Source organism: Ochotona princeps, chromosome 6 (assembly GCF_030435755.1).
Source record: "Ochotona princeps isolate mOchPri1 chromosome 6, mOchPri1.hap1, whole genome shotgun sequence".
NCBI classification, from domain to species: domain Eukaryota; kingdom Metazoa; phylum Chordata; class Mammalia; order Lagomorpha; family Ochotonidae; genus Ochotona; species Ochotona princeps.
This window is the reverse complement of record NC_080837.1, coordinates 72,254,074-72,398,252: the sequence shown is the minus strand read 5'-3', so window position 1 is coordinate 72,398,252 and position 144,179 is coordinate 72,254,074. Positions and strand designations below refer to the sequence as shown.

The following is a 144,179-nucleotide window of genomic DNA, read 5'->3' as shown; positions in this document are numbered from 1 at the left end:
AGCAGGGAGCTGGATGGGAAGCGGGACCGCTGGGATTAGAAACAGTGCCCAAGTGGGATCCTGATGTGTGCAAGGCAAGGACTTTAGCTGCTGGGCTATCGTGCCAGGTCCCATCCATGGGTTCTCAAAGCATGACAGGTCCAGGCACTATGTTTCCTGTACCTATTGGCAAAGTCGGCTCTGCCACAGAGATGAAATGATGACCCACTGGAATCTCAGGCAGCTGAACGTTACTGTATGATTTTGCACCAGAAAGCCGACTTTGCAAAGAATCATGAGCAGGTGCATTGTATTATACTCTCCCCTCTTCAAAAGCCATGTGTTCACTGTGCAGGTTGCATTTCTTGTTTCAAAAAGCTCATAGTCTGCTTTACATTTTTCCTTTACCTCAGGTGAACCAAAAAATAAGTACTCCCAGATATGGATAGAGAACCACGCTACATATTAGCTGCCACCACCTGCAAGTGTGGAATCGTAAATCCACACCCCTCCTGCTAAGGCAACCATTGTACATTGTCAGAACCAGACATAAAACATCCTTTATGCGCCATATTATTGGCCTTCCTGATTTACTGTATTTACAGTCTCCAAGTTAAACACCAATGGAAGCACCCAAAAATATATTCTCTCATAGCCTCTGTCTGGAAAGCGCATTGCCCAAATAATGTGTGCTCATTCATCACTGACTTTCCAAGACTAGCATGCCATTCTTTGACTTGCGTTTCTACCAGAGTACATTGGGAAAACCACAAGCACAGAGTGGGAAAGGCAGAATATCGGGCTCTCAGGTTCAGCTACTTTAGCAAGGGAGCATGTTTCAAAAACTAAGCCACCCCAAGAATTGGCATCTGACTCCTCTTGCTTGGAAAGTAGACCAAGATCATTCCTTGATGTCACATCTGAGTCTACCTCCCTTTCATTCACACCCCCCAGCAATAGCAACAGTGGAAAAGATTGAACGAACAAGCCCACTTAAATGATTCTCCCTAGAAACCATTAGGAAGTATCTGCTTGTGCAAAATCTCAGCGGCTTTCTTGGAGAGTAGGATGTCCAGGACCATAGATCCTACTTAGTGACAAGCCACTGGAGTGTAAGCATGGGAGCTAGAAAGCCATTCCCTTGTTCTAGGTTTGTCCGTGCTGGAAGGATGTGGTGGGCGTGATACCAGTTTCATAAACTGATTCTGGCTTGAACATCAGCTTCATAACAACCAGACAAATGATGTCCAGGATCTCCTGATTTCTAATCTATGCAATAAGATCTTGACAATGCTGATTGGGAAATCAGTCAGCAGGGAACAGTCCACCCAAGGCTGGCAGTCCTTTCCCTCAGGAGGGCCCATGCTTAGATAAATGCCCTACTGTCACCATCATTTTGTGTACTTTTGTTTTTGAACTTATGATCTGCAAGTGCAGTCCAAAGGGCCGATGGAGCAGGCACTGAGCAGAGAAAGTGCACATGACATGGCCCTCTGCTGCTCCTAGTCACCCTGCTCACAGCTCCCATCTCCTGCCTACCTTGTGCTCACATTCAGTCTTGTTTTATTCCCAATACTGGGCAGGGGTTGGGACACTCATGGAATCCCATGATCATATTTCCATTCGCATTTGAATCAGAAACTTGCTTTGCAAACATAAAAAGTGGCAGCAGCACCTTATGAAATACAGATGACCAAGGGATCCTGCCGTAGCTTTCCTTAGTCATGTTACTTCCTTACATTAGCCAACCACTGAGGCTGAAAATGACAAGGGAGAGATAAGGCAATCCAAGAATCTCTGTCCTTTGGATTAACAGTGAGAGGAGACATGCAGGCACTGGGAGTCAGGTGCACACACATGAAGAAGCAAACCAACCAAAAGCCCAGCTGAATTTGTTTAGTGCAGGATCTCTGGTAAGAACAAGATACAGGAGCATGTATGCACTTCAGCTATGAGTCAGGTAATTTCAGAGATTCCATATGGAGTAAAAGCTGTCATTCAAAGTCCTTCAAAAGTTCACGGACAATGTGCGTTAAAATAGTGTATGGGTTTCAAAGTTCTTTTTTGTAGTAAAATAAATATCCCTTGCTGTCATTTTTGGTTAAATTCTTGATGTGTTCTCATAGTTGCTGATACTCCCTGGCTCTAACTATGGCATAACAGGACACTTTCTGGAGACTGGTTCAGGACCAAACATGAACTTCAAATCTGACAATAAGAAGCTTGCTGGGAGCCAGGGAAAGTCCTGTTTTCTGCTTGCAGAAGATACTCTGCCTAGGTCCTCTTTCTATAGGAGTCAGGAAACGTAAAGCTGAAAGACAGGGCAAAGTCAACAATTCATAAAAAAAAGAAAAAATTACTAAAATTGTACAAAAAATAGAGCCCAAGCTTCTGGAACAATCTAAATGCTGCCTATGGACCTTCAGTAGTGTGAACCAAATTGAAGATGCATTTTCTGCACCTCCATAGGGGATGCTGCCAGCATGCTGATAAATATTTGTTAATGAGTAGGCAGGAGGGCGAGCCTGGAAAACCAACAGTCATCCTTGGCATGGACTTAGTGAGTTTCAAAGAAGGTGTAGACCCAGGCCCAGCACAATAGCCTTATGGCTAAATCCTTGCCATACATGCACCAGAATCCCATATGGGCACCAATTCATGTCCTGGATGCTTCACTTCCCATCCAGCTTCCTGCTTGTGGTCTGGGAATGCAACAGAGGAAGGCCCAAAGCCTTGGACCCTGCACCCATGTCGCAGACCCAGAAGAAGCTCCTGATTCCTTGCTTCAGACTGGCTCAGCTCCAGCCATTGTGGTTGCCTGGCGAATGAACCAGAGGATGGAAGATTTGTCTCTCCTTCACTGTGTATTGGCCTTTCCAATAAAATAGACTATATATACATTTTTTAAAAGATACAGATCTACCAGATGAAGAGCAGCGTGGAAGGCAGCAGTCCTGGGAGGAACAGGCACAATGTTATATGCAAGGGCAACAGGCAGATGAACACCGGGTCTGGGAGGGACATAGTCGGGAGATGTAAGTGGTTCCTGTAACAACACTGGGTACCACGGAGGGACTGCTTCAGGTTGTGCTGGATCTGGGGTTTGCTTGGGGTGATGCAAGTAGTTGCAATGGAACCCTATTGTAGGGCATGGTTCAGAAGGACTTGGGGTGATGGTGAAATCCATAGCCATACAGCAATGGTAAGCTCTTAGGAGATACTTCTTTCTTTTTCCCTTTCTCTTTACTCCCTCCAGCCCATCTCTCAGATTAATTTGAAAGGGCAAGACAGAAAGAGAATTTTATCTACTGTATCTTGGGCTAGGAGCCAGGAACCTCATCTGGGTATTCCATGTGGATGACAGGGGTCCAAGTTCCTGGGCCATCTGCTTCTGCTTTCCCAAGCACAGGAGCAGGAAAGTGGGGTATGCATCAAAGCTTTTCCAGGCACTGTGATGTAGGATGCAGGCATCACAAAGGGTTTTTCTTGTACATACAAAAGCACCTGACCCATTGTTTTTGATACTCATTGTTTGGAGTCACTTGGATTTGAAACAGGCTCTGCCTCTCATTAATGCTTCATTATTCTGGGGCATGGTCTCCTAAACTGTAAGATGAAGGCAGGTACAGGATTTACCTGTCTCTGGGCCGTGGCAGCTATGAGATCAGCAGGAGTTGACAGAAAGCAAAAGCCCCCGTGGACCTGGGCTGTTGTTACATCTTTGGTCATTTCCTGGGGCTGGTTTTATCTGCCTGGGTTTTGCGGGCTCCTACAGCTGTCCCCCATCTTTAGAAGTGTGGAGATTGCTGCTCACAATGGCAGAGCCCTGTCACTGCCCTGTGTTTCCGGGCAGTGGCCTCTAGCAGCAACAAGAATGCCTCCCAGGCTGTGGACTGCCCGGGCTGTAGGTTCACAGGTTCACCTTCCTGACAGAGAAGAGAAGAGGCTCTCTGAGCCAATTCAACACCACTCAGGCAGCCTCTCAGGCTATTTCTGACAGCCAAAAGAGAGAGGTGATGGCTTGAATCCCAGCCGGCTTGGAGTTTATAAAAGACGAAGCTAAACCCACACACTACATACTTTTGTTGCCGCTTTCACTTTATAAGGATGTGTCCAGTGAATAAAGCATATTCTTGCTGACTGTCTTGGTGTTCTCCTTCCCCAGGCCTCATTTGATGAGACCACCCACAGACTCCTTGGCTGCAGGAGTCAGGTATGACCCTGTTAGTACAGTATATTTTCTTCAGTTTATGCTTTCATCGGGTATTCATTCCATGAGTATGACAGGGCAGATGCCTGTGTCAACCTGCCTCATACAGTTATCTGCATCCTGCATACGTACCCCATGAGTGACAGTCACACACATACACTTGCATCTATACTTCTGCCTTGTCAAATAGCTGGAATCAAAGGTGCAATATGAACATAAGCTACCTTTAAAAACATCCCTTCCAAACTCCAATCAAGAATTGGATAGTCAAATTCAGTTGATTTCTGATCCCTGGATTAGTATAAGCTTTACTGAATTGGATAGAAAAATATAGCTCCATTCAGCCATACTTACTATCAATATTTATAGGTTGAATATACATAGTAAAAGAAAAATGAGAAACTTGGAGAAAGCAGAAAATTCTGGCCTATATAGGATGGTGGCATTGTAGGCCATGGCTTCACCTGCTGTATCACAATGCCAGCCCCTCTTTTATTTTTAAACCATACTGCAGCAAGGAAGGGGGTGCATGGCAGAACTGTCTCCACATGGTTAGGGCTGTGGTTGGTTTTGAGGCTCTGGACTAGACTGAACGATCCCATAGGGTACAACATATCAACAAGACTGGGTAGGCTAAGCAGAGAGCGGAGATGGAATTGCATATTAAGCGTGCTATGCAGTTATCTTGCTTTGTCATCCACATAATTTGCACATAGCATTGGTTCTATAACAGACAGAACACAGCTCTCAGTAGTCATCCTTGATTGCAGGATCCTACAACACTGGAGTTGGGGGTCAGTTTTCATTTGGCACCTTTCCTGGAGCCAAATCGGAGACATAGTGACAGACACTGTGCAGTAACTCTGAGCCTAGATCAGACCACTGATTAAATGAGTTTTCATAAAAGTGGGTGCCTTCTCACACATCCAATCTTTACATAAAAGCAAGTGGCAGTCCACAGCTTTCTCAATGGGCTGAGTTTCCCTAAGCATGATAAAATTGTCATCTAATGCAAGTCAAAAATGAAAATGAACAGTGGAAAAATGTTAATATACACTATTAAACTCAATACAATGATTAAATCATTAATGTACATCAAAGTCATTAGTAAAATAAACATCTCATTGTTTTAAACAGTGAAAAGCCATATCCTCTTTGTCTGCTATTTTTGGGAAGGATTAAGAAACATAAAATATCAACAACACAGTCGAACTTCAGAGGAAAGTTTGTTTGAGCACCTGCTGTCTTGGGCACAGAGGCCTCTATCTACAAAGTGCCCCCTTGTCAACACAGTCCCTACATCTCTCCTCCTTCCCAGCTAGAAGTGGAAAGGGTTACTTTTCCTTCTGATTATGCAATGAATAAATTGGCAGGCCCCTTCTTACAGCACTCCCCTCCACCCTCCATGCCATAATCACCTCTGGGGGAGTCAAAATACTCCACATTTTTCAATAGGGCAAGCACTGCGCCACTCAGGAACAAAATGAACGATCATTGGTACCAAGTAACTTCTTGAGAAAAAGTCTACCAGGCAGTAAAAGATCAAGTGGTGGTGCCTATTTGAAGAAGAAGACCAAAGTCACTGCTATTGACAAAATAATCTTCCTTTAAGATGAAATTAGTAACTGACTCTAAGAGATTACTGTTAACTTCAGCTGCAGTTTGTTTAGGTGGGGAGAGGTCTGGAATTGGAGTGCCCTCCAAGCCATCCAAAATATTGGCTCTATCACTATCTTCCACCAGCATCTGCAACATCTGGGCAGAGAAAAATATCAACAGACAGTCAAAGCAGTTTTATGCTGAGGCATTGCTCAAGCTAAAAGTCAGAGGAAGAGATTGACAATATTCCCCTCCTTGTTGAAGGAGAGGTACAGCTTACTGAAGGAAGGGTACAGGCTGCTGTGATGAGTTACAAATGGGAAGGGGGCTAGAAGCCAGAGTGGAGAAGGGTGGAGGGACAGTGCCCTGGGAAAACACACGTCATAGCCATCTGTGTTGGGAGCTTCTTCCCACTTGTGCTGATGTAGCACAACTACCTGAACTGCTGCTGTTCAATCTTTGATCATTTCGAAGGCTAATGCTCCTCTCATAATTGCTTGACCATCAGTAACAAGCCCCTTCCACCACACTATCTCCACCCTCCTGTAACTTGGGGAGGTGTTGGGCAGTTGCTAGAGGCTCTGCAGAGCACTAGAGAAAAGGAAGGCAGCTAAAGACAACATGACATGACTTCTTGCCTTGTACATTTCTGAAGATTCTCCTTACAGTGACATGCACAACCTGTTCTATTCAACTGGACCACCAACTAAGAGCACACCCCAAGAGGCGACACATTCTCCTTAAGTGACTCTGAAAGAAAAATCTCCTGAAAACCATCCACATTTTTAGGGGAGATGGCATGTGGAAGGCTTGAATCAGAGTTCACAGCCAGTCGCACCAACCCCGTGTGGTGAGAAACCCCAGGTACTGAGGCCTTCGTGCTGAGAGCCAGAGGATGAAATCTCACCGAGCTCCAGGCAGTGCGCTCCCTGCATTTCCAGTGAGAACTCATCTCATAGTGTGTTTGCAAAGCTGCTGCAAGCCCAAGTTTATGCACCATCTCAACTACTCCTCTCACACAACACACAAAACATTCAAATGGCTTCCTCCTTGCTGTATGTGGCCCATTGTGTACCCACCAGACAGCACCTCCAGACAATCAGCAAGAGCCAACCCCAGACACCCAAGGGGCAAGGCCAACTCTACCAGATTTCTGCAATGAGGAGGCTCCTCTCCCATCTTCCAGGGATGGCAGACTGCTACAAAAGTGAGTTCTGGTCTTCAGGGATAAGCTTCCGATGGAAACAATGCTCTGTTGTTTGAGCAACATGAGTCCAAGCAGTGTTTCTGAGCAAGCTATCTTTTATCCAAAATAGACTTAACTATCTTTTTTTTCTGTTTACATTTCATTAATTTTAAAAACATGTTATTATAAAACATAGAAGATACAAAACATAGCAGTCATTAATTAAAATCCCTACAATCAAGTTAGGCTCTGTGGGTCTGGAACATTTAAAAGATAATATATAGGGGGTTGCTATGGTAACTCATCCAGTGGTAATTCTGAATACAAGCCCAGAAAGCAAAAGACAAGCAACCCAGGGACATAACGGCACCAGGAATGAAGTTAATCTGTGACTTACATGCTCTGGAATGTTGTTTACCAGCTATTGACCAAAGGGAAGAAAAACAGAAGTCCACGTTAAAGCTCCTTCAAGTGGCTGGTTCCACTCTATGGCTAATTCTCAGCAGCGGAGGAAATGGAAAAGGAATGCATGCAGATGCTGGTAGGACAAAGCCTAACGACTGCCGCAGCACGGCAGGTGCCTTCCCTCGGCTCCTGGACTCTGCTCAGTGCTTAGATTAGAACCTTCTGTCAACTCAGTGCTCCAAGCCAGCTACCAACTTTGGACAGTAAGAAACCGACCTAAACCAAGTTCACTAGCTGGGCATGCTCCCTTTCCAGCCCACCCAGCCCAGGGTTTCGCCAGACACAGCTTGTGGCTGACCATCCACCTTCCTTTCCCCCTCACTTGCAGCAGATCACAATCTTACCTCACACATCTTACCTCTTGTGTGATTCTTGCCTTCCTTTTTCATGTTATTATAAGTCGTTAAAAGCAGGGTTCTCTTTCTGAGACAGTTTTCTTCACCCTCACACCTGTTCCAATTTATGTTCAGAATACCTGTGTGAAAGCAGAGGCATTATAAACTCTGTTTTCTGGGCACATAATTTGCCTAAGCAAGCCAGGAAAGACAGATAGCCATAACGATTTTGAGGAAATTATGAAGAGTATGGACCAGATTGCTGCGGGAAGGATACAGGCTGCTGTGATGAGTTACAAATGGGAAGGGGGCTAGAAGCCAGAGTGGAGAAGCGTGGAGAGCCGGTGCTAAACTTACAAAATTCTGAAAGAGTGAAGACATTGGAGTTGCTGGGTGGCTGTTGCCCAGGGCACCGTGTTTCACCCACAGTGGACTCACCTGCCTTGCTGCTGGGCTTGCAGATGTTTGCCATTCTTACAAGCCATTCTCTCTCCACTGGGCTCATGTCTCATGATCACAAAAAGAGAGGAGCAGACATAAGGGAGAAGCAGAACAGATGCGGCTTATTTAGGAAAACAAGAGTGAATGTGCCGGGATAACATATGGGCGCCAGTTCTAATCCCGGCAGCTCCACTTCCCATCCAGCTCCCTGCTTGTAGCCTGGGAAAAAAGTCGATGATGGCCCAAAGCCTTGGGACCCTGCACCCGCGTGGGAGACCTGGAGGAGGCTCCTGGCTCCTGGCTTTGGATCAGCTCAGCACTGGCTGTTGCAGTTGCTTGGGGCGAGAATTATCAGACGGAAGATCTTCCTCTCTGTTCTCCTCTTCTCTATATATCTGACTTTGCAATAAAAAAAAATCTTTTTAAAAAAGAGTGAAGGAGGAAAAAAAAACCCTCTACAATACTAAGAGGGATCCTTAAAGAAAGCAAGAGGGAAAGGGAAAATGTCTCAGCTATACCGAGAGAGATCTCCCAAGGCAGAAGCTACCGTGAAGGCTGCCTGAGGTTTTATAGGTTGTAGGAGGCACCGCTGTGCTGATTGGAACAGGAAAGGGATGGTTTTCATTGGATAATTGGATAATAGCTAGCTCCAATCAAGACTCAATAGAAAACACATGAAACTTTCCCCCAAGATGCATAGAATTTTCACTACCCAGCCTGGTTAGAACAGTGCAGAAAAGCCTTGGTGATGAGGACTAGCACATGACTTCAAGATCCCTCACAAAAGCTGGGGGCTTGACTTCCTACCTCGATAGTGAGGAGGGGTCTGCTGCCTGCCTGCCTAGCCAGAAGCCTCTCTTAGCACAAGGAGCGCTGGCGAAGGCAGCTGTTGTCCAAAGCTGGGACGCACAGCGGGCACAGAGAGGGTCGTCCTCTAGAAGATATGTGAGTGTGATGAGACTTCTGGATTGTAGCTAGAGGTGACCCATGGGCCAAAAAAAAAAAAAAGGATAAACAATGGCCTAGCCAATTCCAGCGCTTGCTGGAGCTGAACAGGAAACTCTAGTTTGTTAAGAATTTATTCAGCTTCTCGACTTTGCACTGAGGAGTTGCATACCTAACAACTAAACAGACTTGCAAATAGTTCTCTGTGCTAATGTAACTGCCCACACCTGGGCTTAGTCTACTTTTTAAAGCAAACCAGCAGTTATGTATCAATAAGCCACAGTGGTAATACGTGTTACTCTTCTGTGAGTGGCACTTGTGAGCTGCTACCATATAGCATGGCAAGGCGCACCCCAGATTTTCTTTCTTGTCATGGATCATGTCCCACCTTAGCTTCCACAGAATTACCCCCAGTTTCCTTTAGTGCATGCACCAGAAAAGGAAAACCTTGACCTTGGTCAGCTTGCTATAGACCAAGGTGACAGCTAGCTATACAACATTCCATATGTACACTTAAAAATGGCAAAATGGCAAATGTTCTTATTATGTGTATTTTATCATTGTAAGAAATTGCTATTATTGGGGTTTCTGAGAGAGACTGAGTGAAAGACATGTTGTGTGGTGTGGTGGGAATTTTCCAGGTGGACAAATGATGCACTGTGCTGACGTTCATCTGTGAATTTGTCTCCAGCGATCTGGCATCTGAACACCTTCGTCACGGAAGAGTCTCAGCACAGGAGTCACGGGGTGGAGTTACGGAAGAGGTGAACCAAGTCCAGAACCAAGTCCAGAACCAAGTCCAGGACCCTGAATTCAACAGAGGGTTCTGAGGATGCAGTGCGGCTGGAGGCTGCCTGCACAGGGTGCGGAGGCAGTGAGGGGCGCTGGGTCCCCGGCTGCCTCCTGCTTCAGCTGGGGGATCCCCTTTGTGTTGGTTTCCTGTGACCCCTGCCCATTTCCCTGGCTCTCCCGATCCTTTGATTAATTATGAGGTAATGTCCTTGTAGATACTTTTCTTTCTGCTGAGATGATCCTGTGTGAGCTTCTGTTTGACGATGCTAAAATGCAAGGAACGTTATTTCATGGCTCCCATGTTGTCCAGTAACAGTTCTTCAAAGTCAGAATGAGAATTTAATTGTTTATTGACTGAGAATCTTAGGTGAGTTTGTAGCCACAGTTCTTCTCTATTGTCCCAAACCATTAGCCCTTTCAAATACATAAATAAATAAGCCTTTTTAAAAAAGCTATGTGGTCTGGGAGGACAGCTGCTGCCCACTCCCCACAGTGCAGACACACACTGTTGGCTTCCAGGGTGAACAGTTGCATGGCTGCGTCCAGCCTGGCACAGCCTGACTCTACATCCTCATGGTCTCTGGCCCTCTGGCGGAGGCCAGGAGTTTAGGTCCAAGGAGGCTGTACCATCCTAGCCCCAGCTCACCCTGCAGCACTCTTGCATGGGTGCCTGCATTTGAGAGAACTAGGAGTGAACAGGATGGGAGGCAGAGTACAGCAGGTTCAACAGGGATGGAAAACATAGGACAGAGAAAACACGTGGAAATTATGTGGAGGTATCTCCTCTCTGAGAAGTGTGAAACACACCCCAGGTGGAAGTGCCCCTAAGGTTGTTACCTTACGCAGCCACTTTCCTTCCAGAAGGAAAGGTGAGCATCAGCTTCTTATATTATCTCCCTTTGTTTTTGCTTTCCTGCTACCTGGTTATTTGGAGAAACAATGAGGCTTTCCAAGGGAACAAGGGGGAAAGACAGTATCACTAGGGAACACTAAGCCACACTTGTGATGATGGAGAAGAGGCAATTCAGGAAGACACGGAGTGATGTTTTTTGACCAAAGCAAAAAGCTGTTGCTACTACTAACAATAATAACAACCAGTCGCATTCTGTTATTAAATTGGCATGTTCTTTTGTAGACATCGTAATGTTTTTCCATGAAAATTTTATGGATTTTTCAGAAATTAAAATAATGACATTAAAGCCTACTGACAGGTTGGTGTTTGATACCCTTATAATATTTGAAATCCTCTGCATAATCAGACTAAGTAACACAAACACATTCCTCTAGTGGTCAAGGCTACCATCACCCTGAGAAAGATTCCAGCATTGGCAAGCAATTTAATTTCTGGGCAAACCAGAGTGAAAGAGTTAAGGCTCGGATCCAAGACTTCACTGTTTTCAAATGGTGTCTGAAGCACAGACAGCTCAGGAAGCAAATCTTGGGGAACCAGGGTACAGGGAGCACTCAAACCTCCCAGGAGCAAGCCAGCCTGAAGGCACTCACCTGTCGAATGAGAAAAACACCTCGTGTGAGTGTCAGGGGAACCAGTGTACTGTCTTGAAGCAGCCTGCCAGTTTCCCTATGTATGCCCTTGGGTGAGTGACTTCAGCACTTTGGAGCAGGGTGCTGCCTGCCCCACACTGCACAAATGGAGGATTCCCTTAATATGCAAGGCTTAGAAAATGGTGGCATAGAAATGCAAGACAGCCATATATTGCCTAAATGTTTGCTCCCCAGTGGTTCCTCTAGCCTGTGTTCATTGTCTCAACACAAAAGATTTCTCCAAAAGGAGATACTGTCATTGAGGCCCTCTCCGTCTAGACATCACTCCTCCCTCTTCTTCTTCCCCAGCATCCTGTGCATGCTGTTGCTCTAACGGCCACCATGCACACTGTCCCTCGCGTGTGTGCCTTGAAATTACTCCCAGCTCTACAGTGTTCCGCTCATGCCAAGGAGCTGTTGAAATCTGGCTCTTCTTTTGATGTTTAATTTTGTACAGGAGCATATTGTATCTGGCCCAAGAGCTGGAGGTTTTAAAAGTTGGCAATAAAATAATAAAAAAAAAATTCCCTACACGCTTCTTGAACATTAAAAAATGCAAAGCTAAAAATTAAAAACAAAAACAAAAAACAATGGTTCCAAGACTGAACATGTTCTGTGAGATTGAATTAGCAGCTGTCTTGCTGATTTTTGCTAACACCCTGGCAAGAGCCTTACAGTATGTGGCAAGTTATTCCGGCAGAAATTCCATTGCTTCAATATGTGGGGCATGCATGCAAAATGTTTGTGAGTTTGAGGCCCAGCATGATAGCCTAGTAGCTAAAGTCCTCACCTTGCATGCACCAGGAGCTCATATGGGCTCTGGTTTGTGACCTGGTGGCCTCATTTCCCTTCCAGCTCCCTGCTTGTGGCCTGGGAAAGCAATAGAGATGACCAAAGCCTTGGGACCCTGCACCTGCGTGGGAGATTCAGAAGAAGCTCCTGGCTTTGGATCAGCTCAGCTCTGGTTGTTATGGCCACTTGGGGAGTGAATCTGTGGATGAAAGATCTTCCTCTCTGTCTCTCTTCTTCTATGTATATCTGCCTTTCCAATAAAAATAAATAAATCTTTATTCTAAAAAAATTTGTGAGTTTTTTGAGGTCTGGGCCTTTTATTCATGTGCATTTCCATGAAAATTCTGATGATTCTTCATATTCAAGGCTCTCAAACAACTTTGACACCAAAATAAACTTATCTTTAAATTCCATTTCTGCTAAATTTTTGAAGTGTCTTTGTATGCGTTTGGATTTAATTTCTTTTCCAAACATAAAGAAATTATATCAAATTATTACATCCAAAGGTTTTTCTTGTCCCGTCTATTTACTTCCAATTCAACTTTTAGATTGATTTCTTCTTTCTTTGCACAGTGTTCTTCAAGCCTTTTGCTTATGCTCGTGGGAATGTCCAGCGATGTTCTGGGGATTTGCTGGAGTCAGGGATAGTTTGAAGGAGAGCTTCTGACTTATGATTCCCCAGAGGCTGAGCAGACCGTGTCACGGAGGGCCCCCTGGGGCACCCGGGGCAGGGAGGAAGCAGACAGAAGATAGAGCAGTGTGACCCAGACGTTTGGCTTTGATTCCTATGGGAAAGTCTGGGTGCTGCGCAGGAGCTGTACGTGAGAAGGCTTAGGACTGGGTCCTGTGAGCCGCTCCAGTGCGCTCTGGGCTTGAGGGTTGGCCTCTGGGTGCCTTGGGATAATTTAGGGCAGAGGAGATATCGGCTGGGTGTGCATGGGTCCAGTTGAGGAGGTAGTCGGGGTGGAGGGTTTCAGTCTCTGGTTTGTGTTAGGAGGGGCATCCTGACAAAGAGACGGCAACCCTGGGAGGAGCAACCCCTCCCTAGATCCACAAGGCCTCCAACATGGGAAGGTATCATTAAACAGTAGCCTGGTGGATAAAAAAAGCTTTTCTAGAATCTTCCAAGTAAACCTTTACATCTAAGTTTGGCTCCACACTTCACTTTTTATTTCACAATAACAGACATGCTTTCTAAGGAAGAACAGTTGTCAAAGTAATCACAAAAACAGCATCCACTGAAGAGTGTCGACCATGTCTATCCAGTAATGAAATGGCTACATATGTGTTCATGCCACCAAGAGTTTGTGGAAAACAGACTTCAAAGTTAGTTTATTTTGGTGCAAAAAAAAAAAAAAAAAAAGGAAATTCATATATACAATTCATCAGAAAGTTCATGGAAATGAATGTTATGGTAAAACTACACATGAATTTTGAGCCTAGCGGCTAAAGTCTTTGCCTTGCATGCACCAGAATCCCATATGGCTCCGGTTCTAATCCTGGTGGCCCCATTTCCCATCCAGTTCCCTGCTTGTGGCCTGGGAAAGCAGCTGAGGATGGCCCAAAGACTTGGGACTCTGCACCCGCATGGGAGACCCAGGAGAGGCTTCTGGTTCTTGGTTTTGGATTGACTCAGCTCTGGCTGTTGTGGCTGCTTGGGGTGTTACTCAACAGATGGAAGACCTTCCTCTCTGTCTCTCCTCCTCTCTGTATATCTGACTTTCCAATAAAAATAAATCTTTTTTAAAAACTACACATGAATTTTGAGATCTGATTGGTTCTAAAATAAATTTACCTTTTAATCTCTATTTTCCATAGGTCTTTCTGATGTACTGAACTGTATGACATGTAAACATTTTAGTTACTTTCTTGTCCTTCATCACTTGTTTTTTCATGTGAAGTATTCCAAGGTCAGGTTCTGAGTGGCTGACTTCAAGGGCTTTGGAAGAGGCCAATCAGCATTGCCTGATGGGGTAGAGCTTCTTTCCTTAGCAATCAGTGGGCCACCTTGAGTGGGTTGTAGCATTGTTTGGAAGCTCAGTTCTGACGCTTGGCTGTAGTTGAAATGGCCTCAGCTTGTGTGTGAGGGTCCTTAGGCTGGCATTAGACAGGCGTTTAGCACCTGGCAAATGGGACCCTGGCTCAAGGTTCCACAAACCATGCCCATGACAGGTGTCATGTTGTCCCAGCCAGGATGCAGCTTTAGACTCTCCCAAAGCATAGTTCTAGGAACTCATACCTGGCTTTCTAGGGCGAAATGATAGAAGAAACATGTAATACAGTTACACAGAAGAATGAAGGTCTTATCTTTATTCATGATTTCAGTGAATTTTGAGAGAACTATGGACGTTAAGATAACCAATAAAGTATTGTTTATTTGACAAAAAGTAAATAAGAGATGTGATTTGACATTCTCATGTTTACAATAGGTTACTGTCTTATGAAATACGCAATGCATTCTTTTGCTAATTAACCCAATCATTTTTCCAGTTAGCACCACAGAGGCACTTATTGCTTTAGGCTACATGACATCACACCCTGATAGGACTCTGTCCAATGGGGACTTGATTCCATGGACTTGGTGTGGGGTGGTTGGCTTGGAGCTGTGCTGTCCATCTCAGCCTCTCTTCCCCACCTCCATCCCTGCTTTCTTCTGGAGATTTCCCTGCTGGAGCACAGTGGCACCATGTCTGCTGGGCCTGGAGGGTCCAGGATGATGGCAGCCACTTTTCCTGCTGGGTGAGCAACTACAGGCTGGATTAGGTGAGCATGCCCAAGAGATGGAGAACAAGAGACTTGGGTGCCTTGGATCCAGTTGTTTCTGAAATCGGATATACCTTGGACCTGCCATGTACAAAAGTCAATAAAATTCCTTTCCTCATCCCCTGTGGACTGGCTCAAAAATGGGATTTTTTTGGAACTTGAAGCAGCAGAATTCAAGCAAACAGAAAGATATGTATGGGCCAGCGTTGAGGCACAGTAAGTTAAGCTGCTATGTTAAGTTCCCATCACCTGTAACATCTGCATCCCATCCTGGCCATTCCACTGTTGATACAGCTTCCTGCTGGTGCACGTGAGAAAGCAGCAGAGATGGCTCAAGTGCTTGCGCCCAAGTGCATGTACCACTCATACTGAAGGTCCAGATGAAGCTCTTGGCTCCTGGTTTTGGAGTGACCCACTCCTGATCATTGAGGCTATTTGGTGAGAACCATCAGATGGAAGATCTCTCTCTCTCTCTCTCTCTCTCTGTCCCTCTTTTTTTCTCTGTCTTCCTCTCTGTAACTGTCTTTCAAGTAAAATAAATAAATCATTGAAATAAACCTCTGCCTTTTAAATAAAAGGCAGATAAATAAAGTAAAACATTTTGAAAATGAAGATCCTTACAACATATAAAAGGGGTACATTTATTCTCCATGAAGGGCTGGTGTTATGGCAATCCAACTATTGAACAGGTGCTTATCATTGAAGAGATGCGTGAGTTATACACAATAATAGCATTTACTTATCACCTACTTGGTACTTGGCATTGCTCTAAGTACTTTCCATGATGTCAATCAATTCTCATGAAATCATTTATGATGCGATTTATCAGTAAGTGCTGTTAGATACAAAATCTGGGACAATAAGCAACTGAAAAACACATTCACCTTTACACAGCCTGCTATTGGCAGAGCTTGGGACCAAACCTAGGCAGACTGACTTGGGTCTGTTTTTAGCCATTGTCATGACATTTGTGCTAGGGTGAAAGTTCTTCGCCATCAAGTCTAATAACAAGAGAACAAGGCCTGTGTTGGGTCTCCTTTAAATGTCTGCCTGGCCCCAGGTGATACCCCAAGCCTCCCAAGGTGAGCCGAGGGCACCTGCTACTCTTTAAAGTAAAGTTTAAAATCATTGTCTTTTTGACTTGGTAAGACCATTGCAGAAGCAAGGCTATCCACAAACTCAGCTTCAGCCAGGACACTCCTCCTCCCAGAAAATGCCCATTTTTCCAGAAGTTTATCGAGGTACGTTATTATGACAGCAATGAATGAACCTTGGCATACTCGGGTGTACTGCAGAGAACCCTAGGGAAAACACATTGAAGAAAGCCAAGCACTATGAGAATGCAAATTCCTTCTTGGGCTGGGATTAGGGTTGAGAGAGGGAAAAATTGCCACATTCAGCTGGGAGAAGTCACATGGGTTACACTTCTGTTGCTAGCTGTGAAGATTCTCCCTGAAGCTCACAAGTTCTTGCCAGCCTCTGTCCCGGACTTGTACGATGGTCAAATCGTGCTTTTGTGCTCAGTGACTTGGTTACCTGTGGCAATTCCGACTTTGCCCCAGCTGCTGCCCTTTTAGCTCCCAGAATGTACAAGCGACGCCTCTCCGAGTGCACCTGCCTGGGCTGTTGCTTCTGAAATGGGCAGGAACACCAAGAAGAGGGGGAGGTAGGGTGGCTGGAGCAGCTAAGAAAAGGAGCAACTCCTGCCTGATCAGAATAGTAGCAACCGGGAACATTAAGGGTGGAGAACTTTCTTCTGAGGATTGTCAAGTATTTTTAAAAGGAGTCCTGACTCATCAGGCAGAAATAAAAGGACACACTTTACTAAAAATAGTGGTGTGCTTTCCAAGGTCTGGATGCTCTGCTGTGGGGTGAGAGATTTACTTCTGGGATCCAGGAGCACCCTACGCTGAGAATAACGTGAACTTCTCTCAAAGGCCCCCATCACAGCCCCGGGGCTCTTCCTCTCAGATGATTGATGGGAAGGGCAGGGATGCGGGGCAAGGCAGGGAAGGGTCTAGAGATGCATGGTGAGGGTGTTGTCTCCATACCCAGTTCTCTTTTAACAATATACACCGGGACTTCTTTCATATCTGAGCCCAGTGCCTTTAAGCCAAGGAACAAGCCCAGCAGACATCCTCAACATGTCCCCTGTTCAAGCTTTCATCGGGAGTGACCTGTTCTCCATGCTTGTCCAGCCATTGCCCTATTTTCCCCCTGACCTCAAAGGAAGGCCAGTGGCTAGGCACTCACACAGAATGGTTAAGAACCTTGGCTCAGCCAGGTTGTCTTTAATCTTCCAAGTCCCATTGCTGGGCCCACTGGGTCCACCAGCGTCAGACTCATCCACTGAAGCTCCTAGAATGATAGTGGGCATCTCTTTCAGTGCTGGAACCACCAGCCCCTGGCCTCTCTGCTCCCAGGACAAGCATCTGAAGGCAGGAGGAGAGGACCCATTTTCCCAGCCAAAATCAATGCTGGCCACTCAGCCCTTCAGGAAGAAAAGAAGGGATCCTATCTGAATGATTAGAAGCTCCAAAGCAAGGGTTTACAGATTGCAGGGGTCGCTTGTGGCCTGTCAGGCCACTTGGGGGCCACAGGTGAGAGCTGTGAGTACACAGCACATGGGGGTTCTCCTAACACTGGTTCTCTAGGGATCTCATTTGTTTCCTTTCTTTTTGAAAATCCAGCCTGTAAGAGTGTAGTTAAAGCCTTCTTACTTGGTGTCTGCCTGCACTTACTGGCTATGCCAAGGTATGACACACAGATGTCTTGAACCATTACCAGATTTTTGTCTGATTCTAATAAGTGTAATATAATTACTAGGTATTATAAATTTTTCATCTTCTCAAATGTTTTATTGCCTTTCTTGCAAGCTTCTGGTATAGCTTTTCTTAAAGAGTATTAAGCATGCAGGTGAGCCACAAATCAATATTTTAAAGATTTATTTATTTCTATTGGAAAGGCAGATATAGCGAGAAGAGAGAAAAAGATCTTCCATCTGCTGGTTTACTCATCAAGTGGCCTCAATGCCTGGAGCTGAGCTTATCTGAAGCCAGGATCCAGGAACTTCTTCTGGGTCTCCGATGCAGGTGCAAGTTTGCAAGGCTTTGGGCCATCCTTGACGCTTTCACAGGCCATAAGCATGAAGCTGGGTGGAAATCTGGACCACCAGGACACGAACCAGAGTCTATATGGGATCCCAGCGCATTCAAGGCGAGGACTCCAGCCTCAAAGCTACTATGCTGGGTCTGCCACAACCATTTTTTTCTGCAACAAACATACATGACAAATGGGTAAGACAGACCAAAAACTATTGCTATTATTCCTACAACTAGATTTTAGATAATTTTACATTTAGGCTTATATAATGTATACTACTAAAGTACTGCTTTTGTTTTATGTGTTTTTTTTTTAAAGATTTATTCATTTTATTACAGCCAGATATACACAGAGGAGGAGAGACAGAGAGGAAGATCTTCCATCCGATGATTCACTCCCCAAGTGAGCCGCAACGGGCCGGTGCGCGCCAATCCGAAGCCGGGAACCTGGAACCTCTTCCGGGTCTCCCACACGGGTGCAGGGTCCCAATGCATTGGGCCGTCCTCGACTGCTTTCCCAGGCCACAAGCAGGGAGCTGGATGGGAAGTGGAGCTGCCGGGATTAGAACCGGCGCCCATATGGGATCCCGGGGCTTTCAAGGCAAGGGCTCTAGCCGCTAGGCCACGCCGCCGGGCCCTTATGTGTGGTTTTTAAAAAAAAGATTTATTTGCTTGAAAGACAGAGAGAAGGAAAGATGGATGGAGAGCTCTTCCACCCACTGGTTCACTCCTCAAATGACTACAGTGCTGGGGATACGCCAGGCTGAAGTCAGGGGCTCTGACTGGGTCTCCCAAGCGGGTGATGGGGGTCCAAGCACTTGTGCCATCTCTGCTGCATTCCGGGGCCATTGGCAGGAGCTGGATGAGAAGTGAAGCAGCTGGGACTTGAACTGGCACCCACATGGGATGCAGCCATTACAGGTGGCTGCTTAGCCTGATGTACCCCAACCCCAGCCCCAAGGATTTTGGTTTTTTTCAAATATATTGTACACAATACATATAATTTGAAAATCACTTAGTAACCTCATAGCTTCCAAGGGGCACTTCAGGCAGTGACACTAAGCAGCTTGTATGAACTCACATGATCATAGGAGGCCATACAATCACCAGAAACTGACAGAAAACTGCATGATCTTTCACTGACCACACTGGTTTGGTGTTTCTGTTTGTTGTACTTGCTGTCATGTTGATGTATACTAAGCTCATTGCTGGAATCTGTTTTAGGGATATTTATATCCTAAAGATGAAAGCACAAAGAGGATCAAAGCAGGAAGAAATTTTCCGTCAACTGGCTCAGCCAGACAAGGTGTTCTCATCCAAAGGAGAGGATACTGGGCTGGAGGGACTTCAGGTGTGGTCACGGTGCAGGGTTCCATCACAAGGGTGTGGCAAATGGGAGGACGACGCTTTCTGCCAGCCAACTAGGCTGATAGTGCAGACAGGCACCTGCTCAACACAGGAGATACAGGCCTCCAAATACATCAACTAATTCTAATACACACAATGGGGCTTTGAGATTAGAAAAAGTAATTAAAATGGGGAAAGGCCTGGTAACTGAAAAAGTGCTGCACGAATTGTGCAACTGTAAAGCTCATGAGTATATGAGCTAGGGATTTCTTTTCACACAATTACGCCCTACCACCTTGGACTGTGTCTGTCATAGACCGTGACAGAGTTGCGCACAATATGCTAGTAGTGCTTACAGTTTAAAGTCACATGACTATGGGGCCCATGTGATGACAGAGAGGGCTAGGCTGCCACGTGAGATACTGTTCATGAGTCTCAGCTCCTCTGCTTCTGCTCCACCTTCCTGTTAACGTACCTGGGAAGGTAGAGGAAGGTGAAGTCAGGCTCACCCCTGCTCTCCACCTGGGAGAGCTCGGTGGAATTTTTGGCCCCTGGCTGTTGTGCCATTTGGGGAGTGAACCAACAGATGAAAGATCTTTTCCTTACTGTCACTCTGCCTTTCAAATAAATAAATCTTTAAAATAATACAAACAGAACTACATGAAAGAAATGTCCAACACTAAGCTCATACTCTTTTATTTAAAATAAATAATGAGACTGTGTGGGTCATAGTTCCAACCTGCCAGATTCAGCATTCCCTAAGAATTTATATATATATATATATATATATATATATATATATATATATATATATATGTAGTGTGTGTGTGTGTGACCAAGTAATTATATATTTATAGTCTGGCTAAATAAACTTAGAATGCATTAGATTCTTTCCCAATGTTGTAAGATGATATGACCTTGTTTTTCTGAAGAAGACATTTGGGTTATGTTCTGCCACAGAATAACTTAAGCAGTTCTCATTTACTGAGCACCAGCCAGATACAGTGGAGCATGTGTTATGTTAATGACTCTAGGAAAGAGGAGCACTGTGGTTGCCTGTTTTATGAGGAAACACTGGCTCATCCACCTAATCCAATGAATCTGAATGGCAAAAAACATCTCCAGGATGTATGTTTATAGAAATTGGGCTCAGAAATTTTAAAAAAATTTTCCTGTCCAAGCTTATTCTACATTCGTCATTAGATAGGAATCCATAGCTTGTAGCTGACCCACAAGTGTCCATCATGAGACTTTTGAGAATGCAATGAGCTTCCAGAATTATACATAAAATAGATCCCTTGAAGCTAGTTTTAAAAGTTCTTGGAGGTTTTCTTGCAGTATGGAAGTGGTTAAGGCAGGAACTGAAGAAACTCATGGAAAAAGACAGGGACTACAAATTTAGAAAGAGACAAATGAAGAGGCATGTTGATTCACCTAAGAGAAAACGGCAGGTAGCATCACAGAGCAGGGATGACCTGGATTTGGAAGCAACACTGTCCCACCTCCACGGGGGTCCCCAACATTTCCAGGTTCCAGAAGCTCGTGCTGGGTCCCTCAGAACCAGCAAGCACCATGAAGATTTAGTGATAGACACCCCAGCATAGTCGGCAATCACCATGGAGCCTACCAGTTCCTCCCAGCATGCACCATGTACCTCTGCACCATCATCTAGCCTGTAGGTCCAAAGCACAAGTGGATGTCCAGTTGTCTCTGCTGTGTCCTTCCCCAGTAGGCCTGTTGAGACCACAACTGGTTGTGGTTCTTAAAAAAAAAAAAACACATCTGACAGTATGTGGCATGTTACATTTGATGAAGTATTCATCTTCTTAAATAAAAACCTATATGAATATGTGTTTTCTTTTTTATCAGAATTGAAACACTTCAAATTCTGTGAGTGGCAATGTAATGAGAAAACATCATAAGTACACATATTTTCTTATGATACACTTTTTTAAGGCTTGAATCCTTATATACAATCTTGGTTACCAAAATGAAGACTGCCACAGGAGTGTCAGTTTTGACTCTAACAGGAAGTAAATCCATCGATTCTATAAGCCAGGCTAAATTCTGCTGGAAGTTACAGACAGATGATGGTGATGTTGCAGAGACAGTATTACCAATACCAGTGGAGGTCCTTCAGTGCAACAAAAGTTGAAAAAACAGAGAAAATTCAGAATCCAGATATAAATATGTGTCATAAAGAATATAGAATAATGAATCTCTCAATTGCTTGGGATGAACTTGAAAGTTCTAGAAACACAGAACCCAAGTCTCTTTTTGTGTCAGCCTTCAACTGAAGACCCCATGAACCCAGTGGCAACCACAGAGCCGGAAGATACTCACACAGATGTACTGAGATCCATTTAATAGTTTTCCAAGATTTTTTTCCCCCTGTAAAATGGCTTGTATTTCCACAGGTACAATAGTGAAGAAATAAACTTTTCAATTTGACATGGAATATAAAAGAACAATTTTACAAATATATCCATAAAATTCAACTGCCCGTAACACTATACATGGTAAATACGACCACCCCATTGAATGTGCAGACTAGTTAACACAGAGAAGCAATCTGTCATTTCAGCTAAAAAGCAATAAATTCCCTTTCACTGAGTTCACTTTTGTTTAGAAACATGTTTAGAAACAGTAAAGTAGAACTGGAAAAATAGTTGTTTTTTTTCCCCCTCCCTCCCACCTCATCTTTCTCTGGAGACTCCTCATGAGGGCAAAAATGTAACTTGTAAGGATGTGAGTCTTACGAAAAAGAATATAATGGACCTGTTTTGTTTCTTTGCTTCAGTCTTGTTTACATTCTTTGCAGAAGGCCCTGGAGTTGTTGCACAGGGTTTTGGATCACACAGCTGGGCTGACTTCCAGCACTGGAGGAAGAGCTGGGTGTTTGGCCTAGGAGGGCTGCGCCACGGGACGCACCATGGCGTGTCTCTCAGGGATGCCACTGCCAGGAGGCACGACTGTGTAGAGATGTCCTATTTTCACCCAGCTCTGTCGGAGGACTGTGTGGCCACCTGCCCCTTCATACACATCCAAAAGAAGAGTGGCTTAAAAAAAAAAAAGAGTTGAGCAACATCATACAATTGCAAGTTACAATTCTAAACCTGGATTACACTTGAGACAAAAAGAATGTGCTCCTAAAAATTTCAAAAATGCCCAAATAACAATACTAAGTTCTCAGAGAATGGAGGTTTTTCTATTCATGCAAAAAAAAAAAAAAAAAAAAAGATAAAAAAATAAAAGGCATCAAACCCTTGTGAAGCATTCTCAACTGTCCTAATGTGGTCTAAGTAATAACTTAAGAAATAATTTCCCTATTGGTATTGGAAAATAAATCCTACTACAATCATGTTTATGCCAGTTCCTGGCATATCTCTGCATCCAAATTCATTAGTCTCCTTCATGGAGCCCATCATTTTTCCAATGGCTTTCTCCTTTCTTTAAACCCTAACCCTGAAATTCTATAACCAGTTACATCACGTGGCTTCCCTGAGGCTCAAAGGTACCAAACTCTATAATTAGCTATTGAGGAATGATAAATATGTTTTCTATTTATATTAAAAGATTTTAATTCTTTTGGGCCACAGTTGGGAGTGTGCGTGGGGGAACCCAGAAAGCTTAGTACTTATTCTGCAGTGTGAACTGTAGCCCTTTTTGCAAACAGTTTAACCAAAACAGGGAAATGTTGAAAGTTACAGCATGCATGACCTGACAGCACCGAGTATTAATAATAAAAAATTTTGGACTAGAAAAATACTCAGAGTTGTAGCCTAGCCACTCTGAATCATTGTGTGTGTGTGTGTGTGTGTGTTTCCTGTTGCAGTAAATTGACATAAACTGCAAAAAATATCATCTATGGGAATACATCACCTGGGATTTGCTTCTGGAAACCTACTCACGAAGGCATCTTAGCCAGGCTAATTGGTCAGTGATTTCCTTGCATATTCTCCAGGGGACTGAGACCTGTCACTCAAAGGGGTGGTAAGCAAGTCAGATACAAGTGACCTTTTCTCAACTGTATTATTCTATTTTGGTGAATCAGAATTCCTCATTCTCACATACTAAATTGCTTTCAATTCTGACACACACACAAATCTCATTCAGCAAAATCTTTCAGGGACTCTGATTACAGGCAGCCAGGCTAAGCTCAGCCTCTGCTGGTCCCCGTGGGGCCTCTTTGAGGCTCCCTGGGCAGGTGGAAGGCTGCCTCACTAGGAGCCCAGAACCAAAGACGCAGTTCCCACAGAAGGTGGGATCGGCTGGCATCACTTCAAGAGCTTGAATTTCAGCTTCCCAAAAGTCAGGAACTGTTTTGGCTGGGACATAACTTTACTTAGGGGTACATGTCTCTGCAGAAATACCACATGCAGACCTTTCAAGGGACAATCATGACATCAGCTCACAGCTTTCTATTCTTTTTTGATAGGTCAAATCTGGTTTTTCTGGATGCAAGATCACTTATCTTACAATTGTCTTCTTGCCACCCAGCCAGCAAGGGGAAGGTGTTGCCTGCTTTTATCGCCCCTTGGGGCGATAAAAAGAATCCCAGGCTTACCAGACACTCTCTTGGGGGCAGCTGATCACCACATTAGAAGTCATCCAGTGTATGACTCCGGGTTGTTCCCCCTTCTCGTTTTCTGTGTGTGTGTGAAGTGGAAGCTGCACAAAACAGAATGGAAGATGCTCTCTGTAGGACTATTGTTGGATTTTTGCGATATTCAAGCAAATTATATATAAAACCAAAGTCAAAATGCCTCATTCTTAACACGGATCGCTACTGGCAACACTTTCACATGGAAAGGCTGGATATTGTAGATATTAAGTCGAATTAAGCAGCAGCGATTGAGAGCAATGATCTTCTCACTGTTAAGGAAAAGGGCATTCCAATAGATCAGAACTACTGAATGTAGGCAACATACCGAAGTACCAATTCAAGTATGAATGTAGGAGTATATTAGAATCATATAAATTATGTATGTATATACACAAAAAACGAAAAAGGTAGCTTGAATCTGCGGTGGTCAATGTCAAGAGGCTGTCAGCTTAAATAAACACTTGCCCTGCGTGCCAGGGACCTATTTTACCTTGGCCATCTCCGAGCAGCCTGTGTCTTAAAGGGTCTCTACTCTCTGGGAGCAGTGATGCTACTGGTCCCCAGCACAGAGAGAAATGAGCATCAAAAATTGTTCATCAAAAGGAGTAGAGCTACCAGGAAGGGATGGAGGGCTCATATGAAATTCTGATTGAATTACTCCCCAGTAAACACTCATCTGCTCTCTCAAAATCAGAAATTTCAGATGATCTCTGCAGATGCACCACCTGGTATTGTGTATGTCAAATGATCGCATTTAAATCTAGTTTGATTTGTAAACATTTTCAGAACTTCCAGAGCTCCTTAAGCTACAGTGGAAGGTGACAGATGGTGCCAAGTGAGTGAATAGAAATGATTATCATGGTGACTTGTTGCTTTGAGGCTCTGGGAATTCCTGGCATTCTTAAGGGAGAAGAAAATCTTCCGAGACCCTCAACAAGTGGTTTCCAAAGCAGAAGCTTACTTGTCTCACAAATGACACAACTGAGTGAGCAAATGAGCCTGATAGTGCAGCATTTGAGGTGGTACCCCCCGTGGGGGACACACTTTCTACTAACCAAGTTTCAGGAACTGTGGTATGTCCATTCATGAAATGGTTGTTGGCCATGCAAGACGACTATCAGAGACAAACTACATTAGATAGAAATTGACAACAACGAAAAAAGCAGACCCTCAAACAACAGAAAATTCTTTGTTTGCAATGCCAAGTATCTGAATGAGTGTATAAATTCCACTGGCGTTGAAAAATATATATATAACATGTGAACAGTCTCCCCCACAAAAAGAGAAAAAAATTGGTCAGAAAAGCAGCCCCCAGTTCCAGAACACCCTACCCACCATGCCTCAGGCCCCCTGGTCCATGCTCACATCTTAGGAGCTGCCCCTTGGGCCTCGGGTGGGACTCCAGCCACGGTCAAGCCTGCTCAGACACTGCCCGTGTTTGGGCCAACGCCTGTACCAGAGAGCATGGTGGGGTGCACACTGAGTGCCAACAACCTGGGAGGACACCTCTCCTACACATGTGGAACACAACGCAAAGGCCTGTTCACGTTCAAAAAGGAAAAATAACAATGACCACCCAATGTCAAAAATCAAAGCATGGTATCTGAAACCCAATTCGTACACAGAGGTTAGGGTTGGATCAAGCAGACGTCAGGGACGGACCTGATGCTGTGGGCACGCAACACACTGCCCAGAGGTGCTACATCCTCGTCCCATTGCTGTGATCCCCCGTGTGTCCCAACCCTGTGCCCTGTCCCCACTCCTCCTCTCCATAAACAGCATTACAAAAAAAAAGTTAGATCTGGAGTTAATGGCAAAATCTTCACAGTAACTTGTTAATCAAGTTGTGGCCGGCCGTGGGGGGACCTGGAGGGGGGCGTTAGTCCACGGGACCTTGGAAAATCAACTTGATGCAGTTCTGCTCCCCAACCAGCTGTGTGGCGCAAAAGGGGCAGGCAGCGTGAAATGCGTGCGTCCCGTGGGGCAGGGGGATCTGGGACCAGTACTTCGCTGACTTCTCTGAGCACACATGTCCGCAGGGCGTGAATGCATGCGTGGGAGGCCCCGCGTCCACGTAAAACCCTGCCTCGCAGCCAAGCCACAGCGGGACATAGGGGCCCACAGTTCGGCACATGGGGCACTCCCTCTTGTTGGCCTCGGCGTCGTCGCTGCGGTGGCCCCAGTTGTGGTAGCCGTGCACGTGGCCGCAGCTGAGGTAGGCCCAGGGCTGCTTCTCCTCCACCACCTCCTTCCGGCTGATGCTGGGGAAGGCCAGGGTGTTGAGGCCCACGGGGCACTGCGGCCGTGCCGCGTTGATCTCCTGCCGCAGTGCCTCGATGTGCTTCTGCGTGGGCGTGTGGAAGAGGCCGTCTGCGGTGCGCCACAGCAGGGTGGCTCCGCACAGGTCGATGAGCGAGCCGTCCTGCAGCACGTTGGTTTCGTTCTCCACCTGCGACCAACCAACGGGGACAAGTGGGTTTGGTGAAGGCAAAATCCTTGGCCTCTAAGAAATGATCCGGTTTTGGAGGAGAAATGGGGAGGCAATGTACCCCACGGCAGACACGTGTGGAGCCCGGTGCGGGGTGGGAACCTTATCCCACACAGAACCCTGAGCGAGGCTGACTCAGCTTTACCCGTGGCTGTTTCCATCAACTTCACAAATCTCCCTGGATGCTTATTGCTAATATTTATTACAAATGGGGCAGAGACGTGGAGCCATCTTCCACCTGCTGGTTCACTCCCCACACCACTCAATAGCCAGAGTCACAGGAGAGCACAACTTCACGCAGCCCGAAGTGTCACTTAAATGACCTCTACTCAACATTGGTCTGCGTGTTGTAACCGTGACATCTGGGCACTGCCTCTTTCTGGTAGTGTTGCAAAGTTCTCTGACACGCACAGCAGCCTGCGCAGGGCCGCTACCCATGAACCAAGGCAGACTGGAGTCACGTGGTGCTGTCCTGCTCACATCTGTGCCTGCAAATTCCAGTGGTGAGAGCTGGGTTCGGGTCCCATGGCCGGCTTCTGAGTGAGTGCCATGGAGGGGGCCCACATGACACTCCAAGCCATGGTCCACCTGCTGCTGCCATCGGCTTGCTGTGTGACGTCACATGGCACTGAGCACCTCTCCCCTGCCCCCCACATCTTCCTCACCACCACACTGGGAGGATTCCGCGTCCCTGAGAGGGCCGAGGTACCCGGCTAACGGGCTCAAGTTGGGAAGGTGTTTGGCACCTTCAGCTTCGCTTGTCAATTTTCGCTTGTTCTGCATGAATGAGCACCGGTCAGCCAGGCTAGGTCAGGCTTGTGCTCAACCATGTGATGATCAGGAATGAAAAGTTACTTGGAAAAAAAATACCAAAACTCCCCCACATACCTTTTATTTATAATTTCCCCCAAAACATTTTCAACAATATTACTGTATTTGTTTGGCCTTTCTTTGGGAAATGCCTTCTCAGGTTTGTTCAACCCTGACACCTGAAGACTGGCCTTTACTGAGAAACACAGGAGCTGTGTCTCAGCATAGGAAGGCAACGGAAAAGCAATAAAACCACAGTTCTCTAAGAACACGATTCTGGGGGACGGTAGTACGCCAAGCTGCCACAATACCCCTCCAGCTCCTTTGCAGTTTTTGTTTTTCTCTCTGCAAACATACTTCGTGTCTTCCCTATATCTTTACGTGTCACTAGGAAGGCCCATTTTTCTAGCTTTAACCTCAAAAGTCATGAAAAGTAAGGAACCAGAGAGTTTGGTATGGAAGTTTTTTTTTTGGTCGCTGTGCTACATGGCTCTGGCAAGACCAGAAATCCAAAGCTTCCCATGGAAGGTCCCAGAATTATTCTCCGCAGAAGGTGGCTAACAAACCAACAGCCGCAGGACTCATTGCCACGTGCGGTGCTGTTTGCAGGGAAGTCCCAGGGCCAGGTCAATGGAGTTTACGAGTCACTACAAGTAAAGGTTGTCACTGTGACTAGTGAACATTCCAGAGACGGCCAGTGCTAATTCTTACTATCAGGTCAAGTTTGCGGGGAGAAGCCAACTTCCTTCTTTCTTAGTTCCACAAAGTCTAGAGAATCATTCTTTCATTCAGAATTTTCTCTGATTAGTCTTAGAATGCTAGGATTCTTCCAAATCAGTACAATGTTACACTAAATATAGGTTTGGTTTTTTCCTTTCCCTCTAAAAGTGAATGTAAGTGGAATTCTGTGATGATGGATATAATAAAAGACTCCATTCTCACGATGATGGTGGGCAGTGAAAGGTGATTTGCATCCACTTATGGGAAGAACTCAGCCCTGAGGGGGAGCGAGCCCTTCCCCTCCATCCCTGGCTGTTGTGAGGCTCTTGGCCCAGCTCTGTGGGGGGCCCAGGGTTCCCCAAGGGTGATGGGGCACAGTCCTGCGGGCAGGGCCTGGGGTCCTTCCCCGCCCCCGGGGGTAGGCCATAGGGGTTCTCTCCTCAGGCAGGACCCACTCACCAGCTTCCCCCGCTGCTGGGCAGACCTGGTTTCCCGTAGGGTGTACACATCCCCGCACACAGAGATCTCACGCCAGGCCCCGGGCTGCGACTCCTCCGTGAAGCCCCCTCGTGGGTGCATCACTAGCACACCATTGGTGGTGAGCCCATCCATGTGCCCGTCGGGGTTCTTCCACTTGGCAGCCTTTTCCTGGGGAGTGGACCACGGGACAGAGATTTTAGCTCGGCCACCATGCAGGCACATCACGGCGACACCAACAACCTGCTTTCAGCCCTGCCCTGATAATCTAGCTTCGGTAATTCATTGTTGGAATGAAACCTCTACATCACCTACAAACATAAAACCTAGCTTGTTCTTCAATGTTTACCTCTTATACCTAGCATAGTGCCTGGTCACTTGTCAGTTACTTATTTGTGAGTAATAAGTGACCCCAAATCTTGTGGCTTAAAACCTTATCCTGAGTATACTGTACATCATGTTAACACATTATGATTAATATAGTAAAGATAATAGACAACAGGCAGTGGCCTCTTCATCTTCAAATTTCCAGATGGCAAGCTGGCCATCTGAAAAACTGCCATCTCAGGGCCTGGGGCATCCGCCAAGCACACGTTGCTGCCCCAGCTTAATGGCACGCCCAGCTGTGCCTAGCTTACAGCTGTCTCCTTGTAAGCAGGCACCTGGTCATAGTACTTACTCCAAGGAAGATGTTTCTGGAGGAGTCGAAGCCGGCTGCGAATATGCGTGCTGTGTACGGCTCGTTCCTGTTGCACACAATCCTGCAGGCGAACCTGGAGATGGTGCTCTGGGTGATCTGGGCCTCCTCGTTGCCCTGTCCGCCCGAGATGGTGTCGGTGACCACGAAGTCAATGGGGCTCTCCGTGGACCTGCCCACCTGGCTCGACCAAACAACAGGTGTGACTCAACCAGAGACCTCCAGCATCCCCCTGCCCACTCCGAGAGGCACCACTTAGCAAACACAGAGTGCGCAACGTGGCAGTGCCAACTCGAGGTGCGACACGACACAGCCCGTCTCCACAGCCTGCTCCTCTCATTTAGCTCAAACTTCCCGCATCACAGCATGAACACTCAAACTTCCACCTCCTGCTCTGGAAGGACATGCTGCATCTTCCCCTGCACATGAAGTTTTCCCTCTGGGATTGTTAGTCACAGCAAATTGCTCTTCCCCTCACCTTGCCATCCCATTTCTGGCAATGCAATAGAAAGCAAGGTTTTAACCCGAGGTTTGAAGAGAATGTATTTTTCTCACCAAGTAGATCCAGCCGTGACCCAGGGTGTTGGGCCTGGGAGGGACGGCTGGGGCTGCCCCTGCTCAGTGCATAGGAAGACATAGGCCAGACTTTAAAGGCTCGTTTGTGCATCTGCATGTCAAGAGCCCCCAGGAACTCTTTCGGGGAGTGGCAAATAACATTGTGTTGGCTTACTGTTCCTGGGAAGGTATAGACGGCTGCCAGAGGGAACATCCTGGAGTTCCAGCAAAGCTGTTCCTAGTCAACTAACTCAAACGAGGCAGGTGCTATTGGCTCCTATGAAGCAGGAGAGCCAAGTGTTTGCCTACAAACAAGGGAATCCCGGAGGTGGAACAGTAAAACCTGTCTGTAGTGATGTGCTAGCTGTTTCCAACTGGAAGTCAGTGATCAAGGGTGTATAGACTGACTTCTCATTTTAAATATTTATTTAAAAGGCAGAGATACAGAAGGAGGGAGAGAGGGAGAGAGACCGATCTTTCATCTGCCAGTTCATTTCCCAAATGGCCACAATGGCAACAGCTGAGCCAGGCTGAAGCCAGAAGCCAGGAAGTTAATCCACATCTCCTTGATAGATGGCAGGTGCTCAGGAACTTGGGCCGCCATCCACCACCTCCCAGGCGCTTTAGTAGGAAGCTTCCTACTTATATCAGATTGTGGTATTGTGGTATTGCAGATAGTGTCTTAATCCACACAGCCAACAATATCAGCCCCACAAAGAGATTTCTTAAATCATCTACATCTAAATGCAGTTACACGTCACTAACTGTGACAACAATGTTCTTTGCTCACAACAGTGACTTTGACTATGATGTTGACCATGGGAGGACTACAAACGGTTGGGCCCAGAGATTATGCACATATGGCCACAAACGTTGATTGCTGGGGTGGCGTGTGTGGATGGGACTGTCTGGCTCATGGGCCATGTAAGGCCTGTGAATTAGGCACACAAGGCCTAGCAACTATCCAAATGGTCCTTGGCAGAAAAAAAAGTTCCCCACCATGGAGTAGTGAAGACACATGTTGGGATGCCCAGGTACCACTTTGGAGAGTTTGTGTTTGATTCCTGATTCCAGCTTCCTGCTAACAACATGCTGGGACAGAGAAGATGACGGCTCAGGTGAGCAGGTTCCTGTTCCCCACGCCCACTTCAGGTGATCTGAACTGGCCCCAGCAGCCCCATGGGCACGTGGGGAGTGAGCCAGTGGATGGATGCGCTTCTCTCTTCTGTTTCTCCCTGTCTGCCTCTCAGGTATAGAAGACAGAAAAGGAAAATGCAAATCTTGCTTCACTTGGTTCTCTGCTTGCTTCCTGGAACAACATTATTAAGTTTATTTTGCAAACCGCACATGTACACTGTCATGCATAGACAATCTCCAAAGCCAACAGACAGCACATGGCTCTTCTCTCTCTCTGCCTCTCTCTCTGCAATCCTTAATTTCTGGTCCTAGTGAAATGTGTCTGGAATAAACTAAGCTGCTGGTTTCACTGAAACTCATCAATGTGAATGGATGCATATTTCCTGAAATGTATACATTTCAGATGTAAGGAAACATGGAACTTGTTAAAGATGCTGAATATAGTCTAACTTGAAGCGAGGATAAGAATTGATCTGTCCAAGGTGCAACAACCTTCCTCCACTGGCCTCATGTAAAAGCCGTGTGGCACTTAGGAGGTCCCCTCATGAAGGTGGCTGTAATTCTTTTAAGACATAGTTTTCAAAAGAATTTTTTTTCAAAACAGTTCAAGCTGTGACAAATACATTTTGCAAAATACAGGACAGTATAAACGGGACAGTGTGGAACAAATCCATCCTGAACCTTGGTACCAATGATGCATAGTAGTGCCAAGTGCAAAACTCCAAAACGCCCTAGTCATTGGTACCCCCCGCAGGGGTACAGTCTCTCTTCTAACTCCTGTCAAACTCCATGGAAGTTGGCAGCAACTCCACAAGTCTAACAGAGCCGAGCAGAGCCTACCAGCGCAACGCTTAAAACACCCCTTTCTCAAGTGCTCACAGCTGCCCTTCCTTGTCAACAGAAATTACTCTCCTTTGGAAGGGCAACAGTCTGAGCTTATCCAAACTTATTAAATTAATGTCTTAATGAATTACCTGAGATTGACGGGGAAATGTGAAATTTTAGTCCAAATGGATGTGCTGCTAGGATCAATTATTCTAAGTCATGGAACTCATCTGACTGGTTATGAAATATTTCTTTACCAATTCACTTCCATTTCAATCTAATCTCCAGAGTGTTAGTAAAATTGTGGATGTAAGGGCATACGCATGATGCTGCTTTTGTCAAGAAAAAAAAAAAGCCCTAAGTTACTGAGAAGTCACTCAATGCAGAACACTTCATCCACAGCATCAGATTAGCTCAGTTATTTTAAGGGCAGCCAGGAGGATGCTGAATTTCATGACATTCATGTGAGAACTCTGCACTTTCAAGTTGAAACATGAGGGTTCTTAAAAGATTCATGAACAGGCTGGTGCCCTGGCATAGTGGGTGAAGCCTTGGCCTGTGACAGCATTCCTTAGGGGGCACCAGTTCAGGTGCTAGCTGTTCCCCTTTTGATCCAGCTCCTGGCTGAGCTCCTGGGAAGGCAGTGGAGGATGGCAGAGATGCTGGGCCCTCTGCACCCTTAGCAGAGATCCAGGTGCAGCTCCAGGTGCCTGGCTTTGGCCTGGCAGAGATGCTGGGCCCTCTGCACTCTTAGCGGAGATCCAGGTGCAGCTCCAGGTGCCTGGCTTTGGCCTGGCAGAGATGCTGGGCCCTCTGCACTCTTAGCGGAGATCCAGGTGCAGCTCCAGGTGCCTGGCTTTGGCCTGGCAGAGATGCTGGGCCCTCTGCACTCTTAGTGGAGATCCAGGTGCAGCTCCAGGTCCCTGGCCCAGCCCGAGCTGTGGTGACTGGAAAGTGAACCAATGGATGGAAAATCCCTCTTTGCCTCTGTCTCTCCCCACTCTCTCTGTAACTCTGCCTTTCAGATACATACATAAAATCTTTTTTTTAAGGCTCATGAAAAATGGAATTAAGATATGCTTGTTTTGGTACAAAAAAAACCACATTTGCAATCCATGCATAGCTTTTTGATCACTCACATTGCCCATGACCTCTTTTAAGGCTCTTGCATATAAACTTTCCGAAGTTCCCCTGTGACAGGCCTAAGAGAAGCTGGTCTTTCCTAGACATCAGTTGAAGCTAGCTCAGGTGCTGAAGCACCTGCAAGGGTCTCCCTCACCTTTCCCCATCACCCCCATCGGTCTCCCTCATCTGAACATCATATTCTGACTCCCTCCTATGACCAGGATGGCAGTCTGTTGCTCTCCAGCTAAGGCCAGATCCTCTACTGACACCTGGGATCCAATACTCTTCCCCCTCCCAAGCTAAGGTTCTGACAGTGCCCCCTCTCTCCTCAATCACCCACTTGTTCCCTTACACTGGATCATGCCATCAACTCTCAAACACATTCTGCCGAGTCTTAAACTCCTGTTGGAGGACCACGTTTGGTTTCTTTTTAAATATCAACCTTTCACTGGCCCCTTTCAAACTACTGCAGAAGTTCCCAAACCCCTCTGCTGGATTTCTGTGCGCATCTTCTTCCGTACATGAAGAGCCCGGTTAGTTGCAGCCCAGCCTCCCATCTTCCAAATGCTTTCCTAAGGCTGGAAGTGAGCCCAGTGCCGAAGACACCCATGTCTCCTATGAGCATCCTTGGGTTTCACACCCTGTTCCGGCCCTGACTCCAGCTTCTTGCTAATGGAAACCTGGGGAGAACAGAGTGACAGCCCCATTAACTGGGTTCTTGCCACCCATGCGGGAGACCCAGATTGAGTGCCTGGCTCCTGGCCCCAGCCCAGCTTCTGCAGGTATTCTGTAACCAATGAATAGAGCCCTCTGTCAGCCTCTTGTGTCTAGAAGGACAACACCACCACTTTGCCTTGCTTTGCCTGCAAGGAATGCTCAGAGTCCCGCTTCTCCAAGCCACTCAGTAACAGTAGTCCTTAGCAACCCTGTCTCCAGTTCCTCTCTGTCCTCATGGCCTCTTTGACTCAGCCCATTCCGTCAGAGTTGCTCTTCGTCAGCTCTACTGAAAGCACTCAAACTGAGCTTCCCAGGCCGATACATGCTACATCCAGAGTTTACAATGACCCAGCAAAGCTGGCAGAATCCATAAGCTGGTACTACAGCAGTGAAACACAGGGCTCTTTAGTAAACAGCACCTTCCCTTCTCTCTTTGCTTTCTTATGATCTCATCCAATCCATTTCTTAGCCCCAAAGCTCTGCTTTTTTTCAGCTTCCGACTAGCACATTGCTGAGATGTCTCCCGAACATCTCATACGTGGCATGTGCCAAGCAGAACTCAGATCCTGGTCAGCGAGGGGCTGACCTTGGTCACGCAAGTTGCTGGAGGTGAACATCAAAACCTCAGGACTACCCGTGACCCTTAACTCTCCATTACCCCCGACAGCCGTCCTCCCGAGTGCATCTGCAGAGCACCACTATAACCAACCCCGCACCTGCTTAGCTGCAGAAACCACCAGCTACACATCTGGCGTCTCAACTGGTCTCCTGTTTCCACACTGGCCCATAGATTCTTCTCCACATGGCAGTTAATATGTTATGGAACACAAACCAGAGGACACCCCTTGCTGGATTAAAATTCTCTGGCGGGTTCCCACGGTCCCTGGACTAAAACCTCAATCTCCCCACCTGGCCCAGAGTTTCTCTCTCCCGTCAGCCATGCACGGCTTTTTGCTCAAGGACTTGTGGTGGGGGTGGGGTGGTGTCGGGTGTGCTGCGGATGTGTGTGTTGTATATGTTGGGTTCTGGACACATGTGCTTGTTAAAAGGAGGGACAAATTTAAGTAAACGTGTCTGTTCAAGGTCTGCCAGGAGTCGCTCAACTCTATTCTGTTCAAAGTCAACTGACATCGGCCAGTGACTGGTGTGGTGACCCAGCAGGCTAAAGCCACGGCTCACACATGGGCACCGACATCATCTCAGTGTGTCATAGTTGAGGCCCAGCTCCTCCACTTCCGATCCAGTTATCTGCTAATGGGTGTGGGCAAGCGATGGCCCATGTCCTTGGGCCCCTGGTTCTCACGTGAAAGACTTGAGTGGAATTCCTGACTGTGGGCTTTGGCCTGGTCCTGGATTTTGCAAGCATTTGAGGAGTGAATCAGTGAATGAAGACCTTTCTCTGTGCCTGTTCCTTTCAGCATTCTGCCTTTCAATTAAACAAGTCTTTAAAAACAAAAAAATAACATGATTTGACATTAGTCTTCAAAAATGTTCTACCAGTCTGTGAATGGAATTAGACTGTTTTAATAAAAATGGTAAAACAAGTTCTTGTTTGGCCCATGTTGCTTCCAATGAAAGACCTGACTTTAGGTCAGGAACTCAAGAAAACCACATCTTCATTTTCCCACTTGTGCTTTTCTGCCCTCACTTTATGTTCCTTATCCTTCCAAAGACCCAGATATCTCAGCTACATCATTAAGAGGCTGGTGGAGATGGGTCTTTCTCAGAGCATGATGCATAAGTCCCTGAACGTCCCCAAGACTTGGCCAAGGGGTCCGGAGAGCAAAGGATGACGTCAAGATGCCCTCTGCCACGTGCCTACCTTAGCAGAAGTGGCTGAGGCATGAAGCAAGGCAACGGCCCAAGGCTGAGCTACTAGTCCCTGTGCTCGTTATTGCCGGGGACTTGTTGGGAAAACAAGCTTTATTAGATGGCTGAGCCTTTTAATATTCTGTGCTACCAAATGGCAGTGATGTGCAGAAAGTGCTTGAAAGTTAGTCACAGGAAGCTGAAAAACCTCAACTGAATCTTTCATTCACTCTGCAGAGAAGAGAAGGGAGGAAATGAACAGCTGGAAAAGAATGGAGAATACACCTGCACAGCATGTCATTAGGAGCTCCTGCAGAACATTTTGAAAAAGTTACTAAGAAACAGGATTCTTCCTACAGGAACTCAATGTCCTACACTGCGGCAGTGAGTGAGTGTGTGTGTGTAAGTGAAGAGTCCCCAACTGCTGGGTCAGGCCAACACCAGGTGCCCAGAACTCAATCCAAATTTTTCCCCTGAGAATGGCAGGGACCCACGTAGGTGAGATGTCCCCTGCTGCCCAGGTATGCACTAGCAGGAAGCTGTCATCAGCAGGAAAGTACAACTGAGGCTCAGTCCCAGGCAGTCCAGCATGGCCCGTGGACTTCCCCAGTGGCGTCTCCACCAGCGGAGCCGGTGCTTGCCCCTGATGTTGCTCAATTACTTATGGATAGAAACGGTCCAGTTGCTGGGTCAGTGGGTCCAGTTGTGGGGACTCAGGGTCCCACTGCACTGTAGCACTGGAGGAAGTGCTATGTTGTTACCAGGGTTCCGCAAGGAGAGCAAATTCCACACGATGCTGGGCAATGCCAGATGACTTAACATTTTCCATTCATAAATAATAAAGAACATTTTGTTATTCACTTATTTGGTATTTTTAAAAAAGTTATTTTCCTTATGTATTCACCATTTATAGGTCTTCTTTTGAGACCCGTATACTTTGTTCCTTGTCCATTTGGGAAAGTGTGGGGTAAGAGATTCATATATTACAGCTATCAGTCTTCCGTCTACCTACGCTGTCCCTTACTAACTTTTTTGACATTTAGAAAGAACTGTAAAAGAAAACCTACTTCAACTTCTCCTACCTTGAAAATACAAATTTCACTAAATTTGGTTCCAAGTTTTTGCTGCTTCCCTTTCTCGTGCGGTTGTTCACCTTCCTCAGAGCTGATCAGCCTTCAGGTCACTGTCGCTGGCACCAGGTTCTCCCGACATCTGCCTCAACATTGCTGAGAAACACTAGGCCTCACCACACCCAGCCTACATTTGCTTTTTCCTTCATTAGACTCAGTTTAAGCCTGCTGTTTTGAAGTATCAAACAGTGGGGGTACTCTCTTAACTGCTGTGATTTTTTAAGAGTTGTTTTTTTTTAATTTATTAATTACATTGCATTATGTGACAGTTTTATAGGCACTGGGATTCTCCCCAACCCCCCCAAACCCTCCCCCCATGGTGGATTCCTCCACCTTGTTGCAATACCACAGTTCAAGTTCAGTTGAGATTCTTTCATTGTAAGCATATACCAAGCATAGAGTCCAACATCTTATTGTCCAGATAAGTTCAACGGCTTCTTGGGGAGACCATCTCTGGTCTGAAGGTAGAGCCGGCAGAGTATCATCCCAATCAATTAAAAGCCCCAACATAACATCAGCAACAATTTATAATGTTATGGAATTAATTCACATAGTATTGAGTAACCAATATGTTTAAAAAAAATACACGTTCTTAACCACATCCTGTGACTTCTTGATTGACATTTCAATTTTAGTATATATGCATCCGGGTTCTATACACCTTAAAATGGCAATAGGGTACTATTCAGCTGTCTCATGTCTATTTTCATTATAGTATTTAGCATTTTATAGCGTTGAAGCATAATTTTGCTGAACCTGGCTGTTTTGGGTAGTCTAGACTGGCTTATAACTCTAACATGACATATGTCAACAGTTTAGATGCAGAACAGTTTTAAGAGGGGTGTGCAGAGAAATCTTCAGTACTCTAGTGAGGAGTAACTAATCTTTGTGTCCTACCTAGTAAGGTATAAGTGAATCCACGCTGACTGTTTCCTGTCTGATTCTAAGCTTCCCTTGTTGTTCTTTGTCTGTCTATTCTAGATTTTTTGTTTGTTTGTTTTGCGGGGTTTCTGGAGCGATCCTGATGGTCATTGCCAGAGAGGCTGGGGACCCAAAGTTGGAACCAAGCAAGGACCAGAGAAAGCTCCCCTCCCTAGTCCCGAAGGAAGTTTACTGTTCTTCTGTTTCTGTGGACCGCTCAGAGCTCCTGGCTGCCATTCCGATGACCTTGGATCCTACAAGGAAGGATTTGGGCTTCTTTCATCCCATGTGGTAGATCCAGATGGGGGTGGGTGACCTCAGAGTTCTCGGCCTCCGAAGGCACTCCAATTCCCCATGGTCTCCTTGGCAGTTGGGATGTAGTCCTTGGTGCCTGTACTGATAGTCCTTGGTGAGGATCTGGGAGTCTTCAGGGTTGGGATACAAGCCTCCTCCTGTCCGCCTGCTCCACTCTGGGTCCCCCTCACCCCGCTCCATGCGTATGACCTCCTGTTAAGAGGTTGTCAGGATCACTCTTAATTCCCCCCATATACCTTTGTAGTTTTACTATGCCTAATGCTGATTTGAGTCTGTTGTCTATGAGTTACCAGTTATGATCCTGATAGGTTATACTTCACGTCTTCCTCACACACTCTAGGGTGATGGAAGATTTCTCTGCTCTCCCTCCCCATTACGGAATAACATAGGGTATTAAAAGTATATTAGGTTTTACAGTTCTTTGATGTAGAACATAAGCAGTCTGACTCACACTGATTGTTGGTTCATTGGTTACTTCACAATAAGAGCTGTTTTTTTTTTTTTTGAGAAAAAGAACTCACTTTATTGAAGGATACCTCTGAATGGAATTAAAAAATTCCTTCATTAGCTGAAAATCACCTGCCAGAAATTTATGTGACCATAGTATATTTAGATTCTTGAATTTCATTCTTTCACTGCTTCTTTCCTTTTCAAAAATTTAATCATAAAAATATTTAATGCTTTGTTTTCTATAAAAGAGAATCAGATGTTGGCCACATTCCATGGGTTTTGTTGCATTAATTTCCACATTTATTTCTGAATGGGCCTCTCATTAGAGTTTGATTCAAGGGTTATTTAACAGGTATTACAAATAGCTTGGCTCTTACAAGTAGTTGGCTTTTAACAATTTTTATTCTTGTTATTAACATTTGTTTTTACTGCATTCAGATCTGAGTCTGCAGCATTCATCATTTCCTATTTCTTTTAGTCTTTGGAAAATCAAACAGGAAAAATGTTGACAGCCCCCCAGGCCCAACCGGCAGACACGGTGGTGCTGCAGTCATGACTCCACAGCAGAACACAGAACTCAGGGGAAAGTGAATCGCGGCAGGCTTACTTGAAACATGTCCATATCTTTGTCATGTGTGTATTCCACGACCACAGTCTGATTCCTCGACAGGGTGTAGGATATGCTGTGCTGACTTTTGCTGCTGATAGCCTGGTAGTGAAATAAAAGAAGAAAAGTTCATTGGAATTGCTTCATCATGACTTCCCACCACTCTGTCATTGAGGACTGTCAGGCCTCCAGCAAAGGCTGCTGGGGGCCAGGAGGGCCATGCTGGGCTCCGCCCCTGGATCCAGGGACCCACAGCAGGGGTCAGACTCCACAGACGCTCTGCGCACTGAAATCCACTCACAGTCCATTTGCAAAACTTGACTCAGCTACAGTCCTAGGAAAACACACTTCCTCCATATTGCCAAAGCTCAGTGACAGAATTTTTCGACTAACACAGTGAATTAGTCAAAATTTCGAAATCTGTTTTACTCAGCAGGTAAGTTAATTGACACCTTGCTATATTTTCTCAGGTGATAGGTTACAAGCACAGTAAAAAAAAAAAAAAAAAAAAAAAACCATGTAAAATCCTGTTGGTGATCTGTTTTGGTATGTGAATATGCCATTCTAGTGAACAGTAATCATGCCTGGATGCTTTTACATCTCATTTGAATCTTTTCTTCAAAAGATTGTATTTTTATTTGAAAGGCAGAATTAGAGAGAGAGAGCGAGAGAGAGAGAGAGAGAGAGAGAGATCTTCCATCTGCCGACATCAGTTGGAGCTGAGCTGATCCAAAGTCAGGAGCCAGGAACTTCCTCTGGGTCTCCCACAGGGGTATAGGGGCTCAAGGACTCGAGGCATCCTTCACTGTTTTCCCAAGGCATAAGGAAGAAGCTGTGCTGAAAATGGAGCAGGAGGGATTCAAACTGGTTGCTATATGGGATGCTGGTGTTGCTGACTGAGGCTTAATCCACAATGCCATGGAGCCAGCCCCTCATTTTAATCTTGTATAAGCCACTGCTTAACCCAGATATTTATCTAATTAATAAGATATTAACTTTTTTTAATCTAAAAAAGTTAATATTCTTTTTCAAATAATGAAGGAGTAAAAAGGCCAAGTATTGCTCTTTTTTTTCCCATAATGACATAATGGAGAACATCTTAAGCTGTGGTCACATATGTTTAATGTTTCTAAATTAATAAGAAAATTGATTTAAGCTGGTCTCCAAATTAGCTCAATTACATTTTATCCATTACTGTAACCTAATTTATCTTCATTTCCACTCTTTTACATTAAGTACAACAAATAAAACTTTAATAAGCCTTTTTATTAAACATTTATTGAGTGATGACACCATAGGAACACCATGAAAGCATTTCAAAGTAGTTGGACACACACAGCATGTTAATGAAAACGCACTTGGAACATTTATGTCTGATTAATATAATTGCTTAGTGTAATAAATAGTCCCACGTTCCAAATGGGCTCTCCAGCCGGGTTACTCTCGCGGCTGTTCACTAATCCATCCTGAGCAACTTCACAGGTGAGCTGCTGTTTTGTTTTATGCACTTCCTTAAGATGATACGAGTATTAGAAATATCACACACCTTCAGTATGGTCAGGAGCCTAAAAACACTTCTGTGTGATTCAACGTAGCTAACAAGTACAAATGCTAACATATTACTGGCCTCAGCCAGGCGTCCTGGTAGTGCTGACGGTGGCGTCCTGTTGCAGGATGCATTGGTAAAGAGTGGTTTCCGGCAGAAGTGCGCGTGCTGCAGGTGCTCAGCCACTGGACGGTGCTCAGCATTCCACAACGCCTTCATGGACAAACCATCAAACACAATTTTTTTATGTGTCAACTCTGCCCTCAACACACCTGGGGGGGGAAATGAAATCTTCCAAAGTCAACATTTCTTTATCTTAACCGTCAGTGAAGGAAAAAAAAAAACTCTGAAGAAAATTGACTAACCTCAAACTTAGAAAACCAGTGAGAACGCTAATTTCTAATATTTTATAGCTCCTTAAAAACACTATACTTAAAAAGGGATTCGATTTACAAATGAATGCAAGTAAGACTTTCTTTGCATTCACATATTTAACAAAACAAGAACTTTTTATCTGCACAAGAGTTAACAAGTTCCAGAACAGAAAATGTTTCAAAGGTGAGGCGCTGTGTAGAACGGCACCTTCTTCCACACAGTGCTGCAGCCTGACCGGAAGGGAGTCACCGCCTCTTGCAGACTTCCGGACAGAAAGGATCTTCCAAGTTATTATCCATGATTTGCTGTCATACTCCAACATCTCTCCCAAACGGAGAGTGAGGACCTAGGAAGACTCAGCTGGGCCCAGCAGGGTTCTGGGCAGGGCACCCCTACAGTCACCTGCACACCATCTTGGGAAGCACGGGGCCCTGGGTTGTTAGTAGGCCCGATTTTTCTATGGTATTCATTTTATCCGAGTGTGACCCAAACCAGGAGCCTATGGGATGCATGAGAAAGGCAGAATAAGGACAATCACTATCCCCACGCATTGCCCATGCCAAGGGAGTTTTGCTGAGTTCCAAACTGAAGGAGGAAGTGCCGACACCTTGGGGCCTTGTGAAAGCCGGGCAAGTCAGACTTGACAGCTGAGAGCAGGTACAGAGAAGTTGGCATTCCAGCTTCATAGGTAGAAGGGCCAGGGTTAAAAGATCGAAGTGAAGAAAGCACATTTTCTGTGCCATTTTGCTTCCGGAAGTCCTTGCCAAGGGCTAGCAGGTGGCAGCTCGTGGACTTGAGAAGGCAGGGAAAGTGGCAGAAGAGATGTGGCAGGGAGATGAGCGCCCCAAGAGCTGGGAGCGGTTTGGAGGCACCAGAGCATGGCACACCCCGTGTGAGCGGATGGGGTGAAGGGGACAAGGTGGTGAGGGAATTCAGTCCCCCTGGGAGTCAGCCCCAGGACTGGCAGGGATGAGTGCTGGTGCCTGGTCCCAAATAGGTGATCCAGGCAGGGAGGAGAGGCGTGACAGAGAGTTGGCCTGGGACAGATTCCAGCCAGGACCCCAGCAAAAGGTGTCTCAGACGTCCTGCTGCTGCCCGAGTTGGGGCTCCATGGTCTCGTCTGCTATCAGGGTCAAGGCTAGGGTCAGATTTCGGAGGGTAGGGCAGGTGGAGAGGACATATGTTAAGTTTGAGTCCAACGTTTACTTGTTTGGGCCATGTCTCACAGAGCAGTCTGCAAACACACACATCAGGGAGCATTTTTGTTGCTGTTACATGTTTTAATGTTTCCACAACATTTTTTTTTTTAAAAAAGAAATGCTTTATTTAGATAAATTAAAATGGATGAACTACTGGTTCAAAATAAGTAAAGCTCAAATCAAGTCATGGAAACCTTGAATTTACTTCCTAAACAACCAAAATTACAGATACATTACCAAAACAGCCCCACTGAAAACAAAGTAGACTTACATTTCTTAATATGAGAAAATAACAAGGTAGGTTAGGTTCATATAACAAACAATCCACGCTCTACAAAGTCTCTGGGATACCCAAATGTGTTCTGCCTTGGATATGAAAGAAGAGACCATATCTAGATAATGATGGTAAGCAAGCCAATGAGGTGTGTAGCAAACAGAAAATGTCACTGAAAACAACAGGCCATTACGTGTAGGAGCCCTCAACTGTGATCAGCGGGTGCAGCATGGTGAGGGGCCAGACGTTCTGTCCAGCAACTGTAAAGGAAGGAACTCGGATGGAAGGGCAAACAGGCAGCAGCAGGTGAAGCCAACCTCTTCCGCGTGGCTGCACTAGACACATCCCTGTTTGCCTGGCACCTCTGTGTCCACAACATTTTTTTTAACATTTAAAACATGAATTTCAGCAATTCAGTTTCCAAGTCCATCGCAGACTCACTGAAGCAATCATAAAACCTCCACAAGGCACTGAGTTGTCTGAGCTCTCCTTCCGCGGTGACAGGAGAGAGCTGGCAGGGACTTCTCGCCACACGGGTCAAGCAGTGCAAGCATGCCTGCTGGGATGGGACTCTGGAAAGCAAGCCTGTACTGAATGCGCTGAAGCAGGCTGGGCGGGCAACACCGACTTCCCAGGCTGGCTTTTGTCTTGTCTAAGGAGGCTCCTGCACCCAGGAACCTCATGACTGTCAAATGGATGAGTGAGTCACTAGAGATGAGGTAAGATTCACTGTCTCCTCACTTCCCTTACCTCTTGCCAGCAGAGGAGCCAAATGCACAAATGTTTTGAGTCTACGAAAGCCACTTTATTATAGGTCTGGATGTTTGGAGGGGTTAAAGATACACAATCAGGCAATTACAGAGTCATGGGATGAAGGGCTCCACCTGCACTCGGCCTGAGACGTGAGGTATCACTTTGTTATCGGGTGTGCCCAGGCCGGGTGCTTCTGAGCTGTAGGTGTCTGATTCCCTTCGATCTCAGTTGTGCTGGCCGGGCGCTGCCATTCACGGAGGATGGTGTCCTCTCGCTTCGGTTTACAGCAGGAGATGCAACGTCAGGCCTTCTCTGAGTCTCCAGGCTGTCTCGCCAACACGGCGGCAGAATCCTCCTCTTCTCACAAACCACACACAGTACCGCAGGGTTGTCTGCTGCCAATGGCGGCAGCAGGGCAGCTGTGCAAGGTGCGTGATGGAAGACCCACATCCTTACAACAGGTGAGGCTCTGTCATTCACAACTTACAGCAGAAGGGGATGGGAGAGGGTGCTGTGTCCTAGCAGGTAAAGCCACTGCTTGCAATGTTGGCCTCCCATATGGGTGCTAGGCCGTGTCCTGATAGAAGTTCAGACAGGCCCAGCTCTGGCTGTTGCAGCCATTTGGGAAGTGAACCATGGATAGGGGATCTCTGTCTCACCCTCTTTCTCTGTAATTCCACCTCTGAAATACAAAAATAAATCTCAACAAAAGACTATGTATAAAGGAAAGACTTAACATTCAACCACACCACACAGCTCTTCTGGGGGAAGAGCCATCCAGAAGCTGCTCTGTTATCATTAGGATTTCAGCCATTTAATTCATGTTCCACAAGCTGTGAAGTGAACCCACTGGCTGGGCTGGCTTGCTCTCCCCTGGGGCTGGCCCTTCCCTCCCAGTGGTCACAAAGAGAACTTGCTGTTGGGTGGCTGCCTTGCGATCTGCCACAGAGGGTCAGAGACGCCCAGAGCAGTCCCCAAGAGCCCTGCCATGCCTCAGATGCTGAGCCAACCCTCGAACCACCTGCCTCAGGCTTCCGGGGCTGCAGGGAGGGTTTGGGGCCCCTAGACTTGGGCACTGCGTGCTCTGAAGACTAGAGCATTATCATTTCGCTGCTTGGTTTAAACACAATTCTGCCTCTGGGTTTCCCATGTCGCCCCACAGCATGGCCACAGTCCAGGCCCTCCCATGGAAGGCTGCATCCAGCTCACATTACCACCCTCATCATCACTCCCACAGGGCGTCTGGGGGAGGTTGCTGGTTTCACTGTAAGCATTCAGGTGCAAATCAGGGAGGGTAGCAAAGCACGTGTGCCATCTCCCTGCTTCTGAACTACAGGACAAGAGCTGCTAAGCACAGTGCTTGGTCCCTAATAGTCCTCTCTTCTCTGCGAATAACGAGGTGCAATTGGATCTCCCTTTGGAGCTGAGTGGTCCCTAGGCTGCCCTTGACAGTGACACATGTGTTTTTTGCTGCTCATCCTCCAGCCCAGCTCTCCTTGCTGTTCCTGTGGTTCTCAGCCAGGCAGAAGCCCAACTCTCCGACACCAAACCCAGGCCAGGTGTAGAGCCCTGGCACACGCGTGGGGGAGACTTAAGGGAAGATGGGTTAGAGGCTACGAGCTCTGCAGTAGACCCCAAATTTCAGCTGCTCCAGGATATGCCCAGTGAACCCCAACATGCTCCCCAATAGTGCCCTTCCCCAGAGTGCCTGAGGCACAAAATCATGGATTTCACAAAAGCCAACACTGTGGGGGTAGTTTGCTACACAACGGACACATCTAACAATCTGTTGCAAGGCCTGAAGCACGGTGCCAGGGTCCTCCTGCGACTCAAGTCAAGCGGTATTGGTCATCGAGGTGTGCACCTGCTCTATATCCATGTGTACCTGCTACGGCAGGCGGTGCATGCGCAGGGCAGGGGCTGTGCATCTGACAGCATGTTCAGAAGCTCTCCAAGTTTGGAGCAAAAGTATATTTTTATTGTGATTATCTCCACCTGCTAGAAGACTGGGAAGTGAAGACAACTTACTATTAACATTTGAAAAGAACAATTAGGGATGAATTCATGCTAGGAATCCGTAAGGCTTCCACAGGACTGTGCGAGGAGGCAAAGCCACCACATGTGTCATGGACAGTTTTTAGGCCTTACGCACTGGCAGCAGGAACAGAGGAGGGAGATCATGACAGCAGGAGAAGAAAACAACTGCTTATGTTAGCAGCTGAAGCAGATCTTGGCAAAGTGTGCACCTTATGTACACTGAGGCCTGACCACCCAAGAACGCAAGCCATTTAGGGTAATGGGGTATTTCTGTGTGTTCACGCACAATGCAGGGCAATTCTTTCTTGTCGAAACTACACCTCATTTTTCTATTACGAGTCTCTTCTTAGAACCAAGTGATTCAAGGGTTTAATAATCCCTCTTGTCTAGACAGCTGGATGCTGACTGTGGCAGAGTGGCTGTCTCGGCGGCCGGGTTGCACACTAGTCAGAGGGAAGCAGATGAAGATGGTAGTTTTGCAAAGTGCCCCTATGTGGCACAGCTCTTCTGTGTGGAGGTATAAACACTGCCACTCCCACCTCTGCCCAGAGCAGGCCGTGCACCTGCCCAGCCCACCCACAGGCTGTTCACAGGAGCTCTGTGTCCTGCCCTGAAATGCAGTGTTCTCTGATGCTGTCCCTGCAGTCAAACTGAGGATCCCAATAAGGTACCTGGGAGAAGAGCTCATGAGGCTGACATGTGGCAGGGTTGAGCCCACCTCTCCACCCCTGTCTCTGTTCCACTTCCACGACCTGTGAAGCAGTCTTCGTGTCTCCTTAGCTTACTTGAGGTGGGCAGTGCCAGGAGGTGAGCTGAATGCTCTAATTGGGAGCCACTGAGCCCGTGTCTCTTGGGTTCCATGGAGAAGAAACTCAAGTCTGAGTGGCCACCAGCCTTGGGAAATACGTCACAGCCCAGCACTCTTCATGGAAGTCCAGTAGGATACCCGTAATCTCCCGTGCTTCAGCAAACTCACTTCCAGGCACTCGGATTACTAATTATAATCTGCAATGTCATCTTTCAGAGTTCACCAAATAATTTAAATAAATAAATGCTGCTAAAAGGATGTGGTAAAATTAGAAAGACAACAACCTCAGTGACCTGTCAGAGCGGTTCTGGTGATGGAATGCAGGGACTTGGAGCCAGGGCATACTGTTGTCGGAACGTTTTCATGGGTTTAAAAGCACTAGTAATGAAACTCTTCGGAAGTAGGTTGAGGTGGGACCAAGGAATTTAACATTTCTTAGTTCAAAACCAACTGCTGAGACTTAGGTGTAAGGCAGAAACACACACATTCGTGGGTAAGCCAGTGAGCTTGCCGGGACTGGCACAGCCTGGGAAGACCCAGGGAGGATGTCCACAGGCCTGAGCATGGGGCACACTGCGGGCTACTACAGGGTGCAAGCTCACAGGGGCACACAACAGCTGTCCCTCGAGGTCACTGGTTTGGCATCTGCCATGCTGTACACCCTGATTGCTCAGGTAGAGGGGACACAACCATGCCCAGCCAGCTCCCGGTGTGGCCCCAGCTCAAGTTCTACCTGCATGCTGGGTGGGAGAACCACAGGGATGCTGAGGGATGCCACAGGCTCCAATGCAAGCAGACTCAGACATAAGCACATGGCACACCAGGCAGGGATGAATCCCAACCACGTCTGCATCTATCTCCACCCGGGTTCCTCAGCATCCAGGAAAACCAGTACCAGCGTCACAGACTCCACAGCCCGGTGCACTCCTGCCTCTGCTGGCAGCCCTATGCCAAGGGCACCACTGTGAGACACAGCATGCTTGCCTCAGTCCCAGGGGTCTGCAGCCCATGCTGCTTGGCTTTAAATATACACTAGATATTGATCGTATTCACTAGTGATAGCCCTGGTAGGACAAATACATTTTTTTCCAGAACTAATAACGGTTATGTCAAGATGACAAGTATAATTAGGCAATAAATCCGCCATAAGTCTGGTTCAAACTGCTACTGGGAAGACGAGGTCCCTGGCATTCTTGTCAATGTGTGAATTAAAATATGGCCACGGGTTATTTCTAAACAGAAGAGGTGACTAAAGGAAGTCACGATTTATGTTGCATGGATTCACTCCACTTTTCCAAGGACCTATATTCCAAATGAGTGCCCGAACTGCAGCTATGACCAGCAAGCCACAAAGAACTAACCCGGATTCCACCCGAACCAATACAACTTCTATTTCCAAGCAAGTCCAAAAGATAAGCCTACTTTAGAAGTCATACTTTGAACTTGGCAGCGGGCCACTCCTGTATCTATCCTAGATTGGCTTCCGGAATGGTTTGGCAATCCTTGGCAGAGAAGATACCGTGTGAACCATCCAGACAGGGCGAGGGCAGGTGGGTCAAGGCCATGAAACTGGCAGGCAAACTAAACACAGGGAGAGAACATTTGAGGGGCCCACTTCTAATGAGGCTGACTCCTGCTTGCAGGGAAGCTGGAATTTGGGTGGCAGGTGGGACGATCTGAAGTGGGATAGTTTAAGGGTGCGGCTGGAAAGCTGGAAAAGACCCTGTTCTTTGAGTCATGGAGCTCTGTCCAGGAATGCTACCCCTTTCAGTTCCACCTGTCTTAAGCCAACCTTCCATTTGAGCAGTTAATCATGATGGTACAGACCAGGCAAAAGATCTACTCCAGGGCCTGCTGGCCGTGGGACCCTGGGAAGCATACCTAAGGATTCTGTGCCTTGGTGCTGTCACCTGCACAAGTGTCGGGCTTGTCCTTAGGAAGGTCATGGCTGACTAGGATATTTCAGCAACTTCTGCATCTACCCAGTTTGACACACAATACTAAACATGTACTTTCCAGTTTTGGGGGGGGGGGTTATTAATGTTATGTTTTGGAACCTTTAAGTTAACCTAGAGTGCAATCTCCTGTTGGAAGGTTTTGGTCTCATGTCTTAGGGGAGACAGAGGGGGAGGTGCAGTTTTCCCACATAGGAATGCTGTGAGTCAGGTCCATGTCTACAGACGTAAACACGCTCACAATGCCAGCCACACTGTGCTGGTTACCATAAATAATGGCCTATTTTTAAGCATGACTTCCAAAGTTCTTCTTTTGGTCTCAGTTCAGAAAGGGCACATTCTAATGCGGACCCTGCAGACACATCTCCTCACACAGACTCTTTGTGGAAGCTCCCAACACAGCAAGAGAAGATGAGGAAGAGGCAAGGCCCAAATGTCCTATCCCACAGGGCAGTGCAGCGCTCTGGGCAACATGCATCTGGACATGCACAGCAGGCCTCAGAACTGCCAGCTACCAGCGAGGACAGGGGGTGGGGGACACTCTTATGCAGTAAAGGGTGGAGAATGTGCCCCCTAGCCCCCAGCAAACTCATTCTCTGAAATTCCCATGTGTCTGCTTTTGAGCATTTTATGGGTTCTACGCATGAGCAAGAAATGAGAAAAAACAAAGATGGGACATTCTTGTGACATGCCAAGTGTTTTGATGAAAATTAAAACAACAATGGGATTTCTCACGGTTATGTGCCTTAAAACCAAGGGGCTGGGTGGGTGGTGCTGGGGGAAGGCGGGCAAGGTGGGAGAGCGAGAGGCAGAGAGCGGAGACAGTGAGAGTATGTGTGACCAAAGCCTCACGTCAGAACAGAGGCTGGCAAACGTTACAGGAAGATGTTTAATGAATCTATCTGCTGTGACACCCCATTTTCTTCTCTAATATCCAAATACTGGCAATATATATGAGCTCCTGATTCCAGGAAGGCAAGTTTGTTGCGAGAGTGAACCCTAATAAATAGAAGCTACAAATTTAAAAAGAATCTTGTAAATCAGTCAGTTGAAAATGAATAATTGTCTTTGTCTATTGTTCTAATAATGCATTTACTGGATGAAACAAGAAATATCTAGTTTCCAAAGGGCAGTGGGGCCCAAGGATACAGGCATCTCCAGCATTCTGTATGTTCCAGTGAATTGGGAGTAACCACAAGTTCCAGTGTGTTGGCATGGGCAGGCAAACCTCCAGATGCTATAAACTAAACTTGACATAAATAGATTTTATATGAAGATACACATAGACCTCCATATAATTATTTTAATATGGGGGCCAGTTTTTCAGCTGTCAAAACAATCCCTTAACTACTGAGCAACCAAAGACTGAAACTTGTACCAAATAAAACAAAATGCAGAGTGCCACTTAGTTATGGTGATAAAAGCAGAAAGTCCTCAGGCAGCAGACATTGGGGAGGTGGGGCTCAGTCTTCCCTCTCTGAACTTGGGCTTTATTTTTTAAGACTTAGGCAACATTTCAACGTTGTTCCTCCCCTGCAGGATCTCACTTTTCTTTCTGGAATATCACCAAGTTAATAAGTCCACATCCCAGCTATGCAGAGAGACAGGAAAGCACAGGTCCTCAGAAGATGTCACACACCTTGACAGCAGGTGTTTCCAGACGTTGAGTTGGCTGGAATCCCATGAACAAGGATCCTAATACACCAAATTCTGAGTAAGAAAACGGCTGCCCTTCCTTTCATCAGCGTTGTTGGTGAAAGCGCGGGTGTACTGGATGGCACTCCTCAACCTCATTAGACAAGGTTTCATATCACCTGTGTCTGTCCCTGAGCCACATTCTGAACCCACCTCATAATCTGTGGGGATGTTATAATGGCCAGGAAACGTTGGAAAGCTCACCATGACGTATGTCAGTTGCCCACAGTACAGCGTGAGCCCACGTTTTAACAGTCTATCACTGGGCCTGGCAGCGTGGCCTAGCGGCTAAAGTCCTCGCCTTGAACGCCCCGGGATCCCATATGGGCGCCGGTTCTAATCCCGGCAGCTCCACTTCCCATCCAGCTCCCTGCTTGTGGCCTGGGAAAGCAGTCGAGGACGGCCCAAAGCATTGGGACCCTGCACCCGCGTGGGAGACCTGGAAGAGGTTCCAGGTTCCCGGTTTCGGATCGGCGCGCATCGGCCCGTTGTGGCTCACTTGGGGAGTGAAACATCGGATGGAAGATCTTCCTCTCTGTCTCTCCTCCTCTCTGTATATCCGGCTTTCCAATAATAATAAATCTTTAAAAAAAAAAAAACAGTCTATCACTGTGCTTGCTTTAGCTTTCACAATCTCAGACATGTTAGCACCTCATTTTATGGGGTGCTCTCAGTTCTGGATCAACTGGTTGGGCAGACAGCATAGCAAAACTGCTAATAAAGTAGTTTCTGTATGAAATATCAACTATTACCACTGAAGAGTCGATTCCTTCAGATTTCAGGCTTCATCACAGAGTTGCTATTGCTACATTTTTGTGTATCCCTCTAGGGAAAGTTCTGTGCAGACACTAGCAAATTATATATATACAAGAAACAATAGTGTACTTCATATAGTCTTCTGGTCTCTGCTTCCTTCATTGCATGACAGCTTGCAGAATGGTGAATGCCATCACTCTCTCTTCTTAAATATCAAATGTGGCTTGAATTATTTAATATCTATCCCTTTTTGGTACACGTTAAATTAAAAGATCTTACAACTAATGTTGTAATAAATATTAAAGTACTGGTTTTCCATATAGGAAGATACATCTGCAGGAAAAATTTCTAGAAATAAAATGTGTGGACCAAATAGGTTATTGTTTATGTATTTTTAATATTAAAAACTATTGTCAAACTATTTCTTACGGAAGTTACACTACATCCTTACCAGAAGAATAGGTGACCATGTTTTCCTCACTTTTACCAACACAGAAAATGACTGCCATGATGTCTACCTTCTAAAACATGAAAATGATATTATTGTACTGTGTTTCTATTAGAACAAATATAAATATTTAAGATATTTTTATAGAGTAATGTTTAAATTCTAAAATTTAAAAATAAAGTTCCACATTTCTAGAACCAGAAATTTTTAAGTTACTTTTTTTATAACATGAAGTTAAATAACACACTACTGAATGACCAATGTGTCAATGAAAACTTTGCTGAAGCAAATGATGCAACTGTGTGACCTATGAGTCAGTGAGGAAATTAGTAAGAAAAACACTTTTTTTAATGAATTAGAATAAAAACAAAAATATCAAAACCCCTGAGATGTAGCAAAAACAGTATTGAGAGGACTACTGATCTTGTAACTTGCATGAAGGCTGTCTTATATCAGAGAGAACAAATGATATTTGTCCTTTTGAGATTGACTTGTTTCACTGAACCATCTGGTTGCAAATGGTAGAATTGCATTCCTTTTGATGGCTGAGTAATATTCCATGGAGTAGATATACCACAGTTTCCTTATCCATTCCTCTTTGGACGAACATCTGGGTTATTTCCACGTCTTTGCTATTGCAGATTGTGCTGCTGTAAATACAGGGTTGCAGATCTCTTTCTCATATGCAGATTTAATTTCTTTTAGATATATTCCCAAAAGTGGGATACCTGGGTCATATGGCAGATAACCATTTGAATTTGTTCTTTTGAAACATGTCTGTTCATTTCCTTTACGCATTTCTTTACAGAGTTGTTTGTTTGGCTGTCAGTGAATTTCTGAAGTTCTTTGTAAATCTCTGTTGTTGATTTTGTTTTGTGGCTTTTCATTTAAGGGGATGTATAGTAACTGTGTAGTAGAGACTGTCACATATGGATGTGGAAATACAATGCAGTGTGCATCTCTACTTACAAATCAAAGATGGACTCCCAATGAAACTGCTGAATATACCTTGACAATAGGATGCTGGACTCTCTGCCATTGTCCATGCCTACAATGTCAGATATCCTCAAATACCAGAATGATGGACTTTTGACTGATTGTGAAGGACTATACTATTGTAATGATATGGGGGAAAGCAGTGGTGGGGAGCTAGGTAAGGGGTTTGGGGAGGGGGTAAAGGAAATCCTGGAGCTTATGGAACTGTATCATGGAACAAAAATCAATGAATAAATAAATGTCAACTTTCAATGGGCTAAGCTATTGTCTGTGATGCTACCATTGTGGGGAGAGGTGTGCTAGATCCGCCTCCACGCATATGAAAGGCCTTGACAAGATGGCGGCTGGCCCAGGGCTAGGAGGCGGGGTTGGTTCTGCCAGTAGGCAAACAGGAAGTCACAGGGATAGGCTGATGCCCTCGCTGCGATTATGTCATTGCTACTGGCCTATCAGGTAGCACCCAGTGGACCTACAGGGAGAAGTGATTGGTGGGGAGTGATATATAAGCAGCCTGTTTTCAGCAATAAAGGTTCGGGTTGCGGTTGAGGTTACGGTTCCTGTTTTTCTAGACCCTCGAGAGTGTGCCTCGTTATTCAGTGTCGCTGCAGGTCGGTGACATACCATCTCTTGTAAGTGCCAGTTCTAGTCCTAGCTGCTCCATTTCTGATCTCGCTCCCTGCTAATGTGCTTGGGAAAGCAGCAGAGAACAGTCCAAGTGTCTGGGTCCCTGGAAGACCTGAATGAAGCTCCTGGCCTCTGGCTTGGCCTAGCCCAGCACTGGTTGTTGAAGCCATACAGGGAGATAACTATCAAGTAAAAGAGCTCTCTTTTTCAAATAACAATTTATTTTAAAGAATTACCTTCTCCCATCTTTTTTTTTTTTTTTTTTTTGCTATGAATGGTTTTTAACCCTTGGTCATCATTCTTTTATGTTCTATTCTTTGCCTTACTGATTTGTAGGTACTCCTTAAATTTGAAGAGATTACTCTCATTGTCTGATCTGAATGGCAAATTCTCCCATTTATTTGCACCTTAACTTAGGATGGAGTCTCCTCTTCCCCCATACAGATTCTTCAGATGTTTATCTATAATTCATATTATGATTTGTATATAATTTCATAACCAGAAAAGGATTTCCCAACTCTGAGATTAAGCATCTCACAAGGCCACTAATTCAGCTGCTTTTCCATCTTTTCCATAGCTCGTCACACCCTACAGAAGTTTGTTATTCTGTGTGCATTTCCCCTTGCTTTTTCCTGTGCTCTGTCTTGTTAACTCACTAACACTGAGCTCTGGTCAACAGTGCTTCGACTGAACAAGGTTACTTAACAATGCATGTCTTTGTGGTCACATGGCCACCCACCTGCTTCTAGGGAACAACAGGTGACTCTTCAACACCGCTTGCAGGCCATTTCAATCAGAAATCACCAGGTGGGAATAAACACAGAAATGAGAAAAGGCTGGCACTAAAAGAACCATGCAAAGAATGACAGCTCATAGTAAGGGCCCTGGGTCCCTGCAGGGCATGGGGTCCAGTTACTTAAGTGTGCTGTGGCTCACTCTGCAAGTGTCCACAGAAGCGAGTCCTGGGTACTAATTTTGGGAATACAAATACATTTTAATAAGGATGTGAGTTTGTAAAGGAGCCAAGAATGAGGAGGCGCTAATGCATTTCACACTTTACAAGTCATTTAGGTAAATGGATTTTTTTTAAAAAAGAAAATTCTATTTCTAAGCTACTGTTGTCTTTTACACTATAGCTTAGTTTCTTTGCCTTTCCTTAGGCATTTTCTATGATCACTTAGGTCACTTAGAGTGTTTTTCTATTCCTGTGCTTTGTTAGGCATCTGACTCTTAAAGTGTGGTGAGAGACCTCAACTTTCTAACAAGAACAAAAATAAGTAAGAATATTTTCATTCTTGCTCTACCATCCTCCTGTGCCCACTTTTCATTCTGTTTACCCTGTTCTTGCTGTTTGCTTTTAGATTTTTAAACATAAGGGTACTTGAAAAAGTTGATGGAAAATGGCACTCAAAAACAACTTCAGTTTGGTGCAAAATTTTTTGCAATCCATGCACAGTTTTTTCCTAGTGCCCATTTTCCACTTTTTGAAGACTCCTCATGTATTTATGCATTTCTATTTTAAGTGATCATTTCTGTCTCCCAGCCATAACATTTGAGGGTACGAGCGTGCTTACATTACCACTCTTTCCCAGCCCACCTGCTAGCAGTGCTATTATTTCCACAGGCAGAAATACAGAATTACAGCAGCTACATTCTACTCCGCAGCAATCATGTTCTGCTTGTTCTACTCTGACAGACAGTGGAATTCAGGGCTTAAATGACACTCCCTTTGACAAGGGTTCTCCATGTCCTTCTCTTTTGTCTCAAATGTGTTTTCACGTAAGGGCTCAGAACAATTCTATCTCCTCAATTGTTAAGAGTCTGTATTCTGCATATCCAGCAGTATTTTCTTATTGGCTGCACAGATAAAACTCACTGGCGCAATGGCAGTGAGTTAATCCTCTGCCTGCAGTGCAGGCACTTCCCCTCCCCAGCTCATGTCCTGGCTGTTCCACTTCCCATTCAGTTCCCTGCTATGGCCTGGGAAAGCAGGGAAGATAGCCCAAGGCCTTGGGGCATGGAGGAAGTTCCAGACCCCTGGCTTCAGACTGGCCCACCTGTGGCCACTGTGGCCATTTGGGGGAATGAATCGATGTCTAGAAGATTCCTCTCTGCTGTCTCCCTCTCTCTGTAGTTCTGCTTTTCAAACAAAAAGAAACAATTTTTAGCCTGGCATTGTGGTATAGCTGGTTAAACCACCTCCTGAAACGTTAGCACTCCTGGTCATGTCCTAGCGGTTCCACTTCATGCATGTACGGTTAACTTTCGGGTTACGCAAGGCACGGCTAAGATGCTGGCTTCGCCGGATTTCATTCCAGGTCCTCAACTTGTTCCAGCACACGCTGAACATGGCCTGGATCTGTTTCCTCTCACAGAGCTTGCTTTCCGGCCTTGCCAGGCAAGTGCAAAGCAGACTTTGATCTGGGGATAATTCAGCCTGGAGACTTGGGAGCTACGCTTCTGGGGGCTCCCCTCTGTACCCAGGGAACATGAGGCTTTCTGTGTTGCAGGTCCAGCAAGACTGCAGCCAGCCGGCCATCACCTTCCAGCTTTCCAAGGGTTCCTCTCGTGTCTCTGGAGGTCCACGTCCCACACAGGCAGCGCTGGTGCTTCAAGGGGAGGATTAGTCAATTGAGCCATTGTGCTCAGTCCAGGAAGGACTTTTCACCTTCTATTTTACTCTCCAAATGCCTGGAACTTTAGAGCTAGGCCAAGCTGATACTCCTGAAGCCAGAAGCTGGGAATTCCATCCAGGTCTCCTATGTGATGGCAGGGATTCAAACACGTGGGCCACCCTCTACGGCCTCCCAGGATATGCACTGTCAGGAAGCTGGGCCACAAATGGCAGTGGGACTCGAACTCAGGCCCTCTGTTACAGAATGTGTGTACCCGAATAAGTGATTTAAGCATCAAATGCCTGCCCCTACCTTTACACAATCACTCCTCATTTTATGTCTAAGAAAAATTCACAGAATATCACACTGATCCAGACAACAGTACCCAATGCACACTAGGGAATTTAACTGTCACGGGCACTGACTTTCGGAGTGGAGCTTGAGCAACTTGTCCTGACACGGCTTTGGGCTTCCCACTATTACCGGGCCAACGTTTCTAACCTAACACTCCCTTCACTTAAGCACTTCATGGCTATTCCCCAAACACTGCAGGTGCCACAACTTGGGTTTGGGACTTGGTTAGTCATTCCCCTTTCTCGGGCCCATGGCACAGATGGAAGCCCACACTCCCATGCCTGGCATTCACCTCTCCTGGCATCCCACACTGGTCTCAACTTCCAGCATGGCTATGTGCCTGTCTTCTGCCCCTTGGGTCTCTCAGCCTCGCCTCACTGCTCTGCCTGGATGGCCCTTGTCACATCTGCCCTCAACAAAAAGCTTGGCCCTCACTGAGGCCACTTCATGTGGGCAGCTTCCTAGGACTGTCCCAAAGGTCACAATCACGCCTTCTCCTTTCTGGGCGGTCTGAACATTTCTCTGTGCTCCAACTCTCCCCACTGCAACACGGGCTTATGGTGAAGACCTGCACTCAGAGTTCTCACAAAGTTCAAGTGAGGTAATGGATGTGGTTGTTCTAATCTGAAAAAGTCGAAGAATAAATATAAATGTGCACCAAATGCAAAATTCTCATTATTTACTATGCTTGGGGAAGCTAGATATCTGGTTGGTTCACATGACATGCTCATTGCAAAAGAAAAGCTAGCAGAATAGACACTGAACATCATTTTTGTACTCTATTTCACATGCATGCAGCGACTTTCGGTTGTTTAGATCAGCCCAACACTCTGAAAATACATTTTAACTCATTACATTCAATGCAATCTTGCTAAGGAACTGCCAAGTAGAGTGTCAGTGTTGGTGCCAGTTACATGGAAGCTAGCCTAATGGAATCAAAATAGTGCTCACACTTCTCTGTTCTTTCCTCCTTGGCCATGAAACGGAAGGCACTTTCAGATGGTTTTCAGATATGTCCCATAGTATGGACATCTGCCGTTTATACTGCAAATTTCCCCAAATAGACAGTGGCATGCTATCCTACCAGACTGGGCAATGGAGACAACCACCGAGATGGCTAGTTTCTTTACAAGACTCCATGAAGGCCTGTGACAATGTCTGTCCTGACATGGTGCTACAAGAACAGTCAGGAGAGCATACCTGTAGGAGACTGACACCTGGGTACCTGGCAACCCCTGGAAGATGGAGTTCAACCCCACAGGAGCTCCCAGAGGCAACTGCAGAGTCCTGTCCCAAAGTGCTCACTGCTCGTTTTGTGGGTATTGATGGGGACCAGTTTCACAAGAAGAGAAATCCAACTTGGGTCCAAAGAAATCACTTGTACAAGGGTTATAGGTGTTGACAATGACGCCATGGTGTCAACCACAGGACAAGTTATAGCAGGCCCCAGGTCCCACTCGATCCCCGAGTCACAGAGCCAGCAGGTGTGGGGCGGAGAGGTCATTCCCACCTGTTGAGAGTGAACACGCTCCTTCCTCTTGGCTCCATCATGCAGATCTGTTCGACGACCAGAAGTCATGGGAGCGCTACAGGTGAAAAAGCCTAGAAGTTTAGTAAAAGGATTGGGATGCTGATGAATGAAACTTCCTGGCTACTCTCATTCTCACAGATGAGCAAACAGGTCCTCAACGAAAACGTGATGTCTGCCCACCACACTTGACAAGCAATAATGTCCCATCTCTCCCACCTCTAAGGCAGGTGTCCCACACTTTGGCCAACTACGAATTCAATAAGCCTGTGATACACACACTGAGGATCTGCTGCGATCAATAATTTTCTGTTTCAAATATCTAGAATAAAGAAACCACCTGCAGAAGGCTCACAGGTGTTCACCTGTAAGAACACTTTTTCTTTTTTTTTTTTTTTTTTTGATATTTCAAGCATATTTAATGTTCAGCAATTCCCAACTTTAAACCCGAGGCCACCCCCTGAGGGGGCTGCTGGACACCGAGTACTCCCATGCCCCATGTGGCCCATTTATCAGGACACTAAACTCGAACACAGATGAAATGGAATGTCTGGCCCTGGGCCTCACAACCTTGCTGCCAGACAGAAACTCCCACAGGAAGGACACACGGGGGAGGCCAGCACGTGGCTCTCGGGCAGGAACAATCAGCTGTCCCACGGCCCCTGTGGGGGGAGTGCACACAGCACTCTGAGGGCAGACGGTTCTACCCGAGAGCGGCTGCAGGAGCTTTATTTGACATGGAGAGGTGGTCACCTACCACAAAGGACATCTCTTCACCGCAAAACTTCCATCTATGAAGAATTTACACAGCCCAGGGTTCAGGGCATCTAGAAACACTTTCCTGCTGAGCGAGGACCCTCCTAGAGCGGCTCTCCGAGCCCAGGAGTGGCAGTGTCATATTCGGCAATGAAGCGTTTCAGCTCCCCCACACAGCGCTCACCCAGTTCGTGTAAGTTCTGCCGCAGGGCAGGCTGGATGGACTTGGCCAAGGAAGGGTCCTTCTCCACCAGCATATTCACAACCATCCTGAACGTTTCACAGTCTTGCCGGTAAACCTGCTCAATCTCTTTGGTTTTCATCTCTATTGCTTTAGAACGAGTGCTGAGCTGGCTGTCTTCCACGCCTTCGGGTGCACTGGATTCAGGTTCCTCGGGCTGCTCAGTGAACAATGGTCCCGTGGGTTCCACCTTTGATGAAGGAACCACTGAAGAACTCGATGGCGAAGTATCTCGTGAGGTTTTCAAAGACTGGGCAGGTCTCTCTTTACTTCGATGCTGGGACTGGTGGAATGAGTAAGTTTTGCTTCTTTCCGGAGAGTAGCTTCTGTTGCTGACGCTGGAGCCGGACCTGCTGTGCGGAGAGTCCTTGCGGCCCACGGGAGAATCGCGGAGAAAAGGAGCGTCTCTTTTATGAGGAGACCGATCTCTCCTGTAATGGGAAGAGTGGAAGCTTTTTCTTCTAAAGCCATCTCTCATGTCCCTGTACTCAGGCTGTCGGCTTCCAGAATGCTCCTCTCTAGTCCACCTGTAGGCAGAGTCATCTCCTCTGTGAGGCGGACCACTTCTTCGATCAGAACAACTGTGGTCCTCATCACATTGTCGGTAATCAACATGACCGTAATATCTACTGTGGCTTCCTCCACCCGGTCTGTCTAGCAGTGGTGGTTTCTTTGGCACAATATTAACTACTCTATGGTAGCCATCAGCAGGGTGCCTGCGCGGAGGCACTCGTTCTCTTGCAGGTCGCTCATAGCTGTAGCGCCCTTCAGACCACATCTCACCTCCTGTGGCAGCCACGACTCGGCCGCGGGAAACGAGGTGCCACCGACCAGCCGCCGCCGCCGCAGCAGCCACTTCCGGCGCGCGCCGTGACGTCACCGGCCAAGAACACTTTTTCAATGACACTTTTAATAGCACACCAACTTGAGTCCATATCTAAGCTGGCTCATCTGACCTATTTTAGCCTGCACGTTGTATTGTAGAGACTGGGGGGAGGGGTGGGGGAGGAACTCCTGCTTTTCTTAGTTCTAGGAGGGACTGCAAAAATCTGCTCCATGCAAGATTCAGGCGATCTAACTCTACTCCTAAATTTTAACCCTAGCCCTGAACCTAACCACCACCTTAACCCTAAACCTAACCCTAACCCCTTACCCTAACATCACCTCACCCCTAACCTAAACAAGCATCAAAGGCTTATCTCAGCATCCTAAGTCATTCCTAGGAGCTGGGAGGCACAGACTTCCATCTAGGAGAAAGGAATGAGGTTTTTCATTCACTCACTGTGTTCATTTACCTTGGTTTCTGCTGATGCCCATCTATGGATGTTTTCTGGTTGAAAACCAGCACATACTAGCCCACAGTTGTATCAGTCAGTTGTATACTGATACAAGCCAGTCAGTTGTATCAGTACCCAGTTTTAACAATTCCCAGTCTCTTATCTCTGCCACTGACCAGGAAAAGCAAATCAGCTGGAGAAGCTAAAACGATGTACGCCGTATGCCACTGCACTAAATCAACGGGCACCACAGACATCAGAGTGTGGAGGAAATCACTTGATTTCACACCTTGTTTCAAAAGCCTCTCAAGCCAGTGAAATTCCAGCAGAGCCTTTCTCCTCCCAGCCTAGTGGAAAGGTTGCATCCAGGGGTGGGACTCAAGAAGTAAAGAGGAGAGCAGTATGGGCAGAGGGCATCTTCCTGCCTCCCAGTGCCGGCTGGCAGTCTCGCCCAGGACCTTCTCGTGGCCATCAGGGCCCACAAATCAAGCAAGGAAACCAACAACACTGCTGTTCCTCGCACATGCTGTCAGGCACCTGTAAGGGCAGATCCCACATTCAGTAAAGGGGAGTGACACTCGCCCTTCTGTGCTGTGGCCGCTGGCATAGTGTGATGTGGGGCGAAGGCCAGTAGGTTTGGTTCTGTAGCAAGCTAACTCCTCTGGGAGAAAGCTGCTGGAGGTGTGGAGGCTGCGGCTGTGGCCATATCCCCACACCTGCTTCTGCTACAGTGACGCTGCTCCGGGTTCTGCTCTGTTTCAGCCCTGGGGACACGGATCCCTCAGCTCCACTGTGGGCAATGCTGCCCTGCCCTTGATCTCCAGGACTCCAGGGTTCACCACAGCGGCCAGCGGCCAGCGTATTTTGCCTGAAACAGACCCACGAGCGGGGGGGGGGGAGGGGAGAGGAAGAAGGGCTATGCCACCCTGGGGCCAAGTTCCCCCAACACAGAGAGTGCTGGGGGCAGGACTGATGGATCACCTCCAAGCAAGACTAGCTTGTGGTACTCCGTGTGTGCAAGCGCTCTTCCATGACCCAAGAGCGTCAGCTGGGCACATTCACTGACTGCTGGACACCGAGTCACATCTGTAATTAGGCTGGGTTTCTGTCTGCTGTTCTTGTTTATGGTGGCATTCTAAGCTGTGGGTTCCATTTTTACTTTTGTCACGCCTTTAGTAGTCAAAGAACTACTCAAGAATTACAGAGCTATGTTTTTAATTAATTAATTAACTAGTTAATTTTGCCAGTTGGGTACAGAAAGCGCAACAGTGAGAGAGAAAAAGTACAAAGGGTACGGAAGCTAAAAACAACACGCCCTAACAAAGCCAGATGCCCGCGACTTTCCAGTTATGTTTTACTGAGACTTCAGTGTCCTCCTAGTAGAAAGGAACACTTTCTCCAGCTGGAACTCACTGTTTGCATTCACAGCTGAGGCTGCAGTGCCGTGACTCTGTAAGCCTATCTTCACAACCGCTCCCCCTGGAACTCGCATAGTATTGCTCACAGTCACTCAAATTTCTTCTCCCATCATGAATCCATTTTTAACCCTTCGGATACAACTGTAAACTCCCCCGCGCAGAAGCCCAAGAGGTGGTCAGCCGAGGTTCCTTCCGGGCTCCATACCCCTGCACAGCCCTTGTTCCTTCCAGAACCCCTGGCCCTCTATCCACCCGGGTGGGTTCCATGTCTCCTTCGTATTCCTATTGCCTGCATCCCACCACTTCCTCTTGCTTTACTCCCTTAGTTTGGGGCAGTGAGTCCCCAGGAGTTAAACTTTCTGGCTCTTAAGTATCTACAGGTGCTCGCTTTACTCTCACACGCTTGAGTGTCGGCTCAGGTACGACACTATGGCTCGGAAAGCATTTCCCCTAAAAAGCAGCCTGTAACTTCATCCTTGTGAAGGTCAACACGCTTTGAGTCCCAATCACTTAAACGGGACCCATTTTCTCCTCTTTTCAAAAATTCTTTTTATTCTAATCTCTTTATCCCTGATGTTTTGAAATTTCACAATGAACTGCCTTGGTATGAGCCATTTTCCCAATGTTTTTATATCTTTCCAGCAGAATGTGAGCCACGGGGTGATAGACCTTTGTCTTTTTCCCCTTACTTTTGTACCTCGACTACATTTAACAGTGCCTGGGAGAGTAGACACCCAGTGACTCCAGGCAGAATTAAGAGCTAGACAGGCCTGTTCCTGCTGAGCCCCTGCAGGTGATGGGGTGTCCAGATCACCCCCAGTCTCCTCTTAGGTGACCCTGCCCACATCTGGAACCCATCAGTCAGGTCTGAGTTCGTGAACTGATTGTCAAATACTCTTAAAAAAGATACTCTTTTTTTTTTTTTAAAGATTCATTTTTTATTACAGCCAGATATACAGAGAGGAGGAGAGACAGAGAGGAAGATCTTCCGTCCGATGATTCACTCCCCAAGTGAACCGCAATGGGCCGATGCGCGCCGATCCGAAACCGGGAACCTGGAACCTCTTCCAGGTCTCCCACGCGGGTGCAGGGTCCCAATGCTTTGGGCCGTCCTCGACTGCTTTCCCAGGCCACAAGCAGGGAGCTGGATGGGAAGTGGAGCTGCCGGGATTAGAACCGGCGCCCATATGGGATCCCGGGGCTTTCAAGGCGAGGACTTTAGCTGCTAGGCCACGCCGCCGGGCCCATAAAAAAGATACTCTTAAAACATACTCTTAAAAAAGTTTTACACTTTTATCCTCCAGTCCTTATCCAAAGCTGGACGTTTTGAGGGGAGCTTGTTTGCTGGGGCAGGGGATAGGGACTAACCCTGGGTCATCGAGGGTCCAGGGACCCTTTAGCAGAAGGAGCCAGCTGTGGAAGTTCGATGGGGAGTGAGGCAGGAAAGCACTGGGTGGAGATTGCTCCTTGAGCAGTACTGATCAGGAAGACGTCCAGGTCAGGACCCGGAGTAGTGCTCCCGAGGTGCGCTCTCTAAGCAGTCAGCTCCCAACCTGCACCATGGCCATGCCCGGGGCACCTGAACCTGGCTAGGCAGTGGTACATGGAGAATTTGAAAAAGTGGTGGCTCACTGGCTCACTTTTCTTGAGGACAATTTCGTTACTGTGTTTCCAAGAAAGAACACAAGGCCGTTTCTGCTTCCTAGACCAGCCAGAGCTGACAGGAACTGCACCAAGCAAGGCAGGCCATCGACTCCACTGCTGGTGGAATAGCTCCTGTCTTCCATTATGCTAGCCCTTTTATGAAGATGAATTTATGCCTAAAAGCACTATCTTCAGCTCGCTAGCAAATATTAGCATAAAGAGCCTTCTCTGAAAAAATATGGGATAGGACACAGAGTAATTCATGGTTCTAATCAAAACCAATGAAAGAAACATTTTTCACCATTAACAATACAACATGTTTGATTTACTGCTTGAGTTGGTTTAATCACATCTAGGAAGGCTCTGGGCCCTTCTGTTTTATCTCTAGAAAAGATGTTTCACAAAAACCGAACTGAACACACCCTTTCATGTAAACTTTAAAATACCTTTCAATTCGCAATTCCTAATTTTCAACTCACGACTCCTCCTGGTTCGCTGTCTTTGTCACCTATGTTCACAGGAGTGAAATGCAGCCCTCCCCTGGCTCTGAGACACACACACCCCAGGCCCCTGCTCTATTAGTTTCATTAATACTCATGGTAACGCATTAATTAGAGGTCAAATTCATTGTCCCCAATTTAGAGCGATTCTTACCACAACCCACGTGAGTGATAAGAACCTAGCACAACCTGTACAACCTGGCATCCAGAGAGTCCAAAGGAAGGAGACACAGCAGGCCCATCACCGGGAAGCACAGATGGATCCGGGTTTAACTGTGTTGAGGAATTAAGAACGGTAAACACTTAAACTGGCATTTTTGCTGCAGGACAGCCTTTTAAAAACATTGATGGCAAAAATCCAAATGACAACTGAAAGGGTGTTTTTTTTGAGGGGGGGTGCAGATATATTATGTACAAGACCACAATTAGCAGGGCAGCTAATGAATGCAGTCAACATGAAACAGCAATTGACATAACATGTTGGATGAGATTTCAAGAAATTTAACTTCTTCCCTTAGAGATGGAGAATGAAACTCCTCTGTAAAATACGATCGTGTATGGTCAGAGTAACTACAGAGGCACACTGATGCAGCCTTGGTTATTACTCATTCTAATAAACTATATGATAGTTTATAAACTAACAGACTATCAACTTCTATAGACAGAAATGATGGACAACATGTGGAAAATCAAAGTGATAGGTTTTTAAACTTGGGAGCTTTTGAGATTCTCTATCATCTTCTATTCAAGGAAATGATGCTTAAGTCAAGATAAAGAGGACCCTATTAGGGCTTCAACATGTCAACACAGTGGGTGGGTGCTGGGCCTATATTAAGATGCTTCCAGTTTACAGCAATGGGCCAGCGTTAGACTCAGCCACAGCTCCAGGCCCAGCCCTAGAATCTGCTCCAGCCCCAGCATAGCACAGCCTGACCCAGCACAGTCCAGCACAGTCCAGCACAGCACAACACAACCCAGACCAGCATAGCACAACACAGCCCCATCCCCATCTCCAGCCCAGCCCTAGCCCCAGCCCAGCCCAGTTCCGCACAGCCCAGCCCAGCCCAGCCCAGCCCAACTGCCTCATCCCCAAGCCCAGCCCAGCACAGCCCCAGCCCAGCCCAGCCCAGCCCAGCCCAGCCTCAATTCAGCTCTAGCTCCTGCTCCAGTTGCTCCAGCCCAAGGTCAGAAGTAGCCAGGCTGGAAAGATAAGGATTCAAATATCAGAAGCAAGGACCTCTATTCCCAGGGATCATTTCTAAGCAGGACCTCTGACTCATGCACCCCTGAGAACTGACAGTCCTGGATGGAACCGAGTTGGAGAATCTTCAACTAACTGGATGAAAAACACAATGAAATTCAATATCGGGACATTTCTCTGCACAGTGAAGAGGTTACTAATTAACTAGTATCTGTATTTATTTGAAGATTTAGTTATTTGTTTGAAAAGCACAGTGAGACAGAGAGAGAGGAGGGAGGCAAAGAAAGGGAGAAAATCTTCCATGTCCTAATTTGCTCCCCAAATGGTCATAATAGCCAGGGCTGGGTTGGGCTGAAGCCAGGACTTAGGAAACCCATTTGAATTTACCACATGCGTGGTGGGGCCCAAGTACCTGGGCCATTGCATTCTGCCCTCTCAGGCACATTAGCAGGAAGCTGGACAGGAAGTGGAGCATCTGTGACTGGAATCAGAGCTCTGAGAAGCTGGCATCTCAAGCAGATGTTTAGCTTGCTGCGCCACAATGCTGGCTCCTGCTTTTTTGGTGGTACCCCATTCTTTAACAGTCTTTCAGTCTTGGCGCAGTAGCCTAGTGGCTAAAGTCCTCACCTTGAATGAGCATGGATCCCGTATGGGCTCTGGTTTGTATCCCAGCTGCTCCACTTCCCACCCAGCTCCCTGCTTGTGGCCTGGGAAAACAGTCGAGGACGGCCCAAAGCCTTGAGACCCTGCACCTGCATGGGAGATCCAGAAGCTCCTGGCTTCAGATCGGCTTAGCTCCGGCCATTGTGGCCATTTGCGAGAATGAACCAGCAACTGGAAGATCTTTCTCTCTGTTCTACTTCCTTTTGTAAAATCCGACTTAACATAAATCTTAAAAAAAAAATCTCTCCTTAGCTCCTTATGCTTGAATGCTAATATACATACATACAGCAGGAATCAGGTAATATTACCCAGAGACAGCATCACTTTCACTGTACCAGTTCCAGTAACTCAACAGATACTGTGATTCTGTAGCAAATTTGGGGACCCTGACATGGCTGCCCCATGATGGTTTAGTGTGGTCCAAACACTCCCAATGCCAATTATCCCAACCTTACTGTTGACGAATCAGCTGAAAACAATGCCAGCCTGTGAGAACATCTGCTTGATGGAATGCACATGGGAAGAAAAGTTAAACTAGAGCTTCAAATCTTTACAAAGTATTCAGGTAAAGAGGTTTTTCACTTAGAGCTCCCAAAGCAACCTCTTCCAATACTCCACTAAACAACCAGGAAGACACAAGGACCCAAGAGTCAAAGTGTTTGCTGAACTTGAGTCCTTTATAGTTAACTGCAGTTAATGAAACTAAATAAAAAAGGCACGCAAATAAGCAAGCCAGTCAGTAACTGGACAAAACAGCAGCCCTGACTCCACCATCTAGAAACGGGATTTTCCCCGGACTTGAGAGTACATAGAAATTCCTCCATCATCAGTATCATGGCTTCCATGCAGGTGTGGAATGAGCCAAGCAGAAACCCAACCAGACAGCTCTCTGCTGCGAGGCAGGTGCTTACAAATTGGGAATGCAGCAAAGGAATGAAAATACCCTGCTATGTAGTCCAGAGATTAGGAACTGCCTTGAACTTGGTGAAGCTTTGTAACAAGGACAGTTCAGACCACGTCACTGCCTGCAGTGGGCAGGCCAGGAACACATGGAATATTCTTTCCCAGGGAGGAGAGGATCAAAGTAAACACCAGGTAAGGACTCACTAACAGCCCACTCCATCAGTTGGAGAAGTCACCAACTACGTGGATGGAAACAAAACCAAAAAACCACTCTCTCCCATCAACACAGGAGAATCCAGTGCCAGAAAGGGCCTTGAAATAAACACTAGGTGGCCAAGTAAGGGCTTCAGACAGCAGCCTGGGGCACACCCCACCACCACAAAGGGAGAGAGAGACCCACGCAAAAGGCAGGACATGAGAGGTCCCAGCAGTGGCCTCAGCTCCCTGCACAAACGATGCAGGTTTTATCAATATTTGTTTCCTAGGTTTTTTGTATAATCATCTGTTCTGGAAAGGCTAATGTTTCATTCACTCAATATCACCCTTCTTCAGGAAGTGATAATAAAGCAATATTTGCTCTTAACCTTGGAGGGAGAGACGATTCCACTCCTCTGGAACTACGTTCCCCAAGTCTCGGCTCTGTTTCACACACACTCACGTTCATGTGCACCATGAGTTCCTACTGAGAGCCCTGACGCCAAGGACCTCAGAGGCAGTCATTTCCATCTTCCCCATTCCACACTGCATTTCTGGCCTCTGAAGTGAGAAATGTGACACCTGTTACCATGATGATACATCTGCTTCCAGCCAGTCCTCCTGCGTGGCACTGACTGTCCATCATGGCTCCGGAGTCCCAGTCCCAGAGGAACACAAGACTCCCTCAGCTCAGCTTTCACCATGCCCAGCATCAGGTTGCAGCCTCCCCTCTAACCCCCTAATAGCCCCCATCACTCCCCTCTCACACCTCCCGCCTCAATGCCCTCTGCACCTAACCCTGAGTACAGCCCCACTCACCACACATACCACACATCACTCCCCTGCTCTGGGGTCCTCCAGCAATGCCTTCCACACCCACCTGGGCATAAGCCAGACCTCAGGGTTTAGAGCGCCGTAGGGGGTTCCCCTGCCTAAGAAATGCTAGGGTGGAGAGGGGGGTTGCTGGAAGCACGAAGTCACCCACTGCGGTGAGCCACTGGGGCCCCGGGGATCCCATCTGTGGGATGGGATGTTCACCAAGCAGGATTTTGGAAAGTGCTGACATGGAGTTTACCACAAGCCAGCCATGCACTCCCAAATCTCATAGCTGAGCAGAGAAAACACTGCCCTGAGGGGCAACATAGCAGCTATGGAACATAACTGCCTTTTCGTAACAATGAGCTACAGGGCACATTAAGGAACTGCCAGCATCATGGCATTAAACCAGAAACTCACACAGTGGTTTGAGAGGCAAGCACAAGCCAATCAACACACCTGTTCCCTGGACATTCATCTGGAAATGTGGTCTGAAGCTCTTGCAGGTGCCTGAGAAAGGACGCACTGGCATCCACACACAGGAGCCAGTAGTTCTGTCATCACCAGGGCATGGGGTGCTGGCAGGACAAGACAAGGGGGTCACATCAACAGTGCATGAGCAGAATGGACGGGTGCAGCCGGGGTCCCCATCAACAGTCAAGCCAGCTGTTGTGACTGTGACTGGATCCAGGGCAGCCCTCTGTCAACACTGGACCCTCCCCCGGCAGCCTTGGCTGGGTGGTCCTCTGGCCCTGTGCTGCTAAAAGAAGTGCTGCCTGCATGTTATTTACGTTCTGAATTGTTCTTGTGATTTAACAATGTAAACAAAGATTCCAACAAATTACATCGGGTAGAACTTGTGCATGAGTGAGTGTACATTATCCGATGCCACAGGAATTCTACCCCCAATGAACTTTGAACAGATGACTTCTCTCAAGGGCAACAATTCTCCAGCTAAGTTTCAGAGGAAGCCATGAATGAGACTTTAAAACAAAACAAACAAAATGCCATAGGGCAAAAACCTTGGTGGACTTTCCAACTTAGGAGCGTCTAGCTCATTCACTGCAGAGACCACACCAGGTCTCAGTCATCAGGGAGAAAGGATGAGACCCAGGGCCAACAGATAGTCACATTTCTGCACCTGCTGCTTCCTGAATCTAAATGATGAAGCCCTGCATTGTAGTGAAGGACAGAATCCTGTAACTGAAGATCGAGCCTTCTGGATGAGATCTGCCGGTTCCAAGTGAATAGTGAAGCCATCCAGGAATATTCCGGACAGTTCTGAACCTGTCTTGATTCTAAACTAAAACTCTAAAAAGTCCCTGGGCACACTCACCAGGGCCCTTTCTTTTGCTACGTTGAAAGCTATGCTCATCTGCATGTCCGCATGCGATCGATTCATATGCCCATTATTCTGCAGACTATGACATCACCTGCCCTCAGTGACCCGACCTGCAGGGTGCACTGATCCGTGCCATCCTTTACATTTATAGCTTCCCACGGTATTGAATCATTCTAACTGCAAACTAAACCTCCAGGATTTCAACAAACAGAAAGTGATGATCTCAATAAGAAACAGATGGAAACCCTTCCCCAGTGGTTTCTTTTGCCTCTGCAGTTTCAACGCCTTCCAGGGCTGCAGTGCTAGTACCTGGTGGATTAAGCTCACCAGGATGCTTTTCACTGAAGGTGCCTGGACCTCTTTTACGCAAAAGGAGTTGAAAGATTCTTCTCCAAAGAGGATGTGACCACCCCAAAGTCAAACTGGAATGCTAAAACCATGAACTGTTAACACAGTTCACCCCCCACACAGTTGCTGAAGGTGTCCAGCTGTAAAAAGCTCTTGGCACATCCACACAGGAAGAAGGACTCCTAGACCCAGCACCTACAGCACCCAAGAGTTTGTTTTAGCCTCACCCTCCACCTCCAGTTGTACAAATTCCTGCTATCTCAGCTATCGCCAAAGGTATTTTAGAGAAGTGCCCACTCCCAGTGAGGGATCTGGCATGCAAAAGTCTTCAGCACTTTTTTCTTTATTTTCTTTTTTAAAGTCATTATTCTTGAGCATTGTGGGTAGGTAAGGACTGCGGGGTTGAACGGCGTGTGCCTCAGGTCATGCAAGCTAGGCTCTCACACCAACTGGTCTGCATGAGCCAGGAATGCTAGACCATAGCACCTAAAGCAAAGGCCAACACAAGTGAGGGGCTATGCCAAGCTGGGTCAGAGCAACCATGGGTATGTGTGTGATCAGGCCCAGTTGGGGAGCTAAGAGGACATCCTAGCTGGGTTGGGGTTCCCACTGGTAAGTACAGGCACTGGAGTGGAGGCTGCATTCTGGTCTGGGTATGGCTGCAGTCTCCCTTGGTACAAGTGTGGACTGGGACAGGGTGCACCAAGACGGGCCAGACTCCAGCACCAGCTGGTGCTCTGGAGGACCAGGGTAGATGCAGGATGGACTAGGCTAGGTCTCTGCCCCAACTGAGCCATGTATAAACTGTATCGAGGTATGGACGAGCCTTGGCTGGCTGAAACATCCAACAATAAGAATCAGAATGGGTTGAAGGCCAGTCAGGAAACACCACTGTTACTGCCAGGACAGGAGGTGGACTAAGTAGAGCTGGCGCATGGACCCACTGGTATGCACGAAATCTGGCAATGGGAGAGGCTTTGATGGAGGAGCCTGGGAAACTCCTCGGTCAGGACACAATCCATTAAGGTGAGTGCAAGAACCACAATGGAGAGCAATTTGGCATAGGTCGGGGGCAGACCAGACTGAACCAGTTCACATCATTCGCTGGTGAATCCGAGCATTGGAACAGTGTGGGTCGGGCCAGGTTTGGTCACAACACATACAAGTACACATTACAGCCAGGAATGGGTGCATGTTGGGCTGGACTATACTGTAACCCTCACCAGCATCAGCTGGAATTGGCAGTGGGCCTGGCCAGGCCAGGCTACAGCACCCACAGGCAAATGCCAAGGAAAGGCAGGCCATGCCAGAATGGGCCGCAGCACCCAACCAGCACACATAGGAACCAGGGAGGGAAGGGGCAAAGCTGGTAGGGAGAATGTGGAGGGCCTCCCTGCTGGAATACTACTCTCCCACTGGAGAACATGAGTTGGGATGGGGGCAGAACAGATCAGACATGGCTATAACACCTGTAGGCCTCATGTAAGCTAGCTCAGGGAAAAGCCAGGCTTGGTTGACTCTCCTTACTGGTGCAAGCATAAATCAGAGTGGGTGAGGGTTGTTTGGACTTTGCCGCAGCATCAGCTGGCAGATGCTGGCATTGGACGCTAATTCTGTCAAGTTAAACTGCAGAACCACCTGGAAAGTGCATGATCCAGGAGTGGGCCCAGGAGGGAAATAGTGGGCACCTCTCTCTTGGGTTATCGCTACCACTGGAAAGCATGAAAACCAGGACTGGGGCAGATGTGGCTGGACAGAACAGCACCCACCAGCATGTGCGTGGGCCTGGTTGGGTTGAACTAGGCTTCAATGCCCATTGACATGCAGAAGAGCTGAGTGGGATGTGGGACAGACTGGACCAATCCACTGTACCTACCGGCCAGCATGGGAACCAGGGCAGGGGATGGGCCTGGTGGGGGTTATTGGGAGTTGCCCCAACTAGGCTGCAGCTTCCACTGGTTTTTGTGAGGGCCGAGTGTGTGCTGGGCAGAATCAGGCTGGACTACAACACCCATTGGTTTGTGAGGAAGATGGAGCTGGAAACAGAACTGACCCAGCAATTGCAACCACCAGCTGATTGGGGCGACAGACTGTGCCGGACTGTGTACTGGCATGCACACGCAAGAACCAAGTCTGGGATAACCTCAGACAAAGTTTCTTTTGGGATCTCCCCAACTGAACTGCCAGGCTCAGAACCCCAACCATGAAGAGAAGTCAGGTTCCATAATCTGACCATGGATGCAAGTGTCAAAGCTGAGCCCCCTCAGAGGCTCAGATGGAGTAGTGGACAGCATACCCATGTGCACATGGAGGATATGGCAGTTTATCAGAATCTACAGAGGACACCTGGTGCTACAACAGAGGACAGAGGACAGAACAAGTTAATCAACTCCCCCAGCCATGTGTTGGCCGTGAAAATCTGGGCAAACGGAGACTCTAAGGTGGACTATGTCAACCAGTGGATGCTGGAGAGATTTCACTGTGCTTTGAAATGTGAGATTGGCAGCTATTCAGAACTGTTGAATTTTCAAAACCACTTGAGCAGGACCCTCGGAGCATGCTCCACTTCGGGAACCTGGGATGGGTGGGAGGCTGGGTAGGGCTTCTCCCTATATCCCCCACCCCCGCTTTCCCCTGATACAGAAAATAATAATGTGAAAACAATGGTATTACCCACTTTCCTGTAGCTCTTGACCCTTTGTGCCCTAATCAACTACGTAAAGATTGTCAAAATAATTTCCAAAAAAAGAAAAGAAAAGAAAAAAAAAAGGCGTATGCCTGTTCCCAGAGTTTTGGCACCAACAGCTGGCAGGTGAATCCTTGGACACTGCTGGTCACTGCAGGGGCAGGCAAGCTGCAGCTTCAAGCCCACCTCCATGTTTTCCCAGTGACCTTGGCTTGGCTGCCTCTCCTCCTCTGGTCCTTAGCCCGGCCACCTACACTACTGTTTCCCATCTCAGGGACTGGGCCGCACAGACTGGGTCTGTCTCCCTGGGAAGGAACCTCCTCTCCTTTCTCAGGTGTGTGCATGGTGCCTGTTCCTCCCAAGAGCAGGTCTCACCAGGTTCAGGTGCAGCCTGTGACACCCAAGTTGAGCTGCCTGGGAGGCAGGGCCAGCTCTGAGGGAAGGGGTGTGGGCTTCGTCTCCAGTGTGGAATGACTCCCCTGTCACGGGGTTTCCCAGGGGCCTGGCTGGCTGTGATGCCGAGTGCGTGTGTCTCACTGCTGTCACACAACAGGGACAGCATCGGGAGGGCCCTGCAAACATGCAATGGATGCTATATGCCTGGGGCCTTCATAAAATTCATGGAAAACATGTTATCACAGAAAAATTGTGCATGGATTTTGATTTGTTTTTTGCACCAAAGTAAACATCTCTCTCCATTCCACTTCTCTGGGAACTTTTTGAAGTCCCCTCATTTGTAACTTTATGCAACTGTTTCTATTTTCTGGGAAATCGGATTCTGGATTTTGGGCAAGAGAGTCGCAGGCTTGCTCTGGAGCCACGCAGTGAGTCCTCCCCTGCTCACATGCTGGTCCTCTGTCCCCTCCTCACCTTGGTGCTGGCTCTGTCCACAATGGTCCTGCAGAGACCTCATGTTTGAGCTATGCTTCCATCCTCTCCTCTTCACGGTAAGGAGGATTTCTCCCTCCCTTCTTATTTTCCTATGTGTTGTCATACTTTTGGGGGAAAAAAATGCCAACTAGCACACTGACAGTCTGAGCAAATTCAACCCCCGGTGGAGGACTGGCTCTCAACAGTGCTGTGATTTTATATAAACTATCAGAGAAATGGCAAAACACAGGGGCGCTGCCGCCTAGTTTTCTGCGTGTTTTTCCAGGGTGAAAATGTTTTCAGAAGGAAAATGTAGACCCTTGCTGTGTGTATAACTCTGTCTGTTCAAAACCATCATTTTCTGCTCAGTTCTTTTCGCCCCCAAATACCAGCTTCCAGCCAGACTGTCATCTGCGTGCCCAATAGCAACGCACCCTGCTGCTGCACCTTTGCCCATGTGAAATGAATCTGATGGCAGAGCAGGAATCAACAGTGCGATTCCTGCGGTGTGGCCGGCGCAGCCTCCAGTGCTGACGGGTCTGCCATCAGCTGTCAGCTGCTGCTCTAAGTCTTTCCTCCCGAACATCAGAAGTGGAGGGGAGCAAGGCACACGCTAGTGCTGACCACCTGCAGCCCGCAGTTAAGGCCTGGGGCTGTGCAACAGGACCATCCGCCATGTCTACTGCTAACTGTTTTCCAGGGCCACCCATGACTGTGTTCCTAGGCGCATGACGTGCAGTGTTGGTGTACTGCTTCAACCACTGACCACCAGCTTGCTCTGCAGTCCTGAGTCCATGTCCATCGAAGACAAGTGCCTCTTACCATGAGGATGCCAGCAGCCGGACATCCTCTACAAACAGGGACAGCCAGGAGAACTCTCAGACACAGGGCTCAGACACAACAAGGCAGACATGTGTCACAAGCCACTTTGTGGTTCACCAGTGTTGATTTTGTGTTTGTAAATTGGCTACACAAAAATGGAAGTGGAGGTCTAGACCAGTGAAGAATCCTAGAGCAGAAACATCAAGTCTGGGAGCTGGCTTGAAGTGGCCTCGCCAGGCTGTGGGGAGCTCAGGGAGCTGCACCTGACCAACTCGCTAGTGCTGACAGCTGGGGCTGCCTCCAAGCTGCCGAGAGGGCGAGAGCTGGCTTCGAGAACCCAGTGCTAAGCAGGGGAGAGGATGAGACAGGTAGGGCCCCACGAGTGAAAACAGCTGTGATGGTCACATGTTGAGAAGAGTTCTTCACTGTAGGCAAGTAAACGCAGATTAAAAAGTAACCCATGGGGCCTGGTGTGGTAGCCTAGTGGCTGGAGTCCTTGCCTTGCACACACCAGGATCCCATATGGGTGCCAGTTCTAATCCCGGTGGCCTCACTTCTCATCCAGCTCCCTGCTTGTGGCTTGGGAGGGCAGTCAAGGACGGCCTAAAGCTTTGGCGCCCTGAAGCTGTGTGGGAGACCCGGAAGAGGCTCTGGGCTCCTGGCTTTGACTGGCTCAGCTCCAACCACTGCGGCCGCTTGGGTAATGAATCCATGGACAGATCTTCCTCTTTGTCTTTCCTCCTCTCTGTATATCTAACTTTCCAATTAAAATAAAATAAAAATAAATCTTCAAAAAAGAAACCCATGGGCTGGGTGCAAAGGCTGAACTGGTTAATCCTCCATTTTGCCAGCATCAGGACCCCAAATGGGCGCTAGTTTGTATCCGAGCTGCTCCACTTCCCATCCAGCTCCCTGCTTGCGGCCTGGGGAAGCAGCTGAGGACGGCCCAAAGCCTTGGGACCCTGCATCCATGTACGAGACCCAGAAGAAGCTCCTGATTCTGGATCAGCTCAGCTCTGGCTGTTGGAACCATTTGGGGAGTGAACCAGTGGATGGAAGATCTTTCTGTCTCTCCTTCTCTCTGTAGATCTCCCTTTCAAGTGAAAACAAACATTTAGAAAGCACACATATGAGCTGACCCTTGTGTCTGCTCATGTGTGCCTTTCCGGGCCTCCCACAGGGAGGTAGCTGGGCAGGTCTGGTGTTGAGAGTGGCACTGTTGTCTGGGTGTGGCTGGTGTGGATTCTTCCAGGGACCTGGTGAGGGGCTGCCGAGTGCAGAGCATGCTGGATCATGCTTCATGTGAAATTGTGAGGTTACTCTCCTGCTGCCTGAACTCATATGTCACAAATGTTTTTCTTTATTTTTTCTAAGAGATGAAATTGGAAATGTTAGTGTGTGTGTGTGTGTGTGTGTGTGAGTGTGCGTGCACGCATGGGTGCACAGATTCAAGCAAGATAGGACACTGGGCAAGACAGAGGACTCACTTCGCTAAGGTTTTTGCAAATGAAGCTATACAAAGCAAGAGAGCTTTGTGGTCTAAAACCTGTAAAACATGCTCAGGTTCACAGACAGAAATTCAGAGAGTTAAGCGATGGGAGTTCTGAAATAGCAAATATGGAAGGGGCTGGTCCCATGGTGCTGTGCACATACCAGCAGCAGGCAGCGAGGCTGGCTGTGTTGCCCTGTGACACCTGTGGATGCTGACTCTGCCCCTTGCTCTAGCTGCTTGCCAGGTTGACATCTCTCTCACGAAATGCAGATACCTGTGGTCGTTCTGACCCTGCCCTGCTTTCTAGCTGCTTGCTGAGCCGACCCCCCACCCCCCGCGAGATGCAGAAAACCCCTCAGGTCTGCCAGGGAGCAAGAGAGGCTGGAGAAGGAAGACCCTTGCAACACAGCCTGGAAAGGGGGAGCAAGCTCCTCCCTTGCTCAAGGCCTGGGTTTCCTCCGGCATGAAAAAGGAGCAGGTGGATGGGAGCGTGGATGTTGCTACTCACAAGGCTGTTTCTGGGACTCCCATAAAGGAGACGTGCGTGGAATTGTCACGCAACAAACAAATGGAAGGACTGCCACTGTGAGCCACTCGGACACTCGGGCATTTCGTACACTCAGCCACTGGACAGGGGCCGGACGATGGAGTGGCCGTTTGGAAATGATTAAGTTCTCAAAGCGTGACGGGGATCAGCAACCTGGCACGCGCCTCAGCCTTGCGAGAGGCAGCAAGCAGCCACAGCGCACAGCTTTTAAATGAAATGCCAGCAGTTCATGGAGCAAGACTGGGAGAAGTGATCAGAAACAGAACTGTCTTTAATCCACTGTTGGAGTGTCATGGGTACTATCTCATTCCATCTGCCTACTGGGGAAACCCACAGTCACATGAACTGAACAACCACACACCTCCACCTTCAAGGTGAGCAGCAACTTGCTCCCCTAAAGGGCTGTCCAGCGCTATGTTTAGCTACAGCAGCAGCAAACGTCAGCATGCTCCATGGGTCCCTCACGTGGGACACATCAAAGTCTACGGAGGGCATAGTTGCTGTGCCTCGAGTACGACTCTAGTACACAGCTGTCCCGTGCCATCTTCTGTTTCCAACCGGCACACGCATAATCCCTAGTGCATGATCCCTGAGCAAGATGTGGCAGCCTCCTCCCCTCCAATGACTGCCCACATTATGGGCTTAAGTGAAACCATTATTGAAACCCCTCAGTCATCTAAATTTAAAGTTTTTTTTAAATGTTGGGGAGGAGAGACAGAAAGAAAGATCTTCCTTCTGCTGGTTCACTCGCCAAGTGGCTGCAACGGCCGTTGATAGGCCAATCCAAAGCCAGGAGGTAGATGCTTCTGGGTCTCCCACACAGGTGCAGGATCCCAAGGCCTTGGGCAATCCTCTATTGCTTTCCCAGGCCACAGGCAGGGAGCTAGAAGGGAAGTGGAGCAGCCTAAAAGCACCACCATCCAATTCTCCCCTTTACCATCAGGCTTCTGAGGAACGCCACTCAACACGCAGCTTCCACCCTGCTTTCCCGCCCCTCACCTGTCCACCGCACTGCGGCCATTATGCTTCTGCTTCTTGGGAGCTGCCCAGAGCTGCCCAACACAGGCTGGTCTCCGTCACCCCTGCAGACCGTGTCTGAGGTGTCAGCCAGCCTCACAGCAGCTGCCTTATCTCCTCCCTGGACCTCTTCGCTCTCCAGAAACAGAAGTCAGTGGGAAGCTCCAAGGTGTGGCTGCCCCGCACACTCAGGAGAGCGATGGCCCCCAGGACGGTCCTGGGTGCTGAGGAGCGGGATGATGAAGAGCACTGCCTCGGGCGCCAGGGACGCCGTGCTGTGATGCTGTGATGCTCTGACAGTTTGGCTGCAGCCACTCTCTAGTTCCTGGAATATTCTAAAGGAGGACCAGCAGCCTTAAGAACAATGATTAGCCATTGTGACCTGCAAGTCTGGGGAAAGACGGGCCATCTACGGTAAGAGTCAGGGCTCTTCTGAAAGGCGTACTCCTCCAGAGAGAGCATTTATGATCCTTTACAAAGGGTAATGCATGTACCTGGTCAAAACCCCAAATTGTTCTACACAGTCAAACACAGAAACTCCACCCTGCTGCTTCTTCACATGGTTTCCTCCATCTCAGAGAAAACCATTGTAAACTCCTGTGTGTGTTTATTAACTAGGTAATCTTTCAAATACAAGATAGGACTTTTTTAACCCCCCAAAAAATCTTCTTATTTTAAAGCCAGGGAATGATGGTAGACAGAGAGACAGCCAGTCAGCCACAAGAAAGCTGTTTGAGTTCACTCCCCAAATGCCCACAACATCAGGGGCTGCGCTGGACTTACACCCCCAGTGGAGCTGGGAACTCAGCCTGGGTCTCCCAGTGAGTGTCACAAATCCAAGTACTTGGTACCTGCAGGAAGCTGGAATGGAGAGCAGAGCTGGGATTCGAACCCCAGGCACTCTGACACTTGATGTGGACATTACAATGCAGTGTTCTCACCACTATGCCAAGTCCTTGCTCCAACTTTTGTCATTTAAACAGCACATTTTCCTGTTTTGGGCAGTTATCTCTCAATCAACAGTGAGACATCTCCTTCCACCGAGCTGTGAGGGTTGGAGGCTGAGTCAGTACTGTTAGCAACATCTCTATGACGCCACACTGTTCACAGCCAAGCCTTGCCATGAAACCATTAACTGTTCTTTCTTGTTCAACTTTTTATTTTCCCTGGAGTTTTTTTGGTCTTCTGATTTGCTCTGCTCATTTTGTTTGTACTGACCATTAACTACTGATCCCAACATCTCCTACAGAAGTGACTGAACAGTCAACTTGAGCAGGGAATCCATTAGCACCACTTTTTTCTCAGAGTCTGCCTTTGTAAAGAAGCCTTCCTCTCCATCCTTGGCCACTGGCTCTGGGAAACCCCTCCTCTTGGTGGGCATTTCCTGAATGCCATGCCCTGCTCTCTCTGCACTTCCTCATTTAGACAGGGTATGGCCTCAGGCCAATTTGCTGGGCAAGGGCACAGGAATGTCACATGAACACATCTCCTGTGCCCACACCTGATGACTTGGGAAGGAGCAGCTTCAGGCAGCAAAGCATTGGCATTCACAGCTTTGAAAACAGTGCTTCGCTGTGTTGCCAGCCAGAAGCTAATTTTTTAATCTTTCTGAATGATAATTCTTCCCTTTGGGGGTTGGTGGGTTCTTTCTGGAATGCCGACTTTCACAAGGGTGTGTCCTGATGGGGCTCTCTGCCTCACCTCTGTGCTGGGTGCTTGGTGTGAGTACTCAGCCTGGAGAGCCATTCAGTCACTCCTAAGATATCTTCTCCCACTTGAGTCCACCCCTTTGAGAACTCCTTGTAACCTGCTTTTTCTCTCTCAGATCCATACCACGTAGGTATTATGTTTCATAGATAGATCTTAATTTTCTGTACAATGGGAACAGGAGTGCTGGTGCACTGGGTCAAACCACCTCCTGGGTCATTAGCTCCCTATACTGCAGTGCTGCCTCAAGCCCTGGCTACTCTGATTCATACCCTGATAATGCTCCTGGGAAGGCAGCAGAAGACAGCCTAGGTCCTTGGAGATATGACTCTCACATGGAGACCCAGATGCAGTTCCAGTTTCCTGGCTTCAGCTTGGCCCAGCTCCAGCTATTGCAGTCATTTGTGGAGTAAATCAGTGGATGGAAGAACTTTCTCATGCTGCCTTTTAAATAAAGGAAAAAAAAAAAAAAAAAAAAAAACAACAGTTCAATGAGCATCTCTACGCCCTTTGACTGGATTTCTAATTGTGAACAATTTTCCATCACGGCTACACTCTTTTTGCCCAAACAATCTGAAATATGACCTTGTGCTTCTCTGAAACACTTTAGAATGCTTGTAAGGGCAAAGGCATTCAATGCTCACAATGGAAGTGCCACTTTCACAGAACCAGATCTAACACACAGCTTGTGTTCCAATTCCCTGCAGGTTCCTGCCACGCCCTTGACCAGTGGCACTGTCCCCAGTTGAGCATCTAAGCAAGGATCATATGTCTCATTTGGCTGTTTCGCCTCCACATCTGCCCTGCCCTGGTGCAAACTGCTGAGGCTCCAGCAGCACCTCAGTTGCTTCCTAACTCTCTGCAACTGGAGCTAAACCAACGGTTCATCATGGCCTCCCTGGCCTCACCTCCTTCACCTCCTCCAGTGGCTGTGTGAGCACAGAATCCTGCAGTAAACCCTTGCCGGGTTCAAACACTTACATCACTGATCTCACTTTTTGGTCAAGATCTGTCATGCTCTCAAAAATTACTTAAAAACAAACAAACAAAAAAACCCAAACTTTTTGTTTATGTGTTCTATCTACAGGCAAATTCATGAGCTTACTAAAGGAAACCAGCAGTCAACAAAAGTATTACTATAAAATATTGTCTGCAAGCAATCCTCTATTCTCCCACATGAAAAGAACAATTTACTGGGAAGAGGGACTATTTCCTATTTGGCTAGACAATCGTGTCTGCTTCTGGACTGAAGCTGAGTGATCCAATGACCTGGCTCAAGCTTCTGAAGAAAACCTAGACCTGGGCTAGCTGCTGTGGTGACCGGGCCAGCCGCTGCCTGGGATGCCTGGATGCCCTATCAGTGTCTGGGAGCCAGTCTTATCCTGGCTTCTGATTCGGCTTCCTGCTGGTGTACCTGGAAGGCAGCAGATGATGAGGCAAGTCCTTGGGTTCCTGCTACCCATGTGCAGGCCTGGTTAGAGATCCTGGCTCCTGATTTCGGCCTGGCCCAGCCCAGGTTGCTCTGGACATTTCCAGAACGCACAAGTGGACAGAAGATCTTCCTGTGTCTGTACTTCTCTCTGTGTCACTCTGTCCTTTAAACAGATAAGTACACAAATAAATAAATCCTAAAAAGAGAGAGGGAAAAGCTAGCCTTACACAGACACGTTATTGGCACCCAGTATCTTTTCCAGGGAACTGCAGACACTTCTGAGACCATGGCTTGAAATTTGCCAGCTCGGGGGTTCTGCAGGGTTAGCTACAGTGTGGAAGCTGAACGTGAATCAATGAACTTCTCTTCTCCATCAAAGTAACATCCACTACCCTGGTTTACATTCTGGGTGCATCTTTTAAGGACACTCGGCTTTGTAACATTATGTATCAGTCACTCTGGAAATCTCAACTCACTGATTGATGTAGACCATCCAGGCATTGACACATTTCTTAAGCCAATCAGAAAAATCATATTTACTAATATTCATCCCCAAGCTTACTAGGAAAGTCTTAAGTATTAGCAATCGCCAAGTCTTAGTAGCAGACGTTATGTTTTCCAAAATACTAGTTTTTGCTTGCAAACTTGCATTTTTAATGATGTCAAACAAAAGCTCCCTGTAGTTTTCTTTCAAATGTCTAACCCTGAATAACCTTAGTTACATGTCACATTTCGGGTAAAATCCTTTCCTTTAGGAAAGTGCCAGCCCAGCTGAAAGACCCTGCATCATAAATGCTCTCTCTGGAGGAGCCATGACCCTGTGGGATGTGACCCACACTTCCAACCACACTTTCTGTCTCATCACAACTGAGACATATGTGTTCAAAGTGGAGGTCTGACAGAAAGTGACATTTCAACAAACACAGCTGCAGCTTTTAAGGACTGTGTGTGCTTTGTGGCAATGGCAAGTACCAGGCCAGCCAGAGTGACCATTCCAGTGCCAGCAGCTGCACCCTCCACTGCTTCCGCACCATCAGTGCAAATGGCAGTGGGGGAAAGGCAAATGCAATAGGTGGCTCCCAGCTCCCGCCCCTGCCACTGAAAATATTACTCATTCAGGGTGTACATTCCACTGTGCTATCTCATCAGTCACTCCTCCTCTCGTCCTAGCCCACCCCTCTACACGTGTGTGTGTTTCTTCATGTCTTGGACGAAGTGCTTCCTGGCACAGCCCATGGCATCTGCATAGTCTGCCAGGACGAGTGAACTCCAGCAGAGCTCCTGAGCCGTTCCCTTTCCCACTGCTGCAGCCTCCTTCCTGTCTGGCACTCAAAGCTGAACCTTAGCTCACCACAGACACCTAGATATTTAAGAGTCAGACTATGAGGCTGACTGGTGTGCCCTTGAGAACACAGCCCTCCAGACTGGACCTAGGCACTAATGCCCTGTCTGACACACAGGAGACATCTGGCTGTTGTTGTTCCACATCTGGAAAGGCTCAGAGCTGGGAACTGGTCTTCATTATCATTCCAGCCTCAAGACACTGGGTCAAAGGACCGGCTCTTATGGACAACTCAGAATACAGGGGGTCCACTCCTGGCGGATACTGCTGCTCTGTGCTCCTGGACCTACCCACGCACGACGTGGCCTGCCAAGCAAGTTCTCCGGTGTCTTGACAGCTCACAGCCTTTCCAACCCTTAGCTGGAGGGAGGGGAGCTCTCTTTGGTTGGCGATCCTCCTGCCACATAACAGTAAGGTACAACTGCGCTTTCTCATGAGAGCCTGCACTTTCATGCAAACACAATCTACTGCCGCAAGAGAAGACTTCTAGAAAATGGCCTGTTCCTAACACACTCAGGTGACTTTCTTTGCTTCAAGTTGGTGGATATTACAGCCTTAGGAACTACTCCAGTGCCTGGCCCTCTGAGGCTAGTACAGACAGGTTTATTAAAAGGGGCAACAGCTATCTTGGGGTCCAGAAAGCCCTCTCAACAGAGTTCCCTCCCAAAGGTTAAGAGGCAGTGTGCGGGTGCTGCGATGGAGGGGGAAGTCAGAATTATATGGATAAACACCACCCCCTACACACAGCATGGATGCGGGGAACAAAGGGACTGCTTGGGGGCAAGGAGGACCCATGAAGACCACACTGCAGGCAGGGCATCAAGTCCAGTTGTTAAGTTGCTTTACAACCTGGGTGGCCAGCCAGAAAACCACTCTTAGTGTGTCTTCTAGGAATGCACAACCCTTAGAAAAACAGAGTGGCTGGGAGATGCAATCCTGCAAATACAAATGTCACAAACAGCCTGGCTCATCAAAGCAGGCAGTTACTGGCCTCAGACAGCCACTTCTCCAAGCCCTGGGTGCCATTCAGACGGGGACATTAACTGGGAAGGAGGCCCTGAAAAGGACTGGCAAGTCCAGGCCACCTGGTGAGGCAGTTCCTTGTCAGCTAGGGACAGTTGGAAGAGGCATGGCCACCCAAGAAACAGAGCTTTCAAAGTTCAACTGGCCAGTCTGCCCCTTACGAGCACCAGGATCCCATCCGGGTGCCAGTTCATGTCCTAGCTATTCCACTTCCCATCAAGCTCCTTGCTTGTGGCCTGGTATGATGAGAATAACAAAACTTGTTTTAAAACAGTTTTGTGGACAGCCATTCCCTCAAAATGTAAAATGTCTGGCATACTAACTGGTACTAACTGGTATAATGTTTAACCTGTATGTGAAATGCGTGAAACATGTTAATGAAAAGTCACTGTGTGACTCAGAACAAGCAGCAACATTAAGAAGCATGTCAGGACTACGATTTGCTCGTGGGGTGTGTAAGACAAGATAATGTTCACCCCCACCCCAGTAGTCAATAAGAAGATACAAGAGAAGCCGAAGAAGAGATGGAGACCCAATGGGTACAAAAAGGGGCTCAGGTGAACACGAAAATTGCTCTCAACTAGCTTGGTGAGGAATGAGACTCTGTCTCAAGCACTCCCAGCCGAAGAGACAGCCTGGCACCACTCTAACGCCACCCTGGCCTGGGAGGCGAACGCCTCTCCTTCTTCCTTCTCTCATACTCCCTCCAGGGACCATGAAGTAACTAAGTAAGGGCCAAGCCTCAGGACATGCCCTTGGGATGTGCCCTCCACCCTGGGACTCAGAGGTCTACTGATGGAGGGATCGGAGACTTGGTACTGAATGTCAATGTGTGTGAACAGTGTGCGTGAGTTAAGTGACGCAGTAGAATTTGAAGTAGTGTATTGTTTACGTAAGAATAAAGCATTGAAAGGCAGACTGTGCCCACTGGAAGGTAATAGCATCACTCTTGCCACCTGGGACACCAGTAAAGGACGGCCCAACGCCTTGGGATCCTGAACCCAAGTGGGAGACCCAAAGGAAGCTCCTGGCTCCTAGCTTCTCAGCTCCAGCCATTTGGGGAGTGAGCCAGTGCAAGATTTTCTCTGTCTCTGCTCCTCTGTAAATCTGCCTTTCCAATAAAAATAAATCTCAAATATATATATGTATATATATATATTGTTTAAATTCTTCCTTGAAAGGGCACTGCACAGTGATTTGGTTTTCAGTCCCCATAACCAGTCACAAGGCACTTTGCGGGAGTGGCCAAGGCCACTGGTCACCTTCCTCACACACAGCCCCCAGCCAAAGAAGTGTGCCACTATCACTTCAGGGCTCAACCACCGGGGTGCGCTCACTGCTGCTGGCCAGGTGGTCTGCAGTTTTGGCATGTTGGCATGCTGCCTAGCGAGGGCTGGGTGCAGGCAGCCAAGAAGCAGAAGGTGCCTCTCCTGTTTGCCAGTAACCACCCAGGGTACTCGATCGGCTTTCAGCCCGCCCTTATGGGACCTCAGCCCTCCCCACTACTTCCTATGCTGAGCCAGGACATCGGTGGCCTGCAGGGAGCAGGGTTCTGCATGGGACAATGACCATACACTGCATGTGGCCATGCCCCTCTTCTCTCGTCTTCCATGAAGAGCAGCCTCCCTGCCCTTTACAGAAGATCCATTTAACTCTGGCCCTGGCTGATGGCTGGTTTCTGCAAGAGCTCAGCTCAGGTGTCCTGGAAACTGCTCTGGGAGCTGAATGCTTCCCGCCGCTTATGATCAGGTTACAGCTGCTGTCACAGACACGGTCAGGAACACTTTGCAGATGGTATGCCATGTGCTTCCCATGGGCACGCGCCAGGAGACACATTCCCTTGGCTCAGCCACACCGCAAGGAGCCATCCGCTCACTGCACCCACACTTTCAGGGACACCTACACGCTTCCTCAGGCACTGAGAAGCAGTTTCCAACAAGACAGCGACACAGACAGGGCATGCAGGAATCCCTCTGCGCGCACACCTGCATAGCAAGTTGCAAGAGCGGCAGAAGAGGGGCCCAGGCACGTGGTCCGCACCAAGAACAGAACTCACTGGCTACGGTACAGGCCAGGTGGGGCTGCTGGGAGCCAGGAAGCCATCCTAGAAAAACTCAAGACTAAGCAAAAAGGAGTAGGGTGGAGGGAGAGAAAGGGCAACTACTAACTGCAGGATTATTTCAAAATTCAAGGCAAAATTTGCCGAAAACTATTTTTAAAGATTTATTTTTATTGGAAAGGCAAAGTTACACAGAGAGAAGGAGAGATACAGAGAGAAATCTTCCATCTGCTGGTTCACTCCCCAAATGGTCCCGACAGCCAGAGCCGGCCTAATCTGAAGTCAGAGGCCCAAAGCTTCTTCCTGGTCTCCCGTGCATGTGCAGGGTCCCAAGGCTTTGGACTATCCTCCGCTGCTTTCCCAGTCATAAGCAGGGAGTTGTTGGGAAGTGGAGCAGCTAGGAAACAAGCCAGCACCCAACACAGGCTGCAGGCGCAACAGAGGATCAGCCCACAATGCTACAGCACTAGTCCCTGAAATATATATACACACATACATATTTTAACTAAAACAATGGTGTCCTATCTACTCTTGCCCTTCATTATCACAAGCATGATATAATCACCCTCATTGCTATTTGACAATAATAAGGGCATTTCTTTCAAAAAATAATAATAAGAGAAAACCTTATATGGCCGCAGGTGGATATGTTCAGGTTGGGTGGGAGAGTGGGACTGGCCAGGTGAGTCACAGTTACGCGACACTGACAGGTTACATCCTTCACCACTGTGTCTCCTCACCTCACCTCTCACGCTGGGCCCACAGAGCTCACCTCTCACGCTGGGCCCACGGAGCTCACCTCTCACGCTGGGCCCACGGAGCTCACCTCTCATGCTGGGCCCACAGAGCTCACCTGACTGGACCGTGAGGCCAGCCGTGCCAAGCGTTAGAACGTCAGAACACTGTCCGGCACACACAGAGACTCCATGCATTTCTGAAACCATGGTGAGTCAACAGGATTGCAAGCTTGCAGCAAACTGGCCTCCTTTTCCTGGAAATGACCGGAGCCAGGGGGAGTTAGCCTTGGAAGAGTAAGGGCCACATATCCACAGGTGGGGTTCCTGGAGAGTCAGCCAGCAACGTGCACGGTTAAACATGGCTTGCCATATCTAAGCAAGCCACATGACGGGGCGGCTGAGCTGCTAGGCAGCTTGGCACAAAAGGCAAGCTGCGGTTCAGATGCATCGCTCCGCTGCACATCTCACTGGGGGCGTGAGAGGCTCTGCGCACAGCTCAGCCACGCTAGGCAGTGAGAAGCAATGGGTCTTTCTTCACTAACACCGCCTCTACGGGAAGCCCTTAAGAGCCTTAGCTGAGGGCAACATAAACTCAGGAGTACAACACTCCTGCTGCCCTTTGAAATGGCTGCCACACACTTCCTGGAGCCGTGTTCCTGTCCCAGCCCCCATCTCACATCGGGTGCAAGTTAGCCCACAGGCCTATCACAAGGTAAGCAAAGTCAAGCCACAGGTTCCGGTTTTTCTCAACCTTCCCACTTCTCCTCCGCGCCATAGGGAAAAAGCAAGCAGCCAATCTGGAGCCATCCTACGGCAGAATATGGCACTCACCCTGGATCCTATAGGTGTCTTCACAGAGGCTCCAGAAGTGGGAGCCAGGCCCAGGCCTCCAAACCCACCGGTCAGCGCTCTGCCTGTAGGTCAAATATCAAGACCAAAGCTTCATGTACTAATTAGTAGTGCTCTATGCCTAGGTCAGATGTATTTTAATATTAACAATGACTGTGTGTGCCTTTTGAATGTTTAAAAAAAAGTAAGAAATCCAAACATACGATGTGAAGTCTTTTGGGATAGTCTCAATGAATAATGATCACTAATGGTCTCTACGCTGGCAGAAGCAATGAGCCAGACACCACGGAGGTGTGCTTGAAATGCAAAGGAAAGACAATTCATCAAAGTGCCAGCGCTTGCCGGAGCCGGTTAGTGTTACCAGGAACCAGTTCAGCAGGGGACGCCACAGGCGGGAAGGCGGCTGCTCCCTCGGATCACGTGTATCCGGGTGTTGGAAACCCACTGGGCCAGCACGTGGTGTGGACCTGTGCCTGCACGGTGATCCTATCCACTACTCCAGCAACGTGTAGTAAGACTTCTGTCTGTCGGAGTGCTAGGCAGTAAGAGACAGCAGCGGTGAGGGACGCGGGCCGGGGCCATCACGGAGCCCGAGCCGAGTCCCCGCCATGTGACTCGGGGTTACGGAATCATGCTGCGCCTCCGAACGTGTGGCTGTAAAGTGGAAATGTTGTGAAAAGAGTGAGAAGATTTGTGAAAAGGTCTTGGCCTGCTTGCTGCTGGCAGATGCCACCCTGTATGCGACCTCTGTTTCTACTTCAAAGCAAAGTCGACAGAAACATTTTCTGTTTTCAATGTCAATAACCACAGGTATTTGGAGAACAATTATAAAGACTATCAACATTTTAGAGGCCGGGGTTAACAGTTTAGGTTCTGTAAGCCCGCTGTTACCCAGGCAAACTGCTGACTGCCAGGGCACTGGAGCTTGAGGCAGGTCTACAGTCCTACCAGGTGCAGGTGATCAACACCCAGCCCGCTCTGACAAGCCTATCCACCAACCCCTCATGGCCCTGGGATGTCCCATCCCAGCCACAAAAACAGCACACTCTGGCCTGCGTGCCTCTGTTTACCCTTCGTGTGCTGCCCTTTCCCCTACCCAGCCCTTCCCCCGGCCTCTCTGTCTCCCCCCCCCCCCCGCCCCTACCTTCCCTTGCAGTCCTCTCTTGCTACCAAGGCAGGTGACTGTCCACTTTCCTTTCTTTTCCTCTGTTCCCATCCCTACTCTGCTGGAACAAAACACCTCCTAGGTGCCTTGCTGCGTCTATTGCTTTTGGCTTTTGCAGCAAACCATTCCGAAGAGAGCTTACCTGCAGGAAAGGACTAACAGTGGGGGTACAGAAACAAGGGATAGCCCGGCCCTGCCTTCGAGGGGCTGCCTGAACAAGCCAGGGCTGGAAGCCACTCATCTGTGCTCATCTAGATCATGGTGTGATGAATAAAAATGGCTTGCAATTCGGCACTGTCCACCCATCAGTCAAGGCAGGACTTGAGAAGGTGCAGGGCAAAGAACTTCCTTACAAAAGCCAAAGACACGGTCCTGTGTAAGGCAGACAGGCAAAACAGGCCGCTGCTCCTGCCAGAGCCAATGAAGCCCCTGACCCAACCTGGCAGCCTGGGTCGCCCCTCCAGACCCACAGAGCCTCCTCCAGGGTCCCTGTGTAGAACACTTCCCACACAGTGTCAGATTTCAGCTAACAGCTCAGCCCAACAGTGCTACCAACCAGTAAAATTTTCTGGGTAGAAACTGGCGTCCATTCAAACAACTGCATATCCCAGGCTATTCTACTCCTGAGAGCAGGTGTCAGCTTTGGCCCCATCCTGCAGGGCTTGTGCCACCTGCTAACCGTGGCTGTGGGGTAACACTCCTGAACCCTGGGCAGCACGTGCCTGACTGAATGACCTTGGAGGCATTCTGAACCAAGTTCCTTCCGCTTAAAGGTGCCATGTGAGAAGGACAGGTGCAAGCGCACGAGTCAGGGTCACAATTCACATGAGGCTGAATCAAAGCATAATTATAAATATAAACACAAGCATTCTCCCACACTGACAGGTGAGAAGCACCTGTTTAACAAAACTGTGCGCTAAGGATAATACAAGTGAGATGATTGTTTCCCCCAACGATACATACATTAAGTCAAGGCCGTGCTTCCCGGGGATGAGCAGTACAGACAAGGGCCCTGGTCATTCAGTTTCTGGGGGCCTGTGGGACGAGCAGTGCAGACAAGGGCCCTGGTCATTCAGTTTCTGGAGGCCCGTGGCAAGCTGTCCTGCTCTAGTGCTCCAGACCCGAAATTTAAAAACAAGACAATGTCCTCTCTCCTGCCCCTCCGTTCCTGATCCCCCCCGGCCCTTTCCTTTCCTCCTGCACGTGGTTCAGGGCTGCTCATTAGGTCCGTGCAGGTGCTTGGCATCTGCTATTGCATACAGTGGTGTACACAGCTGCTGCTGCTGCATCTTTGCCCAAGCGAGGTGTGGCCATCTTTGAGGGGTTGGTTACGGGGTGGGTTAAGAGGGTGGGCTCTTGCCTGCTGATTACATAATGAACACAGATACGAGACCCAGGTCTGTTCGAGAGCCTGCTATAGAAGACGGTGAATAATTATTCTGCCCGCAACAAAGCAGAGCCTGAACACGGGGCTAAGCACCAGTACACACACAGATCAGCTGCTGGTGTCGGAAACACACACACCGTGTGTGCTGGCAAGTCAGAGAAAAGAAGCGTTAAAGTCAAACCGTCCGACTACCAAAGCAAAGGAAGCCAGACCTTCTGACTCACTCGCTCAGCTGCCCGTCACTCTTACTGATGGGCATGGAAGTCATACCTCAAATTTCAATTCTGAGCACCATGTAAAATATCTCAAACTTTTATCTTCAAGACTCTCGCACAAATGTGTCTTTAGGAATGGTACCAAGGAATTGGACTTCACACCTCCAACCAGCCGGCAAATGGGAGCACACAGCCTGGCCAGACACGCAGCCGGCACAGCAGCAGTTCCCTCAGCTGACTTGAGGATTTCCATAAGGACACCCAATGTCTACGTTGGGAAGAGTACAAGTCAAAACCAAAGTGAGTCGGGCCTACACTTTTTGTTGACACAGTCAAATTGCTCTTTTATTATTATTTTAAAATCCAGCTTTATTTACTATTGGCCTAAAATAGAACTTTTTCATTCTTTTTTTTAATTTTGAATTTTATGATATAATCTCATAGGGCCTGGGACTTCCAGCTGTTTTTTTCTGGACATTGTCGTATCAAAAGATATTTATTCCGGGTTGCAGTTCATTATTACTGTTAATTTTTTTCTTCTCTCACAGATCCCGAATATTTGTTTATGATACCTAAATAGATATAATTATCCAATATTTGCTGCTTCTTTTATAATAAAATGTTGACAGATTAACCAAAAATTATTTCATTCAACTGATTCTTCAACTTATATCAGTAAGTGTAAATATCACCATTTATTTACTTACTACCAACCCAAGAATCCTAACACAATAACCATGATGAAAACTATTTGAAGACAGTAGCAGTCGGTGGAACATCAGAGGAATGAAAAACTAAAGATTCTCCCATGTCAGGAAAGTTCCAGCTCCGCAGAGAAAGCCACCTTTTATCACCACCAACAGGAGCCGCCTGGCCAGGCATCCCCTGCTTCCCCACTGATCCTGGCTCCCTCCCACACCCAGAGCTGGGAGGTGGGGTTCTCCAGGACCGGCCTGAGGAAGGGAATGAGGTCACCCTGGGGAGCCAGCCCTGGGGGAGGGGGTTAAGGCTGCTGAGCAGGCCCTTCAGGCTCCCTTGCCTCCAGTTCAGCAGATTCAAGAGCCAAACACGCCTCTTTAGAAAGGACATGGCCTGGGGTATTTTGCTGGAGGGACATAAAGCAGTTAAGTCACTGTTCTCCGAACTTTCACTCAAATACCACCCAGATTTTCTCCTCAAATACTTTCACTCAAATACCACCCAGATTTTCCACTCGGAGATATGCCAACTGAACACAAGGTTATTTTCAATTGTTGTTGTTGTTTTTTTTAATGTAAGAAATGTCCAAAAAATGTGATTCTGACAAAAGCATCCTCTAGGCAGGGAAGCCATGAGGGAGAGTTTTTCCAGGGCTATGTTGCTAAATGTAAACCACGTGCCTTTAAGCACAGTCCCTTCTCAGGTGCTGGCACCAGCACCACACCATTTTAACAGCCGGACAGCTGCCTGGCACCACAGCAAAGTGAAGACACACACACACACTGACCCAAATTCTCAGACTCACCATGCCACGTCACACCAGGCCCTTCACTGCACACCTTGCAAGGTCTGCCCCCAAAGGGCAATCCCTCTGCTCTCCTGGCCAGCACCTGTCTCCCCTGGCACGAGGCTCTTGCACCTCTTCGTGAGATGCTCCCCATCCCAGCACCACCTGCACTCAGTACCACCCTTTCTCCTAGCTCCTCGCACCTTGGGTCCACATGTATTCCCATCACTCTTTACTGCCCACCTCCTCACCAAAGGCATAGCTCCGGGTGCAAGTGTTTTGTTCGTTGCAAATAATCAATGCTTGGAGGGCATGGCCTAGTGGCTGGGGCTCTCACCTCCAGTGCCCCAGGGAGCTGTTGCAGCCACTTGGGGAGTGAACCAGCAGATGAAGATCTTTCTCTGCTTCTCCTTTCTGTGAGTCTGACTTTCCAATAAAGAAATCTTCTTAAAAAAAAAATCAATGCCTGGAGTGCTGCATAAATATTTGTTGAATAAACAGAGGGCTAAATACATCACAAAAGGCCCTATGCTTATATAACAGGATATCCAAAAATAAAACAGGGCCTAAAAATTAAAACCACACACACACACACACACACACATTAAACAATTAGAGAAATATATGGGTTATTTCAAGAGCAAACATGAGCCTAAATAAAGATTATGCAAATACAGATTACACAACAGCAGCACAAGCTTGTCATACCCAATAGACTCAGGGGGGACAAGGACAGGTCCCACACCTCCCAGCTGCAAAGGGTAGGTCCTGCTCTGCTCCCAGACGGTGGGCCACAGCAGGGCAATGATGGCAAAGGGAAGAAGCAACACAGCATACCGGCACAGTACATCAACCCCAACCACCAGCCAGTCCACTGGCTTTCGGGTGAGCCTCACCGTACCAAGGCTGCAGAAGTGTCAAGTTCAGGGACAGTGTCAACTCAAGTCTCGGGGTTTTGCCAGGCACAACCACATCCACCAGCATTCTGAAGGGATGTGGGTGAGTAATGAGGAAGGCAGGCAGACATGCTCTGGACAGGTCAAAAACCAGGGGCTCAGGAGCAAGGGGTGCCAGAGCAAACAGTGTGGGTGGGGGTCAGGACAAGCATGGAGAGCCAATGGGGCTAGCCACCATGGCCACTGAAGACTGGCTCAAGGGCTGGCTCTCTGATACAAGAGAGAGGTATGGAGTGGGGGCTGTGTTCACTGCGTCCTTGCAAAAACGGAATGGAAGAAGGAATTCTGACCCTAATCACGAAGCTTGGGTGCTCCAGGGGTGAGCAAGGGGCAGGCAAGGCCCTGAGATCTGTGCAGGTGTGGTGGCCAGGAGAACATGTGGAACAGGCACAGAAGACTCCAGTGGGAACAGAATGAAATCATTTCTAGTTGTATGATCCGGGAGGGAGGCAAGAGAAAGAGAAAGAGAAAGAGAAAGAGAAAGAGAAAGAGAAAGAGAAAGAGAAAGAGAAAGAGAAAGAGAGAGAAAGAGAAAGAGAAATCGAAAGAAAAAGAAAGAAAGAAAGAAAGAAAGAAAGAAAGAAAGAAAGAAAAGAAAAGAAAAGAAAAGAAAAGAAAAGAAAAGAAAAGAAAAGAAAGGAAAGGAAAGGAAGAAAGAAAGAAAAAGAAAGAGCCATTCTTCTAAGAACCAGTGCAGCAAAGAAGCACCCAAAAGGCAGGTGGACAATGGATGGGGCTGGGCACGCACAGGAGCAAGGTTCCCAAGTCCCACTGGCCAGCAACAGCACCCCAGCAGCAGTGGCACTGAAGCAAGCAGGGGTCCCAGCATCATACAAGGCAAGAGCAGGTGTCCAGAGCTCACCGGAACTATAAACCAGCATCCAGCACTTCCTGTCCTAGAGGCCGAGGAGCCAAGATAAGGAAGACAAACAAGGCAATGGCAGCCTGGGGTGGCTGCCCAGTTTCTGCTAAACATGCCTGCTCTCCATGTCACCTGTCTCAATGGTCATGGAGGAAGGGTCCAAGCCCTGCCCATCAGATCCTCTCTTCTGAAGGAGAGCCAGTAGCTGGAGTTGAATCACTTTCACAGTCTTGAATGAAAACTCAGGTTAACATCCATGGCCCTCCAGTCCTCCTTTTCCATTAAGCCTGCTGACTCAGTTACTCTTACCTTACTCCATAATAATCTTCATTTCTGCCTCACTTTTTGTTTCTGTTGCTGACATCCAAACATCCAGAATATCCTATCAGAGTCAAAACAGTTCCTGCTGGCAGTCACTTTACTCCAGCACATCAAAACCTAAAGTGAGGCCTGGAGAATATACTTCTCTCTCAGGTTACAGACTAGAAGGGGTGGGGCAGCCATCACGGCCCAGTGAAGCTGCCATTTGGGATGCCTGCAGCCCACGGCAGAAAGCATCAAGTCCCGGCTCCCCAGCTTCTGATCCAGCTTCCTGCTGGAGAGGCAGGCAAGGATGGCTACAGCGCTTGGGCCCTAGAAACCCACATGGGGAGACCCGGGTAGAGTTCAGGGTTCCCGGTTTCCACCTGGCCCAGGCTTGGCTGCTGCAAGACATTCGGGGAGTGAACCAGGTCGAAGAAATACATAAGTCAGTGAAACAACAGGGTCAAGGCCCAAACCCAGTTTGCCTCACGCTTGGTCCTTTGGGTGATAACTGCCATGAGCCAAGCAGCGGGGGCCGCCTACCTTGGACGCCTGGGGTGTGGATATCACGTGCACGGTGCTGGGCTTGACACCATTCGCCTTGGGCCGCTTGTAGAGGGCGAATCTGCTCTTCCGGCGCCCCCTGTCTCCGTTAGGTAAAGCACCATTGTACCTGGAGAGAGATGACAGAGCCCATTCACTTGTGAATTTTAAAAGCTCTAAGCCTAGGGGATGCCTAATCCTCCACCTGCAAGCCCCAGCATCCTATATGGGCACTGCTGCTCATGACCTGGGGAAGCAGTGGAGGATGACCCACAGACTTGTGAATGGGAGACCCGGAACAAGCTCCAGGCTCCTGTAAAGCCCCAATGAAACACATCAGGTGAACATAATTATTTTTTAGGAAAGGGAACTACTGGCATATTACACATCAAAGAATGTAACTCACACAAAACCCATCATAAAACTATGACATAACATCTAGTAAACAGAACGGAGACTCTGATCTCCTCCCACTTACGTTTAGCTAGCTCCGGCCATTGTGGCCATTTGGGGAGTGAACCAATCAGCGGACGGACGATCTTTCTGTCTCTCCTTCTCTCTGTAACGCTGCCTTTCCAATACAAATTAATTAATTTTTTTAAAAAAAGCTCTAAGCCTAAAAGGGAACAAGGGCAAGAAAGCAGAGGTTTAAAGAACTGCCTACTGTGCATCCTGCACTTCAGCTGCAATGCAGTTCCAATCACACAAAACCAGACTCTCTGAGTCTTTCAATCAGCACAGTGAGCATTCTGCAGAGCCTATATGAGCACTTGCTCAATTCTGCTAGCATCCTTCCAACGGACCCCCGAGAAACACTTGGGAAATATTTTTAAATGAACTAGTTAGAAAATGGCACACTAATTAAACCTCATCCCTCACTTGCAAGTCGTGTTCACGTTGTCTGCAGGATCTTTATTCGCAAGAAGACCAAATTTAATTACTTGCTTTCTTACATGTTCCAAATTCCCTACATTCAATCCCATTTCACTTGGAAATATATACTGTTAGCCAAAAGTAGCTTGAAATGTGTATGTACACATACACACCCACCCACCCAGGTTTTAATCCAACACTTGTCAAAAAGCCTAAAAAGTCATCCGGATGACATGAAACATCTAACGTCCATGCTATGGTCGGTTACGGTCTGAGTGTGCTGCCCCAGCTCCCATAGGGCATGCCTGGGCCTCAGGGTGGCTGTGTTTGGGAGTGGTGGGGCCCTATGCAAGGTGCCTGGACCCCTATGGGCACAACCCTCACTCTTCTCTTAAGACTGTTAGTTCTGGCAAGGCAGAGCTGGGTCAATTACTAAGTTTGCCACCTTCCTGTATCACCATGGGGTCTCTTCCCCTGGCACATACCATCTCCCCACAAGGTTCTCATCAAGCTGTTTGGACTTTCAACCTCCGAAACCGTGAGCTCAATGAACATCTTCTCTTTTCTGGATGCCCAGCAGCAGGTCCTCAATGTGGCCAGAAAAATATAAAATAAAATAAAATAAAATAAAATAAGGACAGCCAGGCTGCAGGGTCAGGGCTTTAAGGGAAAGGCAGAGCTGCTGTGGGCGCTCCCGGATCCGGACTAGCGGTCCCCGGAGTCCTGCCCCCTGGCACACCCTGCCACACTAGTACGGCTATTCACTGCCTCCACCTGGGCAAAAAAAAGTGCTTCTCAAGAAAAAAAAAGCTAAAAGAAGATTTCAAATTAACACACTAAGGGAATGTACAGAGATGGAGTAATAGAGACTATCATATCCAGATGTGGGTATACAATGCAATATGCATCCCTGCTCCCAAATCAGAGATGGACTCCCAATGAAACTGTTGGAAATGTGTAGACAATGGGATGCTGGACTTTCTGACATTGTCTGTACCAGCAATGTCGGGGCACACTTAACTAACAGACTGATGGAATCATGACTCCTTATGAAGGACAATACTGTTGTAGCAACATGGGGAAAATCTGTCGGTGGGTAGGAGTTTGGGGAGTATGAAACTGTGCAATAAAATTCAAAGTGCAAGATAAAAATTTAACAAACAAACAAAGAACAAATTAACACACCCTTCCAGGACCATGACAGCCAGGGCAAATGCTGGTCTAGGGACTTGTTCCTGTCCCTGAGGGTCCTTACCCCCTGGCTCCAGCTGCTTTCCTAACACTTGGATGACCATGTTCAGTGAAAATCCTACTGGAAATAACGAAGGTGGTGTGGCGGCGAAAGCGGGCATCGAGATGAGACACATTTCTGATTGGACTAAGCTGCGCGGCCGTGCAGTCAACATGGATAATGCCAGGCGCCAGCACTGTAGGCACAGCCATGAGCTGCTCAGCCCTGGCAGAGCTCCGGCTCAGCGGGGGAGAGAAAGGCACAAACACAAGCAAGTAGCAAGTGGCAGGAGGGGAGGCTTCCTGGAGGAGACGCTGCTTGACGCATCTGGAACACTGAGCAGCATGACTCAGCGGGAGCCTGAGGGCAACTGCACGACCAGGGCAAGGAGGGTCACTGGAGCTCGGCTGGGAATGCCTCAAGTTCATCAAGGCCAGAGCAGAGGGGAAGGGTGGACAGGGAGATGCCTGCTGCAGCCCCAAACTCCAAGGGAAGAGGCAAGGCTTTGTACCCATAGTGATGGGGGAGACTAGTGAGATTAAGCAGAAGGGCAAGGTGACAGGACACACACAGCAACTTGGGGAGCATGGTGACATGGGGTGGATCGGATGGGAGATCCAGAAGGCAGGCAGGACAGTGGGCCAGAGAGAGCCCGCAGTGGGGGGACCAGCAACACCTAAAGGGCCACTTCTACTTGCGGCCCTCTGAGTCTGCAGAAGGGATCAGCAGCTGTCTCCAGCCAATGCCCTCCCGGATCCCTGGCAGCCCAAAATGCAATGGCAAGTGTCTTCGAAGGATACCACAGGGACAGAGAAGGGACAGCCAGGGGAAGTGGAGGCAGAAGGGCCCTGTCAACACCTTGCTGTCAGATCTGTGGCCTCCGCAGTCACTACAAGTTGCAGAAGGCTGAGCGGGGGGGAACATGTGGAGGCCACCAAAGGCCACTCCAAGAACCTAACCAGGAGCAGCAGCTGTGGGAGCATGGTGGAGGGGGACAGAGAGAGAGACTTCAGCTGATTCTCAATGTGCGATGCTATCACAGCAGCCCAGGATACTTCATTCACACAGACGCAGAAGCCCCAACGAGTCCTAATTCAGGCAGCCTGAGGTGGGCTCCAGGCATGCACTTCTGCAGCCCCAGCAGACATCCTGGCTCTACAGGCAAGTGGTCAAGGGCTCCTGGTGGCTGCTCGGACACACAGGGTGAGGGACAAATGAAACCATACAGGCTGCAGGCCTGGCTGGGCTGATGGCACAATTACAGAGCCGCAGGGTTTGTGATCTCCAGGGACAGCCAGGGAGGAGGCAGCTGGAGAGGCGTCAGGAGCTCCAGCCATGGGGCAGCTGTCCAAATCATGAAAATCAATGGGCTTGCTCCCTTTAAAAGGGGCAGAACGAGGAAGCAAGGAGGGCTGGGCCAGAGCTGGGAACTCAAACCATCAGAGAGATGAATTCCAACTTGAAGAAGACAGGAGAGAGTGGGAAAGAAGGGAGAGGGCAGGCAGGAAGGAAGGCCAAGACAAGGGTTTGGGGTAAGGTTAGGGAGCAAGATCTGGAGCCTGGGAGCTGCTCAAGGCAGGCGAAGCTGGCAGTCGGTGGTGTCAGTCGGTGGAGATGGTCACAGTTGCAAAATGGGTGGCACTGATGGCCTCAGCCACCATCACACAGAACCCCAACCTCCAAATGTTGTCAGTTCCAGGGCTCCTGCAAGGCTCACTGCCAACTTCTCACGGCTAGCACATGCTGATTCACAGGCTGTGGTCGTTTCATCTTTGCCCCAAACCTACAGGTGCGTGTGACTGTGCTGTACACCTAACCTCACTGGCCCCTCCCTCAGAATCCCTATTCAAAGCACACTGCGTGGGAGACCAGGACCAAGGGGGTCACAACCACCTCTTCACTTCTGCCACAGACGGCCCAAGGCCCATTCTCCTCTTGCTAAGCGTGGCCTGGTCTTGATGACTTGCTTGCCAACAGGATATGCAGGAAGTCATATTCTGAGACTGCCAGAACCTTGGGGTAGTTGGGGGGAGGGTAAATTTGGAGGTCACTCTGTACCCACTAGCAGATCCCTGGATGACAAGTCCAGGAGCCTTCAGTACAGTCTTCCTCTCCCTCTCTCCCTCTGTGTAGGCCACTGCTCTGCTTCAGGTCACACACCGCCACCTAGCAATACCACCACGTGGTCCCCACCTCCTGCCTCTGCCAGCAGAGAAGAATTCTCAACAGCTGGGGGTGCTTCCCAAACCTCTGGCATAGGCCACGCAGCACCAGGGACAGGCAGCAGATGCTGGAGATTAAGGGCCCTCTGTCTGAAAGCAGAACCTCTGCTCAGAGGCTGTAAGAGGGCAAAGTCAAACGGGCTCTGACACTACATGTGTGCAGAGACACAACAACTCACTGAAGCCTTCAAGCTTCACCTGAGTTAAAGCTTAAATTCTGGGGATTTGAATGTATCCACTTCTTTAGTAAACACACAGTGAAAAATCTCACTCTTTATACACAAGTAGTTGACCTTAATAAGAAAGACAGCTTGAAGCAGCAAAGCATCAGTTAACACACACAGTGCATAAGTCTTTCAAGCAATGGGTTGTTTTTCTCGATTTATAATTTAGAGCTCACATGTTAATGCAAAGTGGCTGTACAAGCTGTGTTCTGCTGATGCACCAAGAATCCTGATGTAGGGGGTGCTCTCACTCCTGGAGGCCCCAAGGGGCTGAGAGCCATACACGGCCACAGCCAGGGAAGGTGGCGTGGCTCCAAGCCCAAAGCTGCCTCCCCCCATCTCACGACGCTAACTCTTCACTTCAAGCATCTCTCATCATACAACAGAGGGTAGCCTGCCGTTCCCAATGCGTTCATCAACCAGGATTCCCCACAGGAACTGGGGGCAAGTCAGGAGTTCCTGGTCTTGGACACCAACAAACTTAACGGCCAGCCAGGATTGGGGAGTGTGCTTGGGCACCGGCTGATCCTCCCGCATTGCTGCCACTGCCACAGGGGAGTATGTCCAGCTAGCCTCTTATGTCACAGAGGAGAGGTGCCTGGAGCAGACAGACTCGCACCACAGAATGCAGCGTGGAGCCAAGCTGCTCCAGCACAGCCTAGGCAGAGTCTCAGGACCAGACCAGAGAACAAATGACCCTCTGCTGCTAATTAACCAGTACTCTGCATTTCAAAGGCAAAATAACACCTATAGCCTTGGGGCTAAATATACATCAAATATCAAATATACACCCTTTGATAGTCTTCTGTATGAAGAATACTATTTTATTCAGAAGGAAGAAGTCTAGAGATCATTTCACAGTCATCTCTCTCAGGCTGATTTTAAGATACAATTTTTGTTTCACAAAATGAATACTTATTAATAAAGGGAAGATGGTAATACTAAACTCTACAACTTTTATTTTCTTTCTTAGTAAGTCATTACATCTGTTAAAATCTGCGATCCCTCAAATAAGCTAAATAATGTATGATTGCAAGAGTCCTATTTTCTGCATAATCAGAATTCACAGAATTGTGAATCATTAGGTGAAGCAATGCCTTTCACATCTTTTTCTGTACAACTTTTTTTTTTTTTTAAGATTTTATTATTATTGGAAAGCCAGATATACAGAGAGGAGGAGAGACAGAGAGGAAGATCTTCCATCCGATGTTTCACTCCCCAAGTGAGCCGCAACGGGCCGGTGCGCGCCAATCCGATGCTGGGAACCAGGAACCTCTTCCGGGTCTCCCACGCAGGTGCAGGGTCCCAAAGCCTTGGGCCGTCCTCAACTGCTTTCCCAGGCCACAAGCAGGGAGCTGGATGGGAAGTGGAGCTGCAGGGATTAGAACCCATATTAGCCCATATGGGATCCCAGGGCGTTCAAGGCGAGGACTTTAGCTGCTAGGCCATGCCGCCGGGCCCTGTACAACTTTTACTACAGGATACAGGCTGCCTGGGAATGGAAGTTTCTGAAACCAGCCCTGGCCCAGCAGCGTCTAACATGTGTCAAGCCATCAGTGTTTCAAATAAAGAAACGCGATGGGGCCTCAGGGTCCGGAGCTGAAGCGCCAGTTTAAAGAAATACACACTGAATACACACTGTATCATAACTGCTCCGAACTGTTACTCCCAATCTCTCTCCCTGTTTGTATAAATCTCATGATATACCTCTTTACCACGCCTAAATACACTTATGTAGGTTTTACAATTTTAGAGTTTTCATTTGTAATTTTTAGAAATTCCTAAAAACAGACAATCCAGGCAAGCAACTCAACCTTGAAACTTGACTGGGCAATGCTCTGGCAACTACTTATGAACAAGACACTTCTTCGCTATGTACGCAACAAAAATACTAAGACAACCTGGTGAAAAATATTTTAGCTTGTTCAACATCTCAAAGCAAGTGAGTTTAAAACAAATTCAGGTTATAAACACTTCAACAACCTAGAAAGCGCACGACCACTTGTGGCTTCCTGCGAGCACACGGATGTCAGGCAGACCCACTTCCTTCCACGGGACTTTTCTTCTAGAGAACCTGTGGATGTCGGATCCCAGCTCCACAAGATCAGCAAGCAGCAGAAATGCAAGCGCATATAAAACCCAGCTACTCCGAAGGAATGCAAGCATGCTCCACTGTCGCATTTTAAAATGCCAAAGTGCTGGATGAATCAGGTCAATTACGTGAAGGTGTCTGAGATTCTTGGCAGCAAATGATGTTTGCCACAGACAAGTCCAATGGTGCAGACCCACAATGCCCGAAGTCCACGCTGTGTGCAGCACTCACGGCCCCCCACTCCCACCAGGTGCTCGTGGGACCATCATGCTCACCATGACAATACATTAACTGGCCAGGGATCACAGGTAACATGGTATTACATGAATACACTAGTCAATCACAACCACACCCCTAACTGAACGTAGGGAGGGTGTGATCAAGGCTTTAAGGGTTAGAAGACACCCCAAATACTCCAACTGCAAAATTTCGAAGCACCAAATTCTTAGGAAATACCCCAACACACTGTGAGAGCTGTGACTTGAGATGGCCCATGGCCTTGGAGATGCCACTGATTCGCTGCACAGATGAGCATCATTCAACAGGCCCGGACTGTCCATGCACTGCTCTTCAACTCTAAATTAACTACACCTTAAAACACTGCACACTGGCCACACTCCATGTGCTCCACAGCCACATGTGACCAGTGGTCACTGCACTGGAGGGCTGAGTGGGTAATACTTCCTTCAGCACAGAAGGTTCTGGGAGGTGCTGCTGGCACAGACTTTCACATGTGCCACGGGAAGAGATACACACCCAGGCACTTGGTAGATGGCGCCTGAATCCTGCCTCAATTCTATTCTCAAGTTTCCAGATCTTGACAAAATTTGTTCTCAAAATGTCTAGAAGAGCTGCTAGGAATTGCTGGCGGGGCTGGAAGACACATTTGAGTGCTCTGTCTCTCCCTGAAGTAGACATTACTCTCACTGCTCCTCAGGATGAGGGAAGGGTCCCTCCCTCTCCCTGGGCTGACCCATCTCCCCGGGCACAGCACCTTCTGAGGGCAGGGCCCCTCTCCCTGGGCTGACCCATCTTCCCAGGAAGCCCTTCAGAAACTGCAGAGGAGCCATTATTAAAGCACAACTCTCCACATGAACAACTCCCACACTCAGAGCTCTGACAGAGGGGGAAAGGTGTCTTCGCCAAGTCTTGAACGTCCTACATTCACATTTTTAACAGCCAAGCAATAACAGCATTTCCTAAAACAGGAGAAGCAGTTACCAATCAGAGAGAAAGCAAGTTCTAGCCTACGGCACTGACACAGACGGGGTGCTAACTGCTGGGACAGAAGCAGTGTCGCCGCCACAATGAGGAAACAGCACCAGCCCAGGGAGCAGCAGAGGCTTTGGAAATAGACCCATCAATTCACAGGAAAGGAAAGGAGGACTAGGAAAGGGCAACCAGGAAATGAGGATGAAATCGGAGTGTCCAATCCGTTGTACTGGGAAATGGGTGCCACTGGAAAAGGGGGGAAAGAAGTGCTTGGAGTGGCTTCTTACAATCCACAACTAAGCTTAAAATACTTAAGGATAGGGCTCAGCAGTGTGGCCTAGTGGCTAAGGTCCTCGCCTTGATCCCATATTGCCGCTGGTTCTAATCCCGGCAGCTCCACTTCCTCTCTGTCTCTCTTCCTCTCAGTATATCTGATTTTGTAATAAAAATAAAATAAATCTTTAAAAAGAAAATACTCAAGGATAAATGCATACAGTCATAATTTTTAAAAGTTCACTTGTTACCCCTGAACTAGGAATTCTAGTGTTCTAAACATGAAAGCAACAACAACAAAAAAAATGATACACTTGAGCATTGAAAATCCAAAACTTCCACCTAATAAAAAAATCATAAAATTACACATCTAATAAACTAGAAAAATAAAGGTTATATGCACCAGAAGCTTAGTATTTTTAATGGGAACATATTTTTACAAAGGGAAAAACAAAAATCTCCACAGATATCTAATTTAGTAAAATGGGCAGAGAACAGGAAAAGGCAATTCACAGAAAATAAAACATCTAATGAGCCTCATCAATAAATCTAAAATGTTCACTCATCAGTTTTAAAATGTTTTAAATTAAAAATTGCTTTCATTTAAAAATTAAAGCAAGATTTCATTATTTATCAATCAAGTAACCAAATGGTATTCAAGTGAGTGACACGAAACACTCTATTGGTGAGGAACGCGGCACAATAATTACCAAATGGCTTAGTGGCCACATGCATCAACACCCTCAGAGAAATATTCATGAATTCTGCCTCAACAATTCAAATTCGAATCAACCCTAAAGATGTAACTTTGAACTGAAGTCCATTTCCTAGCACAAAGATGTTAATTATGTCATTATAATGGCAAGAAAGTGTAACATCAAAGTCCAATAATAATGGACCAAGTAAATCATGTAATCCTACATGACGAAATCATGTTTACAGCAATGAAACAGGATCGTGAGAACCAAAGAATACAAAACCTTCAAACCCTAAATCACTGAGAATATTTAACATACTTGAGAAGAACTGAAACAAGTATACCAAAATATTTTCAAAGGTTGTAGAAATCAATTATGGGACTTGGTTTTTATATTTTCTGTATCTTCTAAATGTATTAACACGTTTGAAGTACAAATTTTGTTAATGAAGCTGTCCTCACTGCTAGCATTGCTAATGACAGTTACCACTCCAGATTTTAAACAGGAGAGGATCCACCGGTGGATTCAGCAGAGGTGACAAAATATCCAGCCTGCTAAGCCCCTAACTGCACACTCCCTGCACAGGCCCAGGCTGCTGGGTGGCGCACGGCTGAGCTGGGGTCTCCCCGAGGTGGAGCTGGGCACCATGTGGTACAGGGCAGAGGGAAGGGGTCAGACACCACTGCACACACCCTTGCCACACACCCGTCACTCCTACACACCTCTGCTTCATCCACAGACACTCTTGACATGGATGTGTTCATTCTGTTACGATTTCATTCAACATTTCAGCTCGTGTCATTCATCAAAGTAGGACAAACTTGACGACTAGGGGCCTAACAACACACTCTGAAATCTTCAAATCTGCGAACTGTGTTTCTGGATCAACCCTAAAGAGAAGCGCATTCTCAACACCACCAGCCAGGTGAGGACAAACTTGATCTACTCTGGCCTGACAGCGCCTTCCTGTGCTCCGGCTGGGCACGGGGCTGAAAGTGGATTTGCCCTTGGCCGTGAGGGCAGCTCAGACACGCCGCAGAGTCACACACAACACATATTGAGGTAGAGCTGGGCTTCCCACATTGCTTCGCATAGGGTACACAGAGCTGCTTTCCTACAGCGGTTCCAGTAGGGCACTCAGTGCAGATGAATCGATAAGCCAATCAAGTTCAATTCCAAGAGTCTGGACTGCACAAAATGAAACGGGCCTTTCCCCTATCTACTCCCACAAAAGCTTACTCCCATAGCTTTTACCTGTGACAGTAAGAGTCATATGAGTGTTCCAGTAGCAGTATTTCCAACATGAACGTGACCTACTGCCTCACCACCAGAACATGCACACACACCTGCCAAGCACATGTGCGCACATCCCAGGGCCCAGCACATCACCCTCTGACATCAATTGGAAGTAGATTTCAGGGTGGAAACTTTGTTTTCCAGTCATCTTTTAGAAACATATCCAATAAAAGAATCAACATTATAACACTTAGGTAACTGTGACAATAAGCAGAAAATGTCATTACCTTGGTACAGTAACCACGAGCAAGAGGTGAGGAAAGAAGCAAAACAACAGCCCCAGGGGGCAGACTGGGTCCAGCAAGGCCTCGGACATGTCCCCGGTGTCCTTGGGGCCAGCACAGGCTCGTGGGGCACGGGGTGTGCCAGCTGCCACCATCACGCAAAGAGGGAGCAGGCAGTGAAAACACATGTTGTGTGCACACAGGCAAGGCGGAGAAGTGGCCTTCAGAACACTCAGCAGACAGACACAGGATGCTCACCTTATACCCTGAAAAGCATCCGAGCTGCAGGCCAAGAACGAAACTACAGAGTAGCCAGTCTCTTCAACAGAGATCTCAGTGTTTTAATGCCCACACATGGCCAGGCGAGGTCACCGGGAAGCACACAGAGAAACAGGACTCCTGACAGGAATGGGAAAACTAAGCTAGCAGAATGACATAAAAAATGGGGTTTACAAACAAGATGACACATGCTATGCAGACTGAAAGGCCAGGCTGTGAGGGGAGGGACCTGCAAGTACAGTGGATCTAACAGCTCTTCCTTCCTGCTGCCCTGGACAGGCATTCTTCCCGTGCAACGCCCGGTCCGCTGGGTTCCTGCACTTGCCAAGTTGCACAAGCAAAAAGAACAGAGGGGAGAGCGGCACACAGCGTCCAAGACCCCAGTGCAGTAAGGCAGACCACACACAGGGCCGGGGCAGTCTGAACAGGTTGGTGCTCTGGAGGTGGAGGCCTCGTTTCCCAATGACATCACACCTCCTGCTTCAGCTACGTCACCATTCCAGGACTGTGTGTGCCTCCTTGAGAGGCTCCACCAGCAGCAGGGGATTGTGCAAAGGACGTAGCAGCTACACTGTCGGAGCGCAAGAGCTTTTCATCACCAACAGACAAATCACAGGAGGCGGTAGTTTCGGTGAAGCTCCTTCAGTCACTGGGCTTGGGAGGCTCAGCCTAAGATAGCGCCCCTGTTAACACGGGGGATGGCCCATAGGCCTCTGCATATCTGCTGATGTCTCACTTTGCACAGGAACCTGCCATCCCAGCCCACAGCCCTGACTTTCTCTTCTCTCTGTGGAGCGCACCCCTGGGGCAGGGCACAGGGCCAGACACCAGCGTCAGAGACTTCTAAAGAACCACCACCATGACCCTGCATGTGCATCATTGCAAAGGACATCACAGTCCCAGACGGGGGAGGGAGCAAGCAGAAGCAAAGAGCCTGCTGCAGTTTGTAAAGACAAGGTCAACGTTTGTGGGAGTGCTAAGGGAGCAGATGGAGACAGGGGCCGGGCAGCAAACAGGTGTATGTAGCAGAGGCACCTGCACTGGGTCCGGAAGGACAAGCTCACATGTAAGAGCAGACACAGCAGCAGAGGACGCGGCTCCCAGGAGACCACCATAGCACCGGCCCAGGACTGGAAGCAAGAGAGTCAGGAACCTGTGAGATGCCTTGAGCATCCCACGGGAGGACCTGGGAGGATGTGCAGGCAGGCCCAGTGCTGTGATGGCCCTGGCCCATCAAGGGACACCACCACTGTATCCCAGAGACCCACCACCACCAACACACACACACACACACGAGTCAGGAGGCTACATCTCTGGCTGGGACAGGAAACACAAGTTCCCTACAAGGCAAGAGATGAAGAAAGGATCTGGGCTGACCTCTGTGGTCAGGGTCACAGGGCTGTGGGGCCAACAGCCCAGAGAGGAAGTGGAGGAGAAGGAGGCAGGACTGTGGGGAGAAAGCTCATGACCTTGGTGCTGAACTTCATGCTGTGACTAGGAGCCACGAGGCTGTCTACACTTCCCACTGAATGCTATTAAAACACCAAACCAAGCTGCCTGCTCCCATGTTATACACACACACACACACACACCCCCATGGACAACCAGTCACAGTAATGATGTGCTCAAAATCCCAATAGGCCAGTGACACTCAGCACACACCCAAACCACACACTTCAAGTCGCCTGTTCTCCCAGATCATGGTCAGGTCCCAGCGGCTCAAGCCAAGGGTCCGAGCCGAGTTGGTGGGTTACAGGGTTTCTGCTGCAGCCCAGGTAGGGATCACAGTGGGCATGCTTCCTCCAGGCTCCAGGACCTAACACACAGTTCACTTAAAACCAGAGCTCATGGGACCAGTGTTGCATCACAGTGGGGGGACACCAGCATACCATATGGGCACCAGTTCCAGTCCCAATGGCTCCGCTTCATTCCAGCTCCTTGCTAGTGGCCTGGGAAAAAAGCAGTAGAGGATGGCTCAAGTGCTTGGGTACCTGCCACCACATGGGAGACCCAAATGAAGCTCCTGTCTTAAGCTTGGCCCAGCGCTGCCCACTGCAGTTGGTGGCATGAACCACAGTGTGGAACACAGGGTGGAAGATCTCTTGCTCTATGTGTGTCTCTGTGTGTGTAACTTTTTCAGATAAATAAATAAATCTTGAAAAAAAATCCAGAACTTAAGAAGAAGAAAAGTAGAATTCGCAAGGCGTCTGCATGGTGCTGAGGTGCAATACAAGATGTGGAGAGAGATGAAGGCACCTCTTTCTATTGCAGCAACCTCCCTCTGCCCGGATACAGGCACCGCTGTCCCTGCAACCACCTATGACAGCCTGGGCACCACACCCAGTGAGATGGCACAGTTTCTTCAGAACATGGCTTTGCAGCTTTTTCTAAAAAGTTAAACATAAGCCAGATCCTAAGATATGGTGATCCTACTACTAAACATCTCAAGAGTGGCCCTGCTGAGAGACAGCAGTGGACACAAGCCATGGGCCTGTCCACTGGCCCCAGGGACGGTGAGCCGGGGTGTGTCCTGCACTGAAACTCCATTTGGGCTCAAAAATGCCAAAGTGCTGACAACTGCTCCAACATGAATAAATGCACAAAACCAGAGGCAAAACCAAAGACAGACATGGATGGCTACCTACCGAGTGACCCTCTCCAAGAAACGTCCAGAAACAGAGGGGTTGCCAAGATGTGCACATGGTAAGCAGGAGCGGGCTCATGGTGAGAGCAGCGCTGTGCATGGCTGCCCCGTGGTGACCAAGTCACATAAGCTTACTAACCCATTGGATTACACCCAGAAACAGTCCAACAAGACAGCAGACAAGCCACACCTCCACATAGCTGGGAAAGCCAGGTGGGAAAAGGCCAAGGCTTTCCACGGTGTGTCAAGGTGCAAATGTCATCGCCTTCCGAGGTGCAGCTCTGAAACACCCCCCAATACACACACACACACACACACACACACACACACACACACACCTCTCTGGCCAATCTCTGCTCCTCTTTGGGGTTTCAACCTAATTGCTGAACTCCTCCTGGCATCACAGTACACCTGCTCATTGCCCCCCAGTGCACCAGTGAGGGAGTGAGCTCCCCAGCAATGGTACCTCTGTGTCTCTCTCTTTACTGACTCTATGCTTTCCCAAGGGCATCTGGGACACACTCTTGGCTCCATGATATGTCCGGGAGCACTGTTGATCTCCTTTTATTGAAGTGCAGCTGTACTCCACAAAGAGTTAGACTGGGGCACACATGAGGATCCCTGCTGTGTGGGTCTACCAAGAAACCAATGGAGGCAGGGCCACTGCACACAGGATGCATAGGAGAGGAGGCAGGGGGCAGCAGCAGGCCAAAGGAAACCATACAGCATGAGGCAAGACCCAGGACCCTGGCAGCCTTCACAGGCAGGAGAGGGGTCCCAAACCCAGACAAGTGGCCTGGATGGGACAACACAATGCTCTGAATAACCACGAGTGCACCTGTCTGCACAAAAGAGCATCACCTGCCACATAAAGGAATGCTGTAAATTTGAATTTTAATGACTTTGCATTCATGTGCTTGATGCTGAGCTGGCCTTGGTTTGTAGTTACAAAAGGGCAGAGGCAGCAGGGCTGACTCCTGGTTGCAGGTGTCCGTGCACCTGACACTGTGATCCAAGTCAGCAGCAGCTGGTCCCTGTAACATGCTGCCTTTGCAACCGAAGCAGATCCAGTGTCCTCGGAAATCCCCCATAAATTAGCAAGTGAGAAATAACTGAACAACTCTACATCCTACCTAGTGAGGACTAAGAAAAGCCAAATTGGGAGCCTGACCAGTAAGGGACAGGCTGAGCAATTATAGGCCAAATGACTTCCTCCTGTCTGTGCTGCAGTTTGTAAAGACAAGGTCAACGTTTGTGGGCGTGCTAAGGGAGCAGATGGAGACAGGGGCCGGGCAGCAAACAGGTGTATGTAGCAGAGGCACCTGCACTGGGTCCGGAAGGACAAGCTCACATGTAAGAGCAGACACAGCAGCAGAGGACGCGGCTCCCAGGAGACCACCATAGCACCGGCCCAGGACTGGAAGCAAGAGAGTCAGGAACCTGTGAGATGCCTTGAGCATCCCACGGGAGGACCTGGGAGGATGTGCAGGCAGGCCCAGTGCTGTGATGGCCCTGGCCCATCAAGGGACACCACCACTGTATCCCAGAGACCCACCACCACCAACACACACACACACACACACGAGTCAGGAGGCTACATCTCTGGCTGGGACAGGAAACACAAGTTCCCTACAAGGCAAGAGATGAAGAAAGGATCTGGGCTGACCTCTGTGGTCAGGGTCACAGGGCTGTGGGGCCAACAGCCCAGAGAGGAAGTGGAGGAGAAGGAGGCAGGACTGTGGGGAGAAAGCTCATGACCTTGGTGCTGAACCTCACATTGTGGCTAAAGGTGACCAGTGAATGAGAAGCTTCCTGGGATCAGCCCCCACCTGCAGATGGATCAGGCAGCAGGTAAGACCAAGTACCCACCAGACAGGGGTGCATTCACAGGCGGCTTGGCCCACTGCAGCCACTCAGCCACAGAACATGAATGAAATCCTCTTTTGCAACAAAATAGAGGCAGCTGGAGATCACTGTACTTAACGAATCAGGCGCTCCTTACTTCCAGGCCACCGAGGAGGCCTGCACAGGTTAGCTCACAGGAAGCAGGGCTCACTCCACACACGAAGGTTCTCGGTGCCTACTGAGCAGCCACACACCTTGCATCTGCTCAACTTTCGCTAATGCCCTAGCACAACACCACATGAGCATTCTCCCTATAACCCAAGTCCCCAGATCAATCTATGAAACAAACCATGTCCTTAGACCTGCCAGGCAAATCCCACCTCAGCAAAGTCCTGATAGACCAAAGAGGAGCAGGTGCCAACTGGAGCCCTCACATCAGCCAGCCTCTCCTCGTCAATCCTCCGATCAGGCCTCCAAAACAGAAGCGCCAGGAACGCATGAGCACACGCACACACGCACACACGCACACACGCACACACGCACACGTACCTGATTCTGGTCTGACAATGCCTTCTCTTCCATTTCATTTTCTTCAGTCACAGACAAAAGCAAAATATTGCAAGCAAAATGATATGCATTTCCATCCTGAGTCAAGCCAGCCCCTTTGTCTCATGTCCATTTAAACATGCTACAACTCTCTCTCACCCAAAGGAGACCCAGACTTATTGGGAAATGGCTTAGCGCCACACAACGGTCATTCTGTCCACTGAGCCCAGCTCTGCTACCAAGCCAGGGCTCCAATCAAGCTGGACACAATGGCCGTGTGTACTGACTTCACCAGTGAATCTCTCACCAGCTGATTGGACAGCTCAACAGTCAAGACGCTGGAGGAGAGGGTCAGCAGCTGCGTCAGCCACCCCACACTGTGGCCGACAAACCTGCCAGCGTGAGGCCACTGTCCTTTTGGCCCTCTCTCCTGGGCTATCAGACCACAACCAGCCACCTGTCCATGACCTCCATCCACGCTGGTTCCCGCAGCATCAGGTCTTCCCTGTGTCTTATGGCTGAACCAGAAACGTACAGTGAAAACGCTCCTGAGTCCTGGACATGAAGCTCACTTGAGGCTCACAACATTCCACTTCCCTGTGGCTGCCCATAAGCAGGGGCCAACAAAGACCCTTCTGGATGCTAGTGATCCCATTGAAGGCTGTGATGCACCTGCAGCCCCACTCTACCCATCCCCCCAGCCCCTCCACCTGTGAAAGCAATGGCCTTGGCTTAGAAACTTCCCCCCACGAGCACCTTCTCCTCAAAGCAGGAGCCATTTTTCAAAGATCTGCTCCGTGACTTTTTCTTTTTTATACCTCATTCCGAAGTCAAAATTAACTTAAGGATACATTCTTGTCTGCTTTGCTGTTGTTTTTACTGTGTTTCAAAAGGTAAGGGCCCAGTGCCATGGTTCAACTGACTAGCCCTCTCCCTGCAAGCACCGGGATCCCACCATGGGTACCAGCTCATGTCCTGGCTGCCCCACTTCCCATCCAGCTCTCTGCTTGTGGCCTGGGAAAGCTGTGGGGGACGGCTCAAAGCCTTAGGATGCTACACTCCTGTGGGAGACCAGGAAGAAGCTCCCGGCTTCAGATCGCTCAGCTCAAGCTGTTGTGGTCACATGGGGGAGTGAACCAGTGCATGGAAAAATCTTTGTCTTCTCTCCTTCTCCGTAAATCTGTCTTTCCAATAAACATAAAGACAGAAGAAAAGAAGACATACATGCTTTTGCATCCACCATAAAATCTATTCAAACAGTCTTCATGTAGAGCCACCACGGATGGTATCCTGAATGCATGCTAGGAGAGTCATGGCGACGTGGGCTGGGGGTACTGCCTGGCTGGTCTGTGCTGCCCAGGCTTCCCCACAAAGGCTGCAGGTGGTTGCAGGAAGGCAGAGCACACTCCTGGGATGTGCAGCTCTGCCCTGCCCCCGTCTCAGGTGTGGGCAACAGGGTTCCACTCGCATTTGGCTGGGACACAGCTAAGATATTCTGTGTTAGGGGATTTTCCCCCACAGAAGCCTCCTGTGGCGTGAGGAAGGTGGGCGGAGGAGGGAGAGAGGAAAAGGGAGGAAGAGGAGGTAGAAGGGAGATAGGAAAAGGGACAGGATGGGAAGAGGAGGAACGAACACACACATACACACAGTCAGCATAGTGTGAGACCACAGGCAGTCCTGCACAAACATCAACTCAAGCCTTGGCACTCAACAAATTACACTAACAACCGACATCAGTGAGCCTAACAGTGGCCAAGGCCAGTGGGTCACGATGGTCAAATATTCTTTTGGTCCTTACATAAAGCAAAGGGTACCCTTGCTCTGTGAACATCCCTGGAGGGGGACCTACCCCAGCATTGTCTCCAGCTTGACTTTTGGCTCCCAGGACAAGCCCTTGTCCAACAGCTGAACATGTTACAGGAATCTGTCCACTTCAAAGGTCACTTCAAAGGTTACGCATCCTGGCATCGCAGCAGGGAGGGACATTCCTGAATAACAGGCACCACAGAAGGGCCAGGCCATTCTCCAAATTCTCTAGGTTAAACAATAAGTATCAATGACTGGGGCCACATCCAAAAGTTAAGGAAGCTGTGACCTGTAACAGGCAAAACCGGAAGTGTCTGTAAGTTAGCGCAATTAACATATTCAGTGTACGAGCCTGGTTTGGTCCGAGAAAGTTGAGCCAAGTCTGGACCGGCAGGGTTACAGAAGGCAGCGCAGCTCTATCGTCCAGATCTGGCCTGAAAGGCAGCTACAGGAAAAACAGGGGCAGTGTCCCTTGACCCTTCCTGCAGCTCTGAGGACTAGCAGCAGCCCCAGCAGCTCCTGAAGGGACCTGGACCCAGTGTCCACGTGCCTAGTGTGAGGACCACAGCAGGTGCAGCCAGAACTCTCTTGATCCTCCTCACCAGGTATCACATGGAGGCGATATGCCCCGGGCACAGCAAAGCCCTGCCTGGGACATGGACGAGATGGTTTATCTTCTGGTGCAAAAACAAACAAGCTAAAATTCAGGCATCTTTTTTTTCCTAATATGTAATTTCCATGCATTTTTTTAATGAAAACAAATCCATGAATTTAGATTTCAATTTTTTTGTGTGAGCCAAAATAAGCCTATCTGTAAGTGCCCCTTTTCCATCAACTTTCTGAAGCACCCTCGTCTCTTTTTAAAATTTACAGAGAAGGAGAGCCAGAGACAAAGATCTTCCATCTGCTGGTTCACTCGTGAAGTAGCCACAATGGCCAGAGCTGAGCCAATCCAAAGCCAGGAGCTTCTTCTGGGTCTCCACCACAGGTGTATAGTCCCAAGGCTTTGGACCATCCTCCACTGCTTTCCCAGGCCACAGGCAGGAAGCTGGATGGGAAGTGGAGCAGCCAGAATGCAAACTGTAGCCCATATGGGATCCTGGCATGTGCAAGGCCAGGACTTTAGCCACTAGGTCACCACTCTGGTCCCGTACCCTCATCTTTTCCAGGCTCTGAGAAAACAAGAGCCCAGAACTCTGACTCAAGAAGCAGCCTCAAGCCTGGACTGGGTCCCTCAGACCTCGGGGCATCACAGCTGTTTCCCTGGTTCGGTGTAGGTGACATCACCTCCAGGACCTCCGTGACACAGCGCCTGCCAGGTGGCTCAGAGGTGAGCTGTGACAGGCACCACGGAGGTGGGAGGGTAAGAATGAGGAGCAGGGTGGCACACAAACCACACGGTGATGGAGCCTGGCCTCGGTGTCCGCAGTCATCTGCAGAGGGAGGGGGCCGTAGGAGCTAACATCTACAGCAACAGCATGCAGAAGGGCAGGCTGCACTGCCGCAGGCTGACCACTTGCATCTCGTGTCTCCCCCGTGTGCTGTTTCTTAAGCAGTGATAAGGATCTGCTGACTGTTCTGCTTCCCTGCGATGCTGCCAGCTTGCTGCCCCTTGTCTTAGAACCCATCTCAGACACGCAACAAGCTGGCCTGTTGGCCCTCAGACAACTGCAGGTCAAAAACGCTCTTCAGAAACCCCGGCATCCATGACCCTTGCCATAACTCTGCACCCACAGAAGGTCATGCCTTTGCAGCGAAGGGAGCACCAGCCCCTGGAAGCACCTGCCTCCACCCCCAGCCTCAGAGGCGGCATCCACTCCCCGGGAACACTCCACCAAGTGAGGAAGTGGCGCCGTGTCACTGCTGGTGGCCTGCGCTCTTCCAGGGAGCTGAGGTTGCGCTGCTGCTGTGACAGGCACTAGGTACTGCCAGTGAGGAAACAGATGCACAAGATCCTCCCCTTCGTCAATGCCAACAGGAAGACCACGAGACAGGGCAGAAAACATGAACACACCATGGCACTGGTATCCCAGCAAAGACACGAGAGGAAAACGTGCTGGCCAATTTGTTCTGCCTTCTCTCCTCTGCTGTGACACCAGGCAGCGAATATCTGGGTGAATGGAGAATCTAAGGTGGACTGTGTCAGCCAATGGATCTTGGAAGGATTTCTTCATCCTTGGATTGGTGAGATAAAATAGCATTTCAGAACCATTGAACTATAGAAACCACTTGAGCAGAACCATCAGAGCATGCTCCACACCGGGACTCCTGGGGTGGCCCTTCCCCAACCCCAAGGCTCCTGCCCAGGAAGCCACTGAGGCACTGGCTGGGATCTCCTCCTCCCCGCAGGTGCTGGGGCAGGAGGGGACTCAGATCCTGATGTGTTGAGTGCCCTGGAAGACACAGCAGAGCTGGGAGGGAAGCAATGGGCCAGGCCCTGTAGGGGCCTGTAAGCAGACAGGGATCCGTTGTGCCCTCTGTCAACCTCACGAGAGTAGAAATCTGCTCAGGGATACCATCAGGGAAACAGCACTGCCAGCTGTGCCACCCTACTGCCGCTGGCACAGCTCAGCAGGAGAGGGTCACTGCTCCAGAACACATGGACAAGTCCAAGCTGATGCACAGCCCCAGGTCAGGGGCAGAGCCGGCCCTGCTGGCCCAGCAGCCAGCCCTGGAGAACACAGAGCCCTGGGGAGACCGTGATGGCGCCCAGGCCCAGCCCTGGCTCTTGGTGCATTTGGGAAGGGAATCAGTGGAATGGTAATCTCCCCACCACAACTGCTGTGTGTGTGTGTGTGTGTGTGTGTGTGTGTGTGTGTGTGAGAGAGAGAGAGAGAGAGAGAGAGAGAGAGAGAGAGAGAGACGTCTGCCTTTTAGCTGTCACTCATCACACAGTCCTCAAATCACAGAACTTCCGCACTGGCTCAGTCAGCCCTCAGAGGCCCCCTGCCCTCCGCGCACACGGCTTATCCCTTGCATCACAGCTTCAGCAGGAGCTGGCTCCCCATGACATGCATCCCCACTCAGTCCGGGACACCTTGTCATCCACCCTGGCCAGGTTTAACTTGTTTGAAGTTCTGATTTCCTGGAAATCTGTATGTTTCATGAGGGCAGAGGCCACTCAGGCACTACCTCTCATGTCCCAGCCCTGATAACACGCTCCCCACTCCCACCAACTGCCCACCATGTCACCTGATGCACACATCCCTCAGAGTCTCCAATCCCCAAGGCCTGCATGGCTCGTGCCCTGGGAAAATCCAGGTCCCTCTCCAAACTCTGCTCTGGGGGGGTGACCCATCCCCAGAAACCCAGCCCCATCTCCTGGCAGTATGCATGCCTCCTGCCTCCAATCAGGCTGCACTCCCCACCACAGGCGTGTGGGTTTGTCCAGGTCACCATGCGTGAATCTCAAGGCCCCAATAAAGAAATCACATTCTGGGAACGAGTAATATGAGGCATCCAGCAGACTGCCCGGCACACACCTCATCCACAGTATCAGCACACCCCCAACCTCACACCCCATACTCGTGCACACTGTTCTGCTGCGTCCCCTGCCTGGCCTCTGCACTGTCCACACTCCGAGGGCATTTCCGCCCCCTGGGCAGTAAACATCAAACAGCCACAGTGACAGCATCACCCATGGCAGAGGCTCCACACCCATGTTTAGATTACAGCTGACTTGTAGTATGTATGCTGGATTCCATCTTTAAAGACAGTCACACACAATATTTCTTATGCATGTAACAAAGAAATACAGGAGGCATCCCAGCAATCTTACTGTGGTCTTAAGTTTCAGAAACTACCAAATTAGAAAAGCTACACACTAAACAAAACTCATCCTTTGGAAATGTAAGCTCTATCCTTAGTGGATACATTTTGAATGCAAATGTCCTTTATACTTTCTATCCCTTCAGGGCTGGGTGACTGGCACAGCAGTTATAATACCACTTGGGATACCCCCAGGCTGGGCGACAGTGTCTGGACTCCAGGCCCTGCTCTGCTCCCAGTGCCAGCCTCCCGCTCATGTGCAACTTGGCATGAGACAGGCAGGTAGCAGATAACAGCTCGAACAGATGGGTCCTGTCACCCATGTGGGACACCCAGACCAAGCTCTGAGCTTCCAGCACTAGCCAGTGTGGTATTTGTTGTGTGAGCTGATTGGTGAGGCATCTCTCTCTCTCTCTCTAATAAAAACACAAAAGTTCTAAAAATATACAATTAAAAGGTGGAAAACATTGAAATTCCCCAAATAGAAAATGTGGACACTTTGGTTATTCAGAGAATCTTTTTCCCTTCTCTCTAGGGTGGCACTATCTGATGGGTCCCTCCACTCTGGGGACCAAGCAGGCGGTCAGTAGCAGTGCCGTGGTCACCGCCACCTCTTTCTATAGAGATAGCACTGGTCCAGCTCAGAATGTACCATGCAGGAGCCAGCTCTGCCATCACTTGCTCTGCACCAGACACAGGATTATCTTGCAAGCTGAACTGGACTTTATGGAAAGCCTTTCAGAAACCACTTCTTCTTGGTGCCGATGCTTGCAGACAAGTATATTGTGTGGTGGTATAGCACCTTGATCCTTGACCTGTGGGCACCTGTTCATGCCCTGACTGCTCTACTTCCCATCCAGCTCCCTGCTTATGGCCTGAAAAAGGAGCAGAGGATGGCCCAAGTCTCTGGACCTCTGCATCCATGTGGGAGACACAGAAGCTGCTCTTGGCTCCTGGCTTAAGATCCACCCAGTTCTGGTGATAGCCATAATTTGGGAAGGGAATCTGCAGATGAAATATATCTCTTTCTTTCTCTCTCTCTCTCTCTCTCCTCTCACCCCCTTCTTTCTCAGTGACTCTGGTTTTCAAGTATAATAAACAAACCTTTTGCAAACAAAACTCTCTGGTCCACCCGTGACCCAGGACCTACAGGATGCCGGGTTGAATCACTTTCGTCACTCAAACCTCGGCTCTCTGATTTCACACCAGGTGACCTGGAAGATCCCAGCAATTTTGTCGCACATCAGCTGTCATGGATGAAAGCCGCTTACATCCCAATCTACAGGATCCTGCTAAGCTGGGCCGCCATGAATTTCAGGAAAGAATAATACTGATCATGGAGATGGACAAATACAGACAGACATGCGGCTGACACAGCGATGATGACACTAGTCCCCAAACACCTTTAATAGCCAGGGCCTCAAACCACACAGGACTTAATGTCTGGAAGCATGCATTCAAAAGGCTACACACCTGTGCCTGTCAGAATAACCAATAACTTAACAGAAATTTTAAAAAGTTTTTTTTAAAAGGCAACTGAACAAAAACTCAATTTCCTCCTTTCTTTGTCAAGACATACAAGCATGGTGGATCATGGCTGAGCAGATGGTGCTGTGCAGCTAAACACCCCAAACCCTGGCTTAGCATGGCACCACGGGCCACGTGCTCAGTGTCCACTCAGGGGAAGTACCTGCCAGACAGGATTCACCTCGCTCTGCTGGCTGGTGGCCTGGGGCAGCCATGGGCCCCAGGTTCCAAGCTGACTTCCTGGGCCTGCCTGAGCCAGGCAGCTGGGATGGCAGGGCTGTCTGCGTACTTGCCCTCCAGGGCCCCCAGCTTGGGCAAGGGGCTCAGCCTTCTTCATATGGTCAGTCAGCCGCCTTGCAAGGAGTTGCGAGGGAGCCACAGGCTCCATGGCATCCGGAGCTCGAGGCCCTAGCTCCCTAGGGGCTCGGGGCGCCATCTGGAGCAGCACTCTCTGAAAGGAGGCCAGGCAGTGGACCCTGACCCATGCTGACTGGTGTCCTCACAAGCAGAGGTGCGAATACCAAGGGCACACAGAAAGAAGCAAGACACCACGAGACAGCCACCTGCATGCCAGGAGAGAGGCCTGTACAAAGAACAAACCTGCCAGCACCTTCACCATGGACTTCTACCCCGGCACTGAAAGAAAACATATTTCTGCTGCCTCAGCCACCCAGTGCCCGTGAGGGCACAGCGCCAGCAAGCCCCGCAGCACCACTTCCACTACAGGGCCCAGCCACGGCTGATCCCAACATCATCCCACACCTGGGCAGGGGGTGGCGGGGAGTCTCCTGCTAACCCTCCAGGAAACGCTACACCCATGTTCTTCTCATCTGATCCCACCCCACTCGGCAGCACAGCCACCAAGCCTGGTCTTCCCCTGGACAGCAGGCAGGGTCAGACACCCAGGAGCTGAGGGTGTGCAAACCTCCCTGAAGGTGCTGGAGCTGCTGATCAATGCTGTGTGGACAGAAGGACAGCCAAGCCAGAGCCACGCCGCGGGCCGTGCGCCACAGCAAGAACGGGCCCTGACGGGCAAGCACACTCCTCCTCTGCACCTGTGGTCCCAGTGACAGAAGAGCGATCAGCTGAGGCCGCTGCTCATTGCAATCAGGGGGTTCTGGAAGCAGGGGACAGCAGGCAGAGCTTAGGAACAGCAAACGGCCTCTTCACCCACAACCTAACCATCCACGCGACCGGCCGCTCTGGCCAGTGACGCTGGGGCTAATTCAAACAGACGCACAAAGCTTCAAATTACTGATTTCTAATCCCAGTGATACATTCTACATGAGCAAAAAAAACCCAGAGTAAACAAAACAGAGTATTGGAGAGTGAGATGTGTGGGGCCAGTGGATGTTGGGGATGTGGAGTGGTGCCTCCACTACCTCTGGGGCCCACAGTGGGCTCCCGTCTCCAGCCCAGACCGCCCCGCATGCACACAGACCAGACTTGCAGTTCCAGGCACTCCTGGGTCACAGGCTTTGCAGCCAGGGTCACCAGGCATTCTGGAGTATAGCCCCGCAGTGCCGTGGTGGCAAGGCTCGGAGCAGCCAGAGGCATCACAATGGATGACCAGCTTCCCTTCCACGCAGAGCTGTCCCGCAGGTGACAAAGTGACAGTGAGATGATTTGCCACAAGAAGGGCAAACACGCATGTGGAAGCCAGAAGAGCTGACCTGAGGAAGCGCAAGTTCGGCTTTTTGGAGAGTCGCTGGCTCGGGCCGCAAGGGCTGCTCACCTCGCTTCCAAAGCCGCAACAGTGCAACAAACAGGCTGGTGGAGAGCCCAGCCAGGCCTCCAGGAGGAGCGGGGTTCTGGGGTGCCCACGATCCCGGATGGAGAACCACAGGGTGGCCATGCCACTCAGCACAGGGCACAGGGGACCCAAGCAGGTGTGCCCAGGGACCCTAACTATGCAGCCTCCTATTTTCACACACATTTCTACCCTTGGGGAAGCTGTTGACAGACAGCCTCCTCAGCAACTTTGGGCTCTAGGAGCAGAACCCCCTCACGGTGCTTAACCAGCAAAACCTGTCAACAGAAACCTGGGAGAAAGCTGGGGACTCTGGAAGGACATGGGACCCTTGGTTTTCTCCTGATTACTGTCTTAAAAGGCCCCACCACCTGGTGCCCCCACACAGTGTTCTCCCACCTCCCCGTCCTGGCCTGCTCATCCGGTCACGTTTCCTGCTTATATACCAAGTCTTCCAGGTGGCACATTTCATCTACCTGTTGGCCTGCTCACCTCTCAGGGACGGTAAGCACCTCAGGGACAATCAGGGAGGTTGCCGAGGGGGGGCAGGAGTAGCGCTGATCTTCAGCCAATTCTTCCTCACAGGCTGAAATGCTGGGGTCACCTGGGATTGGCCCCAAGGTGCACATGTCAGTTTCCCAGAGGACAGGAACGAGTAAGGAGCAGCCAGCCACCTGCCATGGGGCTCACAGCCCTTCCTCTCGGCCTCCATCTCTGCAGTGCCCTCTCCACTCCCCCTCTGGCTCCTGAAAACCCTGCTCCCCTCTCCCTTGCCCGGACTCCTCCCAAGAACCCACCAGCCCCATCCCTACCTCTCAGGTCACTTTGCTCAACCACCTCCCACCCTGCCCTCCGGATCCAAGGGAGCCTTCCCTGCTCCCTATAACAGCCCAGCACACTCCAGCTCTAAGAACATTCTGTACTCTTCCCCCGTCACCTGCATCCCAACTGTCTCCATCTCACGCTGGCACGGGGCTGGGGGTCCCCGCTCATGTACCTGCCCGTTGCGGCCTTCCACTTGGGCAGCAGGAACCACCACCTGTATCCTTTAGAACACAGCACAGTATATCACAGAAATGCAAACGTTTGGGGGGAGTAAGTACCCATCTAGGCAGCTGTGACAGGAACCAGGAGAGTGATTCATCGGGGGTGAGGAACATGCCTGCCTCATCCCAGAGCCTAGAGCTTGGTCTCCAAATAGCTACTTGTCGAATGAATCAATTGCTGGCGTCATCCTCTTCTATGGGATGCGTAAGGATGAAGACAGTATTCAAGGGACATCCCTGAGTCAGTTCAATGTGTATCACAAATTTCTGACTATGCAACTTAGGACAGATGGACACACATAAGCGGCTGAGACGGCAGCTGGAAATGGCTGGCCTGGACAAAGCTAAGAAGAAGCATTTTCGACTCTGTACTTTCCCCAAGATGGTGGCAATAAACTTGGGAAGAGCCAAAGACCTGAATCTTTCTAATTCTCGCCTTCCTTTCGATAAAACAGATTGCCACACATAAAAAACAAACAAACAAACTGAATCAAACAGGAGGACATTGGAAATAATTGCACAGGGGCTTACCCTCCCATACCAATGAGGTCCACTGTTGGCACACAAAAGCTAACCCCAACTTTGGGGAGGCCACACTGCTACCTGCCACACACACAGCACAGGCAAAGCCACTAGTTCCTGTGGGACAGCACTGGGCTCCTGCGACTACAGCACCTGTCATGCGATGCTACCGCGGCCTTCCCATACACAGGTCTTTCTTCTCTGAATGAGACATGTCTGGTAAAACTGCTGGGAGCCAAGTCAAGCTGGCGTTGGGTTATCTGGAGGAGAGCAGCACCCACACTGCCAGCATGTGGGGATATACAACCAGGAGTGCAAAGTGCCAGTGTGGGCTTCGGTCTCGGCCCGTGCATTGCAGGGACGGCAAACGAGACTGGGAAAAAGCCAGGCCAGAAACCGCGGGCAGCACAGACAGCCACACACCCCAAACAAGGCTAAAGTTAGCAAAGGCAAATATAGCAACCCAAAGCCAGCCACATCCCTGGCCTTGGCAGCCTGCGGTGGCAGCCTGAGCCCACACCCTCAGGGCCCAGCCCTGCACATCACCCCACAAGCTGAGTTACGGTAAGATCTTGTTTTATTTAACAGGGGGAAAAAAAACAAAGGGCTCTTAGTCTTGAAAACATACTAGTGTTAGAAGTGTCTGGGTCTAAAACAGAGTGAAGGGTGAAAGAAAGAAAAGCAATTGGGCTGGATGTGAAGGCTTTCTGGGGGCCTCCGGGGGTGGGCCCTGGGCTGGGCAGACGACTAGGGTGCCAAGGAATGACAGGCAACAGCACACACCAGCTGGAGACATTCATGTCCCCAAGCTCTGCAAGCACCATTCCGTTGTTATCTGAGGGAATGCCCAATCTCCAAAAGCAACAAAGCCAGGACCCGCCCCTTCTCCAGGACCCATCCACAGCTCATTATCCAGACTCAGCTCCAAACCACCTCCTCGGGCCAAGGGCTTGTTGGCAGTCAGGCGAAGTCCACCAGGCCCTTCTCAGAGCCATTATTTTAAATGATTTAAGCCAACATATAAAGGATTACTGCCAATGACATCGGATCCATTTAGCCATCACAGCAGTTGTTAATGCCAGTAAGACCATATGTGCACATCTGGACTAAGACACCGGATGGCCCATCTCACAGCAGGACTTCTTGCTGCCTAGCCTCAGGGTGCAGGATGCTGGGTTCTCAGCTTGAGTGCTGTAAGAATAAATAATGCACTTTTCTCCCATACTGGTCCAAGGGGTGCTGGAATTCCTCCTGCGGATCCTGGGTTACCAGCCCTTGGCTGAGACACACAGCAGAAACACATGGTGAAGCATCGCCTAAAAACACAAAGCCTTGCAACACCTGCCACCCACTTAAACTGCGGCGTGATGGGAATCAAGAGCAAGCCAGGTATCTCCAGACACCACCACGGGCCATCAGTTACCAGGGAGTGTCATGCTGCCCACTGAACCCAGCCAGGGGGGCCTGAGGAACGGAGCCCTGTGTCGTGCTGGGAATCACTGACCCTGGACACACGGACCCAGCCAGGGCAGCCTGAGGAATGGAGCCCTGTGTTGGGCTGGGAACCACTGGCCCTGGACATACGGACCCAGCCAGGGCGGCCTGAGGGCCTACACATCATTAGGCTAGTTCAGCCCACTCAGCCTGATTTCAGAACATCACCGTCTTCTCTAAACTGCGGACAGCACAAGTTGGAACACTCTCGCGTGTACTCTTAACACCAGGGAGCCCAGCTTTCTTACAAAGCCTGACTGGGACACATCACTTCACACAAAAAGCCATCACAAGCAGCAGTCTTGTCTCTTACTAAAGCTCAGGGTCTGCTCTCATTGTACCATCACGTCAAGAATACACACAGCCTGCAGCCCCCTGGGCAGTGAACCAGTGCGCAGAGGATCTTTCTGTATCTCCTTCTCTCTGCATGCAATCAAATTAATTAATTTAAAAAAAGAATATACACAGACACACAACCAACTAACATCACTGTACCTAGCATAGGGACAACTTGTAACGATCCATTTTCCACATTAGAATCAACCAACAAAATGAGTGCACGGGACAAAAGTCCTGAGGATGACCTAGTCCAGTGGTACTCTGCTACTGCTGACTACAGACGGAGGGGGCTGGGAACCAAGGCAACTGACAAGGCCAAACCCAAGAGGGCAGGACTTCAATTCAGACTTTTCCCATCCCATAGAGCAATCTGTCCTCTCTCTCTTCTCTCTCTGTCTCTCTAATCCTGAGCAACTTCTCCAATTTAAAACCTTCAACCAAGTTTTAAACTTAGAGCAAGAAAAAAAAAGGTTCAAGGGTTAGACCAGACATCTGGTTCGTTTCTGCATTCCTTGTTAACCCACATGCACCACAGGGTGGCCACTGGGCTATGACAACACCAACTGGCTGGAGGCAGGAGACCATTGCATGCCACCAGTCCTTCCAGAAAGCCACGGCCCAACTGAAGCCGTTTGTGGCCCTGGCACAGCCAGCCCTGAGGTCAGCGCCCTCAGAATAAAGCAGGGAGAGAGAGAGAGAACAGTCACTCACCTCTTCTTTTTGTTTGTTTGTTTTTTCAATAAAGGCCTTTTGACAAGCAAAAACTTCTATCAACATAACATTGGCCATTCTTTCAACTTCAGGAAAGATATCAGCAGTAACAAAAATCTACCAGAAAACAGGATCCCACACACAGAGGGGCCTGAGCCTGCAAGGAAGGGGTATGCCGCTGGAAGAGGGGAGTGGGTGTCCAAGTCCTGGAGGTGGGGTGTGACCTAACAAGGGTCTCTCACAATCCACCTGCTCATCCAGGTGCTCAACACTGCTCAAGAGAAATAATCCTCTCTCGGCATCCTTCCTCGCAGACCCTTCCTGATCGCCAAGCAAGAGGTGGCAAACAAGAACTCATCTCCAACACCAAGCTGGAAGCCACCAAGAACTTGAGCAAAACTCCTTCCTTCTGGGAGCCTCAGGTCCCCCCCCAAAATGGTCGAAAAAGAGGGCTGTGCGGTACACTGACCTCCCGCATGCCTGAAGACAGTTATGGCCCTGTTAACGACGCTGTGGTTCCAATCTGGCAACACCACACCTTGTCTCTCATTCTTTGGCTCACCCACATCGCCTGCTCTTGTGCCTGCCACCCCACACTAACACTGCTGTCCAGGTTCACCCCTGGGTCACCAAGGCCTCTAGGGCACTGGTGTACTGCAGGTGCTCCCGGAACCTGCAGGGGCGGGCTCTGAAGCACTGCCCAGGGGCCCAAAGTGTTGTACTTGGTCTCCTGGAAGACACTAGCACATTGCCAAGCCCATGCTGTGCAGGGTGTGTGCATACTACCCACAGACTTCCAAACAAGCCTGCAGTGATGGCCGCCGGGGCCGAAAGGGCCAGAAACCCCTTCTGTGGCTCCTGGACCCCCTGTGCATCCAGCCTGGAAGACAAAACCTCTCCCAGCCCACACTCTTCACTGCTTCTCCCCAATCACAGTGTGGAGTGGCAGCAACCACAGCCTCAAGTCAATCAGGGCATCCACGTTGCCTAAGGTAAGCCTCTGGGTCAAGTTCCCAGAGTAAAAGGTACCTTGAAGCCAGACACACACACACACACACACACACACACACACACACACACACGCTATCGCTACACCTTAAGGCAGAGGAAATCAGTGTTTCTTCCCATCCCTGCACCCACCCAAATGCCTCCTGCCACCCAACCTTGACACTGGTCCTTGCAACAAAGTGTCATTAAGAGGCAAGTGAGCAAATAGCCAAGGTAGCGACACTTCTTCTGCTTCCATGTCCCCTGACCACCAGCACAGCAGAGTGAGTGAGACCAGGAAGCAAACTAACTGCTGTACTGAGTCTAGAAACTTTTCTCAAAAACCTCCCTTTACAATGATTCTTTAGGTCAGCACTTACATCGGATACTCAGTTGTCCAGACTAGCTTATCAAAGTTTCCTGAGGTTTTTTTTTTTTTTTTTTTTTTTTTTTTTTCCGTGAAACAGGTCAGTGTGTGGCGTGCACCTCTGGGCGCCCAGGAGGCTCCCAGGTCTTGAAACAGAGGAGGACAAAAAGCGCAGGTCCCCAGGGGCCACATACCCAAAGTGGGAGGTGGAGGGGGGAGAGGGGACTGGAAGGGAACCCCATCCCTTCTCCTGCAGCACTGAACCCGAGTTGCCGCCGATTGCCAGTTTTCACGCGCGCACCCCACCCCCGCGCCGGCTCGGCTTGGCGTGTTCACTGCCCACTTTGCCAGAGCTTTAATCCCACGAAGCCTCTCTCCTGGCTCACCGCGGGGTAAACAATAGACATGTCACAAGGAAAACTCAGGAAGTAGATGAAGTGTCTAATTGCTGCCGCTTCGCCTTGGTAGATAATTACTATCTTTAAAAAGTGGTTTTTCACCAGCGGAGCGGGAGCCCCCCTGAGCCCGGGTGACAAGGCTGGCGCCGCTCCCCGCCGGCCGGGAGCATGGAGAGGCCGAGCCCGGGGACCCCGTGCACCAGACGCCTCAGGAGCAGCCCCGCGGGGGATGCAGACTCCCGCGCTCCACCTCTGGGTGCGTGGGGGAAAGCGCAGGACCTACCCGGGGTCACAGACAGTTCACACTGCCCTGGGTTGCGGCTGCCCGTGGCTGCCCGTGGCTGCCCGTGGCGGCGGTCACCACAACAATGCGCACACGGGCCGCAGTCCCGCGGTCCTCCGGGCTCGAGCCCGCAGAACTGCGCGAGTCGAGTGGTGGGGGAGGGAGGCCCACGGTCCGCAGGGGCCGGAGAGCACCCCCATCTCTCCCGCAAGGTGTCCGCGTGGGCAGCGCCTGCACCCGGGGTTGCTCGCTGCACGCAGCGCGTGGGAAGCAGGCCTCCTGCCCTCGCCAAGCGGCCGAACACCCGCCGCCCCGCTCCCGCCGCGGCTTTCACTTCCTCCGCGCGCCCGGTACCTCCCGGCGCCCTCCGCAGCGCCCCGCGCGCCCGAAGGAGGGCACCCCGCGCCCGGAGCCCGGTTCCCTCCCCCTCCCCTCGAGAGCTCCCCAACGGTCCTCCGTGCCCCCCCCCGGAGTTCTCCCAACCGTCGCGCCGCCCAACCCGCCGCCCCGGGCTAAGGTTCCCCCCACCCCCGCAAACTCACCCCAGGACCACCAGCTCCCCGTATTTCACCGCCTCCTTATTGGGGGCGCACGGTTCCTCCGGGTCGGGGGAAAACATGGAGTCCCGCTCGGAGGCCGCCACCGTCTCCGCCGCGATCCCCGCCGAGTCCGTGCCGCCGTTACAATCCCATGCCGAGAAAGGGGAGCGCCCCGGGGAAGGGCACGGCGGCAATGCGGGCGCGGGGCTGCCAGTCCCGCGGCTGCTGCTTCGTGGCTGCGCGGCTGCCCCGCCGGGCTCTCCAGAGCTTCCGCACGCCGCGGCGGCCCCGAGCCAGACTCGGCAACAAATGGGACCGGGGCCCGGGCGGACCTGCCCGTGCCGCCGTCGCCGTCGCCGAAGCCCCGCGGGAGGGAGCGAGCGAGAGAACGAGCCGGAGAGCGAGCGCGGGAGGGGCGGGGGCAGCGCGGGGCGGGCAGGTGGGAGCCGCCCCGCCCCTCGGCCCGAGGGGCGCCCCTCCCCGGCGCGGGGGGCCGCCCGCGCCCACTCCCCGCCCCCTCGGCCGCCATCCCCCGTGTTATGTAAACATAGAGTAAAAGGGAAAAGGAAGTTCTTAAAGGAGCAGCTCTTTTTTTTTTCCTCTGCTCGCTCTCTTCCCCAAACTTGGAGTGCGGGGTCTTGAGGCCAAGCCGCTCTTTCTCCGGCGCAGCTCGCGGAAGCGCGGCGGCCGGGCTTGCCCTACTGGAAATCGGGGTGAGGGTGGAAGAGGTGGGTAAGTGTGTGCCTGTGTGATATCACCGAGTCCATGCACCTACATACCTGGGCATTCCCCTCTTCCCGCAGCTGGACGGTTTCTGGGAAAGCGCAGGGTTTAGTTCCTGGGTGCGAAGTCCCTGGGAGCGCCCGGGAGGTGTTAGGGGCACCCTGCCTCGGCGCAGGAATGAAGCCACCCGGGTGTCCTCAGCTGCGCGCTGCAGGGCTTGGAGGCGGGGGAGGAATTTTTTTTTCTTTCCAGTCTACCTTTGATCCACCTAACCCGTGCCCTGCTAGAGTCCCCTGAGGAATTTGAGAGGAAACTACCTGGCCGGATGTTTCAGTGAATAGAAGCGTTCTTTTATTACCAGGAGTTAATCAATGCAGTATGTTTTCAAGTAGTCACTACTGTGGCTTTAAATTATTGGGGACTGTGAGTTTACCGACGGCTGTTTTCCATCATACAACATAAATTGTTTCAACTTTTGAGCTCCGGGTAGAAACTCTTACCTATTATTGTGCCAAGTTTTCCTTTTCAAGGCTGTTAAATATTTAAAGAAATACATGCTGCCTCAGGTGTAAACAACCAATTGCCTATGACCCTAAGGAATAAGACAGGGTAATAATTCATGATAATACTTGCAATGGGAACCTGCTGTTCGACTTTGGAGAGCTCTGTGTGACACTGTACCCACCAGGAGCCAGTTGTGCTGCCGCGACACGTCACGGCGCATCAAGTGATTTTTGCTTTGGTTACTAACTGATGTTTTTAATTATGGCTTTAGAAACAAATTCTCCCCTCCCCCAAAAGCCACATTCTTGGCAAGTCAGGAGAAGATTCGATCAGCTAGTTGATAATCAGCTAATCATAGAAATTCCTTACTTAACCTGAATATAGCCATGCTGCCTGCTTCGCATATTCTATCATTTTCTGTGAGTTTTTAACATCTGCGGTAGTTTAAACCAACAATCCCTTGCTAAAGCCCTGGATTCTTTCTCTTTCCTGGTCTCCCTGTGAATGTGTGGATTTCTGCCTAATGAGTGGATGCCAATGGACTCTGTGCCGCTCTGCCGCACAGGTGTGTGACCCCCTCAGAACCACTCTGCAGGTGCACAGTTCTGGGGTAGGGGGACTTCTCCAGGCTGGCTCTCTTCCTATTACAGCCTCCCCTCCGCAGCCCCTCCTCTGCTCCTCCCCGGCGTGCTGTGCTTTTATGCGTTGCATTACACAGTTCTGGCTCCGTTTCCTCCTCGCTGTGCTCTGCATCTGCTCTTAGGGGGATGGAAACAAATATTTACTAACCTCCTAGTCAGTTCCAGATGCTAGGCTGAGAGTTTCCCATAGGGACAGCCCAGAGTGGAAAGACCCTGGGTTCTCGCTACAGCCCCCCACCCCTGGGAAGCCCCTGACTTTCAGAGGGGCAACTCTCTTCTCCTCTGCCGCCTCTCTGTGCGCGTTGAGCAGTGTTTATCAGAGTGACTTGCAGGAGGTGCCGCTTACAGGGAGTGTTTCTATCAGTGGCATCAGCGGAGGCTTTTTATCCAGCGCTGCTCAGGGCTAACAAGCCCATCAGTTCTGTGAACCACTCAGTGCCCTGAAAGCTTCCCACTGGGAAGGGAAATTCTATTGATCCAGTGCAGGAATAGGAGAGGCCGGCTTGCAGCTGGAAAGGGGGATGGGCGTGGTTGCTGGCCAGTGCCATCTCAAGGGAACATATGCCCCTCCTCGCCGTCTGTCACCGTATGATTTAGGTGTGTGTTTTTAAGTCCCGTGATTTCGCAGAAACTCCCCTGTTCTTTGTTACCAATTCACTGTCAGCTTTTTGTTTTCTTTGTTTGTTTATGTTTTGCTTTCCCTTTTAAACACGGCATGCCCCCCATCCCCAAACACATGGCTAATTTTGAGATTTCACCACGATCCCCACTCTTGGGCTGTGTTGGGTTTCAAGAAAACACAGTGACGGTACTGAGTGCTCAGACGGGATCAGATGGCAAGGCTGGGAGGGTGGACTCGGGGGACTTGGAGAATTGGTCTCTGCCCTTTCCCTTATCAACTTGATCAGCCAGCTCCCAAGTTGAACAAATTAGAATCCGACAACGACAACCCCCCCCCCCCCAGGTAATACTCCGAATCTGTCTGTAGCAGGGATCTGTCCCCGCGTGCTTGTAATTGGTTTAGTTTGTAGCTCCAGGCCGGTGGGACAATCTGGCTATGCCATCTGCCAACCTCACTGAAGGCCAGGGTGGGTTTGGATGTCCTGGTGGCACTGACACCCCTGTTGGCATCACACGTGTGCCCCCTCCCTCGGCACACCCTCAGCCTCTCCCAGGGGGAGGCTCTTCCTTGGGCTGCCAGAAGTCATAGGTTCACAAGTAAATAAGGAGAGGCATTTTCTTGATTTCTCCCCTTGTTCTGTCCTCCTCTTTTGTATGAGAAGTGCAAGATTTAGTGGGAAATTTCACATTGCAATATTTTTGTATGAAGAATCTACGTTTTAGTAACTCGACTTTTTTTTTAAATGTTTGTTTGAAAGGCAAATTTACAAAGAGAAGGAGAGAAAGAGATTTTTCATCCACCAGTTCACCACTCCTCAAATAGCTGAAGGGCCCATCAGAAGCCAGGAACTTCCTCCAGGTCTCCCACATGGGTGCAGAGGCCCAAGGACTTTGGGCCATCCTCCACTGCTTTCCCAGCCCTTAAGCGGTGAACTGGGTCGGAAGTAGGGTGGTCAGGACTTGGACCTGCACCCATACGGGATGCCAGTGCTGCAGGTAGAAGTTTGGCATACTATACCACGGCACCAGTCCAGTAACAACATTTTTTATTTCACGCCTCTGTGTTTACAAAGAATAAAAACTTTGAAAATGTGTATTTGGACAAGATAATCAAGGCATGTCATTTCATGGAAACTGGGATCATATTTTATTTTGAAAATGGTATCATTTTGTTTTCTGATTCAGGCAGTAATATGAACATTTTGTCAAAAGTTTGGAAAACATGAACGAGAAGGGACTTTTTCAAAATCTTGTTTGAATCAACCATTATCTTCTTATCCAGAAGCAATGTTTTTATTATTTTTGCGTGTTTCTTTCATTTTTTTTTTTTTAAGTTTTAACTTTGACAGAGTTAAAAGACTGGATACAATTACCCTTTTTGACTTGTCAGTTAAACTTCAAGAACATTTTTGTCATTTCATCGAGAGAATCAGTATTTATTAACCACTCTCCCCTCATGCAACAGTTGGAAGATTCCTAACGCTTGCTGTTATAAATAATAAACTATTATCCATCTGCTGTAATATCACAGAACTAGATTTCCATTTGCAAAATCATTACATCAAAAAATATAAGCATGTGTAAGATCCTTTGATGTAATTTCCAAAGTGTTTTTTAAAAAAAATCAGGTGTGCCTGCCAGTTTACACAATGGCCGTGACTTGATAAAACCCTTCCCAGTTTGACAGAGGACAAGTTTGTAAGTGCATTTCTGTTCCTGGGCTGGCATTGCCTCTTCCTTGTGGTTGGTAGGACCACAGAATGGTTGCTCCACCCTGTTTGTGCAGTGCAGTGTGGGTGTGTCTGGGTACCTTACCTGTTCCACAGGCAACCCCTGCGACTGGTCATCCTGCTTGAATGCGTCTATGCACCCCTTCTCCCTCCCCCCAGACCCCAGCACAGGCCATGCAGCTTCTGGCTCTGATGAATGTGATCAGACACTCTCCCCCTGAATTGGGTCACTCAGTCCTTGTCCTTGCCACAGGAGGCCCAAGATCCATCCCTCCTACAGCATGTGGCACGATTTCCTGCATAATAGTCCATCATATGTGTACACCGCTTTTCCTGTCTCCATCCATGTACTGAGGACGTTTAGGCTGGCATGTACAAGTAAAGCCACACCAAAAACGGGAGGACACATATCCTGACTTTAATTCGTTGGGGTAAGCATCTAGAAGTGGGGCGGCTAGAAGCTACACTGGTCCTGTCATTCTTTCAGGATCGTTCATAGAGACTCTCTTTGTTTTTCCCGTTTCTCCACAGGCTCACTTCACATTGGTTATTTTCTGTTTGGGTTTGTATTTTTTTATCGTGGCCACCCTGACAGGTGTGAGGTGGCAAGTGTTATTTATTGATTTGCACTTCCCAGGTTGGTTAGCAGTGGGGAACATCTTTTGACAGATCTGTCTGTGGTTTGTTCATTCTCTCTGGACAAATTCATATTTGAGCCCTTTGCCTGTTTTTAAAATCAGGCTACTTGGTTGGTTTTTGTTTGCTTGTTTGATTAATGAACTGTAGTAGTTCCTTATATGTTTCAGAGAGTAGCCCCTTCTCAGATTTTTGGTTTACAAGTATTTTCTCCCAGAGCTGTTTCAGTTGGATGTGGCCCCACTTGCCTTTGTTGCTTCTACATCACTTCCAAAACACTGTCAGAAAGCCTGTCCTTTTTCAGAGTTTTACAGTTTTAATTCTGTCTAGTCTTCAATTCCCTTTTAGCTAATTCTTGTGTGCATTGTACGACGCGTTCCAGTATTCTTCTTCCACATACAGACATACAATTTTCTGAGCATCATTTGTTAAAGAAACTATCCTTTCCCTATTGTGGGGTTTTAGCACTTTTTGAAGGTTAGTTTACCACAGGTACATAGGTACATAGGTTCTAGGCTCTGTTTTGCTCTGTGGGTTGGCATGTCTGTCTTCCAGAATGTACCACACTGTTTTGATTAGTGTAGCTTAAAGTATGTTTTGTATCTTCTTTGATCTCCTTTCTCAAAATGAGAGGCTTGGGAATTACTGATTCAGTCTCCTTGTCAGTTACAGGTATGTTTGTATTTTCTGTTTTATTTTTTTTTCATGATTCAATCTTGGTTTCTAGGACCTTGTTTCTTTCTGAGTTTTCTAACTTGTTGGTATATAATCATCCCTAGTAATTTTTTTATCACCTTTTGAATTTCTATGGTGCTAATTATAATGATTCCCCTTTCATTTCACTATTTGAATCATCCCTTTTTCTAAATTATTCCAAGTCAATCATTTCTGCCAATCTTTTCTGAAAAAAAAATCTGTTTTGTTGATTTCTTTCTATTTCTATTTTTTTCCATTTTAATTTCATTGTTTATCCTTGTTCTTTCTCTTGTAATGTGGGGGGGGGGGGAGGTTATCAGCCTGAACTTTGCTCTGAGTACAACTTTTACTGTATCCAGTAAGTTTTCATATCTTGTGTTTCCTTTTTGCTTTTCTTGAAAAAAAATTTTGCCAATTTCCCTTTTGATTTCTTGTCAAACAATAAGTTGCTTAGGAGGGTGATTTTTTTTTAATTGCCACCCATTTGTGAATTTTCCCATTTTCCATCTGTTAGTGCTTTCTAGTTTTATCCATAATTTAAAAAAAAAAAATAGGACTTGTTTTGTGCCCTGACATGCGAGCCTGGGAATGTCTGCTACTGTTAGGAGCATGCACTTCACTTGGCCAGCTGGTTGCATTTGAGCTCATGGCCACTAAAATCTTAAGTTTTTGTCATATGAATTTCTTCTGAGCAGGATCCATGTTACTGGGACCCGTGTAATTGAATCATTGAATTCAAGGGAAATAGTAAATATTTATTTTGATTCTACTTCCAATGTGTTAGCTTCAGACAACCCAATGGATCGGGGTTTTTTTTTTTTTTTTTCTTTCTCTTCTTGTTCATTTTTTTTTAAAGCTTTATTTAAGTTGGTAACCCATACACATAATCCATGAGTGAAATATGTCTTGGTCTCATGTTTATCCTGGAGTTTTCCTCCCTGGAAAATGCTGTTCACAATTGTTTATTTTTATAGCACTATCCTCTGTGTGTGTGTGTGTGTGTGTGTGTGTGTGTGTTTATAGTGATAATTGTAAATACATTGGAACAGCAACACACTATACACAATAGTCTGTAACTATATATATATATTTTTTTTTCACCAGGAAAAGTATCTTCATGTAAACTAGCAGTTGACTAAGACAGAGTCACCTGTGCAATATCTGAGGGAATAATGCATTTCACACAGAGACAGAACGAATGCCAATGCCCTGAAGCCAGAATGACCTTGGCATAGATTGAAAAAGGAAGGAATCCGTGTAGCTGGAGCTTCCTGAGTGAGCAGGAAGGGGGTATGGGGTGAAGTTAGAGTCGTAGTGAGAACACTGATCAATGTACCCTCTAGGATAATGGCGTGGAAATTTGATTTGCTTCTCTCTCCTATGGGAAACCACCCAAGAGTTGGAAATAGTTGTGAAAACAATTTAAAAAAAGGAAAACATCTAACAATTTTGCCTGCAGAGATAGTATAAGATACCATATGAGGTTTAGATGAAATCAAGGAATACATTTTAGAAAATATGTAATAAGTAATTTTTTTAAAACTTAGGATTTGCTTTTGATATCCCAAATGCAAGGTCAGAATTACTGCTACCAAGAAAGCAAATCTGTAAGAGTGAGAATGTACTGGAAGGACCTTCCCTACGCCATCCACAAGGTCCCCAAGGAAAGGTACAGGCAAGAGTAGGGCATCGTAACAGAGTGGAAGATGGGCTAGTTTAGGAACTAAATCTGTCTGCATTGCTTCATTTTTTTACAACCCTGTCCCCAGCATGGGGGACAGTTCAAATCTATTCAGTAGCAGAGGGTGCGGTGCTTGTGGGGCCCCAGCTGGAGGCATGAGCACGCTCCATAGTTTCCTGTTAGTTGTGAAAGGCAAATGCAGGAACCTCAGAATCAGCACAAGCCGTGAACACAAATGAGAAGGGTCTGCAACTGTAGTGCTATACAATAACATGATCATAAGAAAGTAGATCAGCTTACAAGAGGCCTTGATCTCAATTGAACCCAATGCCTCACCCCCCCTCTAATGGGCCAATAAATGTCCCAGATGCAATCATTGTATCCTTGCCTTTTCATAACCTGCCAAGTGATTGGTGCTTTTAGCTGCGACATCGACAACACATGAAGCAGCATGAGCTGATCTCCAGTACTGTGTACCCGTTCATGCAACAAAAATCCAAGGGCACATTGACCAGCTCTGCACAGATGGAACTGACCCTCACAGTCAGCAGAGAAGCAAGCACCAGATACCAGCAGTCACTACTGCCCCTCCAAGAGAAATACAAAAACAAAAGTAACATGTTTCATCCCTTTGGAAAGGACTTAAGCCAAGGTTATAGTTAAACAGTAATCCAATGAGAGGATTAAATACAGTAAGACCCACACAATCAAAACTGTTAATTCACAAACTGTTCACCTGCCCACTAAACTTAACTTCTGGTTAATCATTCTCTTTGCTCGGTGACTGATCCGTTACATGAGGGGATCTCTCTCCTCTTACTGTGCTTAGTTCTGGGTTACAATTGGCTGGAGTCAGCATACCATGAAAAGCTGATGTGGACCAAAAGCCACGTACACACAACAGGGAGGTAAAGTGGCTAAACTGTCCAAGACCTAGCATGTAAGCAGAGATCCATTGCTGGGAAGAAAGAAACAAGTTTACTTTTTCCCCCTAAATCAGTAACTTAAAAAACATTTTTTTGTGAGGCTATGGGTTGGCAAATGAGAGCTAGGCTCTGTTACACGGTTCTTCTGCTTCACAAGGCTTGGCTGGCTCATGCATGCTATGTTGGAAGTCCATTAGGTGGTCAACTGGAAGCTGTATGGTCCCAGATGGCCCCCTCACTATACAGTTCCTCAGCTGGACTAGCTGGAACTTCTCCCTCTTTTTCTCTTCCCCCACATGGTCTCTCTTTTTGTGTGAAGTTTCAACTCCAGGGAGCAGGTAGGGTTTTATGTTAAGGCAGGAACCTTCCAAGCCTGAGACGTGAAGCCGCAAACTCTAGGGTTCATTGATGCATGGGTACCAATAAGCAAGGTGCTGCCTAAACAAGAGTGTAAAACTCAGGCCCTCTGCTTTGGAACTGGGCAGTAGGCAGAGGCCAGAAGGCCAGAGGAGGGTGTTCATCAAGGCAGGAACAGCAGTGGGGACAATGCTGTTGGAGGGTAAGGAAAAAGACAGAGTGATGTGGTGGCAGCAGCAGTTTGCAAACCTGCTGATGAAGCTCACTTGGAATACATCGTTCCTAATGGATGTGCAGATCCAGCCAAGGAAATTTCTAGGCGGGTTATTGAGCGTGTCACTTGGCTGCATGTAGTTGTGTATGATCAATTGCAGGAAGAAAGGTAAAGAGGGCTTTTTTATTTTTAAGCAAAGGTTTAAGAAAATGGCTGGATATATTGGGTTAGAGAATCAAGCTGCTTTTGTCCTTAGTCTCTCCAGTTAGCAAAAATTTCTCAAAGTAAGAAATTACAAAATCAAGGTCAGATTAACAGCGTGACTGCAAGACTCTGAGTGTGAACTCCAAAAGATTCGCGGTGGCACCTGGTGAGACACCTGTGCTTGAAGAAAGTAACAGAAGAGACTGAAGGTCTAGCCCCACACCAGCCACTCTTGCCTCAAAGAGAGCCTATCCCGGAAAAGAATGAGATACGTCTTTGGGAGCATGGAGTGATCTCTGAATACGGTGCACCCGAAGGCCACAACGTTTTTGAAGAATTTTATCGAAGCACTGAAGTAAATTTTTACCTACAGTGGTTAAAAGTTCTAGTTGTTTCTTACTGCCAGCAGCACTCAATAGCATCAGGAATTTTTAAGAAATTCTGACCATCCTAATGAGTGTGTGGTGGCATATTGTATTCAAGTTTTAATCAGCACTTTTTGATGATAATGACATGGAACATCTTTTCATTCTATTCTTGGGAGAACTATCTTTTCAAATTGTTTGCCCATTTCTATGTCTTCATTTTTGAGTTCCAAGAATTCTTTAAATAGTCTGGATGGATACAAGGCCTCTATTGAATATAAATTTAGTGAGTATTCCCTCCTGGTTTGTGGCTTACATTTTTGTTTTCTTATAGTGATTTCTCAAAAAGCAAGTGTTTTATATTTTGTTGAAACATGATTTATCAGTGCTTTGTTCCATTGCTTTTTTTGTGTTATAGGAAATAATTGTATATCTACTTTTTTACTTATTTTTGTTGGAAAGGCAGATTTTACAGAGAGAAGGAGAGAAAAAAAGAGAAAGATCTTCCATCCATTGGTTTACTCCCCAAGTGGCAAGAACAGCTGGAACTGAATCTATCTGAAGCCAGGAGCCAGGAGCTTCTTCTGGGTCTCCTGCATGGGTGCAGGGTCCCAAGGCTTTGGGCCATTCTCCTTTCCCAGACCATAAGTAGGGAACTGGATGGGAAGTGGTGCAGCCAGGACACGAACCAGCACCCATTTGGGATCCTGGTGCTTTCAAGGGGTGGCTTTAGCCAATTGACCCATTGTGCCTGGTCCAATAATAGTATATCTAAAGGTCACAAGTAGTTTCTTCTTGGTTTCTTTCTACAGTTTTGTAAATTTATGTTTTGCATGTGTGTCTATTTAACTTAATTTTTAAATATGATCTGAAGTTAGAGTTTATGTTTACTCCTCTCATCCAGAAAGTCAGCTGATATAGCATCTTTTATTAGAAAGACTTCTCCCATCTAATTAACAGCTTTGCAAACAAGTCAACTGTTTATGTGTGCGAGTTTAAACTCTTCATACTTTCATTGATTTTTATGTCTTACATATTTGCCAATACCAACCTAGCTAGTCTTAAAATCAAATGGAATAAATCCTACAAGTTTTTGTTATCCTTTTAAAAAATTGTTCTTTTATTACAACCTTTCTATTTCTATATAACATTGAGAATGTACTTGATAACTTCTGTAAAATATCTTACCAACATGTTGATTGGAACTGCATTGAATCTATAGTTCAATTTTGGAAAACAAATTTTGCTGTTGACTCTAGGGATATAATTTTTTTTCAATTTATTAAGGTCTATTTCTGTCAGTAATGTGTTGGGTAGTTTTCAGTTTCTTGAATTTTTTTTTTTAATGTGTTCCTAGGAATTGGTTGAATCCAGTTAGGCCCAACAGTTGTTGAACTTTTTAAAACATGGGATAATAAATAAGGTTGGATTTGATTCTCCCTCTTCCCCATTTTATTTGAAAGCCAGAGAGACCATGAGAGCGTGGGAAGGACTGGTATCTTCCCAACAATGATTTGTTCTCTAAATGCCTGTAACGGTCAAGGCTGGGACAGGCCAAAGCCAGGAGCCTGAAGCTCCAAGCAGGTCTCCCACGAGGATGGCAAGGGCTCAAGTATTTGAACCATCATGTGCTGATTTCCCAGGAGTACACATCTGCAGGAAACAAAGTAGCCAGGACTCTAGCCAGGCACTCAGCTATGGGATACCAATGTGCCAAATCAACTTAAACACTGTGCTCCCAAACCTACCTCTAGGTTTGATTTTTCTTTTTCTTTCTTTTTTTTTTTTTTTTATAATTTTTACGTAGTTGATTAGGGTGGGAAGAGTCAAGGGTGAGGGGAAGGTGCCTGAGACCATTGTTTCCACATTTTCTTCTTCCTGTATCTGGGGGGAGGAGAGAGATAAGGGCAGAAGCTGCACCCAGCCTCCCAACTGCCACCTGACATCATCCTAGGGTCTCTGGTGTGGAGCATGCTCTGATGGCTCTGCTCCAGTGGTTTCAACTGTTTGATGGTTCTGAAATGTTGTTTAGCTGGCCGATCCAAGGATGAGGAAGTCCTTCCAAGGTCCATTGGCTGACATAGTCCACCTTAGAGTCTCCATTCACCCATATATTTGCTGCTAGCACTTGGCTGAGGTAACTGATCAACTTGTTCTGGCTTCCTTCCTCTGTTATGGTCTAAGTTTAATTTATCATAATTACATTTTAGCCTGTTTACTTGCTACACTGATTTATCAGTTCTACTGATTGTTTCATAAATTCTCTGAATTTTCTATGTGAACACTATTGTCTGCCACTGGAACAATTACACTTCCTCCTTTTCTGATATTTAGGCTTTTTAGTTTGGTTTTTTGTTTGCTTGTTTGTTTGTTTTACTTTACCATGTGGGAATGACTATAACCTCCAGAAAAATGTAGAATAGAAGTGAGGAAACAAGGCATCCTTGTCTAGGTGCCAAATTCAAGGGGAAACAATGGAGTCTTTCACCATGAACTGTGATATTAAGGGAAGGTGTTTAGTTTTTTTCTTTTGTATATTTGGAAAGCAGAGTGACAGAAACAACAGCCAAAAGCTGGGAGCCAGAAACTATCAGAGTCCGCCTCACAGGTAGCAGGAAGTCAAGCACTTTGGCCACTGTCTGATGCTTCCAGGCGCAATGGCAGGAAGCTGGATCAGAAGTGCAGAGTAGCCAGGACCCAACTCAGGCAGGCGTCCCCAGAAGTAGCACAAGTCATCGTTGACACAATGCTCTCCCTACAGCTAAAGATCCTCGTAGATCCCCTTTCTCTGCCCCTTTCACTTGGGGAGTGAATCATCGGACGGAAGATCTTCCTCTCTGTCTCTCCTCCTCTCTGTATATCCGGCTTTCCAATAATAATTAAAAAAAAAAAAAAGAAAGAAGAAAAGATCCCCTTTCTCAGTTCCTACTATCCCTGCTTGCCTTTATTTTTATTTTTTTAGGTAACTAATGGATATGACATTATGAGTTGCATCAAATGGTCTTCCTGTATCTACTGAGATGATTGAGTTTTTTTCCTTTATTTATTAATATATAATTATGTTGGTTGATTTTTTTTCAAATGTTAAGTCAGTCTTGTGTGCTTGGGATAAATTCTATTTGGTCATAATGTGTTGTTGCCTTTATATATTATTCACTGTAACTTGTAAGTCCTTGGTTAGGAATTTTTTCCCCATCAATATTTATAAGACATGGTGGTCTATAATTTTATTTCAGGGCCATCTCTATCAGGCTGTTTATTAGATATTGCTGGTTTCATGAAATAGGTTGGGCAGTGATCTCACTTCCATTTTTCAAGAACAATAATGTAAAAAAATAGGTGCTATTTCTTCCTTAAATATCTGGTGGAATTGACTAGTGAAACCATCAGGGTACTAACTTGTCTTCACAGGAAAAAGTTTAGATAAACTCTGCTTTTTGTTTGATAGAGTCAGATTTTCTTTCTTTTAATGTCAATTATAGTAAGCTGCATTTTAAATCTTTATTTTTTTTTTTATTGGAAAGTCACATTTACAGACAGAAGGAGAGAGAAGGAGAAAGATCATCCATCCATTGGTTCACTCCCAAGTGGCTAAGAACGGCTGGAGCTGAGTCTATCCGAAGTCAGAAGCCAAGAGCCAGGACCGTCTTCTGCATCTCCATCATGGGTACAAAATCCCCAGGCTTGTTGAGCCATCCTTTTTGCTTTCCCAGGCCACAAGCAGGAAACTGGATGGGAAGTGGAGCAACCGGGACATGAACTGGTACCCAAAAGGGAGGTCAGTGCTGGCAGGCGGATTAGTCAATTGAGCCATCACACCAACCCTGTAAGCTGTATTTTAAAAACTACATTATCCAAGTTGCTGGCATGCTGTAAGCTGTAGTGTCCTGTATCTTTTTGATGTCTTTAATGGTTGTAGTAACAACCCCTTTTCCATCTCTGATACAGATGATTGTGCTATTATTATTTTTTTTTTTCTTCAGCAGTCTTGATAGGGATTCATCCATTTTTGTTGACCTTTGCAGTAAATTTACTTTTGGCTCTGCCCACTTTCCCTATTGTCTATTGGCTTTTCATTCATTGACTAACACTCTCATCTATGTGACATCTCCCTTTCACTTGATGTTTGCTCTGCTTTTTCTAATGGTTTAGAGCAGAACTTTAGGACATTGATTTTTCTATCATGTCTTCTAATATAAACACTTAAACTGTAAGTTTCCTTCTAGGCTCAGGTATAACTGTGTCAGTGAAATTCTGACATCCAGTATTTTAGATTTTAGTTGGTCTAATTTCCTTTGAGATTTTATTTTTGACTTATTATTTAGAAACTGTTTTTACTTTCTTAAATATTTGATGATTTTCTAACAGAGAGCTAATTCATTCAGTCGTAGATCGAGAAAATACTTTGTATTGTTTGGTTGTTTTTAATTATTTTGAGATTGTTTTGTAGCCTGCAATATGTTCTATCTTGGAGAATGTATCCTGTGCACTTGTAAAGAATCTGCATTTTGGAATTAGTGAGTATAATGTTCTAAAAACGTCAGTTTGAGTTGACTGTTTTCGTTGGTCTAGCTTCCCCCCCCCCCCAGGAGTGATGTTGAAAACACATTATAAATGTAGGATTACTTATTTCTAGTTTATTTTTCAAAATTTTCTTTAGTTATGACTATGATATCTGGGGATATGTCCACATAATCAGTATCCGATGTCTTCTTCTGTTGTCTCATAGAGCAGAACAAAGCTGTACTTTTTGTTTTGAAGTTCATCTTGTCTGATGTTAAATTACTCACTCCAGCCTTCTTATGCTTATGTTTTGCCCAGTTTAGGTTTTTATACACTTTCAGCCTATCTATATTTATACTAAAATGTGTCTTTTATATGTGGCATTACCTTGTTTTTATATCAGTTTGTCAACCTTCACCTTTTAATACAGCTATTTAGCTAACACAGTTGTCACTGTCACTAGGTGTTACTCTAAGTTAAAGTGAGTGAAATATAAATAAAATTTTAAAGTTATTTCTTTTCTTTGAAAGGTAGAGAGATAGAGATAGAGGCAAAATAAATCTCTCAGCTGCTGGTTTACTCCCCAAATGCCTGGAACAGCCAGAGCTGGGCCAGCCTCAAGCCAGGAGCCCAGTGCTTATTCCAGGTCTCCCACATCAGTGGCGAGATCCTGAGCACTTGGTTTATCACCTGCTGCCTTGCTGGGACACAGCCAAAGCTCAAACCCCAGATTTATATGGAATGTGGGCATTCCAAGGAACATTCACTGTGCCAAATGCCTGCCCCTTAAACGACATCTAAGCCATCACTGAGCCCAGGCACCGTACTGTGTGGAATGGGCATCACAAGCAGCATCCGAACCTCTCCGCTGAGTGTCCACTGCCTGCGTCCACTCTCACATTGTTCTCTGTCTGCAACTATCTCTGTCTGTTTCCCTACTCACCTGTCACAGGGTGGCGGCTGGGTATCTCGCCAGGTTACATACCTGTAGCGTTTTATCTCAATCCCAAGTCCAACTTTTGCTAGGATCGAATTGGTTTGTTTTGAGCCAAGTGACTCTTCTAGGTCCCATCAACGGGGATGTGGGTCAGGCTCAGGAAGTTCAAACCCAGCTCCCAGGGGAGTAAGTTTTAGAGAAGACATGATGTGGGCTGTGTAAATCTTCAAATGGTCCTCCTGCCAAGTATAATTCCTATGGTGAGAGAGTAGGGCAATTTGCGTGTAAACAAAATGTCATAGAGCTATATTTAGTACCACTGTGTGGGGTGGAAGTGAAGGATTGGGCACTGAAAATATCATTTACAGAACGAATTGTCTGGATTTGTCAAAGAAAGGTCTTGTTGGAGATTTGGAAGCAAGAAGCAGCTGAGGTCAAAAAGGCAAGAGCAAAACTGGCATATGTTGACGACCCAGTCACCATGAGCACCTCCCTTGTGCCAGACCCTGAGCTGAGCCCTGCGATAATGTTAATTCTGTGTTCCAGAGCATCTGAAAGGCACCTGCTGGCTGCAGGGCCACCTGGGGAACTGTGCTGCTGTGCCATTCAGAGAGAAGGACAAATAGTAGCTCGACTACCCACACAAATTGCTCTAAGAGGCACATTGGAGAAGGACATCACATTTAGTGCAAAATTTCACTCTAGAATTTTCTGTTGATTGAATTTACTGCTTTTTCGTTCCCCAAATGCCTGCAATAGCTGGGCTTTGATCAAACTGAAGCTAAGAGCCAGGAATGCAGTCTGGGACTCCCACATACACATCAGGGACCCAAGACCCGAGCCATCACCTGCTGCCTCCCAGAGTGCCCAGTGACAGGAAGCTGGACTCCCGGCAGTGGGACTAGGACTTGACTTGTACACCATGCTCTGGTATGTGGGCATCTCAAACAACTCTAAGCCACCACTCAAGACACTGGCCCAAAATTTTCCTTTTTATTCTTAGTTTTCTCCCATCTAGTGGAGGATAAAATGTGAGTAATGTTAGATTCCCACTTGGTTTTATTGCAAAGTGTTAACTAGCAGCCAGAATTGAACCGGAATGGGTGATCCTCTTGATTTGGTGCTGATCACTACCTGGCCTTCACCAAGTTCTACCTCTCTGTGCTATTCTTAAAGAGGAGGAGGTAATAACAGTAACGATATCAATAACACAAGATGTGTATTTTGATCCAGGCACTGTTGAACGGACTTTACCGAAGCACTTCATTGAACCCTCACAGTAACTGAATGGGGTAGATGATATTATTGTCATTCCCATTGTACAAATAGGAAAAAAAAATGGAGGCGTAGAAACCTTAAGGACTTGGGCCTGGCAAGATGACTCAATTGGCTAAATGCTCCCCTTGCAATCACCAGGATCCCATTTCGGTGCTGGTTCATGTCCCAGCTGCTCCACTTCCCATCCAGCTCCCTCCCTGTGACCTGGAGAAGCAATTGAGGATGGCCCAAAGACTTGGGACCCTGAAATGTGGGAGACCTGGAAGAAGTTGCTGATTTCTAGCTGTGGATTGGTTCAGCTCTGGCCTTTGTGTCCATTTGTGGAGTGAACCAGCAGATGGAAGATCTTTCTGTCTCTCCTCTCTATAGATCTGTCTTACCAATAGAAATAGAAATATATACATATTTTTTTTAAAGAAAGCCTAAGGACTCTACTTAAGGTGTTATAGCTAGTAGGTAACAGATAGAACTGGACTTTAGACTCAAAATGTTTGGCTCTAGAGCCCATGCTATATAACAACATGCTATAGTACCTCTTGACTACTTTTTAAAATTCTAATTTATGCCTAGTGGCAATGCCATCCAACTGGTCAGCAGTCTTTTTCATCAATCACTTAGAGCATGGATGATGACCTACCTATCAGGATAAGCCTTCCTGCCCCAGAGTGACTATAAGCATGGAACCAGAGAGGTTGAGTCACATGGTGCTGGGAGGGGCACTGAGGCCTTCAGGAAGAACTTGAAGCTTCTGCAGCCAGGCAAGGCACATAGCAGTGTCACTGAGTGTGCAAGAGCTGCTTCTCCTCTGGCGGAGGCCAGGGAGGGAGGCACACCCTCTGCTCAGAGTGCAAGATCAAGGTCAGAGAGCCCTGACACATCCAGTTCCTCTTCCTCTCCCCATCCTGCCCTCTCCACCAATCACTTTAACTACCGCAGTGGTTCTGCTCCACGAGGGTGACTACAATCTTCCTTCAACCCCAGTGCCCTTCCACTTCCTTACACTGAGGACAAGAGCTCATGGTCTTGCTAATAAGCATCCCCCTTGCTTGTTCAGAGACTGAAGGGGGTAGCTCAGTCAACATTCAACCTGTTTACACTCAACCTCGACTGGAATGGCCCAGCTACCTCCAAACAGTGTAGGCTTGTCATTCTTCTGCTGCTGGGTGTGGCCTTTGCCATGGAGTCCCTGACCAGCTGCTAAGTTTGCCTTCCTCAAGATGGGTGAGGGAAAGACTAGAAGCTGTGGCTACCGGAAAGTAAGCCAGCATGCAAATGCCTCGCAGCTCTGCTAACTCTAAATTCGCTCAAATTTCATTATTGAAAAAAGTCAATGTCAGTATCCTGAACGTCGAATTATCAAGTTTCCTTGGCCAAAATGTAAGTTGGCAGTCCTTAGTCTTTCTTATGTTATTTATGTGAAAAGCAAAGAGACAGCAAAGGAGGAAGGGAGGGATGAAGCGAGTGGGGAGAGAGACAGAAGGAAAATATATCTCCTCCCATCTGCTGAGTTACTCCCCAAATGGCCACAACAGCCAGGGATATGTCAAGTTGAATCCAGAAGCTAAGAACTTCATCCGAGTCTCCCCCATAATTGACAGGGACCCAGCAGCTGGAGCAATCACCTGCTCCTCCAAGGGTATGCCGTAGTAGACAGCTGAGATTGGCATGGAGCCAGGACTTGTATCCAGGCACACTGATACAGAATGCAGGAGTACTAAGTGGGAACTGGACCACTGTGGCAAATGCTGCTTCCAGTCCTGAGCTTTTTTTCTTTCTTTTTTTTTCCCCACATGGACCCTAGTTAAGAGGATGTTGAATTTAGATCTTTGAATTCTGAGAAGCAGAACATCAGTTATGATGCTTAAAGAGAAGATGTAGATTTTGAGAGCAGTCTCTTTAATTGGATGAGCAAGGAACCCCGGGCAGTCCTACAGACCAACAGGCCGGCTGGGTCTCAGAAGAGGTTTGATTTTTAAATAGTCAGTTTTCTCTTTTTGTCTCCATGGATGGGCTTTCTCTGTTGACTTGCATTTGCTTTTCTGCCTGGCTTCTACAGAACACACTGGAAAACACATTTTTCTGGAAGGATTCAACTTCCTTTTCAGGTACTCATGTCTGAATTCCTTTTCTTGACATTTCCTAGTTCACATTCCTGAGAGAAGCAAGCTGATTGGCCCTACACTAATGTTTTTTAAAAGCAAAGAACAAAGGCTATAGGCCAGTCTCAGTGTGGGCTGTTCCTCCTTGTCCAATCAGCTGTGGTGGAGAGGAAGAGTCATGTGATAGATAGGTGTCCTCTTTGGCTTTGTCAAGTAGCAATGACCTCCTTAGATGCTATTATGGACCAGAAGACTCCATAAATCCATGCAATCTAGGTGTGGTATTTGGAGCACAATTTAAGCCAGATCTTGATAACAGGATATTAACATTGTCAATTTTGTATAATTAAACTGGTGGAGGAGTTGGACATTGAGCACCATGATTTGAGTGTAGTTGGGATGCCAGTGTTCGCATAGCAGAGTTCCTGGGTTCAAATTCTAGCTCTGCTCCAAATTCCAGCTCCCTGCTGATGCATACCCTTAGAAACAGTAGCTGTGGCTCAAGAACTTGGGGATACCCCAGTACCCACGTTACCCATGTGGGATACCCCAGATTGATTTTTGGCTTCAACTTGGCCCAACCTTAACTACTATAGGCATTTGAGAAATGAACAAGAAGATGAAAGCTCTCTGTGTTTCCATCTACCTTTCAAGATTAAACAAAAATAATAAAATGGGATCTTTAACACCAAATTTATAGTTATATCTAGCTAATCTTTATTTAATTGGGATATAAGAGTACTCATATTTTCCAAGTCATTTTTTTCAATAAATTTATGCAATATTAAAAAAGGATTTTTAAAATTTTTCTTGGAAAGGCAGTTCAGATTTACAGTGAGAAGGAGAGGCAAAAAGAAAGATCTTCCATTAGTCAGTTTACTCCCCAAATGGCCAGAGTTGAACTAACCTGAAGCCCAGAGCCAGGAGCCTCTGCTGGGTCTCCCAGGAGGGTACAGGGTCCCACGACTTTGGGCCATCCTCAGCTGCTTTCCTAGTCCACAGCAGGGAGCTAGAAGGGAAGTGCCCATCTGGGATCCTGGTGCATGCAAGATGAGGACCTTAGCAAATAGTCTACCATGACAGCTTTAAGAATAAATTCTCAAAGAAATTTTAGATACTGCTTAACATTTCTTGCATTTTTGTAAATTCTGAAAATTTCCCCAACTTAATTTTTTCCTGGAATTTGATTTCTATTTCTTCCAAGATTGCTTTTATTTAGGCCAAATATTCATTACAAATGATGTTATCAGAAGCAACAAGACATATTTCAAAGAATATTCGTTCCTATTTTAATTTCTAATATGGGGCTTGCAAGGTCATAGGTTACAAAATTTTCCTTTCCAGGAAGTTGCTCACAGAGAAAGAGTATTTTCTGGGACAAAGGTACATTTTAGCAATGAAAAGTGGAGTAGTATTACCTTCAAATTTAATTTTTATCATTGCTATTTTAAATGTCCTCATGGCACTCCAGTCAAAAGTATTGCATTCTTCCACAGGCAGATTTCCATGGTGATTTGTGAAGATCCTTAGGCTACAAGTGCCCATTGTTTCTTCTGGCTCATGCCCACTTCTTGAGAACTTTTGCTGCTAAGAACCCTGAAGGGAGATGATTCAGTCCCTTAGTGACTGAACCAAGAGTGGCCATGTGACACCAGCTGGGCCTTTCAAATCCTTCCTTCTCCCAGAAGTTGTCTAAATAAGGACCAAATTAGTCAATAGCGTAGGCTTAAGAGACATAAAGTTAAATAGAATTAGTACAAATTGAGCACCTCTAATCTAAAAATCCAAAATCTAAAGTGCTGTAAAATCAGAAACCTTCAGAATACTGGAGTATCCTACAAGTGGAAAATTCTGCACCATGCAACTTTGGCTCATCATGCACAAAATTACTTAAAAATGTTGTCTAGAATTACCCCTAGGCTATGTACGTAAGGTGTATATGAAACATAAATTAATTTTGTGTTTAAAAATCAAGCCATCTCAGGGCTCAGCCCAATAGCTCAACTGGCTAATCCTCCATTTGCAAGACTATATGCACACCAGTTAGTGTCCCTGCTGCTCTACTTCCCATCCAGCTCCCTTTTTATGGCCTGGGAAAGCAGTAGAGGATGGTCCAAAGCCTTAGGACCCTGCACCCATGAGGGAGATCCAGAAGAAGCTCCTGGCTCCTGGCTTCAGATAGATTCAGCTCCAGCTGTTCTTGCCACTTGGGGAGTAAACCAATGGATGGAAGACCTTTCTCTCTGTCTCTCCTTCTCATTGCAAAATCTGCCTTTTCAAAATAAATAAATTTCTAAGTCAATCAATCCATCTCATATTTATGCAGATATTGCAAAATGTAAAAAAAAAAAAATCTGGTTCCAAGCATTTTGGATAAGGGATACTCCATCTAGTCTAGAAAAGGCTTTAGACCTCCCTGGAGTTGAATGCTGCTCAAGTTGCAGACTTGAAAAGACCCAGAGGAGGTGCTTATTTCTTCTCTGACACTGACACATTTCTTCTTCTGACAGGAGGCCGCACTGTGGGCCACACCAAGAGAAGTTCTCTACCCAAAGATTTGTGAATTCCAGGATGCTGGTTCTATCTTTAGATTCCTCGAATGTTTTCAGATCTTCGCAATAAATTCCCCTTTCCTCAATCAGGTGAGTACAATTATCTCTCATTCCTTCTCTCCCTCCCTGCCTCCCTCCATTCCTTCCTTCCTTCTTACCTTCCTTCGTTTGTTTGTTCCTTCTTTCCTATCTTCCTTCTGCTATAACTTTGTGGTGTAAGAGCAGGAGCTGCCCATAACATCAATGGAGAAAATACAAATATCTGTTTTCCCAAACCCAACAGCCTCTTTCCGTGAAGGCAGTTCAAGCAATATTCTCAGAATCAGCTAGGAGAGTTACAGGGAGAAGCAAGATCAAAAATATATATACATATATATTTAGAAAGCATCTTGCAGAGTTCTAGCTAAGTGCTTCATAATCATAATGTTATGGTTGAGTGCCTGTTAAATTATAACTGAAGACCAAGAAAACACAGACCTTTCTAGAGCAGTTAATGCCCACTTAATGGCCCAATAGGGCAAAGGATAAATTCTTAGAAATGTCAGGTATCCAATAAGGCATATTCTTAGAAAGAGGATTAAAAAAATTCCTTCCAGAATTCAGGCTTAATACCAGATGAAAGTCAGAGTTTACGTACAGCAGGAATTGACAAAGGCAAACATA

General features: G+C 47.9%; 2 protein-coding genes across 2 annotated transcripts; both read right to left on the bottom strand.

The window, feature by feature from the left end:
* Positions 1–25,910: 25,910 nt before the first annotated feature.
* PELI2 (pellino E3 ubiquitin protein ligase family member 2) lies at positions 25,911–123,249 on the bottom strand. The gene is made up of 6 exons (XM_004584847.2): positions 122,853–123,249; positions 91,654–91,783; positions 38,887–38,988; positions 29,278–29,475; positions 28,581–28,769; positions 25,911–26,552 (listed from the first exon to the last, which is right to left on the bottom strand). The coding sequence occupies exons 1-6, from the start codon at positions 122,927–122,929 to the stop codon at positions 25,983–25,985; spliced, it is 1,266 nt and encodes a 421-aa protein (XP_004584904.1). The 5' UTR covers positions 122,930–123,249; the 3' UTR covers positions 25,911–25,982.
* LOC105941794 (periphilin-1-like) lies at positions 57,565–58,674 on the bottom strand. Its single transcript, XM_036495443.2, has one exon. It carries the CDS (start codon positions 58,622–58,624, stop codon positions 57,710–57,712), a length of 915 nt encoding a protein of 304 aa, XP_036351336.2. The 5' UTR covers positions 58,625–58,674; the 3' UTR covers positions 57,565–57,709.
* Positions 123,250–144,179: the final 20,930 nt, after the last annotated feature.

Bases quoted from the DNA above. Each gene is read 5' to 3' on its own strand.
- LOC105941794 (XM_036495443.2), bottom strand. From the start codon at position 58,624: ATGTGGTCTGAAGGGCGCTACAGCTATGAGCGACCTGCAAGAGAACGA.
- PELI2 (XM_004584847.2), bottom strand. From the start codon at position 122,929: ATGTTTTCCCCCGACCCGGAGGAACCGTGCGCCCCCAATAAGGAGGCG. The intron at 91,784-122,852 runs GTGAGTTTGCGG...ATCTCTCTCCAG, and splicing joins GGGGAGCTGGTGGTCCTGGG to GTACAATGGTGCTTTACCTA. The intron at 26,553-28,580 runs GTGAGTGGGTCC...GGTTGGTCGCAG, and splicing joins CCCAGCAGCGGGGGAAGCTG to GTGGAGAACGAAACCAACGT.